This window comes from Diospyros lotus, chromosome 5 (assembly GCF_014633365.1).
Source record: "Diospyros lotus cultivar Yz01 chromosome 5, ASM1463336v1, whole genome shotgun sequence".
NCBI classification, from domain to species: domain Eukaryota; kingdom Viridiplantae; phylum Streptophyta; class Magnoliopsida; order Ericales; family Ebenaceae; genus Diospyros; species Diospyros lotus.
This window is the reverse complement of record NC_068342.1, coordinates 36,340,516-36,444,908: the sequence shown is the minus strand read 5'-3', so window position 1 is coordinate 36,444,908 and position 104,393 is coordinate 36,340,516. Positions and strand designations below refer to the sequence as shown.

Here is a 104,393-nt window from a genome sequence, read left to right as displayed (position 1 = left end):
AGCCCACAATTATTACTATAATAATATTAACAAAATAAAAGAAAGATTCTTGAGATACGGGGAATGAAGCCGAGTTCAACTCTTAAAGACTTATTTAATTTTATTTTTTTTTTTTGAATTTTTCTTTTGACATGGTATTGGATTTTTTTGGGTAATTATTATTTATTTAAAAATATGAAAAGAGGAAAAGAAAAAGATTAATTTTTATTTTCCCTTTTTAAAAAGGGGATGCTTATCCTTTTTTGATGAATTGATATATTGGGGGCATCTCTTTTTTATGAGATTGATTTTGCGACTCTTATTCTTATGGGTATTGGGCAAGCAAAAGTGCACTTGGGGAAATTATTTTAAAGAACCTTCCTTCCCATCCCACTTACTTGCATAATAAACAGTACAAAAAAGAAGTCTTTTAAGAGTGAATAAGGGTAAAATAGCTATTGCAAAAGTGTTACTTCAGTGGCATTTTCATTACAACATACATTATTTTTTTTTATAAAACTGCGGCTATGACATCATCCTGTGACAATTTTAATTTAAAAATGCCATGATGAAAAAATATTATTTTTACAGTCTAGGGTGCCATTATGGCATTATCTTGAGAGAGGGGGGGGGGGGGGGGGGGGGGGGGGGGGGGTAGGTAGTAAGATTTGTTTAATATGTCAATTACTTTCATAGGGCTGGGCCAATGAGTTGCTTGTGAGGGTATTACGGTACTGCTTTGTGGGTCTGATTCACCATTTCTTTTTTTGTTTTTTTAAGGGTAAATTATAAAGAATAGAGTACAGCGAAGGAAAGTACGCTGACACTTGCCCCCCAAACCTCACACTTGCGTTTGAAGTAGTGGTTGGTTTTTTAATTTTATTAATTTTTAAAATAATTTTAACTTGTATAATTTGTGTGTGCGGGCGCAGAAATTCATCATATTATTCGCAAATAGAAAACCTAAAATCAATCTGGACTCACTGTAACCAAAGTTGCAGTCCCAATTAATCCAAACGACATCATTTTGATCCTTGATCAAATAAATTCCTTACCCTTTCTTCTTCTCTCATTTTTCCTTTTTCTTTTTCTCTTTTGTCCTCTATTTCTATTTTTGTAATTCGACGATCAAGATGGCAAAGGAACGTCACCGTTAGATCTATAGACTCACGGTAGCCTCACCATTGTTTCATCGTTGTTAGATCTGTCCCCTCATCGTCGTCGATGCTTCTTATTGCCTCATTAAAATGCTTCATGTCGATATGTAGATTGGTCGAGTCACCTTGCCTCACGTGGCCAATGAATGTCAGTCTACAGAAGACGAAAGCAAAGGAAAGAAAACGGGAAGAGAAAGTAGTGAGGAGAGGAGAAGAAGTGTAGATTTGCGTAGCTTGGGGATCAAAACAATGCCAATTTGATCCGTCTAGATTGTAACTTTGGGACTGATTTTAGATTTTTTGATTTACAAAATACAAGAGTGATTAAACAAATTACAAAATTTTCTAAAAGCGTAGTGTTAATTTCAATCTTCAAAATACAATAAAAACATTATGTTTGCAGATATAATATTCACTTATTATATCTTATTTACGAAAACAATTGAGTAGCGATATTATATTTTAAAATATTTCATCAATCAATAAAACTATTTCAAGACTAAAAATAAATTGAATAAATGTACTTTATACATGAAGTCCATTTAGTATACTTTTTAAAAAATGATAATGGTAATTATCAGCTAAAGTATAATAAATGCATATTGTTTTTAAATAAAATTTATTTAGTATATATTATTTTTAAATAATTTTATTAATTAATTAAACATCACAAAAAAAAACGATATATTTATGATGGGCCAATAAAAATATTTAGACATTAAAAATAACATACAAGTAATACGGCTTCTAAGTGTTGACTGCCCTTTTAAAAAAATGGCATTGAGTGAATTAATTTCCTCACTTGGGCATGGTGGTGGTGGTGGTCTAATGGAGGCTTCAGGGCATTATCTTTGTGAGCTTGTGACCGCACGTGGACAGCCCATTTTATAAGGAGTTCACATGAACTCGGAATATAATGTCGGGATTTATTTATTAATTAAAATCCTGATATTAATTGATTGAAAGCAGGTTGGTTGATGATGTTAGATTAAGATAATGGAAGGTTTGAATAAATTGGAAGTGTTGTCTTACTAGTTGAACATTGATGGTGGAGACCCGATTTTTAATTAATTAAATAATGGCCTTTTTCTAACAATTGATTACATGGTTACGTGTTTATCTTATGTTATGTTAATAATCAAACGTTAGAAAAGTAGACACTTGCGAAAAGGACTCGTGGTTATGCTTATCAATAATTTATGGATTATTTCACGCCAATAAAGTGCTTATGCGAAAATTTGTAAGGGTTAATTTATTTATTTATTTATTTTTTTTGGTACTTATTCGGTAAGAAATAAAATTTCATTTTGATAACTAGTGTTTAGAGTAATATTATATTTGATTTCTTATTTTTAACACAAAACCAAACGAATTTGTAAGATTCATGAACCCAATTTCCTTTATAGGAATTGTTGCTGCATCAACGTAGTGGGTAAATCACATCAAAGATTATTAAATTTTGGTGTTTTTTTTTTTTTTTGTCACGAAACTTTAATTTTTTACTGATGTGATCACAGAAGTTTAAAATTTTTACAATGTGGTCATATATAAGATTTTCTGATCGCTCTATAGTTGGAGTGGGTGACGTGGCGCTAATGTGACAAATAATAAAAATTATTGTACAATGACAACCAATCAGAACATGTCACGTGTCAAACTTATCAAACCATCAGCGTCACGAGGCACATTCTGATTAGTTGTTATTGCACAATATTTTTATTATTTGTCATATCAGCGCCACGTGAGCGTCACGTCACCCACTCCGACTATAGAGTGATAGGAAAATTTTATATGGGACCACATTGCAAAAATTTTTAAGCTTCTATGATCACATTGAAAAGAATTAAAGTTTAATGATTAAAATGAAAAACACACCCAAATTTAATGATTTTTAGTGTGATTTACCCTCAATACAGTAATTAATTTGTAATGCGAAAAAGAATGATCTCAGGGAATGATCTTGAGAGTTTCAAGTTTGAGCGCAAATGATCATGAGACTTGTGTGAGATAGATGATCAAGAGACCTCCAAGTCTGGGACAAAGGATCCTGAGTCTTATGGTGATCTAACCAATTTATGATCGAGTGCCTTACAACCTCTTGATGACTGAACGCTTGATGATTTGGTGTCTTCTGGATGACAAGATACCTAATGATTAGGTGACTACTTGATGATCAAATGCCTTGTTGATGGGGTACCTTGTTGATCTCTTAGTGATCAGGTGCTCTGTTGATCCTTTGGTGACCAAATGCCCTATTGAGATGAATAATCAGTTAGGGGTGCGGGTAGATGTTCCTGCGCAAACCCTTCAATGCCTAATTTAGTCTTTAGGTGCTCGAAAAAAAATAGAGTCTAAGAGCTGAAGTGAACTTATCTGAGAGAGGAAATGGTTCCCATATTTATAGAGGAGAGAGATGGGGGACATGTGGCGATGAACCCACGTTTCTAGAATGACATATTTTGGATATTCTTGATATATTATGTGGAATTTTGAAATATTCATATGGCTCAAAGGGATGGTCTTGAAAAGAGATTCCTAGGTTTGATTCGAGGGACACCCTAAGAAGGTCTCTTGGCTACAAGAGAGGCTCAAATGATGATACATGGCTAAGCTTGGAAAATATTGGTGGTTGAACTTTGATGAACATGATCGGGTAAGGTGCACTCCACTCGATCATGGCCAAGTGAAAGGATCTCTACTCGACCTTATACCTTTCTCAAAGATAAGTTTTGTTGGGTATTGGAGTGGTTAAAGCCATGAATGATCGATCATTGTTTGGCTATTCACTTCTTTTAATTCCCACTTGGGCTTTTTGTTAGGAACCGCGACCGTGCAACCTTTAATTTCGTTTCTTTCCAATTCGCAAAGACGCAAATGCGATCTCTTCCAAGTCAGTCCACACGATTGATCATTCCACAACGTCTTTGGTCGTGCTAGCAACCCTAGACGGTTTGAGAGAAAATCGAAATTATCTTCCTTAGTTTTTATCTTCTTAAGCGACATATATATAGAGTTTAAAACCCTAATCACGCCATAGAAAATCCTAAACACTTTAGGCCTGGCCACTAGTCACATTGGGCCGGCTCTCTCTCACATTCTTTATTTTAATTGTAGAATGGACTCGATTAGTGTGTGACCCCTTAGATCCACCATTAGATTAGATGTAGGAGTCAACTCTATTGGGCTACATTAGGGCCCAACTCATTAGTTTAATTAAACACATCTCATGGGATTCTTAATTAAACTCCTTAATTAATAGTTTTAAAATTAATCAAATTAATTATAAATCCTTATATATCATGGTTAACGTCTAGTAACATGCTATGAATATCTAGCTAATGATGAAAAAAAGTGGACCTTTTCAATTACAATTATCGTGCAGTAAAATCATTTCATCAATCAATGTCCCGATTAAATTTAGGATATGGTTATATGACGAAACCCTAATCATTCAATAACTATGTATCTATTTCAAATTTATGACTTGATAAGTAAAATCAAAACACCTTTTGATTTTCACCTCACATTGGCCAAGGATTTCCTCAGTCATGAAATCATCGGAATATATAGGACATCCTCTCATCTTGACAATAAGTGATGAATCATATATCGAAATTCACAAGCCTTTATATGTGATAAGGCCATGCCCAATGACAGTTTGTCAACAACGTTTTTAGAATCCAAAAAGTACAAAGGCGTAACCAATCAAATATAAAACTACCATGATGTCTCAAGTCTAACACAATTGCAATACAAGAATTCTAATTCGACATTAACCAATAACCATTAAGAATTCTATAGTGAGTCAGTTCAGTATACTTATTCTTATAATAAGTACTCATATATATGCACTAGTATCCTCAAATCAATGTCTATAAAACAAGACATTCCCTTGATTGAGCATGCATCATATGTGTTAGTCTATCCGAATTTTTAGTGTTCATTCTTAATAACTCTATGAATAGAAATATTTAAAATCAAGACTTATAAGGAATATATTTTATGATCGTCATCTCTATACATGACTATATTTCATGAGCCTATCTGATATCTATGAACTTTGTCAAGTATATATCGTAATAAATAATGACAAAAACTATCAATGACAAATAAAACATAATGTCTTACAATAACAATTAATTGAAGAAAAAGAATTCTAATGAAAAGTATGATCAATTACATAAAATATAATTGATTTATGGAACATAACTCTTAACACTTTTGACCCATTTGGCTCTCTTGAATTTTCCATGGTTTTGATTTGCAAGCCACCTATTCATTTGCAGGCTATCTAATCATTTCATACCACCTAATCATGTGTAATGGATACTTGTTCGTTTACAACTCTTATCGCTCGAATTTTCGTGGAACTTTCCAATTACGAGACATAACATGAATTAAACCACAAAACAAACTAAGGTGAGGAGGGAAATGGTCCGTATTGATCAATGGACAAAGTCGATTGCTAGATGTCACACGAAACCTAAATGAAAGTGAAAATCAATATTTTAAAATGCCAAGATGGAGCCGTCATCAGAGTAGATACCTTTCCTTTTCCATGAACAACACTTCTCATGCTTTCTACCTAATTAATTATTAATTAATTGCATTTGCAATGTGTTATCTTAAGAAAAAAATAATAATTAACGTCACTAACTCCATTATGGATTATTACTTCACTGCCGTTGCTGCCGACGGCAACTTGTTCATGGTTAAGGAAGATGACAAAGAATCAAAGTTAGGCTTAGAAAGTTACCCAAAAAAAAAGTGAATTTTAAAGTTTACATAAAGCAATGTGACATTAGTGATTGTATGCTGTTGATGAGATAGTTAAAAGTAGTAGTAAATAGCCATCCGAAAAGGAAATTCAACTTCCTTTTATATAATGGATATAGATATTTGTATTTATACTTTGGCCAACCATCCAAATATCAAAAAATAAATCCGCTATTACGTTAAAAGATTATTATGTATTAATTTAGAATTAATATCATTTGCGAGCCATCACGCTTTCTAAAGATTCTTTGACAAGTCTACTTAGTCGGGACTAGTTTAAATGGTTACGTAGATTCTATTATATGGCGTTAGTTATATTAATTTTAATTTTTTAAATTATTTTTTTTTATTTTTATAAGGTCCTTATGATAAAATAAAAGTGAAACAAATAGCTTCTACATCTAATCTATATATGGCCCACATATCTTATCTGGGTTTCGAATTTAGTCTATGATTCTGAAATTTATCCAAAAGTAAGGTTGGCTGTTACTGGTAAGTTTTCAAAGAGGATTGAGAATTCTTGGCAGTGGGCGGTTGATCTGTCACAGCCACATAGAGGAGAACGATTACATTAAATTGACGGGCCTCCACTCCACCACTTTTATTTTATTTTATTTATTTTAAATTTGAAGAATGAGGACGAAGTTCGATAACATCAAGAGTATCTTTTTTTTAATAAATAAAAATATATTAAACAAAAACTCAAAACGTAAATAATTTTTTACTAAGACATACTTCAAATATTATAAAGAAATATAACTAACAAAAACTCAAAACCTAAACAGTTTTCTACTAAGACATACTTCAAATATTATAAAGAAATATAACTAAAAGACAAAAAAACAATGCTTAAGAATTCTAATATGGTGTTTGTGTCACGCAATAATTATATTATTTAATATTAACGTGATAATAGAGGACTCATCGGAATTGGTGTGGACCTCAATCATAGGGGACTTAGTCTTTTTCCCTAATGATTTATTATCATATCAACATCTGATGCGGATAAGAGATTAGTTTTGTAATATCTAAATTTATAAAATAGATGATGCAATCATTTTAGCATAAAAATCAAAATATATAAAGCATGTTGGAGAATGTTCTCAAATAAAATTTCAATTTCAATTCTCAACTACCGATCTTTACTTTTCACATCTCCTAAGTATTAAAAGTCTTTTGATACGAATATCAACGTTAATGATGAAGACAGCTGATTAAACATTTAAGACACGTATACTGAATAATACTCAACAAAAAGTGATTAGGATAGTCTCATTAAGAGGCCCTTTAATTTAAATCAAAATGTGTAGAAATCAAAATTCAAACCCATTAATTTAATCTTCCCAAATCATAGTCTCTACACAACCCTTCATTTAAGTGTCAAATTAACACTTCCTAATATCTTGCGAGGTTGTGTAGAAGTAAGTATAAAATGATGTGATGGTTATGGTTTTGTAATTATGAATTGGTAGGATTGAGCTTTTCAGTTTTGAAATATCAAACTATTTTGTATGTAAATATTATTTGTGTAGCATTGTAAGAAACGAACTTATCAAAGCACTTAGGGTGTCATTTTCACGTTATTTTTGTACCATTTTCTTTTATTAATACGGTGGCTCCCACTGCTTTAGCTGGGCCGGCCCGAACTACAAACATTCGGCCCGTGCAATGAGGCATGGCCCACTGGATTGGGCCGAAGGTGAGTTGGAAATTACTGAAAAATAATTCTGTAATTTGCTTGGGTTGTTACATGCATTGTATACATAATCTTCCTTTTTGTAGAACTATAGTCCCTAAATATTCTCATTGATAACAATAAATATATATATATATAATTTTCACGCGAACAAAAATATAGCATTATCAAAAGGGTCAAATGGCTCATAGCTCACTCGACCCTATTTATAACGAGTTAAGTCTGACTCAACTCATTATTTTTATAATTTTATGACTCTGGTATTCGAGTTTTGCCCATCTAATCTTGGAGGAAATTGGCTTTCTTCTTAGTTTGGCATTCGAGTAAATCGAATAAGGTCTTAAAGTTATATATTTCCAAACCAACATACGATCAGTCTCCTTTAAATAGGATATTTTTGTCTCCATCAAAAATTAATTCTCCGTCACTCCCAAAAATATTTGGAAGATTTATCACTTGTGTCATGTTTTAGAGACCTAACTCAACTCATTATTGTTGGGCTTTGAGTCAAACCTAGTATGTTTGGCCTCGTGGCCCAATCTAGGAAAAAGCTCAACTCAGCTTAGCTCGCTCAGGCATGTTGCCCTACCAACTTGGTAATTCAACTCGTTGGGCTTGATCTAAATGTATTTTTTTTAAGTAAAAAAAAAAAACCATTTTTTATATTGTAATTTTAATTTTAAATATTTATATATAATTTAATATGTCTACTATTTTAAAATTTATAACTTATAAAAAAGGGTGTTATAAACAATAGAATAAACAGTATATAAACATTATTCATATAATCATTTAAACACTCTCAATGTATTAAGTTTTAAATCAAATGTTAAAATGACTACAAATAATTTTCATAACAATATAAATTATATTGCTATATTTTTATAGGCTATAGCAATATAACTATTTTTTAAGTTTTATAAATGTCATTGATATGATTATTTTAATCATTTATAAATATTGATAATTTTTATAGAAATCTAACCTTTTATTAATAACATAACTATTTATATTTTTTTATCAATATTATTCATATAATTATTTAAACAATTATTTAAGAAGTTAAATTAATATTTATTATAAAAATAACAACATTATCTTACAATAATAAATATAAATTTTAAAACTGGTTCCACTCATGAGCTTGGCAACAAGTCTAATCCAACTCATGCGGCACGACAGGCTTTGCTTTTCACTAATGGGCTAGGCTTGGGCCGAATCCAACTTGTCTTTTCAGGGTCTATGACTGGGCTAACCTGACCCGTTTGATAACATTACAAAAATGTCATCACATTTTTTGTATAAAATGAAAGGTTATTTCCAAATTTATATAAATAGTAATGCTAACTATTACCTAACCTACAACAAATACATCTTATTTTTTAATAAATTACTTTTATTACACATTGTTGCCAATTTTCAAATACTAATATTGATTGATTAAATGTTTCAAAATATCATGCACTTATCATTAGCCAATTGGATTGTTTAGAGATTGAAAATAGGGAAAATATTATGTCTACAAATAACTCTCACGAAGCCATATGGCACACATAAATTTATAACAATTTTACCAAATTTCACAGTAATTCTATGTAAAATTAGTTTATAATAACAAACACAAATTTATTGTTAATTATATGTGGAAATGTTGTGAATTTAGATAGAATTATTATGAATTTGTCTGTACTTGGTTTGTGATAATTATTTGTCAAATTTATTTATAGATATCATATTTTCAAAAATAATATATAAAATATCTATTTATCTAAAAGTAAAATACGATTTTTGCAAATTAACCAAACTTGGCTTGCCCATGGGCCATGGCCCAACATAGACTAAAAGTTTGATGAATAAGGTGGGCCGAGTCCAGAGGTTCGGCCTAAATATTAATTAGTGATTGGGTACGATTTATGGAGTCTTATCCAACCTCAACTCACTTTATTTTGGGCTACATTAGGCACAGAAGTAGCTTTAAAAAATAGCTAAAAAAACTAGCTATATAAATAAATCATCACTTTTGGTATCTGAAGACTGAAGTAACAATATATATACATATATTGTTAATTGAGCACATAAATTTACAATTTTAGTCAATTTCATATAAATAAAATTGGGAGTAAATTGCTCTTATACCTATTATGGTATAAAATTACTTTGAAAATTCATATGATCCAATTTTATTTTTTTTCTTTTTCTAACAACGCGTTGTAATAGTCACCACATCAAAGCCTTGAAAATTATGAAAGATGTCCAAATAGAGAATCGACGATGAGCACATGGAAAGGCAATGTTCATGAGAAAGGATTTAGAGCAATAGTGTTTTAGTGGAATATAGATTAGATGTAAAGAGGGATTAGAGGTGCAGGGACTTGAGGAAAACACCAAAGGCAAAGAGGCAAGACGGTAAGAAAGACATAAAAATAGGTATTCTTACAATCAACAATGATCAACGATAATAATAGTAATGAGCAAAGATAGTGTCGGGGTCGACCCAAGGTTTAATGGGGCCCTAGACTAGAATAAATTTTGTGACCCTTCAAATTTATTGCGCGAGACTGTAGTGCCACGTTGCTTGCACGTCTTGGTGAGGGTGGCTGCTGACCTATATTTTTTGGGGCCCCAACCTACAGTTGCTATATCTTTTGGGGCCCCCAAAAAATTGGGGGCTTGGGCCGACCCTGGATAGTGTGGTTGTGTGGATGAACAATTGCCATGGTGATGGTCAACATTAAATAAGGTCTTCAAAATAGCTAAGAATTTGGGGAGCCATGCCAATTAGGTGTCAAGTTAAATTGCCCCAATCAATTTAATATGTATTTTGATATTTAATAAAATATAATTTTAGTAAAATTATTTTTGATATATTTAAATCTCTTAATAGATTTTTGTTATGTCTTATGATGAAAAATATATTTTAAATATTATAGTATTTTGTGTATTAAAATTAATCAATAAATGCTATTTTTCTAAATCTGGAAGATTAGTGTATTATAAGGGACTTATAAGAAAATGTTTTCATTTTGAAAAACTATATCCCAATATTTTAATAGTTAATATTTATTGTTGTTAGAATAATTTTTAATAAATTTATCAAGAAATATAAGGTATGTATTTTAGGGGTGGTATAATTGCTAAATTTCGAATTTGTTCTAAATCCAAAATTTTATTTTCTTATTGTTATGTATTTTGATTTTTTAGATATTTTTGTTGAATGCAAATGGGGAGTAATTTCTTATTTACATTTATGTATTAAAGTAAATAAAAAATAAAATATAAATTAAAGAAAATGTAGACATTTAAATGTAAATATGTTGTAATGTATACATGTTATGGATTATATCATCAAACAAATCTAATTTTTCTAAAAATCTAGATTAAAAGTCGACTCCCGATGAGGAACAATTAACTATGGGTTATGCAGAGTCGAGATAGCTGAGAGCAAGTTTTGACCAGTCGACTAAGAGTCAACTGTAGGCCAATGAGAGTCAACTGTTGGCTTCGAGAGTCGACTGTGGGTGTCGTGGAGTCAATTGTCAGTTAGAACAATTGACTGCCAGACTCCAACGGTTGGATTTTTCTAACCGTTATAAATCCGTTGAGAGCTCAAGTATATATATCAAGAAGAGTTTTTTGGAGAAGACTAATGCACTATTAAAATCTATCATTCTAAAGCACACACATGCTCTCAAGCAACCATTTCAAGTAATCCAGGGTTCAAGTTTAAAGTCAAATCTTTGGAGCCCAAGGCAAATGAGATTTTCTCTCCAAGTGTGGTAAAAGTTGTATCATTATATTTGTTTATTTATCTTGTATATTTTCATTGTACTTATATCCATATTTGTCTAAGATTGTTGGACTTAGGATTGCATTGTAACCGCTTTAATTGTGGATTATGAGTGGCCTCCTAGAGTCCAAATAATCTAGGTGTATTATTGTATTAGTTTTCGGGGTGAGTTAAAAGGAAAACCTCAATGTGGTGTAAAAATTTTCTAGGTGAACTTGTTGGAAAACCTATGTATGGTTATAGTGGAAGCTCAAGTATCGAGTTGACATTGAGAGAGTAGACGTAGGTGTTGGAGACACCGAGCCATTATATATATTGTGTTAATATTTTGGTTATTTGTGTATTTATATTACTATCTGTAACAGCCCGCCTCCCGGAGCCTCTACCGCGAATAAAGGATCCATGAGAGAGTCATTATTTGAGTGATACCGAATAACAACACAAACTAAAAACTCACACCCAATATTTTTAGAAACCATAACTCCTTATCATGAGGCATTTAAAATTATTCACAACATGAGCCCACCTGGCTTTCATAGAGTACACTCAACCTCAAAGTATAAAACATTACTCTAACACAAGCACAATGACACTCATGATCTAGTCTCGGGAAAACTTTGCACTTGCTACCCTAACTCGACGATCTGGAACCCAACTCTGCCGGACGCACCTATAACCTCAGGATATTCTTGGCTGAAATGATGAAAAGTAAACGTGAGTCATAAGACTCAACAAGCTCATGAAAGAAAGGCTGTAGGGTACAAACAAAACTCTTCCCATAACACCCTATGCAATTCATGCCAACGCAATCACACTATGTCATGATCCATACGTGCCTTACTTCTAAATGCATAACATAAAGTTAACTCCACATAAAGGAATTAGGGGCCCACATAAGCCACACATTGGCACTCAAGTCCCGCATACAAACCTGTTGCAGTCTAAAATAGGCTACCATTTCATCATTCAATAGGACCTGTCTTTTCTTGACCATGGTCGGCTTTTCCTGACATCCAACGTTTGACTTTTCTTGTCTTCTCCCGAGCTAATTTCTAAGGTCTTACCGTGGGCTACGCCGCCACCCATACTCATTACTTAAAATCGCACATTTTCACCATGCAGTGCAACAATTAGAAAATGCAATGGCTATCATTCCTAAACAATATATATTTATAACAAGCATTTTCTTTATATAAGAAAAACTCAAAACTTTGAAAAGGGAAGAATTTAGTTTAATAAGTTTTTATTATTTAATTCACCCCCTCTTGAATGATCATTGTGTGTCAATGGACCAACACAAGGCTGTTTAAATTGACGGATAAATTATTGACATTAATGATAAATAGATTGATAGAAGAATGTTGTTGTAGAGATAAAATAGAGGGAAAAAAAAAGAATATTGTTGCCGATTATAGGTTTGGAATCCATTGCCAACAACGATAAGGGGGAATTAATGTTTTTCTTTTAAATTAAAATTTTTATTTTTGGTTAATGCACAAAATGAAAGCATGTTAGAGCAAAATTGATAAAATCATATGGATCTTCTGCAACATTTTAAACAATTGGAGGTCTAAAGGCAAATTCACGTATTCAATTGATTACATAAAAATTCATGCATTATGTAGCTTAATACACCAAATTAAAATGATTTTTTGCCAAAAATTCCTTTATAATAAGCTAAATATCATAATTTTATGAAAAGATTATATAAAAATGCATTTTGTTAAAGTGAAAGAAGGCGAAAAGTACCCATTTCTCATGCTTTTTACATTCTTAGACCTTTTTTTATTACATTTTTTCCCAAAAAAAATCAAATTATTGAGCAAAAGAGTTTATAACCAAAAACATATACGAGTGGGGGTGAGCAAAAGTTTGGTTAAACCAAACTAACCGAACCGAACCGACAAATTTGATCGATTCGGTTCGATTTTTCAAAAGAAACGGTTCGATTCAGTTATTTTTATCCTTAAAAATCAGTTATTCGGTTCGGTTCGATTATTTTAGTAAAAATAATCGAAAAATCGAACGGAACCGAGTAGCAATAACCCCCTTCTCTATCGAACCGAACCGCCCCTTCCCTCATGCGGGCGCAGCACCCCTCCCCTGTCGAATCGAACAGACCCTTTCTCCCTCACGCGGGCGCAGCACCCCATGTCTGCTACTGTCTTCTCTTCTCTTCGTCATTCTCTCTCTAAGATTCTATCCTTTTCTTGCCATTTTGTCTCTCTTCTCTTTGAGATCTGGCCAGCCGCAGCACTACCTCATCTCATTTCTTCATAGATCTCAAATTTGGTCGCGCGGCAACACTGCCTCATGGTCATCTCTTCGTCCATTCTCTCTTCCTCCACCATCCCTCGCTGTCGCTGATGGCGAAGACGAAGGCTCTTCGAGGCTTCGTAGATCAAGCCACCTCATCTCTTCATCTCTTCTCTCTCCCTCCACCATCCCTCGTCGTCGCCGATGGCGAATACGGAGACGAAGGCAAAGGTCGGAGACGAAGATGACACCGATACGAGTTGCTGCCGATGGCCAGAGACGAAGATGACGCCGATTCAAGCTACTTTCGATGGCCAAAGACGAAGATGACACTAATAATTTTTAGGTAAGTTTTCTGGGTACAACTTTTCTTTTACATTGAAAGTTTGAAACCTATATCTACTAAAATCTAACCATTAGATGCTTTTAATTTTTGGGTATGTGGGTCATCGTGGTTGAGGGAATTCGACGATCGGTTCCGATCATCAGAATTACCGGCCGATTATGTGGCCGCAACAACAGCAAGGCAGTCTGCTGGTTAGTTTTGTGTTCCAGTTTGTTTACGGTTCATTTTCGATTCGGTTCAATTAGTATGGTTTAGGCTTCGGTTTGTTCGGTTAGTTGGGGTGGCTCGGTCGGTTCAGTTCGGTTATTATATATAGTTCGGTTCATAATTTTTGATCGGTTCGATTCGGTTATAACCGATTGCACAGCTCTATATACGAGTATTGATTGATCAATATTCATTCTTAAGAAATTTCCACCTTATCTTATTTTTTGAGAAATATAAAAAAAATGAAAAAAAAAATAAAAAGAATCTAAAATAGATGAATAAAACTTGTCAATAATATACAAACACTAATTCATTTATATATAATAATTTATTTCATAAAATGAAGGAATACTGATATTATTTATAATTATTTATAACTATTACCAATTAACAATATCATATCACATCTATCGTCCTTTGAATAGTTTCATAATTATTAACATTGGATCGATGATGGAATTGCTCGAAATATTGTTCACTAGTTCAATCCACATACCAAAAATTTGTATATGAAATATGGTAAATTAATTGCATATAATTTAAAGTAAAACAAACTAAAATTTTTAGAATTGGATTTTCTTATTTTATTTTATTTTTCAATACAAAAAATAAAAACTATTTAGTATTTTTTGAAAAAAGATTACAACTAGTTCATTTGTTTAGTTTTATTGATTTACCAAAATAAAAAAATAATTTTAATACATTTACACTCGTTTTCTATTTGTTCTTGAACATGGACATGCATTGCCCACCTACCAAGAGTAACAGGCTAAATACATAAATTCATCTTTCAAGTTTTATTCTTTTTATTATGGTATTTTTAACTTTATTTATTCCTAATTACACCCTTAAACTAATCAATTTCACGTTATATAAACACTTAGTCATTGTAGCTTACAACGTGTAATGTGCACTCGCTTAGCAATGTGCAATAATGTTCAATTCTCTCTTGGCCAAGTGGCCATTGCTCGTTCTTTCTCAAATGTTATGTTTCTCTTTTCGCTTGTCGGCGTCGAAACAATCCCCCTTTCTCTAAAAAGGTAGCACACATTGGACAAATATTTTTCTTTACATTTTTCAATAATCTGTTTCTTTGAGAAAAATAGGAAAATTGCACCAGGTGTTCTGAACCAAGCTGCAGACAATTGTTGGTGTAACAACCCGCTCTCGGAAGCGTTAGGTAACGTAAGATTTCGGGAATATAATTTTTTTTTTTCAAACAAACAACAGAAACCCAACACAAACACCGTTCCCCGAAAATCCCGTTACACTTTCTCAGTATATCAATTATGAACTATCAATAAATTAAGACAGGTACATCAACTCAAATGCGGAAGATAGATCAAAACCTCAATAAACCATAATCGAAACCCACTTTATTTATAATATAAAGTCAACCAACGTTTACATGACATCATCAAAATAAACGACATAACTGAAATGACATAATATAAAACATCTTCTAATCGCCGTCACCCCTCGGCAATTCCTTTTCCTTTCGCACCGCTGCCTTCACCTGGAACGTTTGAATATTCCAAGGACATAGTCTAAATTAGATGTTGAATCATCTAAGTGAGAGTTCAAAATCATATTTTTTCATGAATGAATGCAAGAGATGAAATAAACCAATACACCCGGTAAGCCCTAGCCCAAGAGAATCCCCAGCGCTTAACCCTATCACGGGAAAAGAGCAATCTCTCTAAAAGCTATGCCACCATACCGACTCGACGACACGACGCGATTCTAGCTTAAATGGGGCTGTCAACGCATCTCACCAGAATAAGTTCCCACCTTAAGCATCCAAGAATCACCATACAATCCCAACTCTAAAATTTTACATGGACCACCTAGTCATCCTAGTGCAACTTCCCTGGCCAAACGGTCTGGCACAGAAACCAAGGCGGCTATCCTGACATGCACACTAGCATCAAATACCCTTATTATTCCATCACGTCCTTGGAGAATTACGGTTACACCATCCAAACAACATCCTAGGCTGACATCCCACATGAACAACACAGTATGGACCATCTAGTTGTCCTAATGCAACTTCCCTGACCAAACGATCTGGCATGAAAACCAAGGGGGCTATCCTGACATGCACACCAGTATCAGATACCCCTATTATTCCGTCACGCCCTTGGAGAATTACGGCTACACTATCCAGACAACATCCGAGGCTGACATTCCATACGTACACATAAAACTCAAGACAATGTCACATTTCACAATTCAATGCATCATATAAACATCATTTTATAAAATGCAATGCACAAGTTCAAAACATTTAGAGACGAACCTCTCTTATAAAATCAACTGTCACCGGTTACCGTTTAAATGCACAAAACCATTTTGCATGAAATCTCCACATGTTCAGATAGAACAAGCACAATAAATCAAGTTTTGGGAGCGAACACTCACAACTTAAAGCCAAGTTTTTTGGTAGAACACTCACCTCGACGTATTCAGATCGCCTTGATCCTTGTGCACGACCTCGATTTTCGTGCAACTCCTCAAGTCTTTTAACCAAATCACCTTCTTACACGTGTCCTCACAGGCTGCCCAAGTGCTCTGCGCGTGTGATGCTTCGCATATGCTTAAAAAGTCCTCTATCCACTAAACCCGAAGCACTTTTGTCTAGCACGAACTTCTCACAATTTTGAATAAGAAACCTTTGGCTATGAACCCCTATTTATAGGTTTTGGAAAACTTAGCCACCAAGAAACATATATTCTGCAATCATTTCAAATATTCCAAAATCTTTTATAATCATTCCAATTCTTCTAAAGATCTTCTACAATCATTGTAAATCTTTCAAGATATTATATAATCATTACCAAATCTTCTAAGATATTCTATAATCATTTCAAATCTTTTAAGATCTTCTACAATCATTGTTATTCGAATTAAATCTTATCCAAATCAAATCTTTATTCAAATCAAATCATATCCAACAAAATCTTATTCAATCAAATCTTATCAAATCTTGTCCAAATCTTATCCTTAAAGTCATCATGAGTCTTCATTTTATCTCTAACGTCATCATGAGACTTCATCTTATCTCTAATGTCATCTTGACACTTCATCTTTATCTCTAAAGTCATTTATGAGGATTTTCTTGAATCTCCCAAATGCCCCTAATAAAAAGATTCAAGAATTACACTTTAACTCGAACTTTTGGGTAATTGCACTTTGACCCTTTTCAACATGGTCCTTGGACTAATTTTTAATTGCATTTTAGTCCCTGAAGAATGGGTTAATTACTCTAATACCCTTGATTTTTAGGTAAATTACACTTTTACCCGAACCTCAAAAATTACGATTTTGCCCCTGGCTCAGAAATTGAACTTTTATCTCCAAACATCTGCAATCCCTTAAAATATCCTATTTCCTCAAGTATTTGAATCTAAAAATCTTGAGTATTACATCCCTTATTATCATTCAATTTTCTCAACCTGGTAGATAGTTGTACCGGAAACTATTCTCGATCCAACTTCTTTTGATGCCTAAAATAATAACTCGAATCACTCGTCGATACTATACCATTTTCCTTGGCTATCTAGGGTCCGGGGTACTCCCTCTGACTAATTTGGTCATCCAAAACTGTGACAGTGTACCTTATAGTCTCATTTTTTCGCAAATTCCATTTATGCCATTCATCAAATATTATTTATAACCTCAAACTATTCCCGGGTATTACAGTTGGATTCAAAAAGTTAATCTCCCCTATCTTCTGTGTTTAGGTATTGTTATGGATATTCCCTGCACCATTCCTTATGGGCTAGACCTGACCCAACAGACTGACCCAATCTTACTAAACCCAATAAACCCAAGGCCAAGTTCATCAGAACAAGGTCACACGTCACTAAAACTCGAACTCAGATCGCAGAACCAAGCGAGCTCCCAGCAAGACTTCCAGCAACCTCTCAGCAATATATCTAACAAGCTCCTAGCGATGCCTCTAGCTCGCTGGCCTGACCGCACAACTTGCTGGTGTAATCCTTCAACTCATATAAACAACAAAGATGCTGAACAACCGGAGACAAGGACCCACTCACTTTATCTGTGGCAAGTCAGATCCCTCGTAATGAGTATCCCACTCCTGATTTTATACAGATGATAAGGACAACTTGTCCCCTATTATATAATCTTTATACTTTTATATCTTATGCAATTATAAACACCCCTCACTATAAATAAGGGTAAAAAATACCATTGTAAGGGGAACAACGAGAATATCATACTGTGACTCTGCTGGAACAATTAGAGGGCAGTCATGGAGTAAGCATCGTTCTGACTGAACCATATAAAAATTCCTTGTGTCATTTCTATTTTGTTATTCCTCCTTGCAAGCATTTGTCTAATATATCTATACAAGCGTATACCCGTGCCTAAAGGCACAGTGTAAATAATATTAAAATTAAAGTGTAGTTATAATTTATACGTATTATATTAAAATTTGTAAAGAACTTGTATTAATTTTTCTTGTATTAAACGCTCTACAAAACTCAAATAAGAAACAAACATATAAGATTTATAATGTTTACTAATTTTACAAATCAAAATATAAAAGCAAGTAAAAAAAAAAATTGTAAACACTGAATAAAAAATAGAAATTAAAGTTATTGTATACTTATTAACATTTTATAATACAAAAAATTACTAAATATGTATAATAAAACACATCAATAAGTGTTCTACAATCTGGATAAATTAAATTAAAAATTAAATATCAAACAATACAAATCAACTGCCGTCAGTCGCCATGGCTGCGGGGAACCACGGTTCCAGGTTAGAAAACCTTAGGTTGTGTTCCCAAACCTTGGGTTCCCCGACCATGCGTGGTTAAGAACTCTTTGATTTTTATATTATTTTAATTTAAAAAATATTTTATTGTGCCTAAAATAAAAAATAAAATTAATAAAATAAAAACATAATTAAACAAAATAAATAAATTCTTTTTGAATATTTGCATCTCTAAATAAGTCGATAGGATAGATTAACCAATTTCACATTTCTTTTAAGTCTCAAAGATTCAACACCTAAAGATAAAAATATTAAATTTCAAATTAAACTTCCTATTTTGATATCATTATTTGAATAAAATTTTACACTAAAAACAACATTTGATTATCAATGATTTAAAAAAAAGGTTTTTATTTCTTTTGGAATTAAATCATCCATGTTAAATTTTAAATATCAAATTCTTATACATTAAGACTTACACTGTTGGTGTTTTTTTATTTAAAAAAAATTAAAATTAAGTATTAAAACTTACATGATATTTCAAAAAATTTCAAAAACTTACACTTTTGATATTTAGAATACTTAAAAATTAAGTATTAAATACTTTAAAATTATTTTTTTTAAAATTAAAAATATCAAATATTCAACACCTAAAGATAAAAATATTAAATTTCGAATTAAATTTACTACTTTGATATCATTATTTGAATAAAACTTTATACTAAAAACAACATTTGATCATCAATGATTTAAAAAAAAGATTTTTATTTCTTTTGAAATTGAATCATCCATGTTAAATTCTTATACATTAAAAGTTGGTATTTTTTTATTTAAAACTTACATGATATTTCAAAAAATTTCAAAAACTTAAACTATTGAATGCTTTAAAAATTAAATTTAAAAAATATTTTTTTTTTGAAAAAAAATTGGAGTCAAGGGTGAGCAAAATTGAAAATAATGTGAGAGAGAAGCAGATCACCAGCTATGATAATGAGTGATGACATGAAAACACCAACAACGCCAAATCCCATAATGGTTAAGAAGTTTTGAAAGAACTATTTCTTCTTGACTTTAAATCTGTTGAGAAAGACAAAAATGTAACCCATAGACACAATCACTAAGCCTCAATTGCCTCCAATAGGTCGGTCGCTACCAGCGGCCAACCGATGGGAGCACCGTCGTCGCCCCCCACCCTCGTGAGCAGCGTTTGCCGTCCCCCCTACCGCGAGCACATCGCGTGAGTGTATATGTGCTTGTGCATGTATATGTATGTGCCTGTGTGTGTGTATATATATGTATGCATATGTGTGTGTGCATATATGTATGTGTGTGGTTGGGGGTGATGAGGGGGGTGACGACGTTGGGGCTGGGCTAAAATGGCGAAGTGGGTGGCTACGACAGCGGGGCTAGGTTGAGAGGGGGTGCAGCAAATGGCAGAAGTGATGTTGCACCTTTTTGTATATTAATTTTGATGATAAAAAATAATATTTTATTTTATCCCCAAGTCATGAGTCAAATTTATGATTTTCAACAAAAATTAATTTCAAGTGCTTTGTTTAAAAAGAAAACCAAAATGTTTTATGATTTTCTATATTAGTTGGAGATTTACAAAGTTAAGTATTTAGTCTTAAAATAATATCCTAAAATGATTTTCAAATTAGTTTTGAAGTCGTTGATTAATATAGAGCTAAAATTGTTTTAAGACAAAAGACTAATTAGAACATAAATGTGTTTGATAAAAAATCAATCTTAAGTATGAAAATCATTTATGTTAATCTCATATTTTGAAACATGTATGAAAGGTTTTTGGCCTTAAATTCAAATGTCTGAAAAATCCTTTAGTCCATGCATTATGTTTCGAAACTTCTTTTGATAAGGTTTCAATATTTTTCTAAGCTTGGAAAATTATCACCTTATAAGAAGACATATAAGAAAATATTTTCTTTTTAGAAAACTATCTCCCGGTATTTCAATAGCTTATATCCATTGGTGTTAAAATGATTTTTAACGAATTTTTCAAAAAATATAAAATGTATATTTTAGAGGTGATAAAATCACAAAATTCAAAGTTTGTACTAAAATCCAAATTCTACTTTCTTATTATTATGGATTTTGATTTTCTAAATATTTTTATTGAATCCAAATAGGGGATACTTTCTTATTTACATTTATGTATTAAAGTAAATGGAATGTAAAATATAAATAAAATAAAATAAGGATATTTACTTTCTTGTAAATATGTTGTGATGTATACATGCTATGAATTGAATCATCAAACAAACTAATTTTTTCACTATCAAAATTGTCAATCGTTTGCTCCAACCTGTTGACTGGTTATATGGACCTGTCGACCGGTTCTAATCTTGCTGTCGGCCGGTTGCTTGACATGTTCTCAGTTGTTTGCTGTCGATCGCCTCTGTATCACGACTTGTTTACCGATCTCAAGAAGCTGTCGACCGCCTTGATCCACCCGTTGACTAGTTCGTCGCAGACAGCATGTAACGACTAGTTTTTTCACTATCTCAAAGTTGTTTTTCCACTACCAACGACAAGATTCGTGAATGGGCTTTCAAGAGACTATAAATACAAGTAAAATGGATGATTTAAATCAAGCAAGAGGATTGATTTCAAGCTTACAAATGTTCATTATTTCAAGAGTTTAATTGTTTCATTTGTGCTTCATTTTTCTCTCTAAAGGCTTTGATTATCATTTGTATTATTTTGTTCAAGTCTTGTATTTATATTGAGAGATCTTGTAACTAAGAGTGACGACTATTAGATCATTTCATTTTGTATTATTCTTGGTTTTTCTTGCTTGTTGTGCTAGAGAACTTGCTTTTTGAAGCAAGGGGTTGAAATACTTAGGTTAGTGCTAGAGTGCTTGCTTATCTAACCAAGATGCTGTAATCTCCTAACTTGTTATTAGAGGGCCTATCTGGAGAGATATGAAATTTTTAGTGAATTGATTGAAAAATCTTTAATGAAGAGTTAAGGTAGTGCATTAGGCTTGTTTTAAGTCGAATCACTATATATTATTGTGTCTCTTATTTGCTTGTACTCTTTGTTTCATTTATTGTTCCAAACATTTTCATTAATCATCACTTTCACTAAAATATTATTTTTCATCAAAAGTATTTTCAAGTTCAATCAAAATTTTAAAACAACCCAATTCACCCCCTCTTGGTATTGGTGCCATTGCTATTCAATCATAATAGGAAGGAGGGGCGATAGGGGGTCGACAATGGCGTTGGTGAGTGGGTATGTGAGAAATAATGTAAGCACCCCCGCCCGGATATCCCAGCCGCCCGGACTACCCGAACGGGAGCGCCTACGGGAGGAGAAAAGAATGAGACACCAGACAAAGACCACCCCGGCATGCATACACAAAAAAATAAAAACAGCGAAAGCAAAGCTCAAGACATGCATGCACTATGGGTACCCCGCTAACACAGCGGTCACAAGATAAATAAATAAACACAAACTCCTGTGCCGACATACACAAGACTCGAGAAAACACCTGGCACAGTACGAAATAATAGAGTAAATTCTACTTAGACATTCGAGTGGATAGGGATTGACGAGACTGCCTGTACACCACACCGACTCTGTCGTTAAAGCTGACTCCCTTGCCATGACTCACGCCGCCACTACCTGGAATGATGGAAAGCAAGGTGAGTCGAGAGACTCAGCAAGCATAAAGAAAGAAAGGCTGAAGGCTGAACATAATCAGAAAACTCTCCCCAAAATAAACCCCCAGGTACACACAAGCCATGAGACACTACAACACAACAGCTCAATAGCATAACAAAATAAAAACACATACCGGTCCTTGGGGCCCACATAAGACACTTGGCACCCAAGTCCCATACCAACCTGCCGCTGACCTGAAAGGCAACAAATATCTGCAACAAACCTGCGCGCGCTGTCCCAGGCCGGTACTCCCGTCACCTATATCCATTGGTACTCCCGACAACCGAGCCAAAGGCTCCCTCGGAACGGTACTCCCGTCCGAGAACTAAATACTACCAGTATCCATGCAATGCACATAAGAATGCAATGGCGTAATGAGCATCAACGTGATACAAGGCGCCCATACATCCAGGCATCAGGCCATGCTCCGCCCACATAGTAAACCACACGCCATGCATATGCCGCGCTGGATGCAACCTAACCAAGCTAGAATGTCCGTGTCCAAACATACTCAATAAATGAATAACCCAACATGCATCCCGTACCCATGTGCATATCAAATCATGAACAGTAATACAAGGTATCTAATCATGCAGTAATTCACATACCGACAGAGCTAGTCAGCAGTGCCCGGCACCGGTCAACGGCCAGTGACTAGGGGTGTCCACCCGACGGTCCACTTTAGGGCCGTACCATAGTCTACCCCAACGTCACCAACAACCGACTCCTGCCCCACTGCTCAATAGCTCTAACCGAACCATAAATAAATCTGAGAAAAATCGTAAATAAAACCCGCACGACTAGGAACCTAGTTCCCCAACTGGGTTCAGCATCATTCCGAAAGGAATGGGGGCGGTACAATCCCCCTTAGGCTCACAACGAATAAAATTATAGAAGTCTCAGATTTAATTTAAATTAAAACAAATGAATAATAGTTCAACAAATAAGGCAATGTGCCGCATTAAAGCAAGGGATGTGATAAAATACAGGAAATCACGGGGTCTTTCACGGGAATTAAAGAACATGAGAAGAGGGTTAGGAGCTTGCCTTTACACGGCCGTTCCTTGCTTTTCTTACGCACTCGCTGCGAAGTAAAACGTTCGCTGGTAATAAATAAAATCGCAGCTTTAATTAAATAAATCTACCGTGTAATATAATTAATTTAGCAGTCTAAAATCCCATGTAAGCGCACCACAATTAATATCTCAACGAGTCTCATATTTATTTTAAATTAAATCAAGCTAATAAAATCCTCGAAGCCAGCTTAATAAATTAAATTTAAATCAAACGACTCAAAATTCCATAATTAATAAACAAGCCGAAACAGACGAAAGGAGGGTATAAAATACGAGAAATCATAGGGTTTCTCACGGGAATTAGTGAATACGAGGAAAGAATTAGGAACTTGCCTGAAATCAGCTGATTCCGACCTCTCTCAAGCTCCCGAGGCAAATTAAATCATTTTCTAGCAAATAACACAACTGGGACTCAAATTAATTAATTTTAATCGCGTAAAATTTATAATTTAAACATGACATGCTTCGACTAATTTTTACCCACGTACCTGATCACTTTCCATGCCGAAAAAATTCCAAAATCATTTTATTTCACTTATTTTCTTTTCTTTCCTTTTCTTTTCTTATTTTCTTCTCCTCCTCCTCCTTCTTCTTCCCTTCTTCTCCCGCGCACTGCTCCTGCGCGCCTTCTTCTTCTTCTTCTCTTCTTCTTTCCTTTCTTCTTCTCTTTCTTCTTCTTCTTCTTCTTCTTCTTCCTTTCTTCTTCTCTTCCTTCTTCTTCTTCTTCTTCTTCTTCCTTTCTTCCCCGCGTCGCCTCCCCTACTTCAGCCGCGGCCATGGCCGCCACACCAGCTTGCCGCCACCAACCATCGCTGCCTCCAGCTTCGCTTCCCACAGCCGCGCGCCACCGTTGCTGCTGCCTCGCTTCGCCGCCGCTGCTTGCGTCGCCCATGGCTGCGGTTTCTTCAAGCCGCAGCTGCTCCTCGTCGCTGCCATGGCCGAGCAAAGCTCGGCCAGCCTCCCATGGCCGCCACCTTCTTTTCTCTTCCTCGTTAAATCTCTCTCTCTCGCATGAGCTCTCGGCCTTAAACTCTCTCCCGAGCTCTCCCTCTCCAACTCTCACCCTCTGCTCCTCTGTTTTCTTCTTTTCACCAGAAGCTTCAAGAAGCTTCAACGAGAGACACACAAAAATAACAATTTTTTTTAAATAATTTAAATTAATTAACTAAATTTAATTTCAGTAAATTTAGTTTACACTTTTATTATTTTTATTATTATTATTTTTTGAGGGATATTACAATTCTCCCCTCCTTAATAGAATTTCGCCCTCGAAATTCGCGCTCGGTCCATGTCCTCAAGATACGCTCACATCTCTCGTGATATTACCCAACATCACCTCCGGGACATTCCATATCATCATTTTCCAGTTTCCATTGACTTAACACACTAGCACAACTTCACAATCCATCACCTCAATCGGGCCACGATATGATCACTAATACCTTAACCAGCTTAAGGAACATCATTAGTCATATTACAGATAACAACAAGATTCTCCTATTATAATGTCATGATCCAACCGTTCCTCAAAGCTATCTCACATATCAACCTAAAGACAACCTCAAAATTCAGAGATATTAAATCTCAATGATTAACTAGTTTGCCACACAAATCTCACTGCACTGCAGCTAACTTCAAGTGCATTCGGTAACGATAGGAGTGGGGCCATCCTCGAGAAGCTAATATTCGATAACGTGACCTAGACCTGTCACGTACTTACGACGCATCGGAACACGAAAACGATACGACATCCTCAATCACGAATTCAGCAGCAATATCATTTAATCTGACTTTTTCCAACTGATTCTTAACCAGATACACAACATTTTCTCGGCAGTACTTTCTCCCACAATTTGCCGCGAATGCTCGGGGTTCCGTCAATAAATACGGGTAGCCATTTAATCAGGCCTATCAAAAAAATAGACGTTCTCCACTCAATACATCTCGAGGTCTAAGATGTCACCCGATAGTCTCCCCTCCTTTAAGGAATCGGCACATCCAATTAGGGGTTCCTATTATAACTCATTCGGCGATCACCAACCCTTAATCTTGTCCTTGCTACTGATCTTAACTCCCAATATAGCTAATTGGGCCGTACCTCGTCTTGATTATTAATTATTAACCGTGACCTCCTCAAGACTTTATACGGTAGCTAGGACTCGATCTTTAGTATCGGTGTTATCTGCTCTGAAGCCTGCTCGACTAAAAGCAACTCATCGTACCAGTAGTCATTCTAGTCTACTAGGCATCTCATAGGTCTCCTCACAAACAAAAAGCAACTTAAAGATATGGTTAAGCGTTCCTCTGACTGGCATAACAAGTCATCTCATGTTTCTGCCGATGTACCACTTGACTAGCACCCAAAGGAGTCTCATCTCCTCACTCGGTCAATAACCGACCCTAGGGCATGTGGTCCGTGATCAGTACCGCGCGTACTCATAGCAACCACTACTCTTACAGCAAAACCCAACAGTTACTTAGACCTGTATCCAATTTTGGCCTTGGCCATACACCGGGTATCTCCCACAACAATAATCTTAGAGGGAATTTTCTTATTCCTAATTCACTTTATCACCAATGTTCTACGACAGTGCAAAACGTCTATTACCACATTTGCTTAATCATATTTATTATAGAACCTCACAACCTTAGTCATTTGCCACGCCAATCGCGGCGTCACCTGAACTCCGCTCCACCTGTGAGAACTAAACACCTACACCCTAGCCAAGTAGTGATGCCAAATCTCCAAGCAGCATAACTGCTGTAAACTCCAAGTTCACAAGTCCATAATAATCCCTCAATAAATTCTCATCGCAGATCTCTCTTGGGACTTTGTATTAGTGTTCCGAGTTATCCATCCAGATTCGATTAAAACTTAGGGTTGATGCCCTAAACCTCCAAGAAAATGCAAACCCCTCAGAACCTCAATTTACCTCCATACCTCATCAAATAACACGTCTCTCGACCAAATATGTACAGACAATTTAACTGTTACACATGAGCTACCGCATTATCCAACCTTCAGTTTCTCATCTCAGTACACCCTATACACATCTCGGTACCTACAGATCTACTAGTAACCATTGGACTCCTATAGCACATTCCCACATGGTGGGACCTCTCCGTGCCACTCCTGGTAAAATCCAATCACAGACCTCCAACTCACATACTACCACGACCTCATCTCTCATGAGATTGACGCAAGCCTTTTGTCGGGCGTCGACAACGCCTGGCGAGGCCAAGGAAAGCTCCAAACATCTATTTCTGTCGCCAATAGACAATAGTTAGGGACCCAATAAATCCACCACAAATCCGGTATCCGGTCCACTCCGTCGAAAACAATCCGCAACCCAAAGGTCTATCGCAGGTCAACCCTGTGACTTTCCAGGTGCATACGATTCTTCACATCAGGTCACTAGGATATTCTTTGCTAATAGCAATAACTACTTGATTCCTAAGGATCCCAAGGCTCATAAACTTACTAAATATATCTCATTACATAATACCCTCAAACATTGTACCTGGTGTTTCCCACACAATTCTCATCCTTACAAAACTCGTAATTTACAACCAGGCATTTACATTATGGCCCCCTGCTAATCATACTAACTAGAACTCACCTCATCACCCCTAGCAACCGAGGTAACTTCATCTTCCAAGTAGGCTAAGTCCTCATTGCTAGCTAGGCTAGAGCCGGGTTTAACAGGTCCCTCTAGTGGCTGTGACGGTACCCTCACGGTGGCTTGGATTGACTGAGTGTCCGGTAGTGCTCCAATCCTAGGCACGTCCTGTACTGGTCCCTGGGAAAAACTCCCAAATGGCAACTTGTTACCTCACCGCTTCGGCAAAAATATCATAATGGGAACAAAGTCTCACATCATTCATAATTACAACAGTCAGCCACCTCCATATGTCCTTCATGTGCTCATGGGCGAACAAGACTTGTCTCTGACAGTCCCAAAAGATCTCGTGGATCGTCTCTTGAGACAACTCGTCAAGCCGATACATATAACTCACTAGGTATTCCTTTTTCGTCTCGCCCGCCTCCCCATCCAGAAGCAAACTCCTGTTCCTACTAACACCATAAACGATTCAACGCTGGGAGGTCATCTAGATTAGGTAGGGGTACATTGGGATCTAGGTCTTCCGGTTCCATTGGGAATACTCAAAATCAGCAAACAACACCAAATATTAGGTAAATATCTTAAGGAAAAACCAACCTCTTACTTGAACACCTAGGGGTAGGCACAAGTCCTAAATAAACCTTATTCATACCTTTTCACAGTCCCTTCCTAACGTGCATTTATCACCCTTGCATGAATATAAATTGGGACACGATCTCTTACACGAATCAGCAAAACACAACTGGGACACAGTCTAACCCTATTCGATTCACCTAGACATCCCTAACTCTACCCGACAACCTTGGTGTACAGGAACTCGTCCCTCAAAAACTGACTCAAACTACGCTCTGATACCAACAATGTAAGCACCCCCGCCCGGATATCCCAGCCGCCCGGACTACCCGAACGGGAGCGCCTACGAGAGGAGAAAAGAATGAGACACCAGACAAAGACCACCCCGGCATGCATACACAAAAAAATAAGAACAGCGGAAGCAAAGCTCAAGACATGCATGCACTATGGGTACCCCGCTAACACAGCGGTCACAAGATAAATAAATAAACACAAACTCCTGTGCCGACATACACAAGACTCGAGAAAACACCTGGCACAGTACGAAATAATAGAGTAAATTCTACTTAGGCATCAGAGTGGATAGGGATTGACGAGACTGCCTGTACATCACACCGACTCTGCCGTTAAAGCTGACTCCCTTGCCATGGCTCACGCCGCCACTACCTGGAATGATGGAAAGCAAGGTGAGTCGAGAGACTCAGCAAGCATAAAGAAAGAAAGGCTGAAGGCTGAACATAATCAGAAAACTCTCCCCAAAATAAACCCCCAGGTACACACAAGCCATGAGACACTACAACACAACAGCTCAATAGCATAACAAAATAAAAACACATACTGGTCCTTGGGGCCCACATAAGACACTTGGCACCCAAGTCCCATACCAACCTGCCGCTGCCCTGAAAGGCAACAAATATCTGCAACAAACCTGCTCGCGCTGTCCCAGGCCGGTACTCCCGTCACCTGTATCCGTTGGTACTCCCGACAACCGAGCCAAAGGCTCCATCGGAACGGTACTCCCGTCCGAGAACTAAATACTACCAGTATCCATGCAATGCACATAAGAATGCAATGGCGTAATGAGCATCAACGTGATACAAGGCGCCCATACATCTAGGCATCAGGCCATGCTCCGCCCACATAGTAAACCACACGCCATGCATATGCCGCGCTGGATGCAACCTAACCAAGCTAGAATGTCCGTGTCCAAGCATACTCAATAAATGAATAACCCAACATGCATCCCGTACCTATGTGCATATCAAATCATGAACAATAATACAAGGTATCTAATCATGCAGTAATTCACATACCGGCAGAGCTAGTTAGCAGTGCCCGGCACCGGTCAACGGCCAGTGACTAGGGGTGTCCACCCGACGGTCCACTTTAGGGCCGTACCATAGTCTACCCCAACGTCACCAACAACCGACTCCTGCCCCACTGCTCAATAGCTCTAACCGAACCATAAATAAATCTGAGAAAAATCGTAAATAAAACCCGCACGACTAGGAACCTAGTTCCCCAACTGGGTTCAGCATCATTCCGAAAGGAATGGGGGCGGTACAATCCCCCTTAGGCTCACAACGAATAAAATTATAGAAGTCTCAGATTTAATTTAAATTAAAACAAATGAATAATAGTTCAACAAATAAGGCAATGTGCCGCATTAAAGCAAGGGAGGTGATAAAATACAGGAAATCACGGGGTCTTTCACGGGAATTAAAGAACATGAGAAGAGGGTTAGGAGCTTGCCTTTACACGGCCGTTCCTTGCTTTTTTTACGCACTCGCTGCGAAGTAAAACGTTCACTGGTAATAAATAAAATCGTAGCTTTAATTAAATAAATCTACCGTGTAATATAATTAATTTAGCAGTCTAAAATCCCATGTAAGCGCACCACAATTAATATCTCAACGAGTCTCATATTTATTTTAAATTAAATCAAGCTAATAAAATCCTCGAAGCCAGCTTAATAAATTAAATTTAAATCAAACGACTCAAAATTCCATAATTAATAAACAAGCCGAAACAGACGAAGAGAGGGTATAAAATACGAGAAATCACAGGGTTTCTCACGGGAATTAGTGAATACGAGGAAAGAATTAGGAACTTGCCTGAAATCAGCTGATTCCGACCTCTCTCAAGCTCCCGAGGCAAATTAAATCATTTTCTAGCAAATAACACAACTGTGACTCAAATTAATTAATTTTAATCGCGTAAAATTTATAATTTAAACATGACATGCTTCGACTAATTTTTACCCACGTACCTGATCACTTTCCATGCCGAAAAAATTCCAAAATCATTTTATTTCACTTATTTTCTTTTCTTTCCTTTTCTTTTCTTATTTTCTTCTCCTCCTCCTTCTTCCGCGCACTGCTCCTGCGTGCCTTCTTCTTCTTCTTCTTCTTCTTCCTTTCTTCTTCTCTTCCTTCTTCTTTTTCTTCTTCTTCTTCTTCTTCTTCTTCCTTTCTTCCCCGCGTCGCCTCCCCTGCTTCAGCCGCGGCCATGGCCGCCACACCAGCTTGCCGCCACCAACTGCCGCTGCCTCCAGCTTCGCTTCCCACAGCCGCGCGCCATTGTTGCTGCTGCCTCGCTTCGCCGCCGCTGCTTGCGTCGCCCATGGCTGCGGTTTCTTCAAGCCGCAGCTGCTCCTCGTCGATGCCATGGCCGAGCTTTGCTCGGCCAGCCTCCCATGGCCGCCACCTTCTTTTCTCTTCCTCGTTAAATCTCTCTCTCTCGCATGAGCTCTCGGCCTTAAACTCTCTCCCGAGCTCTCCCTTTCCAACTCTCACCCTCTGCTCCTCTGTTTTCTTCTTTTCACCAGAAGCTTCAAGAAGCTTCAACGAGAGACACACAAAAATAACAATTTTTTTTAAATAATTTAAATTAATTAACTAAATTTAATTTCAATAAATTTAGTTTACACTTTTATTATTTTTATTATTATTATTTTTTGGGGGATATTACAAATAAAGAGAGAGACAGTGAGTGAGAGAGTGGGTGGGTGAGTCAGTGAGAAAGAGAAACATAGAGTCAGTGATTGAAGGAGAGAGAGAAGTTGGGCGGGAAGTGAAATTCATCTCAGTCATTGACCAACATTCAAAACTCATCTCAAGCATAAGATCAAAATGTATCTCCGATACATTTTAGACATTTTTAAAAATTGTTTTGATTTATTATATAGATATATGTGTGTGTGTGTGTTTTAATATATGTTCAAGCGTAGACATGCAACGACATTGTAGGGTGTCATATCAAGACTGACGATAGGGGTTACAATGGTGAATAAGACAGTGGAAAATGTAACGACAAAGGAGTAATGGGATGTGAGTGTCGGATCCGGTGACGAGGCACTACAAGGTTGAGAACTAAGTGAACCAAATTAACGTAGCAGAGTTGCGTGAGATGCTCTTGACAAGAAACATGAGACGACACTGAGATAGAGATTATAAGGTTGGCAAGCTGATTGATTGTCCATACTTTCCGAGATTGGTGACCTTTTCGCGATTTTGTTTTCGATTGTATTCAATATCTAAATTTTGTTGTTGTTAATGCTTGGCCATGGCTATTGATAAGTAACTTAGGCCATTAGTCTTTATGATTGAGTGATGTTGGTTAAGTGTTCATAAGGTATGAAATTAGGTAATTAAAAAATGTAATTAGGCTCAGAGTTAAGGATGTCATGATTAAAAAAAAAGAGTTTAATGAATTTATGTTTTTGGGCAAATTAATAGAGTAATGATATCTATGGTGGAGATATATCTTCAGTCTGAATAGCATTATTTAAATTCATATAATTTTAATTAATTTTTTAATAACTATGCGTGGCCTTTTCACGCGCCTTCCACACGGCGTGGAGAGAATCTGCAATGCGGCTAAGGCACGTACATATGATACGACGTCGTTTCTTCGTGTCGTCCGGCTTCTCCCTTCCTGGCACCTGGGCCTGGAATTGGTGTCATAATTTAATAATTTCTGACAGAATCATAAATACACGGACAGATCCATCCATCTATCAATACACCCGCACGCATAATATCTATTTCCTTTTCATCTCTCTCACAACAAATTTTAACTTTAATTTCTGTTGCATTTCGATCTCTCGTAGCGTCTGATCCTTCGAATTCCAGGTTCGTGGATTGCTGTGCACCTCCGACTGTGTATAATTTATTGCGTTTTGGTTCTTGTTCTTGTTTGGCCGTGAATTTTCGCGATTGTTCTACGGTTCGTTTGCTTCGATGCGTCTCCAATGAGCCAAGATCTGTGTATAAGTTGCCGAAACTTATTTTGTGATTCTTCAAATTTTCCTCATCATTATTCTTCTTAATCTCACTTTTTCTTCTGGTTTTCTGAAATTCCTTTGTCGGCTTGATTAGACATTAGTACAGGGAGAATGTATTTATGTGTGTACCGGAATGGAAGGTGGTGAGATTTGCAATTAGGTTTTTCATTCTTATTCTACGAAGTGTCTGATGTGTTCTTTCTGTTTTATATGGTTTTATTCTTTTATACAATTAACTCACCGAAGGATAGAAATGAAAAGAACAAAAAAGAAAAGAAAAGAAGGAATTCTGTCTGAGAATTTGCGTCTAAGTGATCGAGAGCCTAATCTGTTTTAGAGAGACTTGATTGTTTACATATGAGATGTAACATATTATACGTATTGGAATGGGTAAAATTGGCTGTGAATGAATTTTGGGTTCTTTAATTTGCGAATTGTCCAATGTGTTGAATCACTGATCTTTTTTTATTTTTTGGTTTCCTCGTTCTTTTTCCAGCTAGGTGATTGGGGGTTTAACTCTCTTTTGGCTCTTAAGCTATGGTGAAGGAAACCGAGTATTATGACATATTGGGAGTCAGTGTGACTGCAACTCCAGCCGATATTAAGAAGGCATACTACCTCAAAGTAAGCTTTATGACTTGTTATCTAGAGGGGTTGGTTGGATACAATTTTGCTTCGATGAAATTCAGGACATCCTGTCGTAACTCTGAAGATAGTGAACGTCCTTTATTATAAATACCAGTGCGTGAACATTACATAAACAAGACTTCAGGCACATGCATGAATGTGCATTCAAAGTCAGACACCTACTAGTCCTGCATTTACTCAGTCACATGCACATGCATACGTATTCAGAATCATTAAGCATAGCCATCATTCTTATTACCATATTTCGTTTTATTTTTTCGTCATCAACAAGAATATAGCACATATGGACATTTTACATGGTGCCAACTTTTCCTAAAGCTAAAGCAAGCTGCATAGAGTTTAAATCTATATAAATGTTTCCTGAAACAATGTGGCTAATCCTTTGATGTAATTCAGTGTGTTGCTGCTGAAATTCACAACTTGTTGAGTAGATTCAAATGGCAGAAATGTGGCTTCTCAAGTTACGCGGTGATGGTCCATGTTCCTGGGACCACAACAGAAAGTTATCCTTGGTACAACCTGGGGTAACTATCTGTTGTGGTTGCAGGAACTTTGATTGTCATTGTGTAACTCGAGCCACCGCATTTCTGCCATCCCAGTCTACATAGCAAGTTGTGGATTTCAATAGCAACACAGTGACTTGCTCATCCAATCAACCAATTTGACTCATAGCAATCCTTTGAGTACAAGTTTTGTATTCAACATGTCCTACTGATGGGACAATTACTTTGAGGAATAACGATTATCTAGATCTGAATGAGTTTGAACTATCTTTGATATCCTTGTCTCATAGAACTCACTCTTTATAGGACATGAGACCTATGTTCTTTCTTTGACAAGTTGGCCTCCTAGCATTGAACAATCCATTTCAGTGATAAATTTTGTCTCAGTCCTCATAGCCACATAACCATAGAATTCTGGATGGAAGTATGATTCCTAGATTGGACTGTCATGAACCTAGGGTTCATAACAGGTTTAAGAAGTAATTGGGGAGGGATTGAATTGGGGAAGAAATCAGAATTGAAATAGAACTGATAACAGAATGATTGGAGAAGGGAATGGAGCAAAAATGGGGGAAGAAATCAGTAGAAAGGGGGAGAGTAATAGAGGGAAAACGAGAGGGAGATTTGGACGGAAATGTAGAGAGAAAAATGAGAGATTCAATATCAATTTCCAACATGCCTTCTCCCATGGAATGGGATGAATACATATAGGTGCTGCTTGGCGTGGGTGTGGATGCATCAGATCATCCCTCCCCTCCCGCAGTTACAACAAACTATTTTTTGCTTTTCTTAAGGCCTCACATGTGGCCTTTCTAATTCTAACAGAATTGATAGCTGGAATATAGATGCAACAATTAAAGTAAAAGAAATACAGCATAGCTATTCTAATTAACTCTTGGGTTGTGACAATCCCCTCTCTTTGAAAAGTTTCTTGTCCCCAAGAAACTTATTACGTTGAGCCGTTCATATTCATCCAATTCCAGCTTTCTTTATCAGTTTAATGCTTCTTTCCTTCTTTATCCTTCTAGACTTTTTCCTCTTTTCTTTTTTCTCAACCGTAACAATATCATGACTTGCTGCCACATCGTCTTCAACCATCTGTTCATCAGTCAATGCAATAGACCAGCATTCGAATATTCCAACTGGAGGAGGAACCAATACAACAGCTGGAATTTTGTTCCCTTCAGCAAAACCTACAACTTCTTTAGCTACCTCCCTTAGTTTTTTTCCAGCTACAACCCCTTTGGCAAAACCTACAACTTCTTCAGCTACCTCCCTTAGCCTTCTTGCCAAAACCCGCACTGGGGGCTGTCTGATACCTATTTTAACCCCAGCCAAGGATGATTCAACCGTCTTTGGATCCAAAGACAAAGGAGCAATATACTTAGGGCCTTCTTTAATTGCATGTGGTCCATCACAATCTTGACCCGGCCTAGGATAAATGTTGCAGGTATTCTCACTCTTAGCTTCCGGTAGGTCCAGAATCGGAGGGAGAATTCTAGCTCCAATAACTGTATAAATTGTTGGTCCTTCAGTCAGATTTTCCTGACCCAATGCTATTCCATTTCCTACAAACTTCTGATTTGGAACACTACCAAATCCTTCTGCCCATGCACTAGCCACCCGGGGTAACGAGTTGGCTTTGGCTTCCTCTATCACTTCATCAATTGCTTTCCTATTATTTCCTTGTAGCCTTGCAGTAGATGCATCTTGGGGTATTATTTTTTCTTCTAACTTCTCAATCACTGCAACTGAATCCCCTTCTTGCCATCTTGACTTCTCCTTCGGTTAGTTCATTTTGAGAAATTCCTCCTTGTTAAAACTTCCGTGATAATTATCGAAGTATTCAATAGGAAAGTTGCAATGATACTTCTTGATTAGTATCATTGCAAACTCATGTAGCTTCTCGCGGAACATACGGCCAAATTTCTCGCACTCTTCATGAATCCCATCGCTTGTTCCTTTGTCCTTGTTGCTGCCAACTGAAAATGCAGCCTTCTTTGGCTGCCATTGAGGCTCCATTCTAGCTGAAAATGAAGCAGTCTTCTGCTGCAATTGAGACTCTATTGGACCCCTTCGTGCATTACTCCTCCTGACCGAAATCTCACTGGTTGGAAAAGCAATACTCCAAGAAACAGCAGCCCTTTCCATCCTAATTCCCTTCTGTAACTGCCTCACCCAATCACCTCTAAAATTGATCCAATAAGTGGCAAATTGCAGCCACTGTTATGCTTCAAGACCAAGTCTATTGTAAACAGTAGAAGAAATTGCACACTTATAGTGACTTGATCAGCCTTCTAAAGTCCCCTAGATCGCCATCAGAAGTGAGAATTGATTGCTACAATGGTCACCTTCACAACCGAGATTGCCGAAGTCACGGAACTGATCTAGATCACCTGCTGATCCTGGTTTTTGTAATCGCCTTCGAATTCCGAGAGTCAAGGTCCTGGTGTCGGAATCAACTGGCCAAGCTGTCTTCCAATTCCAAGCCTCAAACATCAGCCAACCTCACCTCCTTGTGCGCCGGATTCATTTCCCCTTGTGCGTCGGAATCAATTCTGCTAGATCGCCGAAGTTTCCCCACTAGAATCGTCTGGGCTGCTCGCCTACCTTGAGCGACTGTGATGCAACCAACGAAATTCTGCGGAATTAAGAATTCAGTGGTTGCAGTAGCTTATGACTTGGTTTCCAATTCCGCTTAAGTTGCTTTGCCCATCCACTTCAACCAACTTACTGCAATTCGCCGCTGAGCATCAACCTTCTGCTCGCTTCCAAGAAAAGTCGAACAACTCTTCCAGCTCACAAGCCGTGGTCGCTTGTACCTCAGCTTCCCATACCTGCTACGCTACTCTTATTTGGACTTCAAATTCCACTCGGTATCACCGTCGGCCTCTCCTTAGCACGCCAATTCCGAGCAAGATTTATTAAAATTCGCTGCCGTTCGTCAACATCTTGCCTCGCCCATTCCGAATCTGTTGCTGGATCACCTTCGATGGACTTCAACACCAATCACAAAGACTCCTTAGTTCGCGTTGCCTCTGATGCTGTCCGCGTCGCCAACATCAGCGGATCTCCTGTACCAGTCGTTCTCTCTAGTCGCCAATCCTCCTCTGGTTCTACCTATCCACTGGTCGCGTTTGGTAATGGTCGTGACACCTTCCTCGCCCCTGTCGTCAACTCCAGTGGAGCTCTTGCAACCTGTTTTCTGCTTTAGTCGCACATGCCTAGGCTGTCTGCTTCACCTTCGACAGACTCACGCTCGCCTTGGACAGTCGCCACACTCCCAAGTCCAAATCGCGACCTCCTGGCTGTTCGCATCAACACTAGCGGACTCGCTATCACCTCGGTACTTCTGCCTATTCCGTTTAATCACTAAAATTGATTTCAGCAACCTTCGAAATGAATCGAAACCACCGCCAAGAACCGTTGCTCTGCTTTGACTCTAACTGGATTACCTCCAAATTGGATCGGACACTATTGAATTTCTGAACTCACAGTCGATGACGACTGCTCTGATACCAATTTGTCATGAACCTAGGGTTCATAATAGGTTTAAGAAGTAATTGGGGAGGGATTGAATTGGGGAAGAAAACAGAATTGAAATAGAACTGATAACAGAATGATTGGAGAAGGGAATGGAGCATAAATGGGGGAAGAAATCAGTAGAAAGGGGGAGAGTAATAGAGGGAAAACGAGAGGGAGATTTGGACAGAAATGTAGAAAGAAAAATGAGAGATTCAATATCAATTTTCAGCATGCCTTCTCCCATGGAATGTGATGAATACATATAGGTGCTGCTTGGCGTGGGTGTGGATGCAGCAGATCATCCCTTCCCTCCAGCAGTTACAACAAACTATTTTGTTCTTTTCCTAAGGCCTCACATGTGGCCTTTCTAATTCTAACAGAATTGATAGTTGGAATATAGATGCAACAATTAAAGTAAAAGAAATACAGCATAGCTATTCTAATTAACTCTTGGGTTGTGACATGGACATTTGCACCATCTTCCCTCTAAGTGTAGTGTTATCCTCTCCTCTGTGATGTTACCCTAGTTGAGTTGTTCAGTTACTGAAGGAGAGTAGGATACTTGTAGTGTGCCCTAGCTACTCGTGGTTTGATTCAGTTCACCTTGACCTGTGTCCATAACCAGGTTTGGTTAACCTGAACCCATTTTCCGTATATGGGCATACTAAAATGCATCCTGATCCATCAATGATCAGGATCAGGAATTCTTGAATTCAAATTCTATTTGAAGTCAATTTTGAAGGGTATTGCACATTCAAGAATTATTTGTCTCCTTTTAAGGTGAATAATATTGATACTCCTTGCTTTATTTCCAGCATGAAATAATTTCATATCTTCTGTTTTAGGCAAGGATTGTTCATCCAGATAAAAATCCCGGAGACCCAAAAGCTGCCCATAATTTTCAGGTAATTTACTTAATTTTCTTCAGCAATTTGAAGTTCTATTGGTACGTGGTAATGGATTCTAGAGTTGATACTTCAGATTTATATTTCTTTGCTTCTTGACCTTAGCATCAGTTATTCAATAGCAAACTAAATCTGGGAATTATGAAACAACTGAAGGGTGCTTACATCTCAAGTTTAGATTAAGTATTGGCTTAAATTGTTTTAGTCAAATGCCAAAGTTTATGATCTTCTAATGTCCTTGTTTGATTTTGCTTTCTGAACTTCCGAATCTTTCAGTTACTTCAGGTTTATGTGGTTTTTTTACTGGTACCAAAATCTTTCTCGGGGCATAGTTACTTTATGTTTGTGTAGCAGCTTATTTGCACTGACTTTTATGGCTATTATTCTCTTGTCAGGAACTTGGTGAGGCTTATCAGGTTCTAAGTGATCCTGAAAAGCGTGAAGCATATGACAAGCATGGAAAGTCAGGCATCCAAGAGTAAGTATTTATTATGGGCAGAATATATGGAGTTTCAGCCTTCATGTTCTACATTCCTTAAAGAAGTGGGACTCTTATGGTCATGTTCTGTGCAATACCTTTGCAAGAATCGTGCTCCAATTGCTTCAAGCTTTGTTCTTTTTCCATATTGAATTATGGCCTAATGCAATGAAGAATGGGAAGAAGATGACTGCCTTCATTGTTTTATTTCCACTTGCTAGGGACTCGATGCTGGATCCTTCAGCTGTATTTGGAATGCTCTTCGGGAGTGAATTCTTTGAGGAATATGTTGGGCAATTTGCACTGGCTTCCTTAGCAACTGTTGAGATTGAGGAAGACTCACAACTTCCTTCTGAAGTACGGAAGCAGAAAATTCAGGAGAAGATGAAGGTTTACCATTTTCTATTGAGGGATCTAATGTTTAGCCTGCTTTATGCACTGGTACTGAAACACTTTCCCTACTTTGGATGTACAGGCAATGCAAAAGGAAAGGGAAGAAAAACTTATAACAATTCTGAAAAATAATCTTGAACCATTTGTCGAAGGTCGGATTGATGAGTTTGTGGATTGGGCAAAATCAGAAGCTCGACGCCTTTCACAAGCTGGTATGTCGTCCACTCTTCCATTGTTATATCTTTCATTTCCCATTGTTATATCTTTCATTTCTATGAAGAAGCTTGCCCCTAATTATATGCTTGGAAATAAAGTTAATGTTTATATGGTATACAAGCTCGACTTGCCTCTTGATGTAAGGATGACATACTGTTCTGAATTATCCTAGTCGCTATGAGCCTGGTATTAAGGGAAGCCATTTTTAATTAAATATTGTCCTCTAACTCAATTCAAATTTCTTCTAGCGTTAGGAAGTTTTGAGCCATTTGTATATCTAAATTTTCACATACATGCACTGTTACATGACAGAACCCCCTGAAAATGTTATTTCTTGATCCTGTTTGATTCATACATGTCAACCGTATTTTAATTATTTGAAACATCTCATACTGTTACCAAATCCCATTACATTTTAGATATTCTAAAAATACCCAAGTAATCCACTATTAACTTCACTTGGTTCTTGCATTGAGTTCTTTCTACACTTCATTCTTGGTAAATTATATATACTCCTTGTGGATTGGAAGAAGTACATAAACACCTCTATTGTTTAAAAGATGATATATAACCCTAGAAGGATTGGACTAAATTGAAATATAAATGGATCTGTTAGATTTAACATTGTACGTAATTCATGGGCTAAGCATGGTTCTTAATTAGCATAATTGGTTTCTTACTCAAGTGGTCTATTCTTCTAGTTGGTACCTCTCAGGAACTAATATGTTCTTATTCATATGTTTTGTTTACTCCTGTTCATCCTTATATGTTTGGGGATAAAAATCTTTGTTACCAAAAGAATAGAGTTTGAACCAGTGTAGGATATGCTTTCCCCATTAAATGTCAATCTTCTTGTGCTTGGCAATCTATTGAATTTCCTGCAAGCATGTGTACTTGTACCAGCAAGATTTGTTAAATCTCAAAGAATTTTTTAAATTTATATTTTTTCCATTTTTTAAAAAATGAAACCTAATGGGATAAGCTTGCGTACTGGTGGTGGGTCAATAGCAGATTCTTCCACAAGATTTTAGCATTACTGGCTTTAGTTATACATGTGATAGTTGTTACATTTATACAGATATATCATATATCAAATTAATAAAAAAAAATTAATGGAGTAGCAAACTAATTTCTTTAGCAAAAGTAATTATAAAAACAAACAGTAGAAAGAAAAGATATTCTTATAATGCCAAGTAAAGATTCATCCCACTCTGGCATTATTGATTTGATCATTAACCTGTGTCTGGTTCTGGTTTTCCTAGTTCAGTTGTATGGCCCGAGTTGCAGCCAATTGTCTTATTTTTCGTATGACAGCCAGATACAGTTTTTCACTGCTGCATTTATTGTGAAAGCTCAATTATGATGTTAAAACTCTAAGAATCCTTCCATGCCCACTTGCCAATTATTTTTCATAAACTTGGGTTCCTTCATACTGCCTTTCAGCTCCCATTGTAAGGACTTGCTTTTGCTCTAAATACAGCTTTTGGTGAGGCTATGCTACATACAATTGGTTATATTTACACAAGGCAAGCAGCAAAAGAAATTGGGAAGGACAAACGATATATGAGGGTGCCATTTTTAGCAGAATGGGTAAGAGATAAAGGGCACATGATAAAATCACAGGTCATGGCAGCTTCAGGTACAATCCTTGTGTGAAGAATGGTTGAAGGTTCTTGGTCCATTGTTTTTCTTTATCGTCCATCAATATTTTTTTGCCTGTGTAGGCGCTGTATCTTTAATTCAAATACAGGAGGAGCTAAAGAGGGCAACCCAAGGAGAAAATAGAGAAGAAAACTTAATGAAAGCCATCGAAGATAAGAAAGATGCAATGCTTCATTCTCTATGGCAGATCAATGTGGTAGATATAGAGACAACTTTATCAAGAGTCTGCCAAGCAGTGAGTTCCAATGTTGAAATTTTTTTTTTCCTTAGCTGAAAAATATAGTGAATTATCTGGGTTTTATGACAAGATATGAATATGCTGGGAGACTTGTGTGACATTTGTCCCAATGATTCATGAACACAGCTTCTTCCATTTTATTTAAAAGGAGGCCGTTAGATTATTTTCATTCACAAAAAAAATAAAAAAGAAAAATTAAGAACAAAATCAAGATGCAAAATAGTCATCCCTTTGTTTGCATGTCTGGAGATATGAAGATAGGACAACCAATTGGCATCTTGCTTTGCTGTTACGTGCAATTTCCTTATCTTGGCTTTATCAATACAATGCCAAAAGGAAAATGGTTGCCTCTGCCAGGCATGTTAGGACTTGACAATTATACTTACGGAGCTTCCTTAAGATACCCTGAGTAAAACACTGAGACTACTATGTTACTTAAGCTTTTATTGGAAGATACACAAAAGTGAACTAAGCACTGTTATGTTTCATGTTAGTGATTCTGATTTCTGCTTCCTTATAGGTTCTTAAAGACCCTAGCGTTACAAGAGATGTTCTCAAGCAACGGGCTAAAGCAATGAAAAAGCTGGGGACCATTTTCCAGGCAAGTGCTTTTTTATTTGGCATCTTTCATGTAATTAGTGCATTGTATGACTTTGCCTAAAAACTTACATTTCTTAGAATTATATTTTTTCCAATTGTCTATCCATTTGTTCTTGGACATTCATGAAGTTTAACTTTACATTTGTCCTTCATGTTTGGCACATTCTTGGAAGAGTAAGTGAAGACCAGGAGGAATTTTTGGGGGCAAACAATTTTCTTTTCTTGATTTTTCTTTTTTTTTGGATTGGTATGAGGGCCACCAATTTGATAGTAAGAAACAAAACACATGGACAGAAAACAAAAAGTAAATTTAGAAACAAGTTTTCAGTGGCATAATATGTATGATCTCTTATTTAGCTTTTACCTGTAACATTGTTATGTCTGGGAGGTATAAAGAAAGGTCTTGTTTTCTTGAAGCAGACAAATAATGTCCTCAGTGTCCTGTTGTGGGTGATATTCTATAGTCAATAAGAGCAGTGATTTCTTCTTTGGTTTTGTTATTTACAAGTTGGAGGCATAGAAGCTTGCTGTTTTCTAATCTGGTATAAATTTTGAGGATTTTTTTTTTATGGTATGTTGACTTTGAGGATTTTAATGAGATAGGGTGATGAGTGCAAGTAGATCCTAAAGATCTAACTACAAAGTAATTGAGTTTTTTTTTTTTTTTTTTTTTTTATGCGTTCTCACTAGACTAAGTTGATGTAAGATTGGCAAATTCACACATATCAAGCCTTAATCACACTAATTGGGGTTTTCATCTACATGAATTTTTAACTTGCTTATAATTTTTACCCATAGCCATATCTTTTGTAAGGGTCTTATAACTCATTATAACTAAGAGTTTCCCACCAAGCTTTCTTTGGTCTTCCTCCTCCTCTTTTGTCAAACCATGTTTGATTACATCCTTTCCTCACATGAGCTTCTATTGATCTTCTTTTCACATGACCAAGTCATAATAATTGTTTCTCACACATCTTCCCTTTAATAGGAGCTTGTTTGACCTTACTATGAATAGCATCATTTCTAATTGTGTCTTTTCTTGTATGGCTGCAAGCTATTGTAACATCCTTGTCTCCTTTATGCTTGTATTTTGCACATGTTGGTGTTTTACAGCCTAACATTCTCTGCCATACAATGTTGTTGGTTTTATTGCCGCCTGAGAAAATTTGTTTAGCTTTAATGGAATTTTACATCGCATTAAATGCTAGATGCACTTAACTCTGTTATTCACTTAACTCCTTAATAGGTTCCACAATTTTGAACATCATCTTTTTTCTTATAAACAGGCACTAAGGTGCTCTTCCTTCACTTGTCTGACATCCTTTTTGATGTAAAGATCATATTTAATATTTCATAACCAAAAAATGAAAAATAATAGAGATAGCATATGCCAAAATAAAATGGTTTGGTTATTAAGAAGATGACTGATAATATACCAATGAGGAAGAACTACATTCAAGAGATTGCCAATCAAGAAGAGTAACACTATAGTTGAAGATGGAGACTGATATAAATGCTTGAGAATACAAAGAAACATATATAAGCTCAGGAGTGGAGCTAAGGATGTAGTTGAGAGGGAAATAATACCCAAATATTTCCATGAAAGATGTTTAGCAAAATTTATTGAACAAAATATACAAGTCCTATGTAAGTTAAAATTGAAGTTTGAGTTTTGAACTAAGAAAACCTAATTAATTATGAATACCAATATTGATAGGGTCCTCCATTGCCCCAAAAAAGGGATAAAAATACTATTTTACGCCTCTTCTCTCTCTAAATATATTTTAATATTTTATGAATAAAATATAAAGATTTTAATATATTATTATAAACTAAAAATATAGTTTCTAATTATATAAAAATATAATTTCTAATTATATAAAAATATTTTTAAAAAATATATTTTCTAAAACTATGTATAATTTTGAATATATATATAGTGAAAATAAAAATATAAAAAATAGTCAGAGACTTTCTAGGTTTAGCAATGGTCTCCAGTGAGGCTGAACCCTTGCCGGGTTTAGCATCATGCCAATGAGGGAAGGAGGGAGAGTGGGGGAGAGATAGGAAGGACCGAGAGGGAGGGAGGGAGATAGGAGAGTTGACAATGGGGGTTCATTGCAGAACACCCCATTGTGATGGTAGGGTTGCTCCTTTTTTGCTAGGGTTCTACAGCCCTAGTGAGAGCAAGAGGAGGGGAGGGATAGATGATCAGGTTGCTCAAATTGCCACCGTCCTTTCTTCCTTATCCTCTTTTTTTCTCTCCCTTCCCCTCCTATTGCATTTACCGGTGATGGGACTGCAGCTCCACAATCCCATTGTCAATTGCTGGGTTTTGGAAGAGAGAGAGATGACAGTTGTCCACTTCCATGGCCGCAGGAGGAAAGAAGAGAAGAGAGGAAGAGTTTCATCAAGAGGCATTTTGGCATTTTCAAAAGTGTAACAACCAGTTTCTCATAGCAGGGAGGAGAGTGTTACAAGTTTTAGAAGCCGAGAGATATCTTTGTCAATTTTAGAAACACAAGGGTATCGCTTGTAGTTTCATTAAACCCAGGGGTGTTAACTATAATTTACCTTTACTATTAATATTGGAGCGAGATCAAGTCTGTTATCAGATCTGGTCTAGGACCATATTGTTTATAGGCCTATTTTAACTGAAATTATAACACCCCCCCCCCCCCCCCCCCCCCCCCCCCCACAAACACAAAAGAAAAGAAATATAATAAAGAAAATAGAATAAAAGACAAAAAGAAGTGAAGTATCAAAAAGACTCTTTATGGATCCGCATTGGGATAACAAAGACAGACCAACTTACTTTCAGGTTTTTATCTTTGATTTTCCATTCTATTTTTGTCTACCATCTCCGGGGAAGCTTCTTTTGCATGTAAGTAATTAGTATTTTGAGATAAAAAGGCAATGAGCACAATCCCCCTTCCCTTCAATTCAATAGAGCAAGAAGTTTAATTTCTCAAGACCTGAAGAAGAAAACCTGATTTGCTTTAGCAATTTTTTCTTATTATTTGAACACGGTTAAATGATTTTTTTATCTTGCATGTATGATCCCCATGAATTGAAAATTACATTTCAATGAAATAGGCACATATTTTCAACTGCACTATTTGCCCCTTTCTTGTTTAGATTGAGTAAAACTTCTTTGATTGCGTTCTCAGGGCGCAAAGGATACCTACAGTAGAGAGAACAGTCTACGCCATGAAACCATGCCAGTGATGGATGCCGCGGATGCGTCCTCCAAGAAAAACTGATATTGTACGTACCTGCTTCAAGTTCTTTAGTTTATGCATGTATTGTGCGTAACAGCGGTTGGCTTTCTTTGTGTCGATTGCTTCATTGTCATAAGTTCGGAACTTGGAGACTTGGCCTGAGCTCTTTTTTATTTCTTTTCCTTTTCTGTGTTTTTTTGTATTTTGTGACTAGTATCTCAGATCAATGCATGGAAGTACTGATGTAATTTATCATGCTTGGCACTTCAACTAACTTCATTTATTACCATGTAGAGCATGTATGTATCATATAGCAAAAGGGAAATTGTTAGTAAGTATTGATTTGGGAGATTTTCGTCTTTTCATTGATGCCTTTATTATTTAGAATAATGATAAAAGAACCGAAGTGATGGCCCGAAACGTTGGCCAGCACCCAGCAGTGTAAGATTTTAAATTTATCCTTACATTAGTTCTCACAAACAATCACTTAAGTTCTTTCATCATTATTATCATTATCGCTATGGAGTTGCAGTTCTATGACAACCAATTGTGGGCAATTTGATTTTCAGTGGAGTTGCAGTTCTATGATAACCAATTGTGGGCTGGGCAATTTGATTTTCAGTGGAAGATGACGAACTGAAGTTATGGTTGGATCTTGATTTATGAAGTGATAGAAAGAGGCAAAGATAGAGAAACAATTGAAGTGACGGAATTTGGGGCTGTTTGGTTAATGGTTACGGTTGCTGTGTATTTGTTTTCATTGACGATTTTGAAAACACATCAATATGTATCATTTTTTTTTAATTTCTAATGTCGGGCATCGTGTGATCAATTTTCTTGAAAATAGCCTTCAAAATTTATATTGGAGCAGAATTTGAAAATACACTTCATCGACCAGTTTCAAAAATAAGAAACAATATAAGAAAGCCAATTATGGTTGTGTTTTTTTAAACATTCTCATCATTTTAGGGGTTCGAACCTGTAAATGATAATAAAGATAGACAAAAGTATGAACAGTTGTAATAAGCAAAGCTGCAGAAGGGCCCTCACAGTGGAAGCCCAAGCCTATACATGGATAATATTAATTTTTAGTAAGTGTTCTTTGAATAAATAAATGATCAAAAGAACTAATATAAGTCAAAAAAGGACAGCTTTTTTGACAATTGTGAAAGAAAAAAATAAAAAGAAAAAAGAAAAAAAAGGAGAGAAGAATTGGAGACGGCAAGAGGTGCACATGGACAGCTTTTGAATAAGCTGTCCATGCGGCGCCACCCATGCTGTGCGACGCGTCTAATACGCTCAATTGTTTCAATTTGAAGTATTCCAACATCTTATTTGCGGAGAAAAAAATAAAGTGTTAGAAATATAAGAGGATTTTTTTTTTTTTAAGAAAGATTATTGTTGTTATTTTGTTATAATTTAGAGAAAATATTTTAACTTCTATTATTTTTCATAGAATTATTCTATCTTTGCTTATAATTTTTATCCTAATTTGTTTGAAGATTTTTCAAGTAAAATTTGTGTATCTAATTTTCTTCATTACTATTATTTTTTTTAAATTATTAGTTGCGACACTAGTCTAATCTGATGTTATTTTTACAACAAATCGTATCAAAGCTTGACTCACGGTGTTTATTTATTTACTTATTGTATGTTCTGTGGTTACCACTATAAAAATGGATCCTCCACATCAAAAAATAAGTTAAATTATTAATTACTTTTTGGAAAGTATTGGGTACTTTTCATGTACACAGGAAGGGGTACTGTTCACACATACGGTTACTGTTCACATGAAATAGTAGGAGCTAATTTTGTGCTCAAAGCAATTTGTGATAGAAGCAATGACGACAAAATTTGAGATTGAAAAGTTTAGCAAGAGAAATTTTTTACTGTGGAAATTGAAGATGAAGGCTATCTTGAGAAAAGATAATTGCTTAGTGGCCATTAGCGATAAGCCGGTGGACTTTACAAATAATGACAAGTGAAATGAGATGGACAAGAATGCTGTTGCAATTCTTCATCTGGCACTAGCAGGTGGGATATTGTTTAGTATAGAAGAAAAGAAAATGACAAATGATATTTGGGATCATCTTACAAAATTGTACAAGGTCAAAACACTTCACAACAAAAATTTTCTTAAGAGGAAATTGTATACTTTACGGATTTCAGAATCTACTTTAGTGATAACACATCAACATTTTAAATACTTTATTTTCTTAACTCACGTAATTGAGTTATAAAATATAGACAAATGATCGTGCTGAACTTTTACTTCAAAATCTACCAAATTCATATGATCAACTCATCATCAATTTGACAAATAATTCCGCTATGAAAATCCAAGTCTTTGATGATATTGCAACTACTATTCTGGAAGAAGAAAATCGACACAAAAACAAAGAAAACATGTTAGCCAGTTCGTAACAAGCGAAGGCACTAATGATGGTGAGAGAGAGATCAACAGAACGTGACTCAAGTAGGAGTCAGAATCATGAAAGGTCAAAGTCAAAAAGTAAGAAGAACCTGAAATGCCACCACTGTGGCAAGAAGGGTCACCTGAAGAATGATTGTTGGAATTTGAACAATAAAAATTCTACTCCTCAAGGAAATGTAACAAGTACCTCAGGTGAAGGTGATACACTATGTTATGAAGCAACGACGACTTATGAAGGCAGTAAAAGATTTGTTAATGTTTAGTTCATTGACTTTGGAGCCACATTTCACATGACATCTCTAAGAGAATAGTTCCATCATTATGAACTTGTCTTTGAAGGATCTGTGTACATCTATAATGATCATGCCTGAAAGATTGTCAGTATTTGAACCATTAAGTTGAAGTTCCATGATGGTATAGTTTGTACCATTCGAGAAGTGCAGCATGTGGAAGGCCTAAGGAAGAACTTTTGTCTTTAGGGCATCTAGATGAACTTGATTGTAAAATTGTGGTTGAGAAATGAATCATGAAAGTGATTCGAGGAGTGCTTGCACTAATGAAAGGAGAAAAGGTGATTGCGACATTATACATGTTGAAGGGAGAGACTTTGCTAGAAGGAGAAGCATCAGTTGCTTCATGTAATCCAAGTAAAAGATCTGTAACAATGTGGCATCAGAAACTTGTACATATGTCCGAAAAATAAATGAAAATTTGTGTGGAGCATAATCTAATTTCGAGTCTCACAAAGGCATCCTTACCCTTTTTGTGAGCATTATGTTACAAATAAACAACACAAATTGAAGTTTAACACATCAAATTCTAAAAGTAAAGAAATTTTATAATTGATTCACTCTGATATATGGCAAGCAACGGTTCCATCCCTAGGAGGAGCAAAATATTTTGTGTCCTTTATAGATGATTATCAAGGAGATGTTGGGTGTATCCTATCAAAAGAAACATAAATGTGTTTTTAATCTTCAAAGTATACAAAACGAGGGTGAAACTTGAATTTGGAAAGAATATCAAGCGTTTGAGGTTAGATAATGGAGGAGAATATATCAGTAATGAGTTTACTGAATTCCGTAATCAAGAAGGCATTAAAAGACAATTTACTATGGCAAAGCGGATGAACATAACATTGTTAGAAATAATAAGAGCAATATTGGAGTTGCAAGCTTAGAAAAGTTTTTTTGGACAAAAGCAGTTAATATTATCTATTATGTGATAAATCGGGTCTCGTCAACAACAATTGAGTTGAAGACACTGATAAAGATGTGGATTGGGAAGAAAGTTGATTATTCAAACCTCCATATATTTGGAAGTTCAGTGTACGTGATGTATAATATCAAAGAAATTACAAAGCTTGATCCGAAATCCAAGAAATGCTATTTCTTGGGATATGCTGACGGAGTGAAGAGGTGTCGCCTATAGGATCCCATTGCCCGCAAGGTTATAGTTAGTAGGGATATTACTTTTGTAGAAGATAAACTATAAAGAAAAGAAGTTGATGATATCACGGTGAAAGAAAAATTAGAGACTATAGTGGTACAAGTAGAAAAGGAATCTGAACAAAATGATTCTTCTGAAGCAACACCAGAGCATGAGGAACAAGAACTAGTTGTGTTCGAGGTACCAGAAATTCGTCAGTTAGGTCGCTTGACAAAACGACCAAGTTGGTACTCGGATTATATTATGGATAGTAATGTTGCATACCGTCTTCTAACAAATGACGGAGAGCCAACAACTCTTTAAGAAGCAATGAATAGTTTAGATGCACCTTAGTGGATGGCAACAATGTAGAAAGAAATTGAAACTCTTCATAAGAATAAGACTTGGAAAGTTATGTTGTTACCATGAGGAAGAAAGCCTATTGATAACAAATGGGTGTATAAGATCAAGCGTAATAGTGATGATCAAGTGGAATGGTATCGTGCAAGATTGGTAGTAAAAGTTTATGCTCAGAAAGAAGGGATTGATTTTAATAAGATATTTTCTCCTGTTGTTCGAATTACTACAATTCGAGTAATCTTGGCAATGTCTGCTACATTTGACCTACATCTAGAGTAAGTAGATGTGAAGACTGTTTTTCTTCATGGAGATTTTGAAGAAAAAATATATATGATCCAACCACAAATGTTGCATTGTGTTATGGGGAATCAGACTTTATTGTCAGATGATATGTTGACTCAAATTATGCAGGTGATCTTGACAAAAACAAATCCACCATAGGATATGCGCTTTCACTTGCTGACGGAGCTGTAAGCTTGGTTTCAAAATTGCAGTCAGTTGTGGCTACGTTAACAATGGAAGTAGAATATGTAGCAACTTCACAAGTTAGTAAAGAAGTAGTATGGTTGAAAATAGTATTGAAGGAACTTGGGCACGAGCAAGAGAAGATTTCCCTGTTTTGTGACAATCAGAGTGTCTTGCATTTTGCAGAGAATTCAGTCTTTCATTCAAAGACAAACCACATTTGAGTTCAATATCACTTTATTCGTGAGAAGGTGGAGGAAAGAATAGTGGATATACATAAAATTCATAGAAAAGACAACTTAACAGATTTCATGACAAAAGCGGTCAATACTAATAAGTTTGTTTGGTGTCAATCATCTAGTGGCTTAGTAAAGACATAAGCAATAAAGAATGACAAGGAAAAAAAAAATGATGTAAAGATTGATTGATGCTCAATTTAATTTTCAAAGTGGGAGATTGTTGAAGTCAAAAAATGATAACCTTTTTTTTGACAATTGTGAAAGAAAAAATTAAAAAAAAAAAATTAAAGGCAACCAAGAGGTGCATGTGGACAACTTTGAATAAGCTGTCCATGTAGCACCACCCATGCTATGTAACGCGTCTAATATGTGTTGGAGAGGCCTATAAGTTGGGTTTCCCAAACTCAATTGTTTTAATTCCAAGTATTCTAATATTTTATTTATAGAGAAAAAAATAGTGTTAAAAATATTAGAGAATTTTCTTATATCTTCGAGAGAGATTATTGTTGTTATCTTATTGTGATTTAGAAGAAATATTATAATCCTTATTATTTTTCACAGTAAAATCTTCTATCTTTACTCGTAATTTTTACTCTAATTTATTTAAGATTTTTTTTACGTAAAATCTCATCTAATTTTTTTATTATTAATATTATTATTTTAAATTATTAGTTATAACATTATTTTAATCTTATATTATTTTTACAACAATCTCTTTCCTCGAGATTAGAAGGTGACCACAATATCTTTCCAATCAAATCACCCCTTGAATTTATCGCGTTTTAGCAAAAAGGGCACCTCGTAATGCTCATCGTATATCCATTAACTGTAGCCAGCGGGTCATATATAGGCCAATGAATATATAATGATTAAAATACACAAATAAATTAAGAGTCAAAAGATGAGCAGAGGAGTCGGATTCGGATTCACCGAAGAAAGAAAGATTTACCTAATAAGTCAAGGGACCGGACCACCCTACCTAGCGACCGAATTAAGGCTACCTTTTGATTAGAATTTATTAATTAATTAATTAATAGGAAATTAAAATAGTCTAGGATTTTTATAACATGAAATGAAAGTGCTTGTTCCTCTTTATTGCTCCACCGATGGCCTGTCCTTTCAGCCTGGTATTTGGTGGCTTGTCCTTATCGTTATGGATAATTGAAACCACTATCCATCCACAATTGCCACTTTATGCCCACCTCATTCATCATTTATCTACTACTAATTATAATTAATCACTTTACAATTAGACCCACTAATTACTTGTTTAATCCCCAAGTAAGTCGAGTGTGCAATAAGTTATAATTAAACTCAATTAATAGAAAATTACTAATTAAATTGAGATATATAATTGAATCGGATTGATAGACCTCAAATAATTGAAACTAAATTAATCGAATTTTGAGTTTTGTAATTGAATTGAAAACCAAACCGAACATAATAAAATAGGATTAGGTTGTTAGTTTGATTTGATTAATAATACTAAAAAAATCGAATCAAATAAATAAAAATTTTAAAAAAATAATCGAATTGAATCGAAATTAATAACTCAACCAAACTAAATAATCGAAAATCTTGAGGAAAATAATTAAACCAAACCACTATCGTGAAAAATCGAACCAACTGAACCTATATTACTCGAACTTGTCGGTTCGGTTCTATTCGATTAGTTTGATTTACTCGAACTCTTACTCATCCCTACCTATTACGGTCAGCCAATTCCAAAGCATGCACTATGATCATGTATTTCATCTACTTTAGGGCACAATTGACCTTAAACATCAAAATTTTAAGAGAAATTACTTAAATGAATGTAAAGATGTATGTAAAATTATTTTTCATAAATTTTGATTTTGGAAAAAAAAATAGAAACCATAATATTAGATTACCATTTGACCGTTCACGTTAATTCTAATTTCCAAAATGATAAAGGTGTATGTTCAATTTATAACTCGAAAAGGCAAGTTAACTTAGTTAATTCCTGAGTTTATTATGCGATCGCTTGAGTCTATTCTAATAGTCACGTTTCAAGTTTTAACTCATAGTGAAATTATTCTGGATCAAGATGGATCGTAAGTTTTAAAATGAGTGAGATGATTCAAGCTAAAAAATATCTATGATGGAAGACCTCTCGAATTTTTTAAGTTATAAAAAAAAAAATAACTCAGTTAATGTTGAAAACTCTATATGCAGCTGCCAGATGTGAATTACATATATATAAAAAGGAAATTATATTTTTATAAAATATTTATGTAGAAAGTTAGTAATATGGATGAAATATTTCCATAACTGTGAGGTTTTTTCTTTTTCTTTTTCTAAACCATAACTATCAGTTTGTATACATAAAATGTTATCGACCTATATAGACCTATATGGCCAAAAGAGATAAAAAAAAATTACTTAAATTAAGTATATATGAGCAATTATATTAACGAGTATTCCAAGTTATAGTAAGTTCGTGTTGTTTATTGTATCTTGTTTTTAATTTAAAATAATAAATAATTTATTAATTAATAAAATGTTTCAAATCATAATATATTTATTACTAACCAATAACAATATTTAAACATTATGATTACTTGAGAGATATATTTATTTATTTACATACACAATATAGATTTAATTATTTTTTTATTTCCTTTCCACAATTCCTACTTTTCAAATATATATATATATATATACACATACAGAATTCCCTTAAAAAAAAAAGCAAATTTCACAGTTGCTGTTGGCATTCTGGTAACACACATGTACAGCACATTAAAGTTAGGTTTAATTATGAACTTCCTTGCCAAAATTTAGCTAAGGGGCAATCTGATAATTTCAACAAGAGCCAATGCTCTTTACTGTTAACTTGATTAGATATATTAATTAAATAATTAATTAATCCACTAACTCCTTAGACTTAGTGCCCCAACAACAACAAAAGTGGTCTCTCCTCACTTTTCTCCAATGAATTTTATACTAAAAAGCATAAAGATGTGCCTTCTTTCTAATAAAATAACCAACTGGGTCTTCAGCTTATTTATCTCTCTACTCCTGCCACTACGCTTAAGTTTAATTTAATTTAATTTAATTTAATGTTCTGTGGAATATATTAATATAGAAAGGAACACACCATCATTTGTTCCATTCTCTAGTCCTGAGAGAGCAAACTAAAGAAGAGAACCAATCATTTTGAAAATCATCAAAGCAGTAGCTGATCAACAATTAATATGGGTTCCATGATGCTGCTTAAGAAGACCACTCTCCTCTTCCTCATCATTTCATCTTCACTTCTATCAACTTCATTTGCAGGTTCGTGTGTGTATATATATACATATATATCTATCTAGTTTAATGAACAAACAAACAGGAAAGAAGAGCTGGGTCGATGAATTAACTTGATCCAGTCAACTGGATTTGAATTGTTTTTCGTTCAATTTTCTTTGAGGCTTACGGTTAAACTTCTCGTGGCTTAATATTATGCTTTTCTTTGTGCATGGCATGTGCCCTTAATTACTGACTTTTTCATCTTTATTGGCATTGCTACATATACCCAAATATTCATTCAAGAATCTGAGAATATTTATAGTTCGAGATTCATACACTGAAAAAAGCAATTTATATAATACATTTCCTTCGCAGGCCGACCACTGGTTCGGAGCTTGGCCAAGGAAATGAAAGCAAAAGATAATCATGGGGTTCTCTCTCTCTCTCTCTCTCTCTCTCAAATTAATTTGATTCATTGTTCTGATTAATTTGTTTTTCCATATATATATTTATATAGGACGTGTCAGGTATGGAGGAACTGCAGCACAAGGTGCAGGAAAGGATTCTAAGAGCCAACACCAAAGACTACGGAAATTATGATCCAGCCCCTGCATCTGTGAAGCCTCCTTTCAAACTTATACCCAACTGATCATCGTCCATCGTCCATCATCCATCTTTCAGCATGTATTGGCGACTCATCTTATATATAGATACATATATATATAGATATATTATAAACTGCAGTATTAGTAGTACCCTTTACTCTATATATATGTGTGTGTGCATGCGTGCGTGCGTGTGTATATATATGTGTGATGTGTGTATGGTAACCATCGGAGAGGATGATAGAGTTTGGGAAAACCCTAGCTAGCTAGCTTTGTGGTTAAATGGCTTTCCCATAATGAAGCATATATGTACCATATATATATATATATATATATATCTGTGTGTGTGTGTGTATCTCAGTTCTTTCTCTGCATGCTACAAGAATATTATGGGATTATTATATAATATATGTTGCAGATTTACTGTGTTATTATGGGTGTGGTTAAGGTTTTGTTCATGTTTGCTCATTATATAAGTGCTGTATAGATTATATACTTGATCATGCCTCACGTATATAATTGATTATTCATCCAATAATTATATATGTTAAAAGTTGTTTAGAGTATAGGATAAGAAAATAAGTGAAAACAGTGTTTTTTGAAGACAAATGAAGTATTAAATAAAAATTGTAATCGAAAACTGTAATTAGTAAAAGTTATGGGATAAAACTGTAAGGTGGTGTTCTCTTTGTATTTCAATTTTGAGTTTTGAGTTTTGAATTCATTTTGAGTTTTGTGTTTTGAGCGTCTATTTTGAAATTTCTGAAAACGCGTTCTTTTTGTCATTCTGAAAAATTATTTCTTAAAACAGAAAACTAGAAAACGTGTTTACTTTAAAATTTTGTAAAATGCTATTTTATGATATTTTATTTAAAAAATTTCATTTAAAGTAAATTATAACAGTTATTAATAAATTATAAATCAAAAAAAAGAAATAAAAAATCAAATTTAGTATTCAAAGAATGAAGTAAAATGAAAATTAGACATCAAAATAAATTTAATATTAAAATAAAAAATGAATAGATAAAAGATAAAACAGAGAAGAAGAGGCGCAGAAAGAAGATGAAGATCAGTGAAGGGAGCCACGATTCGAACGACAGTGGTGGCTGGGGTGGTCGGTCGACGGCGGTAGGCGACGGCTGGGGTTGTCGGGCGACAGCGGTGGGCGGTGGCGAGCCCGATGGTCGGCCATTTGGCAGTTGAACAGATAGGAGACGGTGATGTTGGACGCGATGCAAGGGGAGCGACGGTGGGTGGTCGACTACCGCTCGCACGACCGGTGGTGGGCACGGTCGACGGCGGTGGTCGTGGTAGCAGTGGCGGATGCGATTAACAGCGATGGCAGATGCGGTGTTGTGTTTTCGCTTTTGCGATTTTGGGTGTTTTGGAGAGAAGTCGGAGAAGACATGAGACAGAAAATAGAGGGTCTACGAGCGATGGAGATGGCGGCTTTCGATAATGGCGAGCGAGGTCGACGGAGATGGCAGCGCGCGGTGTTTTTGGTCGAGGCTTGAGAGAGGGGAGAGAGAGGAGATGCGAGATTGGAGGAGGGGGGGCGGCGCTGTGTGAATTGTGCGTTTTCCGTGTTTGACTTTTTGGGCGTGTTTTCACAGAAAACGCCCAAAACAACAAAATGTTGTTTTGGGTTTTCTTTACAAATTTTTTCTTTGTTTTCAAAAATGCGTTTTTAAAAACAAGAAAGAGAACGTGTTTTCAGTGTTTTGAAAAACTGAAAACTCAAAACGAGTTGAAAACAGCAAAGAGAACAGGCCCTAAGTATTTTATATCTTCAGTAAGATATACACCCACTATTATAAATAGAAGGCAAAGAATAGCAAGAGAGTTGTAGAGTTCTCAATTTTCTGTTTGTAAGAGTATTCATAATTAGAGAGAAAGATTAGAGTTTGATAGCTTTGTAATATTAGGGCGAAGGTTTGGTGTATTCAGGTTTGGTGTAACTAATCATTCTTTGAATAAAGAAGACTGCTCAAGAGGGTTCAAGACTAGATGTAGGGTTGTCCAAAAAGGCAATTTGAAATGGAATAAAATATGGTATTTGTGATTTGTGTTTCTGTTTCTTGTTTGTTTTAATTCTGTTTATATTTATCATTTCTGTTGAATTCATTGAATCTGTTCTTAAGATCAAACTCATGAGTGTGTGAGATTGAGTGTGGTATAATTTCTGTCCAAGAAAACTATTCTAGTGACTTTAGGTATAAAAATATATATCACAAGATGAAATGTTGTAAATTAATGCAATAATTTTGTAAATGAGAATGTCTCAAAACAAAAAAGAGAAATACATATGTATAAGTAATAATTTAACCAATTGAATATTGAAACAATTTCTGATCAATGGAATACAGAATTAATTAACTCATCATCATGCATGTACTCTTATAAATCAAATCAAACTCAAGTCCATCGTTTCTCTCTCAAGGATTTAGAGTACAATTATCTTTTAAACCCTTCAATCTCAAAATTTTCAACTTGGAGATAACTCCCTTATTGGTAAACTTCATGCTAAAAAGACATTCAACCTCTAAATCCTATAAAGATAGTCATTGATTCAAAACTTAAGGGGTCATTGATTTCATTGCATGTTGTTAAGATATTTCATCTATAGCTAGAGACGATCTAAGAAGGGTCAGCTCAGCTCTTTCTCAAATCTATCTCGTATATTTAGATTATTTGGGGGAGAGTGAATTGAAATGACCTATAGATCTGTAGATCAGTTCTCCCCCAAATCTATTCCTGGATCTGCCTCTGTCTATAGCCATTGGGACCCTAAAACGAAAAGTTCGATTGTCAAAATTGGGCCAATTCTACCCACTTTTGCTTGATTGATCACATACATTTTGATTCTCAGGGTTTATTAAACAATGCTATTTCATTTCATTAATACTTGTATATACTCAATACTCAATTTGTTTTATCGTTAGATTATATTGTTTAGGGTTTATTTTTAGTTATTTTTTGTATATAATCACTGTATTTAGATCTTATGATATGTTATGCAACTTCTAATATCCTTCTTTTGTAATGCCTTTTATCTAGGCTCCTTTTTTTTATGATTTTATCTAAAAAAAGGAAGAAAAAAAAAAACTCATGAAATGGATGCTTAATTTGGGCCTAGCTCATGGTAATGGATGTTTAATTTGGGCTCAGTTGCAAAGCCCGCCTATTGATTTGGACTATGAATTGTTGGGCTTTTGGGCCCAAATACGAGCGATCTTTCCCAAAGACAGACCCCAACTACAAATGCTTGAAGTGTCACATCAGAAAGTAGATGGGTTGAGCAAATATTACAAAACTTCTCGTCAGCAAGATGGGTTTATTGGCGTAGGCTCCGTTTGTTTGGGGAAACTGTTTTGTTAAGGAAAAATAATTTCTTAAAATGTGTTTTTTATTGTTTAGCTGTAACTTACAAATTTTGCTAAAAAATCATTTCCGGTGTTTGGGGAGCACTTAGAAAATTATAATTTTTTTCTTATCTTCAAATTTATAGCATAAAGATTAAAAAAATAATAAATATCAAAACATAATAATATCAAATATGATCCAAACAAGTTTGCTGATAATCATTAGTTGTACAATATTAAAAGTTCAGCATACATAATCAAAAAATATGAATTTCATCAATTGTACAATATTAATAATTGTAAGTCCACAATAAGATAAGGAATATGAGTTTAAATTCAAATAACGCCATTGACAATATTAGCTCCATATGATACTAATCTCAATCTCAATCCCGATCCATAATAAAATAAGAAATATGAGTTTAAATTCAAATAACGCCATTGACAATATTAGCTCCATATGATGCTAATCTCAATCCCGATCCACACACCATCTCCCTTGATAAAATCTTGCACCCAAAGTTTTCTCAATCTATCACTCATGGCCAAAAAGGCAAAAAAACATTTGCAGTCTTTTCATAACTAAGTAATCAAAGACAATGGCAAGGGTAACTTCATCAAAATTTTCTACATTCGTCAACATTTCAAATAGAACATCAATATCAATGTTTGCTTAGCTCTCGAATTGCAATGGCCACTTCTTTTAACTTATACAATTAAGATTGAAACAGTTGTATCTTAAAATACAACTAAGATTGCAACCTTTCTTTTGGATAGATCTTTTTTTAGGGGGTGTTTGTTAACCAAGATAAGAGAGAGAAAATGTTAGATATAGGAAGCATTCCGGATATTTGGTATTTCTAACGTGTTTATTAATCTTATCTGACCATTTTCGGAAAAGGCCTCACGTGACCTCTTATCTCCCCCTTTCAAGATAAATTTATCCGACCTCCTCCCTCGGATAAATTTATCTTACTCTTTCAAGATAAGGCTGAATTACTTATCTGCCTCTTGTAAGATAATTAATGCCATTTAATGCATTTTAAAGATTTAAATTTATTAAAAAACCTTATTCATTTCATTAATTTTTAAAATTTAAATTTCTCTCTCTATATATATTTTATTTAACTCTTTTCAACTCTTTTTAAATTTATTTTTGGACATGAATTTGAAAAATAAAATATTATTTTTAATTTTAATTTTTTTGACAATTCATATTAATCATAAAATACTATTTTAATCATAAATTTGATAATATGGATATTTTGGTAAAAAAAACCTTATCTTGGTACTTATCATATGTATTAACAAACACATGAAAAGAAAAAATACAATTATTAGTGGATTCTAAAAAATTTAACAAATAGTCTGATAGAAATCTTGAAATGCTTCCCGGCCTTATCTTGATCATTCCATATCTTAATCCGAAAAGCATCACAATTTTATCTTAATACCACCTTATCTTGCTCATTTTAACAAACGCTCCCTTAGAAGATACATTAAATCATGATGTCTCTTTTGGTTTTTGTATCTCCTCTATGTTAACATTATCATACAAGAGAATAGATTGAACTTTCAACATCACATTAAGATTTATATCATTGAATGACTTGACAAAACTTCTAGTTGTCATATCCTTTCCTCCAACAATGTCATCTCATTGTATATCTCTATTTTTTTCATATACTTTTCATGATTAGGATGTGTATTTGTTAGTTTGAAAAATTATTTTTCTTAAAACAGAAAACTAAAAAAGGCGTTTATTTTGAAATTTTGAAAAAAAATATTTTATAATATTTATTCAATAAATTTGATTTAAAGTAAATTGTAAATTTGATTCAAATACTTTAAACTGTAATACAAGCGATAACTAATAATCAAACTGTATATATATAATGCATTGAAATTGCAAAGTGCTTTCTAAAGTAATTTTCGATTTGACTCAACTATTAATTCCATAATAAATTTATTTTTACTTATAAATTAAAATATGACGTTAATTTCGGGATTTATATATGTTAGAGAAAGGAATTGTAAATCACAAAGTAAGAATATTGATTTATCATATGTCATCCATTAATATAATATTATTCAGATCCAAAACAAAAACATTCAAGCACAAATGATATACTGACAGAATCCTGAAAATGTTACTGGAAAGGAAAATCAATAGAGAAAAGTCATATTACATATTCAATTTAATATTTAAAAAAAAACTTACATACATATTTTGATTCTCCTTCATTACTATTGTATAAGATTATTACAACTACGTCAAATTTATAAACCATCAAATTAAACCCTAATTCCAAAATTGAAGCCCTAATTAGAAACCCAAAAACCGATCGACAAAGGCGAGACGAGACCGCGATTCGAACGGCGACGATGGCTGGAGGCGGACAACGATGGCCATTCGGCAGCGAATCTGGGTTGTTGGTTGCGATGCAAGGGGAGTGATGAGAGGCGATCGACGACGACCGTTCAATGGATCTAAGTTGCCGGTCGCAATGCTCAGCCATTCGACGGTTGAACGACAGGGGGTGGTCGACAACGTTGATGGCAGTGGAGGACGCAATCCACAATCGAGCCTTGAAGAGAAGAAAAGAGATAAGGAAAAGTCGAACCTAGATGTTGGGAGGATGGTGCGCGTTTTGGACTCAAATAGCTTGTTTTGGCTGTAGCTAAAATGTGATGTTGGCGTTTTTTGTTTTGTGTATAAATTTTTTGTGTGTTTTAAAAAATGGATAAGTAAATCATTTTGAGTGTTTTGAAAAATTAAAAATAATCTAAAAATAATAAAAAGAATGTAGACTTATACTTTGACTTATTATTTAATTTAATCAAATCAATTATTTGCCATTACGTAGGATTACGAAACTGAATCGCCAAAGCCCAAGCCCGTTGTGACGCGCGCCTAACTTCAACTATTCGAAATCCAATCCCAAGCAATCCCTCACGTATCTTTCTACTTGTTATTGAAGACATTTCATCATCCACCCATTAACTACCCAAACTCTTGCCCCTCAGTCAAGTCAACACATTTGTTACTATCAAAAGTACGTAGTACATACACTTCATCCTCCAAGAAGTTACTTGAGCTTATTAATTAGCCTTTAAGATGGACTACAATTAATATTTTAATAATAATAATGTAATATTACAGATAAGGACAGACAATCAATCCAATTTTTAATACCAACAAGGAAAGGTGTCCTTCTTGAAGTGTGAATTAAAAAATGTGAATGTGATTGGGAAATTTTATTAAGCTTGACTTGTGAAATCAAATCATGGTGTTGGTGTTGACCCATTAATTTGTTCCTTTGATTTGAGATTATTATTCTAACCTGTCATCATTTGTTTGCAGAAATCTAATAAAACACGCAATTAGATGGATGGACATAATACATCGTCACTCACTATTAATGTACAATTTTAAATTAAAGTACGAGCAGCTTTAATTAATGAAGATAAACTTAGGTAAGTAATGTGTTGGCTGGCATTGGCATGTAATGTAGTCAACGGCAGCAGTGGTTTAACCTACCTACGTACCTCACAACTTCAATTATATTTTTGTTTTGTTTGACGAACCCATCCACGAGATGTGACTTCTACATTAGTAGCCGTGGACACCCAGCCATGCCTCTTCCCAACACGTTGCCTTAGAATAAAATAAATCCCTAAATTCAACAAACAACAATATTTAATCAATATTACTTTGTTAGGAAAAAAAATAATATCCATGTATTCAGTTGGGATTTAGGAAGACAACATAATAATAATAATAATAATAATAATTATTATTATTATTATTATTGTTGAGATATAATAATATATTTTTTTATTAAAAATATTGTCGTCAAATCGTCCGAGTCTATAAAAAAAAAATAGTCAAAGGGTGCAATAAATTCCTTGAGCAAACACTTTAATATTTAAATCAGACACTGAAGATTATAAAAATTGTATTAAAATTAGTATAAAAAATGTACATTTTTAAGAATAAGTATTTACTTATTGTGATTATCGTCCTTACGTAGTCCCCTGCCACTCGTGTCCTTGATTTCGAAAGAGGAGGTACATCGTAGACCGACATTTGGCTCTTGTCTAAATCGAATATTGAACTCTTGACCTATTGATACTAAATACAGCATATCATTTACCCGTCATTTGACTTATGCCACGGGGGTAAGTGTTTACCTATTTATAGAGGGGTATGGAGTCATCTTAATTAATCCAGAATTAAGATTATTGTAAATAACGTTTATCTTGATTTTTTTTAATTTTGTTAGAATTAGAATTCTTACAAATAACGTTTACCTTGATTTTTCCTAATTCAGGATTTTGGCATTTTGGAACCCATTAAGATTAGAATTATTACGCATGATATTTATTTCAATATTTCAAAATCTTTTTAGAATTAAAATTTTTTATGGATAATTATTTATTCTTTTTTTGAAATATTTGAAGAAATTTTCAAATATCAAAATTATCTACTTTACACATTTGTATGGGTCCCTCCCGTACTCCAAATTTACACCTTTTAGTTCAAAAAATTATTTTAAACTTTTGAGACATAATAAATAATAATAATAACATTCATGTGAAAAATTAATTTTAATCTAACGCGAAATATGGGGAGTTGTCTAATAAATTTATTATTTAATAATTATATAAAATAATATCAAAAGGCAATATAATGGGTGACTGTGTAATATTGTATTTTAGCATCAAAAAGTAAAAAAAAAAAAGGTGTTATCTACTTTTTCTTTTTCTTTTTATTTTATTTTTTGACAATCACATGGGAATGGGAATGGGAATGGGAATGGACAGTAAAGTGGTTGACATTGGATTGACATATTAGCCAACTAGCCTAATGCAAGGTAAGGTTGACATAAAAGCCAAATGGAATGGAACCACTTTCAACTGTTCATACAAATTTAAAAGTCTCCAAGAAATCGCTGTCACCTTTTGAAATTTGATATTTTTATATAAAATAAAAAAAAATAATCCAGAAATAGAAATAGACAAGTTTTTTGGGTCCAAGTGATTATATTTTTAAATATGGATGGTTTGTAAAGTAAATGTATTTTTTATTTAACCTGACATAAGAAGTTGAAATATCAAAAATATGCTATCATAAATGGATGGATGTTTATAAAAATGTCTCAAAACACCTGTGAAGGGGTCTTTTAGGATAAATTGATCACTTTTTGAAATTTTAAAATTTGTCAAATTAGTCCTTAAACTTTTAAAAATTAGTCAAGGTACTCTTAAATTGTTTATAATAGCTAATGTTAAAATATTTAAAGATTAATTAAGATTAATGATATATCTATCTCCCCCTGCTGCCTGCTGGTCGGATCATTAATAAATAAATATATATATATATTAAATAAACTAAGCAAAATAAAGGAAAGGAATCTGATGTTTAATTAAGATAATAAAATCAGGCATAAAAAGCAAAGTCGCAGAATCTTTCCAAAAATTATTTCCGTGATACCGACGTGTGACTTTAAAAGCATGGTATGCGTACTGCGCACTCCGCGTCCCACAGAAGTCACCGGCGGGCAGCGGCTCCTCCACTAACCTTTTCACCGTCGAAATAACATTAACACCCACAAGATACAAATTAAAAAAAAAAAAAAAAAAAGTAAACGAAGGCGGCCATGGTACAATGTTTAATGAAAAAGTACCAGCGGCCTGTAGCGGAAGGTACAACACTATTCAGCGTAACTTGGTTTTCGGATAACGTACAACACCTTATTCCTAATACGGTGTTCTGTTAATTTGGAGATTTATTAAATTATTACTGAAACGATTCTAACTCACCACGTGTTCCTCAACTCCGTCAAACTTAACGTTAAAGATGGAGTGAATCTCACGGAGACCCTTAGTTATCGCTTGATGTCACTTAGTCCCTCAATTAACAATTATGACTTTTCAAATTTAATTTAACGCCCCTAATAAATAAAAAATTGTCAAGTTCATTCATTACATCCCAAACAAAATGTCCTTGTATTTTACCATGTTTTGGGTATGAGTAATGCTAAGGCCTAGAAGTCATGACTGATGTGTCGCATTTTCATTGAAATATGTGTTAAGTAAAAAAAACAATGACATATAATATGTTTAGTTTTTTATAATGAGGAGACGTAACATAACTAATGACATCTCATTAGTTATGACTCCTAACATTATTCTTTGGATATTTAGTTAAGATGCAAAATTAATTGAGTGTTTCTCGATAAGTTATAAACACAAGTGTTCATAAATCTTAAATTTAAATAATTTGATTGAATTGATATTGACTCGAGTATAAATTTAAACTCTTGAATTTGAACATTGACTCAAATTAACGCATGTAAAAATCTTTCAAATTTTTCACCTTATCAAACTTGTAGCACGTTTTTATTTTTCTTTTAATATCTTATCTTAGTCTTTCAATTTATAAATCTCTTTCCAATTGATCTCGCACTTTGTCGGCTAAAAAATTTTAAAGATATCTATCTCGATCTCTCAATTTAACTTTTTTTAGTATGTCATAATCTAAATATCCTCTCAATATATCACTTTGTTGCAGTTTTACCTCTCACTTTCTTAATTTAAATCCATATATACATTTTCACCCATCAATTTCTAGTAGTTGGGATACTATTGTATGATTGAAGTTTTAAACCATTGTTTTATGGTTGATTGGCTATTAATTTCAGGGTAAATTTCTTTACGACCTTATATAGATTATATTATTTTTACGGAGACATCTGTAATTTAAATTAAGCATTTGAGAGTTTTGTAATTTTTTTCTTATTAAATAGCCAGTTCCATTAGGTCAAGTTATTGAGGCCATTAAAAATAAGATAAGTTTCACTTGAATCTTATGTAGTTTAGATTTATTTTTACGTGAACTCCTTGTAATTTAAATTTTTAACATTTAAAAATTAATAAAAGTGACTTCATCTTAAAAGAAATTTATTTATAGCTTAACGTATTACTATTTGCTTATTTATTAATTTGGTCTGGGCGATGGCCTTAATGGTTTGCAAATGACTTGCTCAATGTGTTTCTTTAGGTGTTAGTTTATAGTTTGTCATAACATTTTTTACTTTTCACAAATCTTTTACATGATGTTTGTGGGGAATGTAAGGTTTTTAATTATGTGATTGGATGATTTTAATAGAGTTAAATTGATTTTATTTGTACTATAATTGTATCAATTTTGAGTCTAAAGTTACAATTTAATTATCATTAAATTGAGTTTAAGTCATAATTCAGTCAATTATAAAATGATTTAATAAACCAAATCAAATAACCAAGTTTATATGTTTATATATAATTGAATTGAATGAAAATTTTATAAGAACTGATTTAACCATATTACTAGAAATAAAAAATGGATTAAATTAATCAAAATAGACAATATTAATTTTTTTTTTTTTTGTAGTAAGTAAGAGTATAATAAGAAAAAAAACTAAATCGTCTACAGTTTACACTAAGGTATCCCTTGTGTAAACACCAAAACAAAAAAAAAATCATTCTAACACAATGCTAACTTAACAATGTATTCACAAAAAATATGTAGAAGGCTAGCACTATCAAATTAGATTAGTAATAATTGAACCTATCGCACTAGAACCTTTTTTCGCTTGTTCAAGGGCATTATTCTTCTTCTCCCCCTTCTTCAATTGGGGCTTGGATTTCACATGAACATACTAAGAGTTGATTAGATGCAAAGTCATGATCCTCTACCAAACTTATTTTGCCCTTGTTTTTTACATCCATCTATGTTTAATCATGACATCCTCTTTTCTAGAAAGATTCAATTCCCCATAAGGCAAAATATCCATATTTTCTTCCATGAGATAACTAAATCAATTTTCCATCAATGATCTTGTTATGGGTATTTTTTGGACCATTTCTTATGGGCTGGACTCGACCCAACAGACCGGCCTAATCTCCTAAAGCCCAATAAGTCCAAGCTCGAGCTCGTCAGAACAAGGTCACACGTCGTTGAGACCTGAGCTTAGATCCCGGAACCAGGCGAGCTCCCAACGATGCTTTCAGTTCGTTAGCTTAACTAAGCGAGTTCCCAGCAATACTTCCAGCTCGCTGACCTAATTGTTCAGTTCGCATAACAACAAAGACCGTGGAACAACTAGAGGGAGAGACTCACCTACTTTATCTAAGGCAAACCAGATCCTTGGTAATACGGAACTCATTCCCAATTTTATGGAATTAATAAAAACACTTTGTCCCTCGTGACATTATCCTTCTATTTATAAATTTTGTAAAAAATGTAAACACCCCACACTATAAATAGGGATCAAAAACACCATTATAAAAGGATGAAAAACAATAATATACTGTTACTCTATTGGAATAATTAGAGAACAGTCGTGGACTAGACATCATTCTAGCCGAACCACGTTAAAACTTTACTCTATTCGATTTATTATTTATTCATCTTCTTTGCATTTGTGCTCATTTTTCTCATTGCGGGCCTACGAATTACATTTGACTAACTTCGAGCGTCAACAGATCCTATCTCATTTGGCTTGATAGAAATAGTCTTAGACCTATTTTCAACAATCTCAACTAATGGCACATGAGATGAGTTTTACCTATTATTATTTGAATATTTTTGAACTTCATTCCTCTGAACAACTTCAACACCCTTCTCTTTATTATTCACAAGACCAGGCTTGTCCTTAGGGTTTGTTTTTCTTATTTTAAATCGGACAAGGATTTTTAGAGCATCTTGATAAACTATGGCCAAAAACAGGACAGTAGGTACACACAGAAGACATCTATTAATATTCTACTGGTAAACAAGCAACCTTTGGATCACTCGTGAATTCATCCAATCCCTGATCTAATTCAATATATTTGGGAAAATATGAAGAAACATGAATATCCACACATACACAAGCATATCTCAACCTAGTTTTGTCCTCCATTATTGGGTCAGCATGAAGTCGTTTTCCCAATCCACTAGCATTAATTGGGATACCCTTAACTGACCATTCTCCCAAAAGCACATTATAAATTTTGACCCACATTAGAATAGATGCATGAGAATCCCATGTAATTAAGAATCATCCCATGTTCACAACTTCTCAAAATTAAAGACTTACTTGCAAAGTGCCATGGTTTTGCATCACATACACCCAACATATGGTCATACGTATCAAACCAAAATAAATAAAAACCACAATTGTTAGAGATTATCTTAATGAGCCCATAGCACTTCCAAAGCTTCATAGCAATAGACTAAACCATTGGAAACAACAATCTTTTTTCAATAAAGTAGCCAACTCGTATAATCATCCAATAAGTCATATATTCTCTTCAAGAACATCTCACGACAACTTTACTTTTGGAATGCCATTCTCCAAACTCTGAGGAGGGGGGTATACTCAAGTTTGATTGGAATACAAGGACCACTTGAATCCAAAATACTTGCCTAAGATGGTTTTGAGCCAACTCTTTTATCTAACCCATTACCTTAACCTTGAATATCCCTCTCCTTACACTTCAAATTTAATTTACCATGTCCATTACTTGGTCGATCAATTGAACTAGGCAGTTATTTACTTACCCCATTCATACCATTAACCGGACTATTGTCTCTAAGAACTTGAGTAGCCGAAAATTGTTCATAGTTACAATCTTCTTGTATTGATTAGCCATAATGTCTTTTGCATCACGATTACTAGATCGATTAACTTGAAAGGTAATACGAGTAGGACCATCTTCTACTTGAGTAACTAGACTAGCATCCCCAATTGCATTCATTTGACTCTCAAGCACAAAATCCAGTTGATTTTCATCATCTTTCGCCAAATCTGCCCATCTTAACCGCATTCAACCTTGATTTCCTTGCCTAGCCATCAAACTGCCTCTCAACAGTCTTGATTGCCTACCCCCACGATCTAAGTTTGCAACCAGAGATAACGGTATTGCCATACCTAATAAGCCATTTTCTTGTTGACATACATCATCGTCCCTCGACAAATTTAAGTAATCGAAAATAAGGTTTACCACCCTCATAATCAATTCCCAAGAAATCGACATGTTTTTATCACCTTCATTTGACGAACCTTGACAATCAAAAACATGAACACAATCTCTCATTCCCATTCGAGAGTCTTGATATTGATCATCATAAGAACCCAATTGAAAATTTTCCAATGAGATCAACTTCGCCCTATTACCTGATGCCATCTCCTAATCACTGAAACCTGAAGAAAATTCAATACTCGGCTTCTCTCCCGAATAGATTCCATCATATTCAACCAATCATTCCTTATCAAGAATGTGACTTCACCGCCTGGACTTATTCGAACTTGTCAAATCATTGAATAAACATGTCGTCTTTCATCTGGCAATGACTACATTCGTGGATCTGCCAACAAGACTTGCCACCATTAATTCTTGTTGCAACATCATCTCAACCTGATCATCTCAATTTATCTGTGTTTTACAAGAAATTTTAGGATCGCACTAAAAGTTTTCATTTTGCTTCTGCCATGACAAATTTTTCTTTTTAGAAGCCTTTAACGAAGATGATAATGGCAGAAATGTCACATAACGTTATGACCCTTTTAACCCAACAACTTTAACCACCGATTTGGACCGCGCCTAAGCCTTAAACTCACAAATCGTATTTTTCACCATTCGGGCACGACCCCTAATTGTCAATCTTGTCAACGAATCTCGTTGGGAGTTCATCAAGAATCGGGATCACCGCGAAATCACCAAATTGCCTTGGAGCTATCAAGGCATTTTGATACGTGGGACTAGTATAATAGATATTAACTTAGGTTTAAAGTAGAGAAAATTTTGAACATAACCTAAAATTTAATAGTATTTTTTTGTAAAATAAAAAAATATTTCAGTCAAAACAACTAAAAACCTAAAATTTAATAGTATTTTTTTGTAAAATAAAAAAATATTTCAGTCAAAACAACTAAAAATCAAATTTTCAAAAAGTGATTTGTTTTGCCAAAATCAAATTAAACCAAATTTCATAAAAAGTCAAATTGAATAAACTAAAATAATAATTAATTCAGTTCAAAAATTAAAAATTTAACCGAATAATGCTCCGTCCAACCATCTCGGTTGGTTTTAAGTCATGTGGAAAGATGGTTGGGGTCTCCGTGTAATTAAGTTGAAAATGCCCAACAGACAGTGACGGCGTCACTAGAAGCGTCTTCCCTCTCCCTCTTCTTCTCCTTCTCCAATCGGAAGAAGAATCGGAGCTCTCCTCTCTCTCCTCTCTCTCTCTCTCTCTCTCTCTCTCTTTATATATATATATATATATCTGAACCAGAGTGCATCAAATCTTTACTCTCCTCCTCTCTATTCTGTGGCGGCCTTCGCGATAGAAAGGTACGTTTCGATCACCCCAGTAGGTGCGATGACGACATACATCTTAATTGGAGAGATAAATATGGAAATCATGAGCCTCTCGAGTGAGAATTATTGGATTAATATTGTGTTTTCCTTTTTTATTGATTGAATATGATTATTGCTGTTTGTTCCCTCTGGTTTCGGATCTCTCTGGCCTCCCTTCTGCTTGATCCTTCTCAAATTTAGGGTTTTTTTGGGACTCAGTCCCCCTGCAAAATCGTACCTGAATTGTACTCCAGCAGGTTGTGTGCCCTTCGCCAGTATATTTCCGTTCATTTCTATTGATTTTGTTGCTTTTCTTGCGTGTTCACAATATTTTTCATCTGAGTTGCCTGAATTGGTTGTGATCGTCGAGATAGAACTTTTTTATGTAATACTTTGGGTGGGTAGGAATTTTTTGCTTTTTTGGAACGGTAGGCTGGTAATTCGATCTCATTATTGTTCTTGACTTAAGAATTTATGCGGAGGTTTTTTTGTTCTATATCTAAATTATTCTGCGTGGCTAGGTTGGAAAAGTTGAATTCCATTAGACATGGGTAGCAGAAGCAGTTGTTTTTCATGCTACGGTAAATTTATTTGTTATACTGTATGGGTTGAGTTTGGCCTTTGTATTGTGTGCTTTGTTATTGTGTTTGATTTTTTCACGGGATTGATCTTCGTAAGTTTTCTAGATAAAGTTTGGTAACAGGCTGAGGCTCTAATTCTTGTCTGTTATTCAGTCAGAATAAAGAAAAGGAAATATCAGAACTGTTTAAACATTTTTCTCACATTGTTTATCATTACTGTATCTGGAAATGACCAGAGGGTAAACATTTCTGAATGCCTAGAGAGTCATGTTTCAATCAAGATTCTTATTAATTTTTGGATTTGTGGTAGAAGCATGTTATATTGCATTGGATGTTTGACATCTTTTACTATCTAAGATAGTTGTTGGGCTTTAAAATAATCACTACGATGCCTCTTTTAGTATCAATACACATTTCTGCTAGTAATATTAGCTGTAGTTTTTGTTCAGCAATCTACGGACATGTCTGATTAGTTAACTTCTTTTATTTTAATTTCAGAGGATAACTGGGGTTCTGCATACAATTTAACTCACATACCAGTGGAACCTATAGTTGTTTTTAAGTTGATATATGCGGTCTATGTGAGGATGGGGGCTGCTTGTTGCGTGGCTGCTAGAGACAGAACTATTACAAATGGACCAAGTAGTGAAGTTTTACAAAGAAATGTTAGATACTCACCATCATGGAGCTTTAGGTGGGATAACCGAGGCCGAGTAGCTGGAGAAGACACTTCTCTGAATTGGCTTTCTGATGGAATCAGCAGGAATGATGGCCTGGACAGTAAATCTGGAAGAACAGTACAAACTACATATGCATCAGAGGAAGGAAGTCCATTGGACAGTTCCCGGACACTGACATGGCAGAAGTCCCCAGTCTCTGAAGGAAATGCTGGAAGTTTAGTTCTTCATTCTCCAGGTAAATCTCTATATAGAAGATTCTATATTTTTTGTTGCATCTCTTGTAATTTTGGCAGTCATGTTTTAGAAAAGAAAAAATGTGTAAAAAGACAAGAAAGAAAGAAAGAATTCTGAGTGCATTATTCCTGGGTTGATCTGTTGGATATGAATTTTCTTCTGAGCTACATGGCAGGATGAGCCATATGGAAGAAATTGACCCAGGTACTGACTATTAAATGAAATAGCAAAGGTATTTTGCAGCAAAAGCCTAGAATATAAGCAGCATTGGTGGATTTACTAAACTGAAGAAAGATCTATATAGGCAAGATAACAACTTCATCAAATTAAAGGTGAAGAGAATGACGTATGGGATCTCCCTAAAATTGTTCATGTAATAACCTTTTCTCTAGATTTTATGTTAGTGTTTGCTAATGTATATTGACTTGGAATACCATACATACTTTTGGAATGCCCCTGGTTTTAATTTTGAGCTGCAGAAGTGTAGTGCCCTTCCCTCTCTTGCTCAACTAATCACCACTAGAGAATTTTAGGTCCCTCTTTAGCTTCATATTTGATGCAGCGGAACCAGTTAACCTTCTTTAAAGAGTCAGCTATCCAGTTGTTATTTGGTATTGACAAGTAATATTATCATTTTGTTCACTGCAAAGTCTCCTAATTATTTCCTTCTCCTTAGCCATATCTTGGCCATATTCATGATCAGAGAGGTAATAACCAGCAACAAATAACAATCACAAACTTTAATCTCACAAGGTGAGAGGTTATATGAATGCTAGATCTCCAATCATCTCTTTCTATGACTATATCCTCTATAAGTCCATTATATCCTATGTTAAGTCTTAAGGGTTTTCCACCGAGTGTTCTTTGCTCTTCCTCTCACTATATTGTTTTGGAGAGAGAATAAACATTGTAAGATAACATGACCTTTTAAATAAAGGGTAGATCTGCATGATTGACTTGTGTAATAAAAAAAATGTTGGCATGATTTCGCATTATTTGATGAATGAAATTATATGATTGGCCTGAAACATTGTGACTAAATATCTGTGTCAGCGTTAAGGGGGAAACACATGGTAGAAAAAGTTTGAAAGAGCCAAGCTTATTTCCTCAAATAATCCCAAAATTGGTTAGGGATCAAAACGCACTGTGGTTGATGACAATTGAAAAATTATTAAGTATACAAGTCTCTATAATGGGGAGCAAAAGAGGCCATGTTTGCCTTTTATCTTCTAATGCACTTATTATTATCTTTGAATTTGTTGCAATAACTACCCCCCCCCCCCCCCAACAACAACCTCCCCTAACCCAAAAAATAAAAAATAAATAAAAATCTGCTAATTGTAAAACAGTAAAACTGTCTATGTGCTAGATATTGTGTCAAGCTATCAATATTAGAATGTAGTTTAGCTGTGCTTATGCTACAGTATTTAATAAATTGTATAAAGGGCTTGACAAGTAAGAAGTATGGAGTGGAATGCAAGAATTGCTTTAGTATGGCCATGCCCTCTTCATGATGTTAGTTGCAGGAATTTATAGGAAATGAAGTCTGCCAAATTTTGCTTGAATAACATTTATTCCTTTGCAAGCTATGTTCATGTGGTGAAAAATTCACCATTCATTTCCTTATCTGTGTTGTAATTTATTTATCTACTGTTGTTGATATTTGGGGTTAGCTGCTGAGGGTTCAGGTAGTTTGATACTTGTGTCAGTTTAGTGTTACCTCAAGGAAAACTAGCTTCTGTCCCATTGAATTTATGTAATTGATCTGATGAAGAGCAATGGCAGTGTTAAAAAACACATAGGCTTCATTTGAAAACGCTACCCATTCTGGAAATTCCATTCCATTTCACCCTAAACTGAAACAGACAAAATGGCTGCACCATTTGATGTGGTGTTGCCATCCCGAAAACCCAAAATCATTCCAAAAGTTTTCCAACATTTAGGAAAGGGTTACGTTGTGCCGTTTCTATTTCAGCCAAGCCAAGACAAAACCCCTTCCTCCTTCAAGCATCTCTTCTGCTGTGAGGCTCCCCCTCGCACTGCAGATCTGCTCCAACTGCCATTGTTGCTGGTCCTCCCTCCCTCCCTCTCTCTCCATATATACATGTGTGTGTGTGTGTACAGACTCTTAAAAAAGAACATGGTGATGCTGCTAAAAGAACACAAAGATCCCAGATCAGAGGTCACTGAACCCAAGTAAGCTTCAGCAACCCTCATCTGGTCTGTGTGTGTGTGTGTTTGTGTTCGTATTCTGCAAAACAAAAAAATGATGACTCGAGATCTGTGGTCGCCGAACCCATATCTGAGTTTAGCAAGCTCCAATTTGGTCTCTCTCTCTCTCTCTCTCTCTCTCTCTCTCTCTCTCTCTCTCTGTATATACATTATACATACACTTCCCAGAGGTTAAAGAAAATAAGTAGTATTTCTGATTTTTTTATTTTCCCAAATTGTCTCATATTTTGTTTAATTTATTTTTTCTATTTTTTCTGAATTTTTAGGTTTAACAAACTAAAAAAAAATTCTATCATGTTTTTTTTTTTTAAAAAAAAATTTGAACACGAAAGAAGAAAATCAAACACCTTTTTCAAATCTTCTTTCCAATTTTTTAACACTTGACAACTAATTCAAACATGTTCAGTTTCCGCTTTTTCTAACTCAAATGAACAGAACACAAATGGAATGTAAACAAATGTGGAAAAACTGACAGCATTTTCAAACAGCCCTTTAATATTTCAAGGTTGCAAGTTAATTGGAGGGAAGGCATGGTGGGAAGATTTTTACAGTTGAAGACATGGTGGGGTACTTCATTTCACACCTCAGCAATTAGCTGCTAAGCATCAGAGTTTTCAGCCCATTTTAATTTCTCAAAATGTTTGCTAGTTATGTGGAAAAGCCTTAGTTATAATTTATTGTCCAATTGTTGGTTTGTCCCCGACTGCCTGTTAAAAAAAAATTAAAAAAAGCAGGAATAGAAAAGTGAAAAAAGAGTTGATTTAGCATTGAATCACTAAAGATAAAAATTTCTTTAGCCCTGAAGTAATCTGAAAATCAGTATGAAATTTAAAGACGAGCATTGATAGAGCTGTTCTAATCTCTCCCCTCCCACACACACACACATGATGATGCTAGAATTGGGAGTCATTATCTTTAAAAGATGTTAAGTTGTGTTACACTAGGAGAACAGTTCATAAGATCTTTTTTTCCTTGTAAATTGTGCCTCACATACTTGGTATAACCATCTCATTTCTGTCAGAGAATTTTTATATTGGAAATGAGAGATTGGAAGAGGAGAATTATGAGTCTTCTTGCTGCTTTGTTTTCTTTGAGAGCATACACCTATTATCCGGTCTGTATTCTGGGAGCAGTGAGACAGGTGGCCTGATGACTGATGAGGGCTAGGCCTTGATGGCTTTTTTGCCAATTTGATTGTTGATTATCTGTCCACCTAGTGGGATTAAGGCTTGTGATTGTTGTATTATTGGTTTTGCCAGTTTGATTATCTGGCTTTGATATCCAATGCATTAGCAGTTCCTTTTGCTGTCTCGAATCTGATATTTTTCTACTTTTGTTACAGAACAACCAAATTCTGGAAATTTCTCAACAGAGGTATGTGGAAAAGCTCGGTGTTTTATAACAGGTCTTATTGTCACATAGATACATTAGGGTCTCCATAATTTGGGGGTGTAAGTCTCTTTTCCTTCTTGTCAAGTCATTTTTCTTTTCTGTATACATTTTAGGTGAAAGCGTCAACAGAATCCCTTGCAGCCTCAGATCCATCTCCTGCAAAATTGTCACCTTCAGTCCATTCAATTTCATCATTATCTGCATCCCCTTTATCATCCAAAAGCCACCTCCTCCCTGCTAATTCAGTGCCGTCACGATGGTCCTATTGTTCCCCAAGACATCAGATGTTTCGGCAAGTATCAGATAGCCGGATTACAGGACACAAGTCACCAAACTTTTCTATTTCTGAAGAAACATCTTACTTACACCCTGGATGGAGCAATGAATCAACCAGGGGTTCCAATGGTGGGTCTTCAGACAGTTGGTCCATACCTGCCTTATCTGAGTTAATGGCATCTTCTCACCAGGGAAGTTGGTCTTTTGATAGTGAGTCCTTGGCCTTCAACCGTGAGAAGATGACTAGATCCAGTAGTCGGCTCTCATCATCTCAATCTATTGATGTGCAAACTTGTGGAGTTTGCTCAAAGCTCTTAACTGAGAAATCCTCATGGGCTACCCAGAAAATTATTGCTACTAATGAGCTTGCTGTGGTTGCCGTTCTAATTTGTGGGCATGTTTACCATGCTGAATGCTTGGAGAATATGACACCTGAAGTCAACAAGTACGACCCCGATTGCCCAGTATGTACTTTTGGGGAGAAGCAGGTCCTGAAGTCGTCTGAAAAAGCATTAAGAGCAGAAATGGATTCTAAGGCCAGAAACAAGAGATCAAGGAACCGGATTGTGAACAGTAATTTCAATGACGTTTCTGTTGTATTTGATCATCAGAAGAGTGGCAGACTTGAGGGGAAAGGTCCCAAGACAATCTCAAGTTCCAGCGTGAAGAACTCGTTTGGGAAGCCTTTCTTGAGGCGACACTTCTCATTTGGGTCAAGAGGGACTACTAGATCCTTGTTAGAAAATCACTCTACTCGAAAGAAGGGGTTTTTCTGGTCAAAGTCCAGCAAGTAGGCTCTGTATGGCTTTTTAAATATATAGGTGAACACCTCTTGCATATTTTGTTGGTATCTTGATTAGTTCCATTGAGGTTTATAGGAAGTTTAAGAAATCATTGCTCTGAGCTTTACATGCTCTTCTGCTCAATGAGTTTAGACTCATATTGTTTAGTTTTCTGTCTACAGGTTGTTCTGCCATTGATCTCTTCACATAAATCTGGTTGGCCTGTGAGCTATGAAGGAAGCAAAGGACCACGCTGGTGGTTCTTGTTAATAATTCTCTCTCCCTCATGGCCTGCAACATCAAGCAACAATTCTTGGCTTCTAAAATGTACACTGTACAGGAGAGAAAGAATGCATACAAAGGAAAAAGAATGATATAAGTATGTTTGAGGAAGAAGGGAAATGAATGATTTGACTCTTTTGTACATTTTTTTTTATAATTCTTCTTTTGCATGGATTAGTTCATTATGTTATCCTGAAAAATTGTTGTATGATTCATAATAGTAGTAGTAGCTGGTTCTGATTGCAAGGAAAAGGTCGCTGTGGCTGTGGACTCTGGTGCCCACTCTTTTTGAGGGCTTTTTAACTATTACTATAGTTGTGTAATCAGAACATCCAGGAACTTGGCTTGCCTGGTAGCTACCTCTACCTGATAGTCAAGTTGTTTATGGATACATATACCGATTGAACATTGTATATGCATATACTTATATTGCTGATTTGTATCTTTCCTATTTGCTCTGGTTAGTAGGCACCACGTGTGATCTCGAAAATTGTTCTCTCTATTTGGTTTCTATATTTTACCCAGATTTCAGTGTTCTGTTTCTAGTTTTTATCACTCGATTTTTTAAGTTTTGAGGTTAATAATATTTGTTTTTCTGGTACTTAGTTTTTGTTTTAATTAAAAGAAAAAAACAAGAACTGTACATGTTTGGTATCACTAGTTAATAATATTTTAAATATGTTAATGTTTAAATCATTTTGGTGTGAAGGAAGGAGCCTGAGAGTCACTCGTCCATAAGAGGTAAGACTTTCCATGGGCAAGCCCATGGCCCATGAACCATGTTGCCGACGAGGGCCAAGGGCCATACAGTCCATAGCAGCTTCAAGTTTGATCTTCCGACAATCCAACAATAAGGCAAAAACCAACACGTGGCCTGACCTTCTAACGTGGCAACGAGCTACGATCTCTGATCCTGCCACTGCCGACACGTGTGACTCTCACGGTTACATGCAAGAAAGGCCGATTGTTCACCATAGTTCCTCCTCCTGTCTATTTCTAATTAATTGAACACTTCACCACCACCTTTCCTATTTCCATCTCTCTGTACCCTCAACTTCTACGGGCACCAGCTAGCGATCGATTTTGAAAATGGCCGACGTCCGAGACGAATTTGGCAACCCAATCCAACTGACCGACGAGCTCGGCAACCCGGTTCAGTTGACGGACGAGCACGGTAATCCTATGCACCTTACCGGGATAGCCACCAGCGCCGAGCCGGGAACCGGCGGCGTAGCTACCGTTATCGATACCTCTCCGGCGCCCGGCGCCTTGCACACCGGGGTGGTGACGAGCACGCTTGGCGCCACCGTGATGGGCGCTGCCACGACGGAGACTTATGGAACTGAGGTTGCCGGAGTGGGGCAAGGGCAGCCGCACCAGCAGGTTCACCGATCCAGAAGTTCAGGCTCCAGCTCGGTACGATATCAATGTTAAAAATTTTATTTATATCAGACTGTATTTTCGTCTTGAATCTTGTTTGGTTGCTGCAGTCGTCGGAAGATGACGGGCAAGGAGGGAGAAGGAAGAAGAAGGGACTGAAGGAGAAGATAAAGGAGAAGTTGACTGGTGGCGGGAAGCACGCGCACGGCGGCGCCGACTACCCAAGCACATCGCCACAGGCGGGGCAGCACGAGAAGAAGGGTATGATAGAGAAGATCAAGGAGAAGCTGCCTGGCCATCACGACCACCACTAGATCACGACTGTCTACACATGTCATATTATGTCATATCATGTGTGTGTGTGTGTGTTAATCCATGTGCTTAGAAAGACATAATGTGTGCTTAATTTGTTTATTTCAAAGCTTGTGTGGAGTCTCGTCTCGTCCTGTAAACCATGCGACAGTTTATGTTAGAAATTATTATACATTTAATGTACGTAATTTTCACAAAATTGAGGGGCAATTGGCTATTCTTTTATATTTTTGAAGGTGTTTTAGCAGTTATATTTGCTCCTCCAATTCACTGATAGCTTGGCTAAGCAGACATATAATTTATGGAAAATGTTAATTATACAAAAAATTGGGTTATCCTTTACCTAATTTGCAGATTCACCACCCTTACCTTGGTCTCCAGCAAACTTGCCTAAGCAGACATATAATTTATGTTTTGCCTCCTCCAATTCACTCATAGCTTGGCTAAGCAGACATATAATTTATGAAAAATGTTAATTGTACAAAAAGTTGGGTTATTGAGAGGATGATCAAATACCCTAAATGATAAAAATATTTTCACCCAATTTATAGATTTACTATCCTTACTTTTGGCCATCTCCAACAAGTTTTGCCTTACTTCATCACTGCCTCGTCGACCTTCAATACATCCTCTCATCGTCCTATTACAGCACCTCGTGTGACTGCCACTACATTTTGTCGATGCCTTGCGTCGACTATCGTTGCACCATCTCGTTACCTCATCACTTTTGCCTATAGATGAAGCCTGATCGGGCTTCATGAAACCCACGCTTCTCCAATTCGCAGCGTCTTGATGATCGATGATGAAGCTCGATTTATAAAATCTGATTCAATCATCGAGTCTAGTATTCCTTCTATACATATAACATAATACTTTAATTTATTTATTGCGTAAGACTTTTGTTCAGAATCTTAGAATTGGAAAGAGTTTTATATATGTTAAATTAGTAAGGCGTCGGTGTACACATGAGAGTACTGTAAAAAAATTAAATAATTTTAGAATTAAAAAATAATTAATTAATTTGAATGTCAAAATTTAGATCATCAAATATCATTAAATATATTATTCTATTACATATTTTATATGGTAATTTAAATAAATTGTTATAAATTAATTTGAAAATTATCTAACATATTATTGATGCAACAGAAGGGGAATTTTCATTTATAGTATAAATCTGTATTGAATGGAGCATAATTTAGTTTTTAATTTTTTGTTAAATGAATAAAATTAAATATTTTTTAAAGTGAAAGTTATCATTATTGACAATTTGAATAATTATGATTTGTTTATATTAGATTAATATTAATTATCAGGCCATGATATATATATATATATATATAATTAAAAGTTTTTATTTTATACAGCATATCAGATAAGAAAATAAAGAAGACAAATTTTTTAAGTGATTATGTTATTTCAAAATAACTTATTAGATTTATATTTGTATAATATATGTTATTTTTCTATTATTTTTTTATATAATGATATATAATGTAATGACTCAAATTTATTTATTACTATTGTTATTAATTTTATTAATAGTTTTAATATTAATATTGTTATTATAGTTAGTATTATTATTGTTACTATTCTCACTGTTATGTTTATTACCATTGAGAATATTATTAATATTATTACTATTATTTTTGTTATTATTTATATGTTGAGCCATACACTGCCACCGCTGCTGAGAACCATCATAAAGCTTCCATTAGCCTCAATTCCTAAGCCACTACGTAAAGCCAACTGAGGCGGTGGATTAGTGGAGGTTCATAAGGGAATGCGGTGAAGTATTGAATTGGAGATTTGAGAGAGAGCAGTGTGTTCGGCCGAGAGACGAAGAGGAAGAAGAACAGTGAGGAAGAAGAAGAAACAGAGAAGAGGAAGAAGAAGAAGTAATTTTCAGGCAAGCTCTTCTCCTTTCCCTCTTCGGTTGTTTCTCCATCTTTAGTTGTTCTCAATAATGGCCTGGATATAAACAGTGGCCGTGAGTTTAAGGTATGGGTGTTTACAGTGTGCGTGAGTTTAAGTATATATAGCGTATATACAGTGAGTAAGTAAACCAGGATGTTATATATATATACATATAGTCATACGAGCTGTGTAACCGCCATGGCCGTGAGTGTGTAGCTAGTTGTGTGTGTGTGCGCGATCCATGAGTGAGTTAGCTGTGAGCTAATTAAATGAGCTTGCTGTGTGTGTGAGTGTGTGTGGTCACTGGTGAAAGTTTAAGATAACTAATGGGTGAGCTGTGTTGGCTGAGAAGCTCATTGTGCGGGTGTGTATAGCTGCATCGCTGTGTGTAAGTGAATATATGCATAGGTGCAGTGAGTGTTTTGAGTGCTGTGAGTGTGTTTAAAGCTAAAGAAAGTGTTGTGAGTTTGTGCTCAAATTAAAGAAATGGCCTTTGGCCGAGGAGCTTACCGTGTCCGTGTGTGTGAGTATTTATCATCATGTGTGAGTGTCACTGTGAGGGAGTGTGTGCATCTTAGAGCTAGTGGTTTGAAGTGGTATCATGTGTAGCAGTGAGACAAATATATATATATATATATATGTGTGTGTGTGTGTGTGTGTGTGTGTGTGTGTGCATATGAAACAGAGGACGTTTGGGTGTTAAATAAGTTTAAGCTTAAGGTTAATGGATGATTTGGTGCTGTGAGTACAGAAATATGATATTGGCATATTGTCATCAAGAGTTGAGTTGTTATATTGCTTATTATTATTATTATTATATTGACATTAATGTTATTATTAATATTAGTATTATTACTATTTTAAGTATGTATAAGTGTGTAAAAGTGGGTTGCCCTACGTCATTTGTTCCAACTTGAGGTATCCATGTAAATAGCATTAGTAAATGATATTATCTATGCTCTGTCAATATTAGAAAATAATACGTATTGCTAGTAATAATATAAGCATTAATATAAGTAAATGATATGTTTAATTTGCTATTTGTAAGGATTCATATTACTCATTAATAATATAAGTAATAATATATGTATTATGTGTAAGAATACATTGAGTTATTATATTATTATAAGCGTATAATTTAATAAGACAATAGAGGTTGTAAATATATCCAGCATATTGTGGTTGTGTTTCTTGAGAGTTTGTTCACTCTCTACCTTCTAAATGGAATGAAAATAGGTATCATTCGGGTTAGGTGCTAGCTTGTCCGTTGGGAATGAGTGTTCATTTTATAACACTATTTTCCCTATTCCAACCAGTTAAACTCATATGACACGTCCAATTGCTAAACGTACACTCAAGTCGGGTTTATGCATTTTGTGTGGTACATTTACACTTGAGTGCTTGTTACACGATCATGTTATATTTATCTGTAGTTGGTAAACACGAGCATTTGCAATTGGCGTGTGCTTTACTAGTTGAGCAAGGCTTAACGGGATGCTTGGCTTATGAGGGCTTCGTATCATGTTCAGTCTACTACGCCACTCTTATATGTTGCATTGGCATTGTCATGGCGCCAGTTTTGAAATACAACTATACGGTGTCGGACTTTCCCTAACCGAGTAACTTAAGGACACCTCGACGTGTCTAGCTTTTTATTTTGGTCGCTTATGTAGGCCAGATGGTGTGGTCGCTCCCACCCAGGCAAGCTTCAGCTCGTAGTACAGGTATGTACAGTTTGCCATCAAGGCAGTAGCAGGTTTGTGATAAGGACTTAGGTGCTAGTGCATTCCTTATTTGGGTCCCAAGATCCTGTATATGTGCATTGTTACTTATGCAGTTAGTACCTGTGTCAGTTTATGAGATTGCATGGCATGTTATGCATGAATTTCGGTTTGTTATGCACTTGAGATGCAGGTTTACTCTTAGTACCTACTCTATCTATCTTTCCTTTATTTATGAGCTTGTTGAGTCATTTGGACTCACCTTGTTTTCTCTTTATTCCAGGTAAAAGCAAGGACCCAATTGTGGGCGGGTCTGGTAGTTCTCGACTACTTGGTTAGGCGGTGTACAAGGCCATGCAAACCTAGTAATTATCAACCTGGGAGTTTCTTTTTGTGTATTAATTTTGTCGCTTTCGCATTGTATTTTCTTTAGTTTATTTGGGTCTGTATGGTTTATATTTATTTTGAGGCCAATGTGTCAGAGATGTATGTTATGCATAGTTGGGCTATGTAAGCCTAAAGATCAGTTGTTATGTAGCAATAGTTGAGGCTTTGTTTTATATGCCGGGATGACAAGTTTTCTCTATCAGTTTTCCTTTAGTATTTATCAGTGACATGCATGATAGATTCTTCTTGATCAGGTTGTTTTCATTTTAGTAGGGCACCCATACTGATTCTTTGGGGATCTGGGTGGCGGCCTTACATATAAGTAGTTTTGAAACAATGTCAAATAGTCAATATATTTATAAATTATCTGAACTAATTTGGAAAAATTAGTTTCGAGTTAACACGTTCTAATAAAAATTATTATATTGTAATTTTCATTTCAAATTATGAAAAAAACAAAATCCAATTATCCATAGATTGTAAATAGGATGGGGTTAGGTGACTTTTTGAAACCCTACCAGTTTTAACCTACGAGAGAGTAAGGGCATTTGCACCTCTTAAGAACATTTATTTAAAAGCCATTCATTTTTTTTTAAATTCATAAATTATATAACACTGTTGCTCAGACAATTAAATAAACACAGTATTAAAACTGGAGAGCTAAGTGGTCATCAAAAACCTATATTATTAACGCCTTTGATGCCTTTGTGTTCCTTCTGGCTCAAAATGATGGTTGGACGTGGATTTGCAACAACAAGAAATAGGCTTCGACTATCGGTCTGTCGAGAGATGGTTAACACCTGCAAGTACTCTAACAGTCAAGCAAATAAGAGAGTAAATTGATAAAGTATCGATAGATTAGAAAATAACATAACTTAACTATTGATATAGCTAATTTATATGGAAGAATGAGAGGTTTTCCTGTATACATGCTTACATCAAACATTACAGGGTGATGAGATTGGATATCCAGCACTAATGGGGCTCCTTGACAGTGAGCGTGGGGGTACCCAGCATGCAACAATAATGATGCTGTTGTAGACTGGCAAAGTGCCAAAATCGAGTTAAGGTTGAACCGAGATTGAACTATATGTGCTTTGCATTCAATATTGTGAAAAAATATATATATATATATATATATATTAAAAAGGTTTTGCTAAGGAATACTCAATACACGCTTATTACACTTGTTTTGAGTTTGTAGATATTTTTTTATTAATTATTAATAAATATATTATATTTTAAAATATTTTATTAACTAATAAAAATATTTAAATGTTAAACATCAAATGCATTAACTTTACTTAACTAAAATTAAAGTAGTGTTTTTTAAATGAGCAAGATAAGATTGTATCAAGATAAGACTGGAATGCTTTCTGAATCCATATATAGGGCCCGTTTGTTGCAACTTAATTAAAGAAATTATAGCTTCTAGCTTTTTAGATTATAGCTTCTAAAATTTAAAATAAGTTGTGAACTTGTTTGTTGCAGCTTCTTAGAAGTTGTAGTTAAATAGTTGTGGTGTTTGATATCATAAGCTGTAAAATAACTTATTTTTGTATAATTGTCCATAATACCCTTAGTAGTTATAGAATGATAATTTAAAAATTAATTAGCGTATATATATAAGTTTTAAGTATTATAAAAAAATTAATTAGAATATAGAGAGAGAGGAAGAGATCTGAAAATGGAGATGGCGGTGGAGAAGAAAAATCCATAATTGCGTAGACAAGAAAGTAATTCTTTGTTAAAAATAAGGGCAAAATTGTCACAAAAATGTAATTATTTAAGCAGAAGTTGTAAAAGCTGGGGTATCCTAGTTTTGAAAAAGCCAGCTTTTATCCCTTCTAAAAGCCAGTAGAAGCTATAAGTTAGAATTCCATAAGTTGAAACAAACACTACATCCCAACTTTTTTGAAATTAGAAGCTAAAAGTTGTAACTTTTAAGCTGCAACAAACAGGCCCATAGAATGGTCAAGATAAGTTATTCTAAGATTTCTATGAGATTATTAAATTTTTTTTAATGTATTGAGAATTGTATTTTTTCTTTCCATATATTTATTAAAATACACATAATAAGCATCAAAATAAATATTATTTACTAAAATATCTCTATTCTCAAATTTATTTAAAAGTGTTTGTTAGCATCCATAACAAGTTTATGATTAACCCAATGAAGCGTTGCGACAAATGCAACGACGAGCGCAAACAATGCAAAATCCGAGAAGATGAACATGAAATAAAACTTTATCTTACATCGCTTCTAGGGTTGTTTCCGTTAAAGCATGAAAAGAAAATAAGATAAAATGAGATGAACAAGAAAAAAAATAAAAAGAAAATAAAAGAATATGAACAGGTGAAAGAAAGGGTAGACCGGTGAGAGTTTTGTAAATACAAGGGTCATTTCTCATTATTTGTAAAATTTCAAATAAATTTATCTGAAAAGGGAAAGAAAAATTTATTTATAAAATTTTAGATAAAAAGTCATGTGTCTTTTTTTGAGTAAATTCTTAAATAAATTTAACAAATACACTTTATTTAAAATATTTTGTATATTTTATATTTGTAATTCATATATTAGTTAACAAAGTCGACCTAGATTCCATATTAAAATAAGTTAAAAGTAGATATTTGATGGAGGCGGGTGCTTTTTAATGAATGGGCTTATGTAAGCAAATTAAACCATTGCCTATTGGACAACAAGCAGAGTGCTAGTGTCCGGTCCGGGCTGCCCCCAGTTTTGGAGGAAAAGTATATATATAAAGAGCAGTGTTAGTGAAGCAATGTCATCTCATCACCCAAAATTTAATTTTTCACATTAAATTTTAATATTTTGGTGATGTTTAGTATTAATAATTAATTAATTGTTGATCATTATTTACTAATAAATAAATAATTATTGATAATTAATTAATTGTTAATGTTAAATGTAATATAAAATATCAAAAATGAATGTCCGAAATAACATTTTAAGGTAAAATTATTCTTAAATTTATTACAATTTGGAGGATGTGTGCGTGCCAGACCTGCATTCCACAAGCAGAGAGAAACACCGCTTTTTGTCACATCCCGTGAAAGTATAGAGATAATATAAAAGCTGATCATCGATTCGAAGCCATTGGAAATTGTTATTAATTTGCATGGACGTGGGAGACTAATCAGCTTGGGGATACATTGATTAATACAGTTTCAATTACCTGCTTTCCATTTTCGACACCTCATTACCTGCTCTCCGAGTGCTCAAGTTCGGTGAGATCAAGCGTGACCTGAAGAAAAGGTGTTATGGGATTATAAATCACCATCTTTATAGTTAAGATATTTGCTAATGCTACTTATTTGGATAAATTTATATTCTTCTCTATATAATTTTATGTTTTATTTTTTTTACGGGGTCATATGAACTTTTTACTTTTTCAATTATACTTTTGTACTTATATTTTTTAATCAATTTAATTTATATATTTTATCTTTTTTTTTTATAAGAAATCAAACTTTTTAAGTCAATTTAATCTCTATATTTAGATATAAACAAAGTGTGACGTGTAATTTATTATTATTTTTATATATAAAAATATATAAATTAAATTAACTTGAAAATACAAATCCAGAGATGTAATAAAAATAACGAAAATTTTAAATTATCACATAAAAAAATTATTAAAATATAGGGATTAAATTGATGTAAAAATCATATTCATGAGTGTAATTAAAATAATATAAAATTTAAATAATTACATTAAAAAATATAAAAATATAGATTTTACCCTACTTATTTATTTTGGCTAATGTAGACATGGCCACGGTTCATGAACCGTCGGTTCCGGTTCATGAACCGCCGGTTCCGGTTCAAGAAATCTTTGAACCTGAACCGAACCGCCCAAGGGCGGTTTGGGACGGTTCGATTCCGGTTCCGGTTCATGCCGGTTCGGTCAACGGTTTGGACCGGTTCGGTCAATGGTTCCGGTTCCGGTTCAAACCGAATTTTTTTAATTTTTTTTAAATATTGTTGTATTCAATTTTGGTCCTTGTTCCGTTGTTCGGTTCGGTTTGGTTTCGATTTTTAATTGTTAAATGTAATTGTAAATATAAATATTCTCAACCATATTTTTAATAAAAAAACACTACTAAAAATTGAAGAAATATAAGTAATAATTTCATTAAAAATAATTAAAACAACTAAACAAGTATGTAATACAAGTAATTAATTTTTACAAATGTGAAAAATAAAAAATAAAAAATAGAATTAGACTTAATTTCATTAAAAAATAATTACAACAAAAATGTAATACAAATAATTAATTTTTACAAATGTGAAAAAAAATAAAATATGGACTTGGATCCTACGCATCTTCATTGGAGTCGGAAGTCGCCGTTGTTGAACCATCATTAACCCATTCGTCAGATGATGATGAATGGATAAGTTCTTCTTGACGTCGCATGTTAGCTCTTTCCCAATCATCGAGACAAACTTGAGCTTCCAATGATTCTGGAGCCAATCTTGATCTTCTTTCGTCCAAAATGTTGCCTCCACTACTGAATGTTTGTTCAACGGCTACAGTTGAAGCTGGAACTGCAAGAAGTTGACTTGCAATAATTGCAAGAGTTGGAAATGTCTCCTTGTGCCTTTTCCACCACTCCAAAATTTCAAAATTTAAACCTGTATCATCACCAAACTCAAAAACTGTGGTTAGATAAGTTTCGAACTCCGAATGTGAGCTCGATCTAGGTTTTTTCCTCCTTTGATCTAAAAATTTATAACCCCATTTCATTGGTTGGGAGGAAGAGGAATGCGAAGCCATGGATGGAAATGATTCTTCACTACTAGGAGCAATAACATATGCTTCATATAATTGATTGCATAAAGTTCTAACCTTAGAAATTATAATATTCACATCAATTTCTTCATTATTTTCTAATCCTAACAACGAATAATAGTTAGACAAACACTCAATTAAACCATCAAATTTACACCTAGGATCAAATACCATAGTAACAAGAAAAATTTCAGGAATAAATTGATAATAACGTAACCATTTTTCTCTCATTTCTAAAACAGCATGACAAATTTCTTCAACATTAATTCCTTCCATTAATACACCGGCCACATTCATTGCTTCTATTAAAAATTGATGTGAAGTTGGTTTATAAACACTACTAAGTGTATGAGTAGCATCATTAAAAATTCGTAAAATATTCAAAATTGAACTACAAACATTCCACATAGTTGGAAAAATAGGATATTGTGGAATATAATTTGCTGCAAAAGAACACAATAAATCTTTATATTCAAAAGATTGATTAAGTAATTTAAAAGTTGAGTTCCAACGAGTAGGGACATCTTTTGAAAAACGTTTTGGGGTTTGACCATTGGAGGTGCAAAAATGTGCCCATGCTTTTGCAGTTCGAGGGTGTACCCAAATATAAGAAATAACATTTCTAATTGGATCTAAATAAGAATTAAGTGACTTAATACCATCTTGAACACATAAATTTAAAACATGGCATGCACATCTAACATGAAAAAATCTTCCACCAAAATTTGGTTGGCAAATTCTTTTCAATTCATTAATAGAAGCAGTATTAGCCGATGCATTATCAAAAGAAATTGAAAAAATTCTATTAACTAATCTATATTCTTGTAAAATTTGTTGAATTAATCTACAAATATTTTCAGCATTATGACTTTCATCAAAACATCGATACGCAATAATTCTTTTTTGTAAAACATAATTTTCATCAACCCAATGACAAGTAATACCCATATATGAATGAGTTTGCCAATGATCACTCCAAATATCACTACAAATAGAAACATTAATATTATTGTTTTGAAAATATGTTATCAATTCAATTTTTGAGTTTTTAAACAATTTTAACAAATTCCTTTTCAAAGTATTTATAGGAATTGATTTAAAACTAGGATTAACAAAGTTTTAACAAAATCGAGTAAAACCTAATTTTTCACCAAAACTAAAAGATAAATGATCAATTGCTACCATTTCAGCTAAACCAGACCTACAATTAGCTTCATTATAATGAAATAATTGAGGAGAGTTTGAAGAGGTAGCAAACCCGGATATTTGTGTTTGATCGCGGCTCAATCCAACCTTGAGCGGGTGCTTTGTTTGTAAATGTCAGGCGAAAGTACCATATCCACCTCCTTGCTTGAATTTGTATACCTGATTACAATAATTACAAAATACATCAAATTTACCATCTCCTTTTGGTGTTTTCTTGAAATGAATATTAAAAATATCAGAAGTAGAAATTTTTCCACCTCCCTTTTGTTGAGTTTCACTCTCTTGTGTTTGAAAATTTTGAGTTTCAAACTCAACATTTTCAACATTTTCAAAATTTCTACCTTCACTTGCCATTTTTTTGAAAAAAGTATGATAATAAAAAAATAAAATAATGATAAAATAATATAGTAACAAGTAATAAATAATTAACAATATAATTGAATAAATTGATAAATAACAAAATGAGAAGATTGAAGAAATTGAAATTGAAATATTAAATGAGAGACAAAATTGAGAGAATAATAGCTTGAGACTTGAGAGAGAGAGAGAGAGAGAGAGAGAAAGTGTGAAAAATGAGTGGGGGAGGGAGGGGTATATATAGATAGGAATTATAAAATTTAAAAAAAATAAAAATAAAATTGGCTGGGGGTGGCAGCCATTTTGGACCGTTGGGGGAGGGGGGGCACGGCCGCCGCACGGGGACAGGGGGAGCACGGGGGGGGGGGGCAACGGTCCAATTTTGGACCGTTGGGGGAGGGGGGCACGGCCGCACGGGGACGGGGGGGAGCACGGGGGGGGCCAACGGTCCGGTTCCGCGGAACCGGCGGTTCCGGTTCTCCGGAACCTTGAACCGGAACCGGAACCGGACCGAATTTCGCCGGTTCGGTCCGGTTCCGGTTCCGGTTCGGCCGGTTCCGGGTCCGGTTCCGACCGGTCCGATTCCGATTCGAACCGCCGGTCCGGTTCAATTTTGGCCATGTCTAGGCTAATGCACCACTTAATGCTGACCACAAAAGTTGTTTATTAATATGTATAACATTAATAAATTTAAAATTTTATATTCGGAGCAAATTTTAAAACTCAGATGATATAATTTTATTTATTTTAAAAATGAAAAAAGCATAATTATGGATGACACATGCATAATTAAGGATGACAAATTTATTATTTTAAATGAAAGTATTATAAAAAAATGTATATTTTAAATCACGTTAATAAAATTTACTCATTTATAAAAATATAAACATAAAAATATTTACTAAATAAATATATTAAATAAATAAATATGCGATCCCCCAAGCATCATCCCTGTTTATTTCATACGAACCGGCTCAGAAGGCGACGTGCGCAGAAACAAATCAGCCTCCACTCCGCCCCTTTCTCTCCCTCGCTCTCCTCCTGCTCAGAGTTCTTTCCTCCTCTTTCCCGCCTATTTAAGAACCTTCCCCCTGGCGATGCTCTCTCAGTCTCGCTTCCTCTCTCCAAGCCCTACTCTCTCCTTCAAACCCTCCCTCTCTCCAACTAGTTGTCAATTTCCAGATAGGGCGCTCTCTCGCTCAACCCTAACTCTCCCAATCTCTCACCGTTCCAAATCATTTGTAGCAATGATCTCAAATTCATCGCTTTCGGATCGAATCGAGACCGCCTACTCCGGCATTCACCAGTCTGAGATTGATCGCTTCGCCGAAGTTGGCAACCAGCTCGCCGACGCCGCCGGAGACGTCATCCGAAAGTACTTCCGCAAGAGCTTCGACATCGTCGACAAAGAAGATCTGAGTAAGCTCGAAGAATTAGAACATTTTTTTGTGTTTTTTTCGTTGTTTGATATTATTGTGTTTGTGATGAATTTGGTTTAGGTCCTGTGACGATTGCTGATCGAGCGGCAGAGGATTCCATGGTTTCGATTATACAACAGAATTTTCCTTCGCACGCAATGTAAGTGTGATTAGTTAAAGCGCTTTGGTATTTTTTTAATAATATACACTAAAAAAGATAAATAAATTGATAAATGAATGACATATTGGCATACTTTACTCTGCTAAATTAATTAGTTTGGTTGTGTGAGCACCGGAATGCATTAGACAATGAGAAGTATGTGTTTCAGCATGTGAAATCATTTTCCTTTCATGACCGACCTCTTTTGCCAAATGAATAATGTAAGAAAAAAAAAACTGAACATCAAATTTCACGTGCCCTTGTACTTGTTCCCTTGGACATATGCCAAGGTTTGTATGGCCATGATCTGTGTTCTGCATGCTGGTTATTTTTGGTGCATGCACCTAAGATAAACGACAACAACAATATTAAGCCTTAATCCTATTAGGCTGCTTTGGTTATGTACATGGACTTTAGTTTGCTGGTCATTTCTATTCATGACTTTATTTTTGCAATGCTATTATGTCCTATGTAATTATTAAGTGTGTGTGTGTGTGTGTGTAATAGACTTCTTGTATGTTCAATCAATCTTTTAATCCTGTCTCAACATGTTATTTCAATGAGCAGTACTCCAGTTCCAATCTTATTACAGATTATATCATTTTTTTTTTCTTTTTCATTCTTAGGGTTGCTTATCCATTATAAAATTCTTATCTTAGTTATGTTTATGTTTTGCATGTATTAGTGTTTAATTGCTTAAACTATGTGCAATACAACAAAGTTAGTCATATAACTATTTGATAAGACTCACTTTTTAGTTCTAAAGGGATTTTACAATTGTACAAAATGTTCTGAGTATTTTTCCACTTTAACTATTTTGTTTTGATTGTACTGGTAGCATCCTCAATGATGTCTCTTTTTTTTGAACTATCGTTCTGAGATGAATTGATCTTTTCTTAAAATAACCTAATTTTTAAGTCTCACTACTAATGTCGTTCATACTTCTATTTTTATTACACATATATATCATATGTTTAATTTTTTAGATGCTTAACATAAAAGCCTTTGAATTTTTAGGTGTCGCATCATAATTTGAGTTTGCTATTCATGTTTTTTTTATTCTTATATAACAAACTAATATCATCTACAGATAATATGCTCCAAGGGACTTCTGTAAAAAAGAAATACGTGATACCATATAACAATTACGTGGTGGAACTAGGACTTGAGCTCAGTGGGTGTAATTTTTTAATATAATATTTAGCACCCCATGCATTTAATCAAGTAACTAAAATAAAAATAAAAGCAACAAAAATAAGTCTGTTTTCAGTATTTTAAGAGAAATAGATAGTTCTTACTTTGTATTTGACAATTTTTTATATTTTAAAAGTGGTATGAAATCAACTCATTGTCAATGCTAATAATACATCCCTATTCATGCATATGACCAAGTAATCATCATTGAAACATTATCTTTTTTTATTTTTGATTCTTATTACAATAAAAATGCTCTTTTTATGGTTGTTATTGTAACATGTAAAATCAATATTAGTTAAGAGTAAATAAACCAAAAGACAAACAATATTTCTTCTTTTCTTAACCAATTTCTCTGCAAGAATATCAACCCCTCTCAAATGTATAAATTGCTAGTAAGCAAATCAGTGCTGCAAGTCTTAGATAAATTATCAAGTTTCATGGGATTAATGGGAGAAAATTTGTACTTCTTTTCTTGTTAAAAGCAAAGAATCATCATTTGCATTTAAACATGCTCCACACAAAAAATATATATATATATATTTATTTTGGTAAATCAATCATTGAGTTTTAGAAGTTGCATGCCTATAACTATATAGAATAGCTCTACACTAATACTGTAAAATTGTAACCTGGCGTTGTGACTACTGATTGACCATAAGCACGCTTTCTTTTTTTGCTAAGAACTGAACATATTATTCAATGTCAGAAAATATCAATTTTTGAGATTTTTGCAAAATGAAAAAGTTTTATTGAGTGCATTTTTTCAAAAAGAAAAATTTACACATGATAGGTATTTTCTACAAATTGAAGGTTTGGGGGGGGGGGGGGGGGGGAATTGCCCACCCTCAACTATATGTATCTTGGCCTATGAATTCAAATCAGATTTATGTACAAATAGATTTGACAAATTTTGAGTATTTCTGTAAAATATTCTGAAAATAGATTGAGGAATCAAGTTTTAAAGATTTTATGTTGCATTGATTTTTTAGGAGTATGCATCTGGGTAAACTCTGTAAAGTGAAACATCCTAGTACTTCTAAGAATAATATAAAAGGTACATTATATTTATCCACTACAGTTTATATGGAAAGAACACAACCCTTTGTCATTCAAAAGTTGTTAGATAACGCTATTGGTCTAAGGTGTAACATAAAAGGAATCTGTATAGTTAATAATGTTTGTGATTAATTTTTACCAGCTGAGGGTTTTTTAAGGGTGGAGGAGGTATTAGAAGGATGAGATAGACTCTAAGTTGGTGCCAGTTATCTAGTTTTGCCCTTTCCAGTGAAATATAATGTGGGAGTACAAAACTGAATGGGAATAGGTGTCAAACACGTTGAGACTATCGAAGCTAGGAAGAGAAGGAATAAGAAATTTCTACAGAAAAAATAGCAGATGAGAGAGGGGTCTACATTTATTGAAGGATATAGTAAAGTCTTGATATAGATATATAGGTTCACTTTTCTCTTGATGACTAATGACTTATTTATAGTGTAGAGATTAGACTAGAATGTTGATATCCAAGGACACAGTATTAGATTGTAACGTGATACTATAGTAGTGATGTGTCATGATCAACTCTGGAGATACTAGTGGCATTGACACTGTGTCTTTAGGCATGGGAATGTGGATGTAGTGTCAACTGAAGGTTGAAGTTTTAGTTGCTCTCTCGCAAGTGATTGGTATAGAGTTTGATTTGTCAAGGAGTGAGGTGGAGATGAAACCTGTAACTCTAGCCTTTAAGCCACAAGTCCATGCAAATCTTGCCTAGATTTAGATCTAAACTTTGCCTCTACAGGTTGTTGAAGATCTTAAATAATTGGAAACCAGTGATCAATTTTTGGACAACCAAGTATAGTGGGGGCAAGATAATTGGAGATTTCGCCTATGTATGACAATAGCAAATGGAGTGCTCTAAGGTAGGCACTGTGCTAAAACTTGGAGGTAGGCTGCCCTTATAGCAATTGCTCTTCAGTAAGACATCACATTTGCTACCCTACTTAATGGATTCTTGATCTTGGAGCAAGCGATTCCGGACATGTGTGCTGCCACCTCTCAAGAGCATTTGAAGAGATCATGGAGAGATCGATCCCAAAAAGGGAAAAGTTAGAAAATCTATGTACTACCTCACTCAGGCTGGAACTTGGAGAGACGTCATGGAGGATAAATCCCAATAGGAAGAGAGTATTAGATTTTCATGTCACTTGTGAGAATGGCATTTAGAGGGTTATGTCCTGGAGGGAGGGATTGTAAAGATCATGTGCCACTTAAAAGGGGCCGGCACTTCAAGATTTGCATGGAGGCTGACCCACAAAGGAAGATTGCTGACATGGAGGTTATCTTTGCATGCCACTTTGAAGCACATCTACTGAGCCCAAAAATATTTAAATTCATGGCAGGTTACGCATTTTCTTTAAAACCACAGAATTATTTATCATACTTTTTTTAATTTTTATTTTTAGCAGATCTTTTTTTCTCACATTAATGTGAAACATTATGAACCACACAAAGGGATAAAATACAATATACCTAACATAAAATGTAATAAATTTGAGTGAACATGACTGAACACTAGACAGCATCATAACTGAATTGTGTATTGATATATCTATAAACACAATTTTCGTATTTTTTTATTAATGAAAAGGAATAGGCCTGAATTCATGTTGGATCTTATTAAGATTTTTTATACCTTGAAATTTTTAGTTTTGTTGCTTCTGCTGAAATTAGAGAATACAAATTACAGTTATGGAGAGGAGAATGGTTGGAGATGTAAAGAGAAAGTTGCAGAATATGTTTGGGTTTTAGATCCAATAGATGGAACTAAAAGTTTTATTACCGGTATTTATCTTCACATTTCTTATGAGATTAAAGTGATAAAATTTCAACTTAAATATTCTTGTGACTGATACTAGAATATATTGTATTCCAGGAAAACCCTTGTTTGGTACTCTCATTGCTCTTCTACAGAGAGGTAAACCGGTATGAATCATGTTCCATGTGCTGCTCTCTGGAAAATGGACAAATAATTGTTTCTTTAGTGCATAAGATATAATTTTTATGCTAAAAGGGGAACAAATAGCCAAACAGATATTTGGTATTCAAACTAGATTGATATATCTTTCCATTTTTCCTGTATTTGCTTTTTATGGTACTTCGAAAGTGACATTACCACTTTGTCGAAACTCCATTTTCATGCTGTGGCTTGTAATATGCTAAGTGAAATACTTGCGAGGTGATCGCTGGTTTAATTTTTAGATGTAAATCATACATTCCTTCTTCAACTTCTTGGTTTTTATTTTCTTCATTTTCTTCCAGATGCTTGGCATTATTGATCAACCTGTTTTAAGAGAAAGATGGATTGGGATAAGTGGAAGGAAAACCATGTTAAATGGGCAAGAAATCACCACACGCAGTTGTGCAAAACTTTCACAAGCCTATCTGTATGTTTCCCCCTCCTGATCTGATTCTTCTGAATAAGCAGTTAAAACAATTAAGAATGCCTGTGGTGCAGAAAGCAAAACCTTTTCTCCCCCTTCCAAGCTCTGACCTTTTAAGCAAATTGAAACCATTTACAAGTTAAAGCACCAAGTGTTATTTGCTTGTTTTTCTTACCTCTGCACTTTTCTGGTTTAGGTACACAACAAGCCCTCATCTTTTTAGTGGAGATGCGGAAGTGGCATTTGCTCGAGTTAGGAGTAAGGTCTGCCCCAATTTAAAGTAGCTTTTCAAGCAATTATGAGTGCTTTGAAATATCTATTGAATTAATCCCCAAGAGTTGGCTAGTGACAAGAGGTCATAGCGGCCTCCTCTGCCACCAGAGTTCAAACCTCCTTGGGGGTAGAGCCCACAGATTTATGTGTGATTAGCTGACATACATGGTTTTTGGGCTATTATGTGTGCCCAATAAGTTTACCCAGCGCACACCCAAAGGGCAGTGGCTTGGTAACAGACTATGGTGTCCTTGTAACACCTAAAAGCGCTTGAACTTGCATTATGTTGTTATGAGTATTGTCAATAGTATTTGTCCTTTAATCTGCATATAAAATTAATTGGAGCTTGATTTCCTCTTGGATGTATTTTCTATAAATTTTTTAAGTACTTTAAGACTACACGAGGTTAGTATTTCAAGGAAGCATTGCTTTTAACAATTTTTTGGTTCAAAAATAGTGAGATGAAAATTTGATTGAATGTGCATTATCTGTTAACCATGAAACAATCATTCTGATTCTGATAGAGAGAGTAGTAGCTTGGGCTAGAAGTTTAACATGATAAATGATTTTCATTTTCATAGAAGGTTAGCCCTCCAGGGACAATATCAATTATCTACTTCCATATGATTCTGATCTGATTAGTTAGTTCAAGTAATTAACTTCTACAATATAGCTCATCCAAAGGCATGTTTCTTTTCTTTTTTTGGGTACTGCTCGGGATTGGTAGATTTCATCATTTGTTTCGACTGTGATTAATGTGGAGAACAAGTTTAGTCTATTCAGTGCCTGACTATTTCTCCATCATGCCTCATATGGTTACAGGTGAAGGTTCCATTATATGGCTGCGACTGTTACGCTTATGCTCTGCTTGCCTCAGGTTTTGTGGATTTGGTTATTGAGTCCGGTCTGAAGGTGAGCTGTTCTTCTCTTTCAATTTTTAGTGCATGTTTTGTAAAAGATTTAAGTACACCTCCATTGACAGTTGATCTTGTCAGTGCTGGTTAGGAATAAATAGATTGAAGTGGGTCCTCAAAATTTGGAATTAGTTGGAGCCTGATTAGGGTCGTATGGAGTTTCACTTCTGCTCCTGTGGAAATTTGAGTCGTCTTATAGAAGCTGTTATGTTTTTGCACTAATGAGATGCCATTTTTATGTCAGCCGTATGATTTCCTGTCACTGATACCTGTGATAGAAGGCGCTGGAGGAGTTATAACTGACTGGAAAGGAGATCAGCTTCACTGGGAGGCTTCCTCAGATTCACGTGCTCCAAGTATGACTTTGTTTGGCTCTCCCCCCCTTTCTGTTTGGTCAAACTGTGCTATAGGATATCAGATGTTCATTTTAAGTTGTGCTGTGCTTTATGTTTCCTGCTGTCATATTCCCCAGGTTTTAATGTAGTAGCGGCTGGAGATAAACAGCTTCACGAACAAGCGGTAGATTCGTTACAGTGGCAATAAATGGTGGGTGGGCTTCTAGGTATCGTGCATCATTGTTGAACTACAACAGTGGATTTGGACTCTTGGTTTATCATTTTTCAGCTGTTGTAAGAATTGGCAATTTGCAAGGCAAGGCAAATTGATCGGATGTTAAACTGTTATTGGCAAAGCCACTTTCATATTTGGAAAAGTAACTTTATAAGCTTGTCATCCTTAACGGAAACGAATAAGATCAACTACAAACCCTAGTAGCCGTAGAAACATTGTTTTTTGCCTTTTTGTTGCACAGTAGAGTATTACTAACTACCAGTGACGAATAAGATTTTCTAAAGAAACATATATGAAAGAAAATTAAGTTCTGCCACTGTTACTGCTCATTCCGTTGAACAAAATATTGAACAAAACTCAAAACTCGGAGTGTCCCCCTTCCTGGCTGAGTCAAGTTGCATTTGAAGCCACTACCATTGAGTTTAAAAAAGTTGAGCTACTCAGGTTCTAATCCTTCCCAAAATCAGTATTATAATGTGCAGTTGACTCAAGTTTCTTTGCTTCATTCAATTTCCTGACGGCCTGAAAACAATAAAAAAGTAACATAAATTGTCTCATGCTCAATGCTGGGCTGGCACAACGCCAAAGCGACAATATTTCCTCAGCCACATGAATCATGCGCTAAATACCATTCTATTTGGCCCCCATAAAAGTCACCAACTGGTGAAAAAAAAGAGAATTTATTTATGCATTAATGCAGCACATACTCAAAATAATTGCGAACAAGACCAAATTTATATATATAAAGCCTCAGGTAGTTACAAAACCTCCTTAGTTCTACAAAAGAAGACATTTTCGAATCCATGCTAGTTCTGGTGAAGTATTATTTCAGTAGCATGTTAAAGGTAGTTAAAAATTAAAATGCTGCAAGCACTAAAAACAAGCCTAGCAGAAACGATGACTTGGGTAGCAATAGGAGAATAAGGCGTACTCCCATATTGGAGTGGGGGTTGGGTTTAGAAAGGCTCCGCTCAAACAATATGACTTTGTTTACAACAACAACAACAGCCTTTATCCCACTATGTGGGTCGGCTACATGAATTCTAGACTTCCATGTATTTCTATCTTTTGTCATATCTTCATTGAGATCCATATACTTTATATCAAACTTTAATGTCTCTCTCAAAGTCTTCTTAGGTCTGCCTCTACCTCTTTTTTTGATTAATTGTTCCATTTCATCAACTCTCCTCACAGAAACGTCTCTTGGTCTCTTTTTCACATGACCAAACCATCTTAGTCTAGTCTCTCTCATCTTCTCCTCTATTGGCACTATTCCTATCTTATTACAAATAACTTCATTTCTAATTTTATCTTTTCTTGTATGGCCGCACATCCATCTTAACATCCTCATCTCCACTACACTCGTCTTTTGCTCATGTTGGTATTTGACTGCCCAACATTTTGAGCCGTACAACAAAACTGATCTTATAGCTGTCTTATAGAATTTTCCTTTCAATTTTAATGGGATTTTATCATCACATAACACTCCCGATGCATTTCTCTATTTTAGCCAACCTGCATTAATTCTATGTGTGACATTCTCGTGAATTTCTCCATCTTTTTGAATCATTGATCCCAAATATCGAAAATGGTCTTTTCTTTGTAAGATTTGGTCTTCTAATTTTATTATAACATCCTCTACTCTTGCATTCTTACTAAATTTACATTCCATATATTCCGTTTTCTTTCTGCTTAATTTAAATCCCTTAGATTCTAAATTGTTTCTCCATAACTCAAGCTTAGTGTTTACTCATTCTTTTGTTTCATCCACCAACACTATGTCGTCTGCAAATAGCATACACCATGGCACCTCTGTCTGAATATCTTTAGTGAGTTCATCCATTACTAAAGCAAATAAGTATGGACTTAGTGCAGAACCTTGATGCAATCCTATTGTAATTTTAAACGGTTCAGTATCTCATCCGCATGTTCTGACCCTTGTCTCTGCACTATGATACATGTCCTTAAGGGCTTGTATATAGGCTATTCGGACTCCTTTCTTTTCTAAAACCCTCCATAATACTTCTCTAGGGACCCTATCATAGGCCGTTTCTAGATCTATAAACACCATATGTAGGTCCTTCTGATGATCCCGATACCTTTCCATTAGGCGCATCAGTAGGTATATAGCTTCCATTGTTGACCTACCGGACATGAAACCAAACTGATTTTCTGAGACCTCTGTTTCTTTTCTGAGCCTCTGCTCTATTACTCTCTCCCAGGGTTTCATGGTATGGCTCATTAACTTAATTCCTCTGTAATTTTCACAGTTTTGAACATCTCATTTGTTCTTATATATAAGGACCAAAGTACTCTTCCTCCACTCATCTGACATCTTTTTTTATTTAAGAATCGCATTAAATAATTTCGTTAGCCAGGAGATACCCTCTTCTCCCATGCATTTCCATGCTTCTATTGGTATATTATCCGGTCCCACCGCCTTATGATTTTTCATCTTTTTTAATGCTTGTCTTATTTCATTTGGACTTATGCGTCGATAAAATGTATAGTTCACATTTCCTTCGAAGTTACTAAGATGTCCCAACCTAACTCTTGTGTCGCAATCATCATTGAATAATTTTGTGAAATACTCCTTCCATCTCTCCTTAATCGCTCCCTCATTCACTAATACATTTTGATTTTCATCTTTTATGCATTTTACTTGATTTAAATCCCTTGTTTTTCTTTCTCTTGCTTTAGCTAATTTATATATATCCCTTTCTCCATCTTTTGTATCAAGTCGTTTATATAGATTCTCGTATGCTTTTGACCTTGCTTCACTAACAACGTTTTTTGCTGCCTTTTTTGATTCTTTATAATTTTTTTGATTTTCTTCATTGTTACACTGATATACAACCTTATAGCAATTTTTCTTATTTTTAATTTTCAATTGCACTTCTTCATTCCACCACCAAGACTCCTTAAGGTTAAGGGCTCTACCATTTGTCTCTCCAAGCACTACCTTTGATGTGTTTCTCAAGGCATTAGCCATTTCTCTCCACATTTGGTTTGTCTGTCCTTCTCCATTCCATTCTCTTCTACCCCTTAATTTTTCTTTGAAGATTAGTTGTTTCTCCCCTTTTAAATCCCACCACCTGATTCTTGAATCTTGTTTTATGTGATTTTTTCTCTTCTAATTTCTTACTTGGACGTCAAGTACTAGAAATCTATGTTGAGTAGTCAAACACTCTCCTGGTATCACCTTACAATCCCTACAACATACCCGGTAATCTTGTCTCATGAGGAAGTAATCTATTTGGGTGCTTGATGTGACATTTTTATATGTGATTAAGTGTTCGTCCCGTTTTTTGAACCTAGTATTGGTTATGATGAACCCACATGCCATTGCAAAATCTAGAATAGACTTACCCTCATTATTAATTTCCCCGAATCCATACCCTCCATGTACCTCTCTATAGCCGTTTCCGTCTCTACCCACGTGACCATTTAAGTCACCTCCTATAATCACTTTCTCTCCTCTTGGTATCATTTGTATGAGTCCCTCTAGGTTCTCCCAGAATTTTGCTTTTATCTCCTCACCTAACCCCGCCTGTGGTGCATATGTACTAAAGATATTCATAATCATTCTTCCTAGAATAACCTTCACCATAATAATCCTATCCCCCTATCCTCTTTAGATCCACTACCTCATCTACTAAGCTTTTACCCATAATGATCCCCACTCCATTTTTTGCTCGATCATTTCCTGTGTACCATATTTTATATCCATTTTCTGACAAAATTTTTGCTTTTTTCCCTACCCATCTCGTCTCTAAAAGACACATAATATTAATCTTTCTCCTAATCATCACATTTACCACTTCCATAGCTTTGCCTGTTAATGTTCCTATGTTCCATGACCCAATCCTTAATCTATGATTTTGTTTTTGGCTTTGACTTTGAATTTGTTTTTGATTTTAATTTTGATTTTGATTTTGTTTTGGTTTTGATTTTGGTTTTGATTTTGTTTTTGGTTTTGATGTTGGACTAACTTCTTTACCCACATCCGTCCAAGCAAATGCGGAAACCCTTGCTCATTTGTCACTACATCCGGGCGCCGATGCAGCGGCCCTAGCTCACTTGACACTACACGCGGTGTCAAGTGATTTTTTTTTTTTTCTTTCAAAAAAAAGTTTTACCCATTTTCCGGTGGTGTTTGGACAACTGTTCAAAAAATATGGAAAAAAATTTATATGAAAAATATTTTACATCAAAAAGAGAAATGACTTATCAATTCATAATCTGTTAAAAGTTATTTCCTATTCACACCAAAACTAATAAATTATTTTTTCTGTGTATCTATGTATAGTGTATACATATTGTATGTGTATGTGATGCATGTATTTAAACATATATATATATATATACAAATATAGTGCATACATATACATATATAGCTAATTTTTTAATAATAGTTCTTTATGCCAAATAATAGCAAAATATTCTTTTGGAAAATATTTTTACATATAAACTAAACACTGAAACATAAGATGAAAAATATTTTTTTGTTCATCATCTATCCCAGAAAAACTGCGACAAAGTAGCACCCTAAATAAAGATTACCAGAGAAAGAAAAAAAACAAATTTTGCTATATTCTAAGACGACCAAAGGATAATGCAATGCAACTCTGCTCGACTTGAGAGCAATGAGCTATGTAATCCATATGTCTATGTAACACTTGATAATAAGAATAAAAGCATGAGTGCAGAAAACTTCACCTTCATGAAATCTTCATGGATGACGTAGTCACGTTCAGCACGGATTGCTGACATACCAGCTTCAGTGCACACGTTGCGAAGATCCGCCCCATTGAATCCCTGAAGAAAATGCCACTAAGTAAACTTTTTGCAGTGGAGATGCAGGTAAATGGCAAGGCATCAATTAGCTAGTTAGCCTACCTCAGCAAGCTTCACAACTGCCTCATAATCAATTTCACCGTGTTTAGCAATTCCAGCAGCATGAATTTTGAGGATTTCCATTCTTGATTGTTCATTAGGCAATGGAATCTCAATTTTCCTGTCAAGCCGCCCTGGACGAAGAAGGGCAGGGTCCAAAACATCGGGCCTGTTTGTTGCCATGATCATTTTCACCTGGAAGACAGAATTAACACTTAACTGTAAATTAATTGAATTATTCCCAAGGATAAAGGACTGCAGATAAGGGGCTATGCAAATAAATATGATGTGCAGGGAAACCAAGTAGGTTCACTACATGTATACTAACATAATGCATTTAGCAAGTAAAATTCAATTTAACACCTTGCCAAGCTGGTCAAATCCATCCAGCTGGTTAAGCAACTCCATAAGGGTTCTTTGAATTTCCCGATCAGCACTCGTTCCTTCACTGAAACGGCGTCCGCCAATTGCATCAATTTCATCCATAAAAATGATACAGGGCTACACAAGAGGAAGTCAAATAAGAAGATATGTTTGGTGCTCATGCTCAGACTTTTCATGAGTTGAGTGGATCAAAAAGGAAATGTATCTTAATATTTGGCCTTACCTGATGATCGCGTGCATAATTGAACATTTCCCTGATCAATCTTGCACTCTCTCCTATGTACTTGTCAATTATGGCACTTGATACAACCTGCATGTGTTACCCAATATAGAAATTATCACATGCACTGTAAAGAAAGTAATGGCTAGTTAATGAGCTATAACATAAGACATCTCAAGCAAAAAATAAATATCATAAAGATGAATTACAGGGTTTTCACCTTTAGGAAGTTTGCATCTATGTTGCTGGCAATTGCTCTTGCTAATAATGTCTTGCCAGTTCCAGGAGGTCCATACAGAAGAACACCCTGATCAAGTGGAATTTATATATAGTTGACTTATTATGACTAACAACTGAAGCAATTTACCCTTACCCACACCACAACAACAATGCGCAACACTTTAACCAACTATTTCTTAAAAGGTACCTTGGGAGGTTTGATGCCAACCCTTATGAAGAGCTCAGGATTCATTAAAGGCAGCTCTATAGATTCCCTAAGCTCCCTAATCTGATCAGAGAGCCCTCCAACTGCAGAGTAGCTAACATTTCCAGGATCTTCATGAAGCATATTGTATACAACTGGATCAACCTGCAAACATGGTTACACCAAATATACATCAAAATATCACACAGTACAAAAATGTTGGACTAAAGATCATCAATGGAATGATAGATAATTGGTTAATCATAGATTCATAGATGGAGTCACATCGGAGTAAGTACTAACTTCACGTGGAAGAGCCCGCATAATTGTGAGGGTAGTCATATCAAGAACCACTCTAGTGCCTGCAGTTAGTTTGTCCTTGTCCACTTTACTGCGGCAGCCAACCACATATCTTGGGCCACTACTTGCTTTAACTATCACTGAAACAGAACAGATGGTATTACATTAGTTCATCAATGTTCTATAGTCCCCACACCCCAAAAAAGAAAATCTTTAGTTTGATAAGGAGCAGAGGGAAGAGGAAGAGAAGACCAAACCATCACTACATGTTGAAAAGAACACTTTTTATGATTTCAACTTGCAAACAGAACCAGCAAGGGATTCTGTCATACTCCAATAAAATGATTAAGCAGATGTCTACAACACCTATTTGAGATTCTAGCAACACCACACTAAGGTTCATTCATGTTATTTTTATAAGATAGAAAAGTCATAGAGACTAGATGGGAATAAAGCATAGAGCACATCAATATGCTAGCTTCTGCACTGATAATATTGGGGTTTGAAATTGACAAGGAAATATAGTATCAAGACAGAATAATTACTGCGTTCATTATCAAGGGGCCTAAGAACTTCGCCAATGATCTGTCCAACACTCTGAAGAGACTTCAAATCATCTTCAGTCTTAGCATACTCCTTTTTTGTAGCTCGGACATTCTCCCTCACTGTACGTATAGTAATCAACAAAAGTTAGTGGCAGCCAAAATATATGCAGCAAAAACTTGATTAGTAGTCGATAATATTCGACAATCAAACAAACAACAAAAGAAATTAGAACCTGTAAATAAAAGAAATCATATAACCATAATATAAGTTGCTTGCTCAAGAAATTACCAAAGCAAGTGGCTACACCAAAACCTAAGTCACATGATAATATCAACTAGGTAGATGCATGGCGTGTGCATGTGCGTGTGCGTGCATGCGAGTGTGTGTGTTGAAGGAGGTTGGGGGGAGACCAAAGTAGAGCAACCATGATAGTCGCAGTTTCTATTTAAGTTGGATGATGATACTAGTAAAAGATCATTGACTTCCAGTGAGATCTAAAACTATGGAAAGTCAGTCAATACAGTCCTTCATGAGGTCCTTGCCCCCAAATCTGCAAGACTTGAATTGTTAAATTCAATATCGATTATTAACATATGCAAATAGCATGATAGACAAATGCACAGGAATTGTTTCATTAAATAATCACAATTAGGGAAATTAGAGCATCCAACTAAAAGTTAGTCACAATTTCAAAATTCTAAGGAAACAAAAAATAGAAACACTCAACAAGGATTAACTTCTAGACTTGAAGAAGACAACAAATATTAAACTTCAAAGTCAAAGAAGCTAGGTAAAATTGAACATAGCTCACATTTCGAACGATAGCTTCGCAGTCAAATCATAGCAGTTGCAATAGAAAGGAATGGCAATGCAACCATGTTATATTTTCTCAAATACAGAAGCTGCTTTAAAAGTTTGAATGTTCTCTACCAGACGCATTACTTGAAGTCTTGAACAATTAACAGGAATTCTGTCTGCAAAATTGTTACTAAACAAACAACCATATACGCAAGTTGTTGAAGTGTTTGCCTAAGATTAGTCTTATGGCTCTGAAGATGGAAAGAATGCAAGAAAGGAAGCGATTAAAGGCCGGTTTCTAGAAGCGGCTAGGCATTCTGTAACAAACTGCCACATGAGGCAACTACTGGTTAGTTAGTTTATATTTGTTTCCTTGTATCTCCCGCCCCTATGTTCTCTGAATAAAGGGCCGAAGTTGTTCTTTCTTCGCTCAAATTCATTGTATCTTGAAGTGTGCGCTATGTGAGAGAAAAGACTAGTTGTTAACCTTTGTAATCTCGGTGAGAACAGCTCAGTTCATAGAGCTGTGAGTGCAGTGCGTTTGTAACATCTTTTTATTTCAAGATAGTGGAAGCCTGAAGCCCCTGACAGTCTGGATGCAGGATCTACCTATTCAAGGTGGTCTGAACCAGGATAAAATCTGGTGTTCTTTGTGTGTTTGTGTTGCTTTCTTGTTCTTTCCTAATCTGTCTATTCTGTGAGAAGTCTTGTGTCTTCTCTTGAGGATTGAGTGCAAGTGTGTGAAGCGGGAAGTAAATCAACAAAGCAACCAACTTTGCTGATGAAATTCAAGCAATACAGAATTCATGAATCCAGTCACAGAACAGTATGCCAAGAATCTGAACTCTTTCAAGGTGTTACAAAGTTTGATCTTGCTAAAAACTATTTGCATCTCTAACACAATATTTACGATCAGAATACCTGCATTAATCATTCTTCTCACTTTATCTTGTTCCTCCAATCTAGCTGGATACAATGCTCAAAAGATTCAGGCTAACTACTACTCAGCATGACCAACTACTCCAAACAACATTATTTACTGTCATTAGAAATTGGATCACCTTTAAAACAAGCGCCAGTGCAGTAAGGGGAAGAGAGCACTCCCCTAGAATCTCGAACAGACAACAATTTTTAAACCCTTAATCTTAGGGATGTATTACCTGAAACATGCACTTAGATATTTCAACTCTTTTCTGGGCAGAGCACAAGTGGCTCAACCAGATAATTCAAAACTATAAATGGTTTCCATCAGCCAGCAAAATCCAGCGGCAAACAAGCGGCTAAGCCAGCCATCGTTCCTAGTTAACCAATCCTTGTCCACCTCTGGAAATACAGAAACGAGGAGAGAACTTAATTTCTTATATTCTCCTACTTTCACCCTGATCTTCTGTGCAACTAAACAGAGAACCTAAGGGAAAAAAAAACAAAAGAATTCATACTCCGATGGATTAACAATTTAGAAATACTAAACGCGAGTGCAAATATACATCGGCAAAAAGTTCAAAAACCCTAGAAAAGTAGATCCAGATCGAGAATGAGAGAGTTTGTATAAAGATTGATTGAAATAAGGAGCAGAGGCTAGGATCTTAATCATTGGTAACCTCCGCGAACTCTGGATTCGAACTCCTTGTGCTGGAGGAGCTTCTTTCGGTATTCGGCCACGGAGGTGCGGCGTCGAACGGCGTCTTCCGTCTCGCTCGACATCGGAGTTTCAGTCGGCAACTCACAACGATTTTTTGAGTCCAAGAAAGAAAGAAATGGATCTCCCTCTGACTCTCTCTGGGGTTTATAGGCTGGGCCTGGGCCTGGGCCAGCCCTTCTTCTTCTGTTCTGCTTGGCGTAGTTTTACGTTTTCTGTCTTCATTCTTTTTTTTCTTTTTTCTTTTTTAAAAAACAAATATAAGAAAATAAGAGTGTTGACTTTTGGAGAATTAAACTCACAATTTACTAGATTTTCACTGATATAAATTTTTTTTCTTCTTCCCCACACAGGACTCTAAAGTCTTCAACATATTAAAGACATGTTAAATTTGTATTTTTAAATTAAAATTATTATACCTGAAAAAATAAGTCTAAATTCAAGATAACTTAGGATACTTTGATAAGGGTAGAAAATAAGGGTAGAATTCCAATTCTCACCCCAACCCCTAATAATTCAAATTCCTTGATTTCAAG

The 104,393-nt window shown here is 35.1% G+C and overlaps 6 protein-coding genes across 8 annotated transcripts; 5 read left to right on the top strand and 1 right to left on the bottom strand.

Annotated features, from left to right (window-relative positions):
• The first annotated feature begins 31,900 nt into the window (after window positions 1-31,900).
• On the top strand, window positions 31,901-45,390 carry LOC127802532 (chaperone protein dnaJ 10). Of its 3 annotated transcripts, none has more exons than XM_052338379.1 (11): window positions 32,015-32,045; window positions 32,694-32,821; window positions 37,719-37,778; window positions 38,174-38,256; window positions 38,478-38,646; window positions 38,732-38,861; window positions 40,346-40,504; window positions 40,590-40,762; window positions 41,286-41,366; window positions 44,536-44,632; window positions 45,209-45,390. In XM_052338379.1, the coding sequence occupies exons 2-10, from the start codon at window positions 32,735-32,737 to the stop codon at window positions 44,626-44,628; spliced, it is 1,035 nt and encodes a 344-aa protein (XP_052194339.1). In that variant the 5' UTR covers window positions 32,015-32,045; window positions 32,694-32,734; the 3' UTR covers window positions 44,629-44,632; window positions 45,209-45,390. The 3 variants fall into 3 exon arrangements, with proteins under 3 accessions (XP_052194336.1, XP_052194339.1, XP_052194338.1); XM_052338378.1 differs by having other exon boundaries at window positions 32,016-32,045; window positions 45,156-45,390; XM_052338376.1 differs by lacking the exon at window positions 45,209-45,390 and having other exon boundaries at window positions 31,901-32,045; window positions 44,536-44,841.
• Window positions 45,391-52,640: 7,250 nt separating this feature from the next.
• Window positions 52,641-53,803, top strand: LOC127801316 (protein CASPARIAN STRIP INTEGRITY FACTOR 1-like). Its single transcript, XM_052336303.1, has 3 exons — window positions 52,641-52,812; window positions 53,143-53,198; window positions 53,285-53,803. Exons 1-3 carry the CDS (start codon window positions 52,731-52,733, stop codon window positions 53,414-53,416), a joined length of 270 nt encoding a protein of 89 aa, XP_052192263.1. The 5' UTR covers window positions 52,641-52,730; the 3' UTR covers window positions 53,417-53,803.
• A 14,156-nt stretch (window positions 53,804-67,959) lies between these two features.
• LOC127802523 (uncharacterized) lies at window positions 67,960-75,035 on the top strand. The gene is made up of 5 exons (XM_052338364.1): window positions 67,960-68,119; window positions 69,205-69,621; window positions 73,195-73,226; window positions 73,358-74,341; window positions 74,485-75,035. Exons 2-4 carry the CDS (start codon window positions 69,294-69,296, stop codon window positions 74,312-74,314), a joined length of 1,317 nt encoding a protein of 438 aa, XP_052194324.1. The 5' UTR covers window positions 67,960-68,119; window positions 69,205-69,293; the 3' UTR covers window positions 74,315-74,341; window positions 74,485-75,035.
• Window positions 75,036-75,175: 140 nt separating this feature from the next.
• LOC127802524 (late embryogenesis abundant protein-like) lies at window positions 75,176-76,468 on the top strand. Its single transcript, XM_052338365.1, has 2 exons — window positions 75,176-76,000; window positions 76,075-76,468. Exons 1-2 carry the CDS (start codon window positions 75,674-75,676, stop codon window positions 76,276-76,278), a joined length of 531 nt encoding a protein of 176 aa, XP_052194325.1. The 5' UTR covers window positions 75,176-75,673; the 3' UTR covers window positions 76,279-76,468.
• An 11,181-nt stretch (window positions 76,469-87,649) lies between these two features.
• On the top strand, window positions 87,650-94,807 carry LOC127801827 (bifunctional phosphatase IMPL2, chloroplastic). The gene is made up of 9 exons (XM_052337262.1): window positions 87,650-88,097; window positions 88,178-88,256; window positions 92,200-92,294; window positions 92,386-92,435; window positions 92,772-92,896; window positions 93,090-93,156; window positions 93,989-94,078; window positions 94,325-94,436; window positions 94,553-94,807. Exons 1-9 carry the CDS (start codon window positions 87,776-87,778, stop codon window positions 94,621-94,623), a joined length of 1,011 nt encoding a protein of 336 aa, XP_052193222.1. The 5' UTR covers window positions 87,650-87,775; the 3' UTR covers window positions 94,624-94,807.
• A 24-nt stretch (window positions 94,808-94,831) lies between these two features.
• On the bottom strand, window positions 94,832-103,986 carry LOC127801826 (26S proteasome regulatory subunit 10B homolog A-like). Its single transcript, XM_052337261.1, has 10 exons — window positions 103,820-103,986; window positions 101,420-101,539; window positions 100,878-101,014; window positions 100,578-100,739; window positions 100,371-100,457; window positions 100,154-100,240; window positions 99,910-100,047; window positions 99,550-99,741; window positions 99,370-99,468; window positions 94,832-95,172 (listed from the first exon to the last, which is right to left on the bottom strand). The coding sequence occupies exons 1-10, from the start codon at window positions 103,920-103,922 to the stop codon at window positions 95,098-95,100; spliced, it is 1,200 nt and encodes a 399-aa protein (XP_052193221.1). The 5' UTR covers window positions 103,923-103,986; the 3' UTR covers window positions 94,832-95,097.
• Window positions 103,987-104,393: the final 407 nt, after the last annotated feature.

Excerpts from the sequence above, each read along its gene's own strand:
- LOC127801826 (XM_052337261.1), bottom strand. The coding sequence starts at position 103,922 with ATGTCGAGCGAGACGGAAGACGCCGTTCGACGCCGCACCTCCGTGGCC. Across the intron at positions 101,015-101,419 it reads GCCCCTTGATAATGAACGCA|TGATAGTTAAAGCAAGTAGT; the intron begins GTAATTATTCTG and ends GTTCTGTTTCAG. Across the intron at positions 95,173-99,369 it reads TCCATGAAGATTTCATGAAG|GCCGTCAGGAAATTGAATGA; the intron begins GTGAAGTTTTCT and ends TATTGTTTTCAG.
- LOC127802524 (XM_052338365.1), top strand. The coding sequence starts at position 75,674 with ATGGCCGACGTCCGAGACGAATTTGGCAACCCAATCCAACTGACCGAC. Across the intron at positions 76,001-76,074 it reads GAAGTTCAGGCTCCAGCTCG|TCGTCGGAAGATGACGGGCA; the intron begins GTACGATATCAA and ends TGGTTGCTGCAG.
- LOC127802523 (XM_052338364.1), top strand. The coding sequence starts at position 69,294 with ATGGGGGCTGCTTGTTGCGTGGCTGCTAGAGACAGAACTATTACAAAT. Across the intron at positions 69,622-73,194 it reads TTTAGTTCTTCATTCTCCAG|AACAACCAAATTCTGGAAAT; the intron begins GTAAATCTCTAT and ends CTTTTGTTACAG. Across the intron at positions 73,227-73,357 it reads CTGGAAATTTCTCAACAGAG|GTGAAAGCGTCAACAGAATC; the intron begins GTATGTGGAAAA and ends TATACATTTTAG.
- LOC127801316 (XM_052336303.1), top strand. The coding sequence starts at position 52,731 with ATGGGTTCCATGATGCTGCTTAAGAAGACCACTCTCCTCTTCCTCATC. Across the intron at positions 52,813-53,142 it reads TCTATCAACTTCATTTGCAG|GCCGACCACTGGTTCGGAGC; the intron begins GTTCGTGTGTGT and ends TTTCCTTCGCAG. Across the intron at positions 53,199-53,284 it reads AAGCAAAAGATAATCATGGG|GACGTGTCAGGTATGGAGGA; the intron begins GTTCTCTCTCTC and ends ATATTTATATAG.
- LOC127802532 (XM_052338379.1), top strand. The coding sequence starts at position 32,735 with ATGGTGAAGGAAACCGAGTATTATGACATATTGGGAGTCAGTGTGACT. Across the intron at positions 32,822-37,718 it reads AGAAGGCATACTACCTCAAA|GCAAGGATTGTTCATCCAGA; the intron begins GTAAGCTTTATG and ends CTTCTGTTTTAG. Across the intron at positions 40,763-41,285 it reads TATCAAGAGTCTGCCAAGCA|GTTCTTAAAGACCCTAGCGT; the intron begins GTGAGTTCCAAT and ends GCTTCCTTATAG.
- LOC127801827 (XM_052337262.1), top strand. The coding sequence starts at position 87,776 with ATGCTCTCTCAGTCTCGCTTCCTCTCTCCAAGCCCTACTCTCTCCTTC. Across the intron at positions 92,295-92,385 it reads AACTAAAAGTTTTATTACCG|GAAAACCCTTGTTTGGTACT; the intron begins GTATTTATCTTC and ends ATTGTATTCCAG. Across the intron at positions 94,079-94,324 it reads TTATTGAGTCCGGTCTGAAG|CCGTATGATTTCCTGTCACT; the intron begins GTGAGCTGTTCT and ends TTTTTATGTCAG.